Below are 144,179 nucleotides of genomic sequence, written 5' to 3' on the forward strand. Positions count from 1 at the left end.
CAATGGAAGAGATACAGGGGAGTCTTCAAGGAGTCCCTTTACCCAACAAGCCCCTCAGTCAATCCACCCAGCGCACACGTGTCGACAGTGGAGATTTGTAATGATGTTAGACCATGTACGACCATTCGTCCCTCACTAGTCCTCTCAAAGGCTGTCTGCACCTGGCAGTCATGGCAGGGGCATAGGAGGTACTAACCCTCCCAGAAACCAGAGACCACACATGTAATCAAGCCTATACTCGGCCACGAGGACACAGTCGACCCCACAGAGAAGAACACGAAACAGAACCTTAGCACAGGGCTTAGGAAAAGGTTCCCAGCCCTGAGAGTTGACAACCCATCCGTAAATGCACTTTCAAAAAACGGACTGAACACCTTCCACACTGGCGTAGAACAGAGCCCAGAAATGAATTCAAGCTGAAAGAATCATTTAGAAAACTGAAGACTCTTTAGTATTGGTTTTTACACATGAATGCCATAATTATGTGGTTGTATCTGTAGCGTATCTTTATTTCTCTAGTGTTTTGGTCATGTTGTACTTTGAATATTAACCAACAAATATTTCAAGAAATGTAGGAAGATGATTCCCTAAATAAATAACTTTGGTTTTAAAAAAGATCCCATCTAAAAATTATTAATGCAGTGAATCGAGGTGAGCACTTTAAAACTAAGCTCAGGCAGATGCTGACTGCAGCATTTAGGCTCCCTTTCCAAGCGTCACTGAGCCCCTCATGCCCAGAGCTAGTATGACCTCAACAAAATGAAGCCAGTCTTTGGCTCAGTGATTTAGAGCAGTGGGGGGAGTTGGGAATAAAGGCTAATGGTTTTCAGTCGAACCCAAAGCACAATACAAGCCAGCCAAAGTAAATTTTTTTTTCGTACGCTTCCAGTTGACATTTGTGTGACGGGATAAGGCCTTACCGTGATAAATAATTTTTTGAATTAACAGCCCCTGCTTTGGCTTACCTTTTCGTGGGGGGAAAACATATAAAGGAAAGAGAATAGAAGACAAATGTTTCATAGTGGTTCTATCTTATTTACCAGTTGCTTAGGCTAGCTGCTGGCTCATCTTCAGTTCTTGTCTTTACCTCGACCTGCCTCCAACACGCACACACCCAGAGCTCTGCACATCAACATTTCCTCCATTATTTACCACTCTTCTTCTCAACTCTTCTTCATTATATGTCTTTCGAGTAGAGCTAGTACTATAAACCCTAATCTGTAGGACAACATTAGGTGTAACAGCTCTTTGACTTGCACGAAGCAGGCAGAAAAAATATTTTTGATAAGTTTACCAGTTTAAATGCATTCATATTTTCCCTTACAATTGGTGGAAAGTTGTATCGAAAGTATATAAATGTAAGGATGCATATTTTTCTGACAACTGTTTTGTAATGTCTTTGAGATTTCTTAAATCTGCCCCGCACCCCCGAACCCTGCAAGTTTATGTGCAGAATGAGAACGGAGCTAGGGTCGACCGGTGTAACATACCAGTTTGTATTCAGGGTACGTTCCTTCTCCGTTTGTCTACGGGTTTGTACTTGCTCAAGATGTGTGTATGTCCTGAACATTTACTATATGTTATATGTCCTGTATATCTGTCGGAGTCATCATCTATCTGAACTCATAAGCCTCCAGCAAAATGGTTAACTTTTTCGCCCCCCCCCCCCCGCCCAGCAATGTGGCGCACATGCAGAGATGCTCAGTATCGCAGACACAGCAGAAGCTGCTGGTACCCCGTCCCCGTCCTCTTGCCGTTCGTTATTCTCCTACACACCCATAGCTTTCCCGACAAGCCCCTGGGGCCGCTTACCTAAAAGCCTGTTTTAGCCACAGGAGCATGCTCTGTCCACACGTGGGGCAGGCCGGAAGTGCCCGGAGCTAACACCTCCCCCCAGTGGCTGCCAACCAATGAAGGATGGGAGTGGGTGGATACACAGCCCCGCTTCCTGCCCCCTCAGGTAGAACAACTCTGAGCCAGGCTGCACACGGTCTCCCAGAGGCCCACAGCAGGACTGAGGGGCAGCCACCCACAACAGTAACGCCATCATTAACTTGTGTCTCTCCCCGGTCTCACTCTGCCCCTCCCCTGCCGGTGCTTCCTGGGACCACTCCCAAAGAGACGACTTGCATCCATAGCTCAACTCAAGGTCTCCTTATGAGGGACCCCATACTAAAACCACTCGGCAAATGCTTTCAGTGAGATGCATGGCCTTTCTGCCCTACAAACACAAAAGATGAAAGGCTTCATATTTAGGAATGGGGGATAAAAATGACCTCGGAGCTTTGTTTTCTAAATAAGCCACTCATTCCTCCACAGGAAGTGTAGCCAGGTACCAAAATCATACTATGTCTAACTACTAATATAATCATGCTTCTGACCCATAGGCCACTATGAAACACCTCAACTAAATGGGGGCTTGGGCCAGTGGAGTGGAGTCAAGCCCCCAGCACAGACATTGGTAATACTGCCTGGGCAAATTGTCCCAGCCCTTCAGTCCTTGTATCAATTCAGAGCCAGGAATTTACCCGGAAGCTATATAGAGTCTCTTAGAAAGAGCAGTCCAACATTCCAACCCTTTCTGTGTGGGGTTCAACATTATTAAAACCACTTGGTGGTCTCGGCCAAGGCCAGATAACAGAAAAGTGCACTGAGGCCACGAGGGGGGCTGAGAGTCACCAACTGACTGGATCAGGCACCAAGGGCCCAGTTTGGAAGACGACAGTCTCGGAGTCCTTTGGGAAGCTGGCACTGGAATGTCTCTACCCACAGTGCGCTCCTGATTGAGTCTAAAACTGAGGGAAGAAGTGTTCACCACTGCACTTACTCAACAAATATTGTAGTACTGGGCTGGGCACTGAGGACTCAATGGAGAACAAAACAGACCTATCCCTGCCTTTGTGAACTTACGGTAGAGTGTGGAAGACAGATATTCAACAAGCAGGCGAATAGGTAGATAGATACCTACAAAAGGAATATCAAAACAATATCAGGAGTCAGAATTTCAGGGCAGAGGGGATGTGAAGGGGGCCGGTTGGAGGAAGGAACATGTGTGAAGGCCCTGAGGGGACAGAGAAGGTGGGATCTTTCAGGGAATAGAAAAAAAGGCCAACGTAGCTAAGGTGAGAGTGAGACAGAAACAGAGATGGAAAGAGAGAGAGGGCCCTTGTTCAAGTTTGTGCTCTTCAAGCTAAGTGCTATAGGAAGCCACTTGAACAGGTCTTCAGCCTGGGACTTCCATGTAGAGGGATGCAGGACCTAGGAAGAAGTCCTCACCAAGGCCAGCCACAGGACTGAAGCAGGCAGATGAGTCTGAAACACAATTCCATGGATTTCCCAAATTTTAGGGGATGATACACAACAATACAGAGAGAGAAGAATACCAGGGGGGGTGGGGGGGAGAGCAAGAGAGAAAGAGAGAGAATTTTGAACACTGTCTGACACATTGACACAGAAGTATGCAACAAATATTAGCTATTGAGGGACTCTTAATAGAAAAGCCCTTGTTTCCTCAAGTGAAAACTCCAGCTTGGGGTACATCTTTACAACCCCTACCATTTTTCTAGAAACACTAGTGGCTACTTGATGACCATTAATTAAATTATAACTGTCCATCGATTTAACAGGGGTTCTCAAACATAACTGCTTGCTAGAAATACCTAGGGAGCTTTTAAAAATAATGATCCTTTGACACCCCCAGCCAACCAAATCAGAAACCCTAAGGAGGTGGGGTATGGGTTTGAGTATTTTTTAGAACTTGTCAGTTGCTTTTATGTGAGGCCAGCTTGGAGAACCAGGGCAATATCTCCACATGATTTAGTTTATTAGTGAACTTCTAGCCAGGCTGTCACCAAGCCAGGACCCAAATAGAATATGAGAGAGGTAAATTGAAATTGAAGTCGGGACAAGTTAGCTCAGAGCCTGCTCTGGGCTGGGCGCTTTTCATTCATTGTGTTATTCAGTCTTCAAAGAACTCTAAGAGGTTAAGTCTTTTCATCCCATTTCATAGATGACAAACAACTGACACTCAGAAGCAAGTTGCCCAGGTGACACAACAAGTCAATGAGGGGGCCAGGATTCAAGCTCTAGTCCTTTTGTGTTCCAGACCCTACTCTCTCTCTACGACCCTTGAGCCTTGTACTGCTTTCTAAGAAAGAGGTATATGCTTACAACCCTTGAGAAGCCAAAAAAGAAAATGGAGACCTAGAAGGTAGTGGTATTGAAAAGGGTCATGGAGGGGAAGTCCCAGAAGACACAAGACGAACCCTACAGAACTCACCATTTTTCCCATGGACATTGCTGCCAGTTATGGCAGACCTCCCGGTAGCCTTCCCTTGCTCAGAAACTTCTCCCCACGTTTCTGAGGAGTCATCCCTGATACCACTCTTCCTCTCATACGTCAAATCTAATTTGACGTTAAGTCCTATTGTCTATGCCTCTAAAAATATCTCCAGAATCTGGGCACTTCTCACTGTCTGCACAGCTACAATGCTAGTCCAAGGGGCCCCAACTCCCCATCAGGAGACTGGGGTCTGCCTCATTCGCACTCTTGACTTTGACAGTCTGTCCTCACCCAGCGGCCAGAGCTACGGTGAGAAACAGAAGTCAGAGCGTGCTGATCAAGCAGGCTGCTCTGCTTAAAAACCCTCCAGAGGCTTCCCATTTCAAGCTGGACACAATCCCTACTCCTCACGGTGACCTGCGGCGCCCTCCCAGCTCTGGGCCTGCCTACCCCTCTGGCCGCACATCCCGCAATGCTCCCTCTCACTCACAGTGGCCTTCCACCTGTCCCTGTCCGCCAGCATGGCTGCTCTCTGGGGGCACTGCTACAGGCCACTCCTTGTGTTTGGAGCACTTTTACCCTGATCTTTGTATGGCTGCTGCTTTTCCTCACTGGGCTCTCAACGACAATGTCACCTCCTCAGAGAGGCCATGCCTGACCATCACAGCTGAAGAGGCCCCCATCCCCACCTTGCTGGTCATGTGCCACACATTCAATAATTACTTGCTTACTGGTGGACATGCTTTTAAAAGTGTAACTAACTGCATCCATGGCCAGAAGGATTATGATTCTTTGGTTGGAAATTCTATTTATCACACTCTGTGTGTCATGCTCCTCAGCCTTGAACTCATCGCCAGTCCTCATTCTCAGTTTGCAAAATGAGAATAATGATTAACATGAGTCTTGAGGTGACCTTCTGACTGAGGACTCGATGTGTATTAGCAATTAGACTCCTAGTGCCATATTCAGAAAGAGGGACGACCCAAAGCCAAATCTTTTTCTTGCACCTTTCCTTTGTGTTTGATGTTGGCTTTTCATTTGCATTTAGCACATTCAGGGAGGAGGCAAATAAACATTACACGGGCTGACACTGTGTGACACTTCAGATCCAGTCAAGGCAGGAAGGCTGAGAGCAAACCTTCACCAGAAGCCCTCCCAGGCTTGGAGCAGATGTTAAGTCCATTAATCTCCCGCAAGATAACCAAGTACACTGCCAATAAAAAATGAGCAGCGCCATTTCCTGGACTTGGCCTGATCTGCGAGTCCAAACAGACCCAGAAAATGGAGTCCAGCTTCTACTCCAGGCCATTCACAGAAGGATGGATAGCGCCCCCGTGGCTTCGGTGTGGTCTTCTGCACGGCCTCCTTAATTGTAGCATTAACCTGCCACTGTGTCATCGCGTCTTTCCTCCTCTCTGTCGCCGGGAGTTCTAAACCTGTGCACCCCCATGAGGTCTATGAGTAGAATTCAGGAGGCCCATGACTTGGATGGGAAATTTTTACCTTTTGGGTTTCAACCCCTAACCAAAAATTGGCACTTCCTTCCATCCAACATAGGCAGGAAACCTCAGAAGTCCTAACAGTGCCTGTGACTTCGTCCCCAATAAAGCTCACAGTTGTTTTCACATTTCACGTCTTAGTTGTTGCAGACATCGCAAAATACTGTTAACACTCATCACCGTTTCAAAATTACAGCAGTTGTTAGAACTGTTGCTTGATCTTGCCATTTAACATGTGAATAAAGAAGCACATGCATCTGTCTGTCACAGACCTGGGTATTTTTAAATTTTGATATCCGTATTTCAATATAGTTGATTTTTTGTTGTTGTCCTACGTATTTTATTTTACGCATGTAAAATCAGTTTTTGAGATGGACTTCATAGGCTTCACCAGACTTCCAAAGCCTAGGTCCCCTAGTAGGTCACACATTAAAGCAGCCAAATCCTCTCACCGATACTTCAGAGAAGTTTTTGTCTGAGGCAACTTTGCATCGACAATCAGGTTTGTCTTACTTGTCTCCACGTGATGCCCTGCTCTGTGTCACTGTCCCTAGCAGTGTTTCTTGGCCTTTACAGGCCATGCTACCTTTTCACAAACATCCATGCCCACCTTTAATATTCTCTGAAATGCAAAATAAACAATGTGATTAAAAACCACTCCAGGGGGCAAAGTGTTGCTTGGTTTTAAACCATCACATGCCAACTTCACCAGAAATTCTGATTCCCTCATCTCACCAATGACCCTGGTTGAGAGTCCCTCCTAAAGGAATGCCCTTATGAGAGGACAGTAGAAACCACCTTTGTCCTTGGCTACATCCTCCAAGGTATTAACCTCACTAACCACCCTATTCTTACCCGAATCTCAGGCTAGGACAAGTTGGCTTCTCTCATTCCTGGCCGGGGAGTTAAGGAAGGGGGTCTCCTTGATGTGATGTGGGCAATTCCTTTTTTCTTTTCATTCTGAGATGATAAGGATGGGGTTTCTGGAAAAGTATGCCAAGAAACTAACAGGAAAGGCAGAAACCATGAAGAAAATGCCTAAGTCCAGAATCAAACTTGTCTTCAGAGAACAGATTTCTTATCCCAGGTGATGACAGTCTGGCTTCCCACTGACTGGCCTGGCACTGATCATTGGGCATTCAAGCCCCTGTTATTTTCCTCCTCTCTGGCTGGCTGGGATTCAAGGCTTGGCAAATCCAAACCTTACCCAGAGGGAGCTCATGGTTGGCACAGCTTCTAGGCCTGGCAGGAGTCTCAGGCCCTGCTAATGTCGGTTTCCTGACTTCTCTCCAGGTGTGTGCAGAGTGAGATGAGAAAGAGGCCAATGACAGCATCGAAGTAAAAGCCAACATCTGAGAGAAAGGGCAAGGATCTGGATTCAGGGCAGAGGTAAAGAAGCAATGATGGTGGAGAGGAGAGACCCAGAGTCATGAAATGAGCATTGTGTGGGGGCCCAGCAGCGTGTCCTTCCCTTTGGTTCCCCCTTGAGGCCGCTACTGGTACTGCACCTGGTCCCTGTACCCCAGCTCAGGCCACAAGTAGCCCTAGCAACTCCCCATGCGTCCCCAGCCCCCCAACACACATATCCTAGTTCTTGCTTGGTCCTCCCAACACTCATTTACAATCTCCTTCTCCCCTTTCTGACAGGCTAAAAATCCTAAACTCTTTCTCAACCTCTCCTGATTTTAGGAGTGGCCATGTGCTAGAGGTCTAGCCATGAAGACATAAGGAGAAATCTCCTGGGGTGCTTCTGGAGAAAATACTACTTTCCTTATTAAAGGAACAGATATAACTTTCCCCCTTTTTCCTGCCCGAAGTGCATATCTGATGTCTAGAATTGTGAATGCTGTATTTCAAGCATGAGGCAACAAACTTGAAGGGAAGGCTGAGAGAATGGGAGAGATGCCATGTCTGACATTCTTGAACCACTAAATCAATGCCCCAGTGGCTAACTCCAGATTCTGACTTATACAGGAAAAAAATCAGTCCTTTTCTTGTTAAAGTCATTCTTAGTTAGGTTTTGTCACTTGCAGACAAAAGCATTCCTAACTCATAGACCACAATACATAGCCCCCTTCTTCCAATATCCATCCATTACTCCAGGTAACCACCCTGTTCTATTCCCAAACCCATCTGCTGTGAGGCCTACCCTTCCCCACCAACCCTTGAACCTACACAAATACTGATGACACCAGTGATAGCTCATGGCTAACACTGCTAGCTGGGCTCAGATTCAATGTCAAATCCATCTCTTCTAGCTCCAACCTGTACAGCATCCCAGGCTTGTCTCATCACCCAACTCCCCACACAGACCTTCCACAATGCACAATTGCAGAGTGGCCAGGTATGTACAGTTCTTGACCTTAACCTACACAGTTTATCTCAAACCCCACTCCATGAAGTCACCCCTTGTCACCCCAGCATGATGTGACCTCCCCAGCTTTGAATGCCACTTACACCTGCACCACCCATTGAGTGTGGAACACTGATGGAACATTGGTTTTAGTTATGTTCCACCTCCAGGAAGCCTGCCTGACCCTCTCAGTCTGAGTTAAACACCTCTAACACCAACTCTTGCCAATGCCCTCTGTGTTCCTCTATTAAAGTCTCCACCGGACTTTTGTCACCTTCCGTCAACCTCTCTACACCCTCCAGTAAGCTATGATCTTTCACATAGGGATGATATCTTACAACATAGATCAGTTCTCAAACTGGACCTACACATTAGATGTTTAAAATTTTTTTCCTGAATGAATGAATAATCATATCTCCCCACTAAGATATCAAGCTCGTTGAGAATAGATATCTGGATTTTTGCCTCCTAGCAACCCCCCACCAGTGATGCATACAGTGGGCTTATAATATATATTTTGTCACTAATCTGTATAGAGAGACATCCAGATTTTACTTCAATAACTTCTACTTGACAACTAAGCAACATGATCTTGTTTGTATATGCACATATATAAACATCTAATCACGAACTATGTAGGTATAAACATATACAACACTTAGCCTAAAGGTGCCAAATGAAAGCTTGGCCTGATGATTCTTTCCCACCAAACTGCCCAGTGGTTTAACTCAACCCTCCAGCTGGTCCTACAGCATGCATACATAGCTGCTATTATTGTCTTACTAAAAGCTTTGCAACAAAAATGATCAACAATTAAGAGGAGCTCCTTCTGAAGAAGTTCTCAGATGAAGCAGAGCAAGATAAGACGGTTTATCACAGGTAAGAGAAAGGTGCCTTTGAAGGCCAGTTTAACACCGACATAAACATCCTCTGATGGGCGCCTGGGTGGCTCAGTTGGTTAAGCGACTGCCTTCGGCTCAGGTCATGATCCTGGAGTCCCGGGATCGAGTCCCGCATCGGGCTCCCTGCTCGGCAGGGAGTCTGCTTCTCCCTCTCTGACTCCCCCCTCTTGTGCTCTCTCTCTCTCACTCTCTCTCTCAAATAAATAAAAAAAAAAAAAAAAAAAAAAAAAAAAAAAAAAACATCCTCTGACATTACTCATCAAAAGTCCAAGGCACTGCTGGAGATGTTCTCAGGAAAGAGAGAGCCTTGCAAACCACAACCCATCACTACGCCAAGGGCTGACCTCTCAGACATGATGGTTCTAACCAAGGTGTTTAGGATATTTAAGAGGATGCTCACCATCCCCCTTCTTCCAGATGGAAAACGCTAGCCAAGTAATTCTCCCAAATTCAAGGAGAAAGCCCCACAATGGTGAAGATGGGGTGGAGCCGGCCATGGTGTTGGCTGGCGGAGGGGATGCGGCAGGGAAACTGGGGCACCTGTTTTCAAATAAAGTAGAAGGAAGGACTCTGAGAGCCCCTGTTAGGTTAAGAATATTAAAATTCTTGGGGAGAATACCTCCTGTGGGAGAGAGTAATTTTATAAAAAGTAAAAAAAGAAAATACCTATGAATCTTCAAAATTTCAAGCTTGGCTGGAAAAACATGCTAAGGAAGAATATTGGATTATGATCTTCAAGCCAAGGGGAGACCTGAAGCACCCTCAGAAAATGTGAGAGATTCGCCAAGTTCAAGCTTCTCTTGGACCTCAAATCTTAAAGCAACTTTTAGTCCCAGTCCTCTCAAATGTGGAGAGGAAGTATAGAAGGGCATTAAGTGGGAAAAAAAAAAGGATTAAATGATCCTAGTATCCAGATGACAGTAGATTTCTACTTTGCCCTTATCTTTATCCAAAAGCATCCAATCAGAGATGACCCTTGACGAGCTGACAGAGACCCCTGGGCCTCTGTGGAGGTGCTATTAATCGCGTACCAGATGTTATAGCCTGAATTGTATCCCCCCCTCCAAAATTCATATGTTGAAGTCCTAACCCCCAGGACCTTCTTTAGAAGTAGGGTCATTGCAGATGTTATTAGTTAACATGAGGTCATACTGGAGAAGAATGGGCCACTAACTAACTCAATATAACTGATGTCCTCATAAAAGAGGAGAAATTTAAAGACAGACAGACACAGGAGAACACCATATGAACATGATTAGTCTCCACTAAGGAAAGCCAAACGTTGCCAGCAAATGACCAGAAGCTAGAAGAGAGGCCTGGAACATATTCCCCCTCACAGCCCTCAAAAGGAATCAACCCCGCTGACATGTTGATCTCGGACTTCTAGCCTCCCAAACTATGAGACCATAAATTTCTGTTCTTTAAGCCCCCCAGTCTTGGGAATTTCGTTAAGGAAGCCCTTGGAAACTAATACACCAGATTAATCCTTGCAGCCTCCAATGTTCAAATTGCCAAGTGCCATCTCCTCCACAGATGATCTTACCACCACTAAAGAATTACCACCGCCTCAGTTTTCAGACTTATCTTTAGGTTGCCTTCTGCCTCTGGGCCCTTCTTACGTGTTTACTTCCTTTCTACAGTTAGAAAAATCTGTGTTTACTAATTTCTAAGATGGGATTGATGCAAAGCCATCTGCTTAATGAGAAAAATTCCTGTATATATGAGATAATCAACAAATATGGCTCCAATTAATCATTTTTCAAATTGCTATTTAAATATTGACTTGGACTGTGCCCATATGATGTCAAAATAACTGATTTGCATGTGAATATTTCAGTCAAACAACTAGCTGTTTTGTCTACATAGCTCCGAATAATGTGGTTGATTGTTGTTCTATTACCAAATTGGATTGACCGGTAATTTTTGGCATCATAAAACATAGCCTAGATTCCTTTATGAGTACCAGGAGATCAAGCCAGAGAAATAAAAAGGTATTTCTTTTCTTTAAACTTCCTAGGACTGTTAATAATGAAATATTACAGTGGAGGGAATTTTCACTAAGAAGTATCACCTAATAACATTAGTTAATAGTCCTTCCTGTGGGATTTTGTCACCACCTTATTTCACCTTTATTGTTCTATAGGGCAGTTCATTACCATGGCTTAGGTGATTCTACTGCTTTATAGAGATCAAAGTGTTATTGCTTCAGGTGAGGCAAATTAAACAGAACACCTACCAGACTGATAATAAATAGGGAGGTGAATAAGTGGGGGAAGTGTCACGAACACATATGTTCTCACTTTTCTTTTTCCCATTCCCCAATTTTCCTCACCACCCACTGGCCAGAGTGATGGGGAATGGATGGATAAATGTAGGGTGGAACTGGAAGAAGTAGACTGCGGAGAGTGGTCTGAACTGGAGAAAGGGGAAGAAGTGAAATGAGCAAGCTTCCAAGGTCCAAAAAAGACCCACTATTGTACCTTGGACACTGGCCCTCCGCTAAGGTCAAAGCTATAACAATAGTCAGCACATTACATCTTCATGGCCTTACCCAACTCCCTCTCAGTCTTTCACCTCCTTTGGCCCTCCTTCCGTTCTTTCCTCTTTTCAGTGTAAAATAAGAGACCATCATAGTGGTCCCCATATTCCATCTTTGCTGTTCCACGGGTTAAATGAATCTCCCTTTGGGGTGGGGGGAGCGGGTGCCTGGGTGGCTCAGTTGATTAAGCATCTGACTCTTGATCTCAGCTCAGGTCCTGATCTCAGGGTCATGACTTCAAGCCCCATGTTGGACTCCACACTGGGTGTGGAGCCTACTTAAAAAAGAAAAACCCCCCCCAAGCTGGAGACTCTATGGAAGATTTGGGTTTCCACAGCAAGATGTGGACATCACAATCTGAAATTCAGAATCCCCAAACAATGAGCTAAGTAATACACTGGTCCAATCTAGTATAATTTCTAGATAATCTCATTATCCTAATTCTTACTAAGTTAATATGGGGATTTTCAAGTAACATTCTAAGATATTAAAAAACAGTATTTCACCAAAAAGAATTTAAAAGGAAGACAAATCAAGAAAGAGGGGCGGCTGGGTGGCTCAGTCGTTGAGCATCTGCCTTCAGCTCAGGTCATAATCCCAGGGTCCTGGGATTGAGTCCCGCATCGGGCTCCCTGCTCAGCGGGAAGCCTGCTTCTCCCTCTCCCACTCCTCCTGCTTGTGCTCTCTCTCTCGCTGTGTCTCTCTCTGTCAAATAAATAAATAAAATCTTTAAAAAAAATCAAGAAAGAGATTGCGAAGGCTTTGTGAAACTAACATCTAACAATAAGTAGAGAAAAAACGATTACATATAATGATTAAAACAAACAAGCAAACAAACAGAAAACATTGCTGGTAAGAATGTAAAATGGGTCAGGCCCTTTGTAAAACAGTTCAGCAGTTCTTCAAAACGTGAAGCATAGAGTTACCACGGGACCCAGCTCTTCCAGCAGTAGTTACATAGCCAAGAGAAACAAAAACATACATCCACACAAAAACTTGTGATAAATGTTAATAGCAGCATAATTTATAATAGGACTAAAAATATTTCATTAAAATGGTCTCCCATTTACAGTGCCCCACACAGGTGTCAGTTAAAGAATGAGTGTCTAATACTGTAAAATATCGGTGCCTATTTTCTTCAATGTGATTGCTAATTGTGTCAGTTAAATCACACACATGTGAAATGTGTGTGTGTGACCTAACAATGTATAAGCTGCCTCCAGAAATGGGGCCTTACGTATAGAGTATGCTCTTCGGTCACCTTCAGGGATGGGTCCTAGAGAGTCAGCAGAGGGGAAATCGCAGGTATGCATTATAAAGATGAAGCAAATTGAGATGAAACAAAGAGGGAGGTTTCTGGGGAATCTCACCCATGAAAGCCACACATTTCATTTTCCCAACCCCCGCTTCTCATTGATCTCCTTTCCTTCCCCTCTAGATGAAACTGCTTTATGTAAGCAAAAGCCCTAAGGTATAACTCAATTCCCTTTGAAGAATGACATTCATCAATCCATGTGAATCACCATATTATGGATTTGACCTGATCAGTTTTCACCTCCACCTTGTAAACTCCTCCAGGCCACTGACCTCTCTTGTCCAGCTCTCATGTCCAAACCTTTACATTCAACCCCCATTTGTTGTAGCTTGGAGCTTGACACAGTCTCCCCATTCCTTCTTCCTCACCCTGACAAGAGGCTCTGATCTCCAATGGAATTTGGTAAAAATGCACTAATATCTCTAGGGTTGCGTATGGTTTAGCGTAGCTCTTTGGAACAACACTGTGTCTTCAGAAATCTTGAGGCAGTATCTTAGCTCCATTCTTTTTTTTTTTTTTTAAAGATTTTATTTATTTATTTGAGAGAGCGAGAATGAGAGAGAGAGAGAGAGCATATGAGAGGGAGGAGTGTCAGAGGGAGAAGCAGACTCCCTGCTGAGCAGGAAGCCCGATGCGGGACTCGATTCTGGGACTCCAGGATCATGACCTGAGCCGAAGACAGTCGCTTAACCAACTGAGCCACCCAGGCGCCCTTAGCTCCATTCTGCAATCATCTAAGTCCTGCTAGTTCTATCTTCTGAAAAACCTATCAACCCTTCCCTTTCTATCACACTGGCCTCTACCTTGCTTCAGGCCCTAATCTCTTCTCGTCCTAATTATTATCATGACCTCCTAATTGGTCTCTTTGTCTCTAGTCTTGCCCTTCCTTTATCCACCTTCCATGTGGCCACTAGAGTAACTTTATAGAACATAAGCCTGGCCATAAACCGCCTCCCCCCCCGCCCCCCAATTCAAAGCCCTGAAATGGCTTCCCGTCACCTTCAGAATGAACACCCAGCTCCTTATCTAGGCCTGTAAGTCCCTTTTTAACCCAGTTCCTGTCTTCTTTTCCCAACTATTGCCTATCCATCCTGAACTATTCATAGTTCCCAAAACAAGCTAAGCTCTCTATCTATCCCATCCTTAGAATTTCAAATGATATTTCCTTTGCCTTGAATACTCCAAGTAGCCTTGAATATTCTTTCCCTCCATGGGGGTTAGCTAATTCTCTTCTTTTTCAAACAGCTTTACTGATGCATAATTTACACACCATTAAATTCACTAGGCTAGACTAACTACTAACCTTTGAGACTCCATTTGGATGTCATCTCTTGTTTTTGATTGAGCTCCCTCAAAAACAGATCTTGAAACAAAGGTGTGGGTGCAAGTGGTTTATGTAGGAGGGGATTCCCAGAGACCAAAGTGAGGGCATAGAGATGGGAGACGGAGAGGAGAGAAAAGCCAACAAAGGGTGTGTTCAAGAATGGGTTACTGCTGTGGGCAACTAGGGCAGTCAACTCTGCTGGGAAATCTTTGAGAGTCTGCGTGAAACACATCTCTGAGTTGTCCCACAGAGAGGCAAAGAAATTTGGGTACTTATTTTCCTGTTCCTCATTAATTGAGAGTCACTCCCAGGGCTGCTAGCCCACTGGCACTTCCAGCCTACCCCACGGCCAAAGAATATCTCAAACAGAGAAAGGCAGGAAGCCGTTAATGTATATAGGAACAACCTAGAGTGAACTTCTAAGCCAAGACAGTGAGGATGGAGCACCAGACAGCATCTCCATGCATTCTCTCCAAAGCTTTTCCAAACCCTACCTCTACATTTCAGGTTGGGTTAGGGAAACATTCTCACTGGTCCCATAGCACCAATGTCCTTTCCACACTCCGCAATTCTGTGGTTTCATCCGTTGGCCTCAGTCCACTACACTGTGGACTCCTCAAAGGCAAGGACTTTATATGCCTTCATGCGCCACATTTAACAAAGTGCCTTGGACCTTCTACCTAGCCCAATAATGTGTGAGGTTGTTTCAAAGCACTTTACATTCATTATTGTATTTCACATCTGAAAATCTCCTTACCAGGGAGATAGCATCATCATCTTTAATCATTCTGATTTTATGGACAGAAAGCTAAAATACAGTGATGAGACAGAGCTAGATGAAGGACCACATTTGCTGATGGCTAGGCCAGTGGCCAAACTAGTTTCTGCTCCTTGGCACACTACAGGCGGTAATAGCATTCACCTGAGGCTAAATCTTTCAACCCATAGCAGAACAGACTATTCCATATCTAGAATAATCCGCTTTACAATATTCAGAAGATGCCTGAAGGTGGAAGCAAAGCAGGCCTAGAAATGCCAAGTCCTATGCTATATCTGAAAAAGGAACCTTTGATTTTTTTTTTCTCCTCTCACTTAACCTCTCCAAGGAACTGCCTCCCAATGTAATTTTTCTACAATTCTAATATCTGTGAATATGTAAATCAGATTTTACTATTAATTAATTCACCAACATAACGCCATTCACTGGAAGGAAGTGATCAGCCATGGGGAACACAATGCCTTGTAGCTCTGTCATTTTTAAAAGTCAAAGCAAGAAGTACACAGTTCTAATAACAGAAGGGATGAAGTGCTTTGTTCTTAGGTTATGCTCTGGAGTACAATTTTTAAAGGGATTAAATATATAAACATCAAAGAAAGACTGCCCTGAAGCTAAGAGTTGTATCAGGAAACCCCCTGCTTTTTTACGTCCCCTATGTTCAAATATAAGACAATGGATCTGGTGATTATAATAGTCTCTACTCACTTTACACAGGAAAGTAAAGGAAGAGAATTAAAGAATTTTTCCCTCTGCAGTATAATGACTGTTGGTGAACCACTAAAAAATGGAAGAATTTCAACAGGCATAAGGTCAGTCTATTTGGTTGCTTTTTTCATTATGTATTTTTTAACCACTCGACAGTTTTCCATTTTAACATTCTGAGGGATTTTTCTTGGTAGAAAAATCTAGACAAGGACTGCAGAAGTTTTACCATCTGCAAAAAGAGTGGGTTGTATTAGATCAGCAAACACTGTGGGCTCCATAACAATATTTTTGTTTGTCCACAGAACTCCTCTGAGGAATACCAACATCAGAAATGAATCCAAACACTGAAAAACTGATTAATGGACAGGAGGTCACAAAATTGCCGCTTTACAACACTATTATATGAACAGCAAATACAGAAATAGCATTAAATTGTTTATAATATTCATAGCATATTATGTTATCTGATTAAGATGTTTTTGACGTATTATGATACCCAGTCAAGGCATTTTAGAAAAGGAATTAAGTCAATTGTGCTGAGAAGAAGAATGAGTGAACAGAAAAACATAGATTTTGATATCAGATAGGCCTAGATTCTATTTATACTTCCATTGCAGTGTAACCCTGCATAAGATATTTAATCTCCTTAATCCTCAGTCTCCTCTCTCTTTAAAATGGGTATGACAATTCTTAATAGCCCATGGTAATTTTGCAAATTACAAAGGTAAGATATGGGAAAGTGCCTAGGGCTAAACTTAGCACATAAAATGCATTAAAATGTTCTTTCCCCCATGTTCTATTATTTCTGTAAGTTGTCTGCAGAATTACTCCTAAAATTCAAGAGATTATTTTTTAGAGTCAGTTCTAATGTATCCCTGTAAATGTCCCCCTCCCCATACAAACACATCACAAAGGCATAAAAGTATTGGGCACAATTTTAAATATGATTCTATTGGATTTAGTGTTCCACCAATTTAAATATATTTCCATTTTAATTGGCCTGGCTTAGAAAAAAAATTGTCGACCCCCTGGATTATATTATTCTAAAGAATCTCTTTAGCTCTAATTTTTCTCTAAAAACGGTTTAGAAGTGATGGGGGCTAGAAGGGGGAGGAGTACCTAGGTTTAAGTGGATCTGTCCCTGGTGCTGAAAGTGGAAAATGTACCTAAACTCTCCTCATTTAGGTGTGGTGGACGGAAAGCTAGTTTAACTTAATGAAAAAACCCGAGCTGCACTTAGTTTGATATCAAGAAAGTGGCATTACTCAGAACGTCCCAAAACTTTAAGATGATCCCAAGGGAAGAGAGAAGGGGTCCTCTAGCAGCTCAGCCAAGTGATCAAAGGGCTATAAAAAAAACCTGACACATAATATCATTAACATGTAGATATCTATAACATTAGATAACAGAGACACTCAAATCAGCAAGATGCTAATTCTAGACTAAAGGCATTCTAAAACTAGAGACTAACCAGATATCATTTATGCCTTTTTTGAGACCCACACCATTGTTGTGAGCTCTCCTCTGACATTTCCCTTACTCAGGTTCATATTTTAGTCTTCGGTAGATGTATCAATAACTCTATTAAACTAAAAATTCATTGAGAGCAGGGAATCCCTTGCTCTATTTCTCCTAGTTGTTGAATACAGTAGAAACTTACTGCTAATTGGAATAAAATTACCCAATCGAGTTAAATTAATCAATGTTGGTGTGCCAGTCAAAGAAAGCTTATTAGATATGTGAGCTAGGATTTTAAGAGAACCTTGAAGTATGGAAAGGTTTTGGAATGTGAAGAGAAGGTAAGGCCATGCTTTATGTTAGGAGAAAAAAGTAAAGCACAGATTTGGACCTGGGTGAGCACAGACACCCAGCTAGTGTGTTCCAAAATGTCTCTTCCTGAGAGGGAACTAAGCCATAAGAGACTCTTAACGATAGAGAACAAACTGAGGGTTGCTGGAGGGGAGGTGGGTGGGGGATAGGCTAGATAGGTGATGGGTATTAAGGAGGGCACCTGTTGTGATGAGCACTGGGTGTTGTATGTAAGTCATGAGTCACTGAATTCTACTCCTGAAACCAATATTGCACTGTATTTTAACTACCTAAAATTTAAATAAATAAATAAAAAGAAAGAAAGAAGGAAAGAGAGAGAAAGAAAGAAAGAAATTTTTTAAATCCCATTTACAAAAAACAAAAACAAAACAAAAACCCAAAAATGTATCTCCCTGAATCAGTGCATGAAATATCCCTCTCTCTTAGCCCTGAGTCCTATGTTTATTCAGGAAAATGATTCTGCATGACTTTTTTCCGTATGTCATGATAGATCACTTTTTTAAAAGACTCATGATGATACTGACTGAGTTGGCAAAATACCCTGAAAAACACAGATATCCAATTAGCACACTTTCCTTTAGGATGGCAGAAACACCCAACACTTAAAAAATATGAGTGTTACTGAGATTGGAATAGTATAAAGGAGTGATAAGCACACTATCCTAGGTACTACCCTAAATTGTAGCTGCCCAAATATCCTTTGCATGATCCTGCTATGCATAGTGACTTCATGGTTGACATCGAACTGTTTAGATTTAACATATATGCATGAAAATATTTTGTTGTCTCTCTGGCAGAAAATGGTGGTATGATTATTGAAAGCTAGTGAGTGACACACTTGTTACACAAGAGTAGACCCCTGTTTCTAACCTTATCAAACCAAATACGCTTTTGAGTCCACACTCCCTCCACACCATGATTAATCCCTCTGGCATCCCTGAGAAGACTGAGCCAAGAGACTTACTCCAAATGTAACAGATGATAGGAATCCCCTCCCAAGTGAGAATACTTCATTAATTTTATCAACAAATTTAATTCCCATGAAGTAATGCCCTTGTCCCTTCCAATTTAACAATAATTAGAAAGTCATCTGTAAGGAGCAGTCTACTTAAAAAGTAGTGATGGATATTTGACCCTAATAGAGATGTAGTCACAGATTTATGTAAAGGATGTTCATCTCAGTGTTATTTATAACAGTAAAAATTTATTTGTTTGTTTGTTTGTTTTTAGAGGGGCGGAGGGGCAGATAGAAAGAGAGAATCTTAGGCAGGTTCCTTGTCCAGCACACAGCCCAGATGTGGGGCTAGACCTCACAACCCTGAGATCATAACCTGAGCCAAAATCAGGAGTCAGATGCTTAACCAACTGAGCTACCCAGGCGCCCCAACAGTAAAAATTAAAAAAAAAAAAACCTAAATGCCCAAAAATAGAATATAAGTTAAATAAATCCAGTTTTAGCCATTTGATGGAATCCTATGCAGCCATTAAAATGTTTTATAGCAATATTAATCAACATGAGAAAAAGCTTACGATCTATTTAACGGGAAAAAAAAATGTTTACCAAACAGAATCTTTACTATGGCTTTCAATTTCAGAAAAAGTGTATAAACATTTCATATACATTGCCTAAGCCCTCCTGCCAAAGACCACTAGGAACACACCAGTAGTTGAATGAGCTGGGTTTATTTTTTGTTGCAGTGAAGGAGAACATGCACCATGGGGAACTGAGGGGCATCTCAATAAGAAGGGTTTGTGTTTGTGTTAAGTAATTTAGGGGAAAGTTTAAGGCAGCGGGGCTTACTGTAGATTGGGTGCCGTCAGGAAGTAGGGGTAGTTTTATGATTGGGTGTTTTAACAAATCTTTATCTAAGAGAGAAGACTAGACCGAAGCTAAAGCTGGAATTTGTTTAAAAATAAAAAACACAATAATCACTCCTATTAGCCAGGATAGGGACTTGTTTGGTCATTTTTGGGATTTGGACAACGCTCATGCTTCTTCATCTGTGTTCAGACATGATTATGGAGTGGTCCTAATTTTGTCTGGATCCATCACAGTTACCGAATGACCTTATCTGACATTAGTGTTTTGGAGAATAGTTTTTATTCAAAAGGAGAACACAGAAGCTTAGTTGTGAGTACCAGGGCAGCTCCCAGCAATACCAAGTCCCAAATGATAATACCAGGCCAGCTCCTGGATGGCAGGGGCTGATGTTCTTTTCCACACACACATATTCAAGAAAGACTAGAGTTATGACAGATAATCGTTAACTAGATGTTTGTGATATTCCAGGCACTGTTTTAAGTGCCTTACATCTTTTAACCAATTTACTCCCCACAGCGACTCTATGAGATAGGTACTATTAATTATTCCCATTTTCCAGAACAGGAAAGTATGGCATAAGGAGGTGAAGTTACTCACCCAACTTATCACAGTAAGTAGTGGAGCATGGATTCAACTTAGTGGCTATGGAACCAGCAGCCCAAACCTCTGCATTATATTGTCTATGTGTGCAATAAATTATCACCGGTGGCTACCTTTGAAAGGCAGTGCGAGTAACAGGGCTATGGAGTCGTTCCGTTTCCTTCTTTTTCTAGTTCTTATTTTCTAAATTTTCTACAATTAAAATGTATCAATTTTTAATCAGAAAAAGGAATAATTTACAAATGTACTGATGGAAGCTCTATTCCCAAGGTCATTGTCCCAAATGCAAACCCAGGTCTTTGGTGGTGGTAACGCTCCCCTGAACATCTGAATCAAGAGAAGAAAAATCACATCGGGAGGAGGCGACACCCCCCACGCTCTTGCTCCAACTCAATTTAGGTAATACTAACGGAATTTCCCGCAATACAAAGTGGCAGCAAGATCCACTCTGAGGCCATTCAGTGTCTCTGAATTAAAGGAGGCAGGGTGGAAGCTGCCCCACATATACATCGAGACGATTAGGAATAGAGTTGGAAGGACTAGAAGCAAAATGCCTGGGTCTCAAATGAAAGGCCTTTCCGTGTAGGAGGACAACAGTCCCACCCGGGCCAGCTGACCAACGCTGGGTTTCTCCAGCTCTCAGATTCAGCCCAGGCGCTGAGAAAGGGGATGCCTACTCTTCAGCCTGCGTGAGGGCTCACATTAAGAGGCCGGACATTCTCGGGTCTCGAGTGAACCAAGGTTAGGAGGGAACCATTTCGAGGGACAAAGACTTCAGAATGAAAAGAGCTTCGCCAAAATGTTAAAGGCTCCCAAGGAGACCTGTCGGTTGGTTTGCCTTCTCTTACTTTTGTCGCTGCGCTGGCGTCAGGGCATACGAAACATCTCTGTTCGCTCCGCGCGCAAAGACCGACTTTAGTTAGGCCTCCTGAGAGGTGCCCACCCACCAGCTGCCGCCAGCTCAGCGGCAAAGAACTGGGCTCACAGTATTTCCCACTGCCACCGCACACACACCCCCCGCCCTTTCCGCCTTTCCTTCTGCCCCGGCTGAGAGCCACGCAGGGCATCCACCCTGCCATTTAGCACCTCGGCTGCACAGTGGTGGGTGGTTTCCCAAAGCGTGTGCCCTCGCAGCCACTTGCGCTTGCCTCGCCAGTTGCAGGGGCACAAGTCAAAGAGGCTTTTCCCTCCGCGATCATCGTGAATCAGCAAAGCGCTGCAGAGCAGCGGCGTCTCCTCGAGCAGATATTACGATGCTGGGGGAAGGGCACAAGTGGAGTGTTGCAGGGGAATTTCTAGCCCCTCCCAACGTGGCCCTCCCGGGGACGACGATAGTGGGGTGGGGGTGGGGGAGGTGTTGGCTGGAAGCTGCTGTTTGAACCTAGGCGCCCGGGGGGAGCCTTTGGAAACAGAGATCGGTGTGGGGGAATAGCAAGGGTGAGCCGGGAAAGTGGACTAGAGTGGATGGGTAGAAGGACCTAGGGAGCAGGCAGAGCAGAGCGGGTGCGCCCCCGGGGTGGGCAGCGCAGCAGTTGCAGGTGCTGCTGAGGGAATGTAGGAAGTAGGGTCTGGTGTGGGGGAAGGGAAGAGAGAAACCAAAAAAGGAGGATTTCCCAGCCCAGGACTTCCTGTTTCTAACGTGCAAGTTCCCAAGTTCAGTTTGAGAAGTGAAGGGCCGTTTGGCATTGGGGAGTCTGGAATGGGAACGTTAGGGGAATACCTCCCTGAATCGCGTTCTCCCACCCATTTCTCTCTCCCTCTCCTCTTGTCCTCTCCTCCTCCTCCCCTCAGTCCTCCTCCTCTTCCTCTCCCTATTCCGTCTCCCTTCAGCTTCAGTATGCTTGTCCATGCTCTGTAGTGCGGACTACACTCCAGGGACCGCGCCTCCAGTCGCCACCGCCTCTCCTTTGACCCTGGGCACTGGGAGGCCAAGCGGGAGCGACAGGAGGCATGGAACGGAAAAACCGAGCGCTCGGAGCGCAAAACCTTGCGACCCCTCACCGCGCACCAGTCCCCACCCCCTTAGCCGGACCGAGCGCCTCAGTGGCCCAGACTCCGAGATCTGGTTCGGTTTGAGTTGCAATGGATGGACCCCGGGGCTTAGAGCGCACAACGAAACGCGCTAAATTGTACCTGTGCGTGGCCGTTCCCGCCGCCGCCGCAGGTCTATCCCGGGCCGGAAGCCGGCGCCCGCCTTCTCGGGAAATTCTCTGGAGGGGGAGTGCGAGGGGAACCACAGTGGCTGCCTGGTAGCTCAAGGCTGGCGCGCACACGCACACGCCCAACTTTGCCGAGACGTCGGCGCCCCCCGGGCTCCCCCGCGCCCCCTGCGGCTCGGCAGGCTCGAAGACCAGTATCTCTCCAGGTCTGAGATAAGGTGTCCCCCACTCCCACACTTGCGTCTTTGAGAATGAGAAGGCGGGTGTTGGAGAGAAGGGGAGTAACGCTACGGATTCCCGGTTCACAAACACTCTACGCCCGCCCGCAGGGGCGCCGGCTCCAGCCCCGCCGCACCAGGTCCCCCAGACCCGCCTGTGACGACAGAGGGAGGAGGAGGAGGCAGGGCGGAGAGCCGGGAGTCCGGGAGCTCCACCGACTGACCACCAGTACCAGCACTTTTGCTACTGGGGGACGGGGTGGGCGCGCAGATTGAGGGGCGCGCAGAACTGCCCAACCCCAATACACTCTGGAGCGACCCTAAATAAGGGCGAGAAGAAAGATTCTCCACAGACGCCTTTTGGGTGGACGTGCCCCAGACGCACACTTGGACCCTGTGGTCCCGCGGCAGCTGCAGTGTTGGGGATAATTTAAATGGCTCTTACTTGAGAGGAGGCGTGATTTCCACGTTCGAGCGTCTTCGCTCCCCACCCCCTCTCCGCACCAGCCAGTGCGCGCCACCACCTGAGCCTGGCGAGAGCCCGGGCGCACGCAGTCTTCAGCCTCCTCCTTTCCGCCTCTGGGGGTACTTGGCTCTGAGCGGGTCCACCCGACGCCCCCAGGGAGAACTCTTTACTTTTTGTTTGGAAAATAGGGGCCATTTCTTTATTCATCTCTGGGTCTCCCCGGAGGAGGACAGGGGAGGGGACGGCGTTCGAGGCGGGCCGGGCCGGGGGAGGGGAGCGCGGGGAGGGGAGGGGACTGGGTGTAGCCTGGAATTCTCCGTCCTCGTGTTCCTAGGCTGGCGCGCAGAGTCTCCCCGAGATAGCGCCGCCGCCGCTCCCCGCGCCACCCCGTCGTTGGCCTTGGGGGTCGGGTGAGTGGGGTCATGACGCGCCGCGGGGGCTGCTCCGGGCCCCTCCCGCGCTGAGCCGGGACGCGGCCCCGCCGCGCGGAGCCCCTCGGGCTGGGAGGCGGCGGGGGGTGGGGAGGGCGCACGGGGTAGGGCGGGGTGGGGGCGGCGCGGAGGCCGCCAGGCTGGGGGGCTCTCTGGGCCGGCGCGGCCGCGGGCAGGAGGGCGTGTCTCCGGCCCGAGGGGACCCTCCCGAGGCGCGGCGCGGGACTCCCCGATGGTGGTGCCGCGGCTCCGGGAGAGCTCCGGGTCTCGCCTCCGCCGCCGCCGCCGCCGCCGCCGTCGCCACCGCGGGCGCCACCACCGCCGCCGCCGCCGCCGCCGCCGCCCGAGCCCGCGCCGAGCGTGCGCCTCGCCCTCCTCCCGCGCCCGCTCTGCTCTAGGATGCTGCGGCAGGTTCTGCACAGGGGCTTGAGGACGTGTTTCTCCCGGCTCGGCCACTTCATTGCCAGTCACCCGGTCTTCTTCGCCTCGGCGCCCGTGCTCATCTCCATCCTGCTCGGCGCCAGCTTCAGCCGCTACCAGGTCGAGGAGAGCGTGGAGCACCTGCTGGCGCCCCAGCACAGCCTCGCCAAGATCGAGCGCAACCTCGTCAACAGCCTCTTCCCGGTCAACCGCTCCAAGCACCGACTCTACTCGGACCTGCAGACCCCCGGGCGCTACGGTCGGGTCATCGTCACCTCCTTCCAGAAAGCCAACATGCTGGACCAGCATCACACCGACCTGATCTTAAAGGTGAGAGGGGGGCGGGCGCGGGCAGCCTCCGCCGGCGCCGCTGCCGCGGCTGGGCTGGCTCTGCGCGGGGGTCCGGGCTGAGAGCGCCGCCTCTCCCATCCCAGGCGGCTGCCGCAGGGGCTCCCCTGCACCGCGCGCCCCTCGGAGGCCGCCCGGAGCCTCCTAGCCTCCTGGGCGGGGAGCGTCCGGGTCCGGGCCCGGCCCTGCCCTCGCCGCTGTCGCCGCCACCCCGGCAGCTGCTGCAACAGTTGGGGCGGCGGCAGCCACGGTGCTGTGGTCCGTGCGCTTGTTTTGGTCGCAGTGGTCTTGGGGGTGGGGAGGCTTGGGGGGTAACTGGGCCAAGAAGGAGCAGAACAAGAGGAGACATTGTAGAAAGTCCTGGTACTTGAAAACAAAATATTACGCTTGGGAGGGGGGAAGGATTCAGAGACCCCTCTTCCCTGTCCCCATTCTTTACCCCCTTCCTCTGACCTTTGGAGTGATTTCAGAAAGGCTGCTCGGAGGGGCTGGGGCCGTGAGGGGGCAAAGGAATGTGAGGCGGGATGGTGAGGAAAATGTCTCCTACCCACCCAGAAAGAAGTGTGGTCCCTGGCGAGGACGCGGGGCTGCCCTGCTGCCCTCTTCCCAGAGCGAGGTGGCCATCTCTGTCTTTTGGGGTAGGAAATGGTGTCTGTCGTTCGCAGTTATTTTGTCTTGCACAAGTAGCTCCCCTCTTCCGAAATGCAAAAACTTCTTTGGGAAAACAGTGATTCGACTAATCCACTTTTGTTTGGGTGCATTTGGGCGTGAGGGTGAGGGGCAGAGCCAGAAGGGTGAGGACAGAAGCCCGGCTGTGTGGCCCTAAGAAGAGCACAGGAAACCAAGCAGCTGGTTAGAGGGGGACGCTCGTGGAAACAGGTTGTGCCGTCAGCCTGAGGTGGAAATTTGATGTGAAAATGAGGTTAATGGTGATAACTTTCAGGAAGTTCCTAAGAAAAGCAGAGGAGTGAGGACTAGAGATGGAAAAGTGGAGACCTTCAGAGAGAAAAGCAAAAATAGGTGAAAATGTTCCATCCAAGTCCCTGGTGGGAATTGTGGGGCTTGTTTACTTAAGGGGCCCCTCTGCGGAGGGCAGGGGACAACCAGTCCCAGCTGGAGCCCTGGGGCAGAGGCATAAAAGGGGCTGGTTTTGTGAGGGTCTCCGGTCCAGATCTGGGATTAGAGGTCGGTTAGATTTCTAGTCCACTTATGCCACGGGGGGTCAGCCAGTGAACCTGGGGAACTCTCTCCTCTTTCCCTCTACAGGTAACCCTCTATATCCCTGGAGACCAGCGAATTTTCCTATGTTATTTCCCTCCCTCTCTCTGTTGATGTGTTACCTATGGGCAATTAGTAATGAGGGCAACCCGACTAGGGACTCAGTGGAATTAGGACCTTCCCACGTTGAGTGGCTTGTGATATTTTAAATGGCACACACATCATCACAGAACCTTAGTAACAGTGGTCTGGAAATACTGCTTTTCTCATGATTATGCTTCCAACATCGAAGTGAGGGGTTTTTTTGTTGTTTTTTTGTGTGTGTGTGTCAATACTCCAGTGAACATATTCTGACACACAGAAAAATACTGCCCCAAATTTCCCCAAGAAAACACATAGTAGTTTCATCACAGGCTTAAGGAAACTATAATTTAGCCAGTCCTGACAGCTGGAAAGCTGCCCCACGTTTTGATAGATGATCTACTAAATGATGTATCTCTTTGTATTTTTTTTTTCCAAGGTGATGTTTCTACTGGCTTTTTCTCCCCCTAACAAACCGTCACGCCACTGTGACGGGCACTCACCAGTTACATTCACTCTCAAGGTTAATGAGACATCAACAGGCACATCAGACCTCTTTTCAACAGGATTGTTTCTCTCCTATTTGATTTTGATCTGTTCAGGACACAAAACCATATTATCAGAGAAAGTTGGGACTGGAGAGAAAGGGAGGCTGTCTTTGCCTCCATGGCTAAAGGGCAACTTTAAAGGACAGCTGTCTTGTCAGTAAATTGTTTTCAGATTCAAGATGGTTTTTCATGTGCTAGGTATCTGGGGAAAATCAAAACCAAGTCAAATAGTGGTCAGAAGCCATTTCAAGCTGATGGCTCTCTGGTCAAATGAATTCATACAATTTATAAAAACTCAGACCTAGGAAACTGAGGGAATTGCCTCAATTTTATATATCCATTTTTTTCTTTCTACATCTAACTCTTATATCTGGACAGTTCCGAGCTGGGGGACAGAAAAATGGACCTCCAGTAGTCATGGTAATGTGAAGTAGGGAAACGAGCACTTATCATAATTTGTCTTTCTTCCCATGAGATGAAGATGTGTCCTTTACAAAACGTGTCAGGAGTCAAAGAGTCACTGTTTCTGCCCGTACTAGTGTTATTCTGATACTTTGCTGCTGGAATCAAGGATAGCCCTGACAGCTAACATTACACACAGCACCATCCAGCTCCTGCCTATTTGATGGCATCACATTTGAAACGAAGTGGACAAAACATAAGCAGGGTTTTATGAAGGCTTTCTCAGGCCCCGTTACGAAACCAGAGGAAGAACCTTGCAGGGCTGTGTCATTACTCCTCATGGTGCTCTGCGGTTGTACCCATTTTACGAAGGAGATCCTTCTTGGGATATTAGTCCAGTTATTTTTTGAGCAAAAATAGACTGGGAAGGGATGACAACAAAAAATACAAACCCAGGTTGATTTTTTTTAAATACAATTGAGAGTAACACCAAGAAAAAAAATCTACACTGGTCTCATTCGGAGAAGCTTTCTCAAATTTGTGCAGGTGACATGGTTGCCATACTCAGAGTGTACAGTGTAGATTTCCACCGCAAACTGTGAGAGGGGTGACTGTCCCTAGCAATGGTTTCCTCTGAGGTCTGCGGGGCAAAGAGGTAATTTGGGGTGAAGGGGGTGGGACCTGATGGTGCTGATAAAGGATCAACCATTAATTTCTGGACATCTTTAAAAGTCTTCGTTCCACTAGAAGATTAAATTTAGCTCATTATTATATTTTAACAGAAAATCCATGATGTTCATCTTGGAGCAAATTTCAGAGTAGCCCCTCATGAGCTTTTATAAATCTGTTTCTTCTTGATCACTGAAAATGAAGTGTAAGGAGGTCTTGTTGGTAATTGATCTGGGCTGTTACCAAGACACTACTTGATTTATCCCAGAATCATCCATGTAGAATGAAGAACCAGTTTAGCCCAGTCCTTACAAGAATGATATCACCTTTATACCACACACAGTACGTTTAAACACAGCAAACGCCTCAGGGTAAAAGTGCTGTGATCCCATTTTACAGAGGAGAAATCTGCTCCTTACAAATTCACTGACTTGTCCATGGCAAGAAGACGAGGACAGAAACAGGACAGGACCCGACAGGGTTTTGACCTCCAGTCCAGTACTCTTCACTCTAATTTACTGCCTCCCATACGATAAACTACTCGAATGACTTAAAATGTACATATTTTAAATCCAAATGAAGTATATTTGACTAAAGTCTCATTCTCGTCTCACAGTGTTGTCTTGACAGTGATAACTGGATGGTGAGGACATTTTCTTGACTGATTCTGTCTGGTGTCCGTGAAAATCCCCAGAGAGAAACTCTAAATGCCCAAAGTAAAGCATAAGATGTGTGGAATTAGCAATACACGAAGATAAAAAGATAAAATGTTTTACTGGAAAAATCTCTGGATGATTGGGTGAAGCTATTTCCTACTTGAGCAGTGTTCACTGTCCACGTGGAGTCAACCCCAGTGCCTCACACAGTCGCTGGCACATTCTAAACCCTCACTAAACCCTCACTAACTACTTGGCACATGGACCTGCCCTAGTTTATTCAGACATTTATGTGACGGGTAAAGAAAACTCCATAGAAACTACCTTGAAACGTATTTTCAAAATGACATGTTTTTATTTTTGCAGTTTCTAGGCTTCTCTTTTTCCATGATACCATTCTTCCTTCCTTGATAACCTCTGTAGTCCTATTAAAACATATTTCAGTTTTCAAATTGTGTAGGGGCATTTCCTTTGTACAACTTCTTCTTCTTCTTTGAAGGAACCCCCTAGGATATTTTATTCCAAACCAATGGGAAGACACATCCTCACTATGCAGACATTCTTCCACTTAGGGGGAATCTCATTTTGTTCAAATAAATACTGACTTTCAATTTTTTAAAAAAAAACTTTTTATGCTTAAATACGTTAAATAGAACTAAGTTGCAAAACAAGAGTAACAGCGTTTAACTTGGAGTTCATTAATTCAGGCTTTCCAAGAAGGGCAGCCGAACTGCTGGCTCAGGGTCATGAAGACCTCGTAGCTGGATCCAGATGCCAGTTGTTTCCAAATACTGTCCCAGCACTTGTAGCCACTGCAGGAAGAGTCATCGTTCCTCTCTCTGCAGTCTAAGGGTGGGCCAATTCCAGCCGACTTTTGAGCTCAGAAGGTGTTTTTGTATTTTTAAAATATTGTAACAAAACAAAAACAAAGAATATGAGGCAGAGATGGCATGTGGCTCTCAAAGCCTAAAACTATTTACTCTTTGGTCCTTTACATCAAGAAGTTCCTGTACTGTCTTCCAAACCCCTTTACTGGAGCAATTTCCGGAAGTGAGCACTGTTAAGTCACGTGGAAGGCAGCGGTTCTCGCCGAGGGGTGGTTTTGCCCCCAAGGGGACACTTGGCGACGGCTGGACACGTTTTTCACTGTCAGTACTCGGGGGTGGCTGCTGGCATCTGGTGGGTGGAGGTCATGGATGCTGTTAAACATCCTGCAGGCACAGGACAGCGCCCCATAGCAGAGAATTATCTGGCCCCAAACCCTGCTTCAAGGGGTTCCTTTGTGTTTCTCTGGCTTTGTTAGGGCATTTTTTTTTCAGCTGCACTGATTACATAAAATGAAAAAATGCCAAAGAGAAGTTCACATCTTACAGAACTTTGGCTGGAGACAAATACTATGACCTCTTGAGATGTTTTTGAGGGCAGCTGGGCAGAGATCAGATTCTCCAGCGTAATCTTCCCTCTCCCTCACACCTCTGTCCTTTATAGTCTACCCCACTGTAGAGGAACCCAAGAAACCCAATGCAGTGTAGCTGCCTGGATGGCAAAGCTGCTCTGTTGCCGCTGGCCTTGAGACCTGTCGGGATGGCCGTAGCCGGCAGGCCGGACCCACAGCTCTAACAGTCGTCTGCTGGGCCAGGCTCCTCCCGACAGCGTGTAAGGCCCCACTGGGAGCCGTGACCTGCTGAGGAGGCGGGAAGCTGTGCTTTGTTGCCTGGTCCAACTGCTTGGCTTTTCAGAACACAAAACGAAAAAAGAGCTTGCATCCAAGGAACAGTGGGCCAAAGACCCCTGGGTTTGGAGGCCACCTTAAAGGTCATCTTTGCAGATGCTAACACTGGAATCTGCTCTTAGCATCTCAGGGTGCTTTTTCTGGTGACAGGTGCTGTGGCCACTGGAGCAGCCCAGTCCCTTCGGTGAGCTACATGAGTGGCAGGTACTCTTAGAAAAGATGGAGCCCGAGCCTGAAAGGGCAGCGTTTATGCATCTCCTGGGCCAGCCACAGGCCTTTTGCATTTCATCTGTGCACTAGGGGAAAATTAAGGAGAGACTGAGATCACTATTCATTCTCCTTACATTTCATAGATGGTGCATCCCAGTAATCCAAGCACGGTATCATGCTAGGGTTGTCTGCCTTCACTGCACATTTCAGTGGTGTGAGTGGTATCCTCGAATGGCCACCCTGCTTGTCTCCTTTAGATTTGGGGAGCAATCTCTTACTTCCCCATGCAGATGATCACTGGGGGCAAATTTGGGTAAGCTGTTCATTTAAACTGAAATGTAAAAATAAAGCCATAGCGGGATAGGAAGCTCACCTTTTTAATGATGCATAGTATCTTGATAGATGCTCTATTAGAGTAAGAGAAGCCTGATCTTAAAAAATTAACACAAAAACTGAACCTCTCAGGACTCACCAGACTTACAAACCTCGCAAAAAGAACAGATGAGCATTTAACGGGTGACTCCTTCCGCTAAGAGAAGGAGAAGGAAGCTAAAAGAAGTTCTTTGATTCCTGCCTGAGAGGGTGCAGCATCCCTTGGCACAGGAGCTAGGGAGGTGCAAGGTGCTGGGGAATCTGATCGACTTTGACTTTGTGAGATGTTCCATCTGGTACCTGACTTTGGGGCTCAGTGTGAGCCCCAAATGATACTTGAGATAGGCTTGACGCAGACCTTTGAAGTCACCTGCTTGGTAGCACATCACAGCAAGCAGGCCTGTCTGCGGGGCTGCCTGTGCCGCTGCCACATGCCCGGAAGGCCGCAGAACTTCCGAGGACTCCTGCCAGACTGATTTAATGACCAGCAGGGGAGGTGAGTAATCGCTAACCTTTAAAAGAAAAAAAAAAAAAAAAAAAAAAAAGGAAATCAACACCAGTTGTTACTTTATACGGAAAGCCCTAAATAATATGTCGTGCCTTCAACTTCAGAATTCATATTTTGAACAAAAGGAAGCAATGAGGGAAGAAGGAAGCTCTTTTTATCTTCTTGCTCTCTAAGAAATCCTCCTGAGAATATTGTTTCTGGTATTTTGAAAGATCCCCATTGTTAGGTCTTCCACTTTAAGTTTAACTTGTGGGTTCCAAGTAGAGTCGAGATGAGGATTTTCATGCAAGCAGATACCTTGGGAGGTGATATCCAAAAATCCCGGTAAGAATGTGGGGACATGAAACAGGGGGTGGCGGGCAGCCAGTCAGGGGATCCAGGTGTCCACTGCGGGCACCCGGGGCTCAGTGTGGCTGGGGAGCTCTGAGACATACTGGGGCACACACGTCCAAGTTTCCCACCTGTGGGTGAAGACGCCAGCTATTTATTCCCCAACTCTCCAGCCACTATCAGTCAATCGAGCTGCATCTGGGGCACTAAATAAGCCTCTGACAATTCCAGACGCTCTATGTGCCCCCTTGAATCAGAACTGTCCTTGTTGCATTATGAAAGCCTTAGGCGAAGAGCTGCAGGTGTTTCTAGTAAGAGGACTTGGCATGCGGAGGGGAGGGGGCCCTGAGAGCGTCCGCCCCACAGGTCTGACCCCCATCTAGGGTTACACGTCTCGGAGCTTAGGGCTCACATTCCTAGGCCATGTTCCTCCCTTCACTCAACAAAATGGCCATGACTGCATCTCCATGAAGCTACAGGCAAGAATGATCCAGCAGAGCTGTTTCGTTACTCTTGAATTCAAAAACCCGTTTTCATTTTCAGGTCCTCCACTGGATGGTGGTAAAGATGATTCCCAACAGGGCTTGGACACCACCAGGACTGGGGGTTTTCTGTGCCAAACCCCCAGGTCTGAGGGGCCCCGATCCAGCCCCTCTTCATGAATACAAGTCCGCAGGCTGCTTCTCATAGCTCCATCTGCACACAGGGACTCTTGTTGCTCTCTTCCCTAGAAATGCGTTCACTCCTTACTTCGGGTCCAACTCACATGCTTCCTACTTTGTAAGGCCTTCCCACATTCATGGCTCCTTCCGTCCCTTAAGTCTATCTGGCTTTCAGTCATGTCCACATTCCTTAATGCTTAACTATACATTATTATATAATCCACTGTATTGTCGCCTGATATTCTCTCTTAAATAAGACCATAAGCTCTTCAAGGGCAGGAACAATGTCTCATATTCCCAGATTTCTCCCAGAACCTAGCATAATGTGGAGTGTGCAGCAGGTAGTTAATAAATTATTGCCAGTTGATGGTTTATAGGATGGAAAATGTGCTCTCCCTTCCCTATTGATTTATTTTGGTCACACTAGAACTGCTAATTTCTCAGCATTGAAGGTGAGATTCCTTTGCCCATTTTTCCATGGGCACCACGACTTTGCCAAATACCACAGCTGCACCAAATCCTAATTGTCTCAAGGAAAAAAAATGCATCTCGGCTATAGGATGATAACTATAAGCACTCAAAAAAAAATCTTTGTGATACTCAATACACCTTACTTTTGTGAGTTTCGCCTTATAGCCTCTTGTTTTTGTTCTTGTTTTGGTTTGGCATCTAGGCGAGTGGTCATACTGAGTAAAAGAGGAATTGCTCTTGGACTCTTTTTAAGAGTCCAGTCACCTGGATACCTTGTGAAAATACAGGTTCTGCTTCAGCCCGGGGTGGGGCCCGCAAGTCTGCATTTCTAACAAGCTCTCAGGCCACGCTACTGGGCAGTAGAGCGCATGCTGAGTAGCAAGGCTCAGACTTACCTGTTGTGAACAGAACGCTGGATTTGGAGTCAGGGAAACCAAGCTCAAGTCCCAATTTCCAGAACTCCGTGACTTTGAGTAAGTTGCCGACCCTCCCTGAGAAACAGGTTCTTCACCCACACTGAGTGTAATAGCGTCCTCTGCACCCACTTATGGTAAGGACGCACTGAGATAAGGTACGTGACGGCTCTGTGTAACCACAGCCTTCTGTAGGGTATGTGATTGATCATTATTGCTCTTGGCCTTGAAAATGACTGTCATTCCTTCCTAAGTGCCAACTCCCCCAGAGCCATTGTCGCCTGTTGAGTAAATAACACATCTAAGTTTTTTTTTTCCCCTTTGATCCAGCAGGCCATAGTGGGTACTCAATCTCCATTCTTAATACTCAGATTGGTAATTTGTTGGTTTTTAATGACTCCATTTGGGTCGTAACAGATGACTGGATTCATCCTACTGCTGAACATGCAGCTCCTAAGTTCTTAGGCAGGCAGAGCTATCAATTGGGTGGACTGCATTTTGCCTCCTCGAGGTGGTTTCTTGGGGTTCAGAACCTCATCTTCATGCTTGACAGGGCTTCACACACAAAGGAAGCCTTCACTTCCTGCCCAGGGAAGTGTCTTTGGAATTAAAAGCTCTGGGAGGCTGTGGGCTCCTGCTTCAAGGTTCCCTTCACCACTCCTCACAGCATGCCAGACAGGGATTCTCCAGCTATTTAGGTGAGAGAGTTGATAACTCTCCTCTCTCACTTAATTTACATGACTACAGTGTTTCCCTGAGAAATCTTGCCGACATAAGTAGATCTGCAAGCACTTCAAAGGGAAAGTGCCCTCAGAATTGCCAGAGATCAGGAAAACCAGGCAAAGTGATAATTGTAAAGCCCTTTGAAACTGTGAAATGTAAAATTTTGCTGACTGGGGGTTTTAATCATTTAGGTCAGTGCATTTCCCCACCTTCCCCTTTCTAAAATTTCTTTTTATGGGGTTATAAAAGAAATCTATAATTATTTAGGATCAAAATCAAATCCACCAAAGAAAATCCCCCCTGCCTACCTGGTTCTCTTTGCCAGAACTCTTCAAATGGATCTAACCTCAGTATAAGTGAGGATTAGCACTTCTTCTCAAATTTGAATATGCTTTCGAATTCCCTGGGAATTTTATTAACATGCATATTCTGATTCAGAGTAGGTCTGAGACAGCAGGCCTAAGATCCTACACTTCTAACAAGCTCCCAGGGCTGCTGCTGCTGGTTTGAGAACCACGCTGACTACAGCAGTGGCTTAGTGGACCCGAGGAACCTTTGTGTATCCTAATTACTCAGTGCCATTGAATTGCTTCTATACTGTAAGGGAGTGGCTCTCCAGCTTGAGCGGGTATCCCCTGGAGGGCTTGTTCCAACACAGATTCTGGGTCTCACCCGAGTTTCTGATTCTGTAGGTCTGAGGTGGGGCCTGAGAATTTGCATTTCTAACAAGTTCCCAAGGTGATGCTGTTCCCATTGGCCCAGGGAACACATTCCGAGAGCCACTTCTATAAAGCATCTTGGTAATTAGCTGCCAGGTCTAATTCCAGAAATACAGTCTCCCTCTCTGTGGAACCCGGCCCACAGGTATAAGCAGGGTGCAAGATATATTTGCTCAGCAGTTAATTCTGAATGATGCTGCAACAGCTATTGTGCAAATGCTACTTCGTAAGTGTGAACCTTTTAAGTTTGCAATTTCAGGCAAGCGTATTGGACAGAGGGGCCTGCTCTGCTGCCTGTTTGGGGTTTTTGGAAAAGGGACTGAGAAGAAGAAAGGACAGTCTGAGATGGAGTGGGGGCAGGGGAGACATAAGCCCCCTACCCACACATACGCTGTAGATGTTGTTGCTACTATCACCGTGTGATTGCCGAAGTTTCCTTTTTCCAGAGACTTCCCACACAGGGTCACCTGCCATTTGCTTTTGCAGAAACTTTCTTTTACATCAAACCAGAAGGCACAGTGGGTACAAACAGGAGCTGCATGTTGTGTTTTTGAGGCAAGGACCCAGCTCTGTGGTTGCCAGAGGCGAGGTGTCCCCAGGGAGGGCCCGACAGCTACTGTTCAGTTTCAGCTACTGTCTGATGTCAGTGCTGTTAAAGAGACGGAAAATAGAGCTGGAGTGAACTTCAGTAAGTACTGGTTTGGGCATAGTGGAATAAGCACTGCAGAGCCCCCAGGTTCTGTGTTTGAGGCTATGAACCGTTAATGTGTCCTTGATCAAGTCGCTTAACCTCTCTGGGGTCTCAATTTTCTCACCCATGAAATGGGATCAGCAACATCATCATCACAGGGTTGGAAGATAAAAGGAGATATGTGTGTGAACAAAATTCATCAAGTGAAATATGCCTAAGGCCACACTAATCTCACAATTCCTGCACTGAATACACATGTTTGTCCAGGGCAAGAGAACAAGCCTCTGGGGATTCCTAAGGGAAAAGAGTAAGTGCCTTAGTTGGTTGACATGTTTCATACCACCATTTCCTTTTGTAAAAAGTTCCTGTAGAGTCAGTGGCTACCTTTTATGAAGCAGAAGCTTTGCTGACATGGCCTCATACTCTTAGATAGTGTAATACTGCACCGGTCTATATTTTTACTTTGAAAGACCCAAGGAGAATAAAAAATAGCCTATCTGTTCATCCACTGTTGACACTTCTAAAGCCTTAGACCTGCACTGTCCAATTCAGAAGCTACTGGCCACATGTGGCTACTTGACTTAAATTTAAGTTAATATAATTAGAAATTCATTCCCTCAGTTGCAGTAGCCACTTTCCAAATGCCCCATAGCCACATGTGCCTGTAGTGGACAGAACAGGTAAAGCACATTTTCACCATCAGAGAACGTTCTATCCAACACTGCTGCTTTTCACAGATAAAATAACTGATACATCCTATGGCTTAACTAACAAGCAGGGGAATCAGGATTCAAACACAGGACTGGCTTGTAAAACATCATTTAAAAACAACTATACCAGATTGCCTCCATGAAATACAGAAATAGATGAGTGAGGCATGACCTCGGTGTCTGATGGCCTCGAGGCAGTATTTCAAACAGTAACAGAGTAAGGGGGAGAACCTTCAGTTTCCGCTTCAACATGTTAAGAGTTTGGAAGTTGTCGCTCCCATCTATACACTGAGAAAAACATAGACAAACTGAAAATCAATGACTTCTCTTGGACACATCAGAGAACTGAGGTCACAGGGAAACTGTCATCCCAAAATCTGTAGAGGCAGGCACATCCATACAGACATAGACATAATCTGCTTACCTGAAGCAGAAGGCTCCGGTAGAAACACTTAAATGGTAATTTTGATAAATTGATGGAGCCTGAGTGTGGACTAGCATGAGAGTGAGAGACTCCTGGGAGCTGCAGTCACTGTCTTTATAGGGGAAGGAATCAGGAGACTCACATCTTCTTGGGCTTCATCTCCAGAAACCCCACCAGATTCCCAAGGTGAAGATCTGGCAGGGAGAGGTGGAAGAATAATCACTGTGAAATCCACCCAGTCTTCTCCATAACAAAGGCCTACTCTCTAAAGAAGAGGATTTTGCTAGAGTGCAATTCTTAAACTTTGTCCTAGGTTCCTCCCCACTGAAGCCCCCTTCAGCCTTCCTGTCTCACCTAAGTGGGGGGAAAAGAGTCCACAGATGTCAAGACTTCAAGGAAATAGACTAGAAGTGCTACGTCCAGGGACGGAAGTGGGGGCGGGGGCTATACCACTGGAGAAATATTTGTGGAAGTCATAGCCCCAAAACACAGGCCCACTTAAAGACTGAGATTTCATCAGGAGATTATTATATAGCATTTCCCCTCCCTAAATCTTACCACCATATCAATAAGGTTCCAGTATAATAATACTGGATTACAGCTGCAAGATATAAACTCTCTCTGAGAAGGAGTACTTAGGGAAGCCCAAAGTCAAGAGGATAAACAAAAACAATGACAATGGAGGAATTTGAAGCTTCTGGTACATATAGCCCCAACAAACATTAAATACACCCCAACTCCTAGAGTGACGTAAGTCCTCACTGTAAAGGCCCATTCACCTCAGTTACCATTAACTGATAAAACATGCCCAGCTTTGGAAAAGAAAATTACAAGGATGCCAAAAGAAAATAAATACAGTCTGAAGAGACAAAGGAGCACTGGTACCATACTCAGATATGACATAGATGTTAGAATTATCAGACAAGAAATTTAAAATAGCTATGATTAATGTGTTATGGGCTTTAAAAAGTAGACATTAAGAACAAATAGATGATATAAGTAGAGAGATAGAAACCCTCAGGATGAATCAAAAGGAAATGCTAGAAATTGAAACTGTAGCAGAAATGAAGAATGGTTTTGATGGAATTATCAGTAGATTCAACACAGTCCAGGAAGGAATCAGTGAGCTTGAGTATAAGGTAATAGAAACTTCACAAACTGAAGGACAGAGATACAAGAGTGAAAACACCCCAGAACATACAAGAATTGTAGGATAATATCAAAAGGTATAATATACACACAATTAGACTGTCAAAAGGAGAAGAGAGAATGCAGCAGAAAAAATATTTGAAGTAATAATGACCAAGAACTTCCCAAAATTAATGATGGACACTAAATTACAGATCCAAGTAGCTCAGAGAACACTAAGGAGGATAAGTACCCATAAAGCCACACTTAGGCATATCATATTCAAACTAGAAAAGAACAAAAACAAAGAGGAAATCTTGAAAGAAGCCTGGTGTGGGGGGCAGGGGAGGAGACACTGTACATATAGAGAAACAAAAATAAGAATTATATCAGACTTCTCATCAGAAACCACACAAGCAGGAAGACAGTGGGGTGAAATAAAGAGTTGAAAGAAAAAAATCTCACCAACCTAAAATTCTGTATCCAGCAAAACTATGCTTCAAAGTGCAGGAGATGCAAAAAATTTCTCAGATAAACAAAAACTGAAAGAATTCACTGCCTGCAGACCTGTCCTGCAAGAAATGTTCTTCAGGCAGAAGAAAAATTACATGGGTCCAAAACTCCTATCTACTAAAGAAGAGTGTTAGAGAAGGAATAAAAGGTGGAATAAAGTCTTTTTAGTTTTCTTTTTCTTAATCTAAAAGGTAACTATTTAAAGCAATAATAGTAATAACATTATGTGATTAGAACATATAGATTAAGTGGAATGAATGTCAGCCATGTCACCAGGGACAGGAGGGAGGAATTGGAAATACTCTATTATAACCCAACTGTACTACACATAAAGCATTACAGTATTATTTGAAGATGAACTTAGATTAGGTATAAATATATAGTGTTAAGGACTAGAGCAACCACTAAAATTTTTTTTGAAAGAAGTAAGGTTGATATACCAAGGGAAGAGATAATACGGAATAACTTAAAATTCTCAGTTAAAACCAGATAAGGCAGAAAAAGAAAGGGAAAAATAAAGAACAAATGCAACAAATAGAGAACAGCTACAACCACGGTAGATATTAATCCAATTGTATCAGTAGTTACTTTAAATGTGAATGGTGTTAAATATGCCAATTAAAAGACAGTGACCCAGAGGGGACCAAGAAAAAACAAGACCCAACTCTATCTTGCCTATAAGAAACCCACTTTAAATAGAAAGACTGAGACAGGTTAAGAATAAATGGATAGAGGAAGCTATACCATGTTAACGCTAATCAAAACAAAGCTGGAATAGCTATATTAATTTCAGATGTGGCTGACTTTGGAGCAAGGAAAATTATCAGGAATAAAGAGGGCATTACATAATGATAAAAGGATCAATTCTCCAAGAAGATATTAAATCCTAAACATGTATGCACCTAACAACAGAGCATTAAAATACATGAAGCAAGAACCCATAGAACTGAAAGGAGAAAGAGACCCACTCTTATAGTTGGAGCCTTCAACGTTCCTCTGTCAGTAATTGACAGGGCAAACAGGCAGAAAGTCAGTAAGTATACAGATGACTTGGACAGAAGGAAGGGGCAGGATGTTTAATAATCTGGGGAGAGTCATGATTTAATTTTTATAAGGATAGCTCTTATAGAAGTGTAGGGGTTAAGTTGGAGAAGCAAGACATTGGAGATAGGTAGATCCCCTCCTCCACCCAGAGAACTTTCACTTCAAGTCTGTAAGCAAGAGGCTTTGAATAGGATAGCTATAGGAGCAAAAAGGAGATAGATTAGACCACCATTTTCCAAAATGTGTTTTAGGAAAGTTTCCTTTGATGTTGCAAAAAAAATTTGGGTTCTGTGACAAAATAACATTGGGAAACAATGTTTATGGTATCTACATATCAGAGCCCCCATAGTGAGTGCACATTAACATATCAAAGGCTTTCAAAGGAAATCTATTTAACTCTGTCCTGCTCAGCATTTCTCAAGTTTATTTGGTCATGGATACTTTTTACTTTTTTGGTGACCCCTATTAACATCCCAGGGAACTAATATGCTTCAAAACACATGGAAAATACTATCCCTAAAATAGGGAGGTGGAATTAATAGGACTTGAGGTTCATTGGATGTGTGAGTAAACAAAGGGGAAAATGTGACATTGGCCTAGAGGTTTCCCACCTGGGTGAGTAGAAAGAGGACGCTGTAAACCATAATAAGAAGCGGGTGGGAGAAAAATCTGGAAGAAAAGATTCTCCTGTTGGATATATACCAGTTGGAGAGGTGAGGCACTGATGTGAACCAGTGATTGGACAGCATAAATGTGACAAGCCAAACCATGGCAGTGGAATTCATTGCCTAAGAAGAGTGCATTTGAATGTGAAAAAAATCAGAAGTGCCAGAGACAGAATCTTGAGTAATATCAGATGTACAAGGTAGGCAAAGGTAGAGGAGTCAGACAGATGCTGGATAGCCGGGTTAAGAGGTAGGAGGAGAGGAGAAAGTCCTGTCATGGAATTCATCATGGCAGAGAGGTAGAGTTTAGGTCAAACCACACATATTTATTGAGCACCTTTGTTTGCCAGGCATATAGTACAGGATGCAGCAGTGAAGAAAGCACACCCATGCTTTAATGGAGCCGACTGGATTCCCCTTGAAAAGCTCAACATGCTTAACCATCTTAGATATTTTTAAAGTATTACTTTGACCCCACATTATTGCCTTAACTGTATCTGCTGGGAGTTTAGGTAAGTGAGGACTGAAAAGTAGCCATTGGATGTACATGCTTAGAAGTCATTGTTGAGTTTTGGTTGAGTGCTGGGCTAGAGTCTAGTCTGGAGTGGTTTGAGAAGTGAGTGGGAGGTGAGGAAATGAAGTTAGCAAGCATGAATCACTCTCTGAAGTGTAGTTGGAGACAAAAAATGTAAAGAACTCTTTACAAAAGGGGAGATGTGGCAGAAGCTGGAAGTGAAGTGGGGTCACCGAGGCCTTTTTTGTTTTTTTTTTTAACATGGGAAAGACATGAGTGTATTTCAAAGCTCATGTGAAGGAACTAGTAGAAACAGAGGGCATGTTAGAGGAGATTAACAAGACTGGGAAGAAGGAAAGGAAAGCCAGAACCCAATGGAAGAAATGGATCTTAGAGGGAGGGTCATGGCCTTGATTTCCACAGGGTGAGAGAATAGAAACAGATAGATGTGGATATTTGTATGTGGTGACAGCAAGTTGAAGGTAATTTCTAAATGATGGCTTGGGGTTTTCTCAGCAAGACAGAAAACAAGGTCGGTAGCCGAAAGTGCATCTTGTCAAGTGCTAAAGAAAGTGAGCATTTGTCTAATATCCATGGGCTTGGAGGGCAATTGACAAGGCAATGAGGTAGTAACTGGTAGTAAATTGGAAGCCATCTCTTTAGCAGAATTTGGGTTTGAAAACAGAAGAGTCTCACCTTCCCTTTTGTCTCAAGATGGGCAAAGTATAGAGAAGAAATTGAAGTGAAAGGCAAGTTGAGACAGTTCACACTGGATACTTCTAAATTTCAGAAAAACAAAGTGGGTTATGTGGAAAGAAGGGTTTCTTTTTTAAGAAAAGATTTTTATTTATTTGAGAGAGAGAGAGAGATTGAGAGAATGAGTGGGAGGAGGGGCAGAGGGAGAAGCAGACACCCTGCAGAGCAGGGAGCCCAATGCAGGACTCAATCCCAGGACCCTGGGATCATGACCTGAGCCGAAGGCAGACGCCTAACTGACCGAGCCATCCAGGTGCCTGAAAGAAGGATTTCTTAACTCCAAAAGTTGGTTGGCATTTGGATGACTCATCAGAGGAGACTGACATGACCTAGAATGGTTCAAATATGGGTTGGGACTGTGAACTCCAAGGGTGACATAGTCTTCAAATTCTATCACATACCTAAGTGGTTGTCAAGCCTAACTCCATGGTAGAATCACTGTAGGGATTCACATATACCATGCCTCGGTCTCACTCCCATAGGCTCTCATTCTATGTGTCTCGTAACAGGGTGGCCTCCTCCACATGTGGTCCACAGACTGGCAGCAACAGCAGCTGCATCCCCTGGCAGAATCCCAGGCTCCACCGAGACCTACTAGATCAGGGTCTGCATTTTTATAAGATCCCCAATTGATTTGTGTACACATGAAAATCTGATAAATGCCAGACTAAAGCATGGTCTGAGTGGGGCCAGACATGGGCACTTTTTTAAAGGTCCCCCAGGAACTTCTGTGCAACCACAGTTGAGAACTGCTGCTACATAGAAAAAGAGATATTTTTAAACTGTATTTAGCCCATGTGATAAACGTCATAACATTCTGTGTGCGTGCCCACACATACAAACCTGGAGAAATCCAAATAAGACCTGTAGTTAATAGTATTGTGCCAAAGTCAGTTTCATGGTTTTGATCATATGCTATGGTTATTTAAGAAATTATCATTAGGGGAAGCTGGGTGATGGATACATGGGAACTCTGATCTATATTGGCATCTTCTTGTGAGTCTTAAATTATTTTAAAATATAAAGTTAAAAAGAAAGCATTTTAAGCTAAGAGAGAGCCTGCCTAGGATGAGGAACAGCTGTTCTCCATCATCATCTAAGAAATAAACAGGCTCCGTCATTCATTCGGAAGGGAGCCATTGGAGGATTTAAAGCAGAGGGATGACAGGTTTGAATTTGTGTTTTGGAAAAATAAATCTGGTGGCAGTTTGGAGGACTGACTAAAAGCAAAAAAAAAAAAAAAATGAGTTAGGAAGCCATGTCTGTTGTCCAGATAGATTATCAGGGCCAGAACCAAATCAGGAGCAATGGAAATGGAACACAAGAGGATGGATCTGCGAGCTTTGGGAGGTGAAATCAACAGGATTTGTTGAGCGACTCAAGGATTGTCAACGTTGGCTGCGTGTATAGGCCCCTGGGAAGCTCTTTACAATACAGATGCCTGAGCCCTGGCCAAGAGATTCTCGGATTCCAAGGGGTGAGGCTGGGCCCAGGCTTCTGAGTTCCTAGTGCTCCACAGGTGGTCCCCACTGAGCAGGGTTGAGAGCAGCCGGCTCCGGCTGAGGAGGCGGGAAGCGCAGGGGAAACCTCACAGGTTTTCCATCCAGTCCTGCCGCTCACCAGCAGAGAGGGGGAGGAGGCAGCCAAGAGACAGCAGGATAAATCAGGGAGGTAGCCCTTCCTCTTCCACTTGCTGTATGTTGAGTAAAATTGTAAAACTTGCGAATTAAAGTGTATAAATCCATAATCCTTGCAACCTAGCTATCTTCTCGTCTCGTGGCTTATCTAAACAAATCTGTTTTTAAATGAAAATAAAACCTTATTTCAGTTGTTTGTGTCATCTAAACATCACCTCAGCTTATTAAAAACAACTTTCTGTTAACGCGAAATTTTGAAACATTTATATTATATAAGCAAAGAAATCTTCAGGAGGCTGGGGCTAAATGCTTTGGGAACAAGGTGAAATTCCTTGTTTTTACTGCTCCTGGTCCCCCTGCAGATTCTGGAAAGCCCCTCCCAACCTCTCTCCTTCATCCACCCAGATACTCTTTCCATCTTCCTCCACCCAAGTCTTTCATGTTGGGTTGGTTGGTTTTTGCTCCTGGGACGCCGTGTTTTGGAATCCATCCTAACTCTGCAACAGATGCGGAGTGTGGTCCTTGGCCCCGCTCTCCTGGGGCAGCAGGCACACGGGGCCTCTGAAGTCAGCACACTCTGCTAATAAAGCCCCAGATGGCATGGAAGGTGTTCTGGGAGCCTGCACCACGCTTTCAGAGCCGCAAGTGGGAAGCAGCCGATGGCTAATGGATTGTCTTTTACAGGGTGACCTGCCAAAGCCACCAGTCTCCGCTCATAAAAACAATCTGGGGTTTCCCTACTGAGAGTTGCTTGCTGCCTATTGGGAGCTGTCTTTATAAAGTTGTGTGCAAAGCACCGTGAAAATGCTTCCATTTCAAAATGGTCTGCTCTTTAGCATTTCAATTTTCCCCTTTAAGGGCAGTTTTGCCTATTTTTTAACTTAAAAAGAGAAGTTACAAAACCTGATCGTAACCATTATAAAAACACATAAGCACATCACAGAGTTTAACGATTCTTTTAAATGGTTAATGTGAAAAAAAATGTTAAGGTGGGGGCGCCTGGGTGGCTCAGTCGTTAAGCGTCTGCCTTCGGCTCAGGTCATGATCCCAGGGTCCTGGGATCGAGCCCCGCATCGGGCTCCCTGCTCGGCGGGAAGCCTGCTTCTCCCTCTCCCACTCCCCCTGCTTGTGTTCCCTCTCTCGCTGTGTCTCTCTCTGTCAAATAAATAAATAAAATCTTTTTAAAAAATGTTAAGGTGGCATTTACAAGGATACTTCTCTGTTCCAGGTTCTTCTATTCCACCTCAGCTTCTACTAGCTATGTTATTTACAAGGTAACAGAGTAACACCTAAGCTCATCCACTTCTTAAATGAATCTAAACTTAGTTTGCAATCTGCAGGCTTGTTTATATTGATTCTGATAAAGCTACTAAAGCTTGGAAAAGGAGAGTGGAAATGATAGACTGAGAGTTTAAAAATCTCTTTATTCCTAATTCTAATGTCTTGTTCTTTCTGGAGCTGCATATATTAATATCTGCCTGTGTATTCCCCTGAGGGCTGGGCTGGAAAAGCATTGCTATGCTATTTGGTTTTGTGTGTAAATTGCCACAACATCTTTAACTTTCGACATAAAAGTACATATATACTCATCGTAATGGTCATCTTTTCCAACCTGTTCCGGTTCCCCTTGTTTGTCTGCCTTTTTGTTTGGGTTGCTTTTTTCCCCCGAGTCTTCGCAAACTAGCTAGTACTGCTGCTCAGTCCAGTCAGTGACAGTCTTTAAGCAGGTTTCAGGACACAGATGCATGCCGGTGATGGCAAGGTGACTGGACGAGAGTTTGTTGGCTTGTCCAGAACTCTGTCTTGAGTACTGTGTGCTACACGGTGCTGGGAGGAGGGAATGTAACAAAGAATAAGGCTCAAAGAGCTGAAAGAAGACGTCCTTATAACGTGGCAAGTGATGACAGACGTGTCCCCATACAGGGGACCAGGGAGGACCTCATCTGCTTTTCCAGGGCAGGCTTCCTGGAGGAGGTGATGTGTGAACCAGGCCCATCACTCCTTGCAAGTCCTAACTCCTGGAAAGGAGGGCTGGGGACCCGGACTGGACTGCTCACTTGGCAGCCCTTCCCAACACAGCCCGCTTCTTAGGGCTGCTGGCCTGCAGCCGCTTCTCCTCAAACAGAGGACGGGCCTCTAAAAAGTGCCCAGCAGATCCTCCCTGCCTCACATCAAATAAGGCACGGCAGAACGTCGTGATAGCAAACCTTGCTGTTGCGCCTCCCACAAAAAGACACATGCTGCTGCTCACAAAGAATGAAACCCTCACATCAAGAGACAGGCAGTTGCTCTATGACAAGAACACCACTAGTCAGCCAGGAAGAATATGGGCTTTCCAGGCATTAAATGAAAACCATCATTGTCTCATGAATAGCAACCCATGGGCGAAAGTGCCAGCTACACTTTCTGACTGAGGTGGGGAGAGGTTCCACCATTTACTAAGAACCTGTCATGTGCTCTTCTGTCAGGCGCGCTCTCTCCATTGTCTCATTCAGAACTCACCGACTCTTCTAAGTACTAATGCCATTTTGTTGAGGAGGAAACAGGCTCAAGAAGGGGAATCTGGGGGCGCCTGGGTGGCTCAGTCGTTAAGCGTCTGCCTTCGGCTCAGGTCATGATCCCAGGGTCCTGGGATCCAGCCCCGCATCGGGGTCCCTGCTCCTCAGGAAGCCTGCTTCTCCCTCTCCCACTCCCCCTGCTTGTGTTCTCTCTCTCGCTGTCTCACTCTCTGTCAAATAAATAAAATCTTTTAAAAAAAAAAAAAAGAAGGGGAATCTGCTCAACGTTACCAGGTGGTCACTAACTTAGTTCTCTATGAACACAAGTCTGTGTGACCCCAGTGTCAGGTTCTTTCTAGCATGCCAGGCTGCCTCTGGAGCGCTTCTTTCTGGAAGTCTTTCCAGTAGTCTCAATTGTCTTGATTTAGATCTTCTCCTACAAATCAACAAGGAAAAGACAAAACAAACCCACCATCCGAAGGGGCAAAAGGCTGGAAAAGAGGATAGCCACAGGGCTCATGTGCTTGTGCAAAGGGGCTTCACTTCAGGCATCGTGGAAACGCAAATCAAAACCAAAATGAGATACCGGTACACACTGGCCAGAATGGTGAAAATTTCAAAGACTGATAATACAAAGTGTTGCTGAGGATATGGGGCAACTAGGACTTTCACCCATTGCCGGTGGGAATGTAAAATGGTACAATCACTTTGGAAAACTTTAAATATATTCTTACTCTCTGATCCCCAAATTCCATTCCTGGGTCTGTCTACCCACCCAGTGGTATCCTGAGGCTGGCGCCCCCTACTGGCTCCTGGCATATCTCTTCCTAACTCACGTCCCCCAGGGAGCTTGAAATTGGCCATCAGAGCTGTTTTTGTTAGAGAATTTACTGTTAAACATGTAGCAACGCGACTATATACCTGAAAGAAACGACCGTGTATGTCCACCAAAGGATTTGCACAAGAATGTTCACAGCAGTTTTATTTATAAAAACCCCAAACTGGAAACCACCCAAAAGGTCCTCCAACAGGAAAGAACAATAAATTCTGGTATCCTTCATGTAATGAAATACTATATGGCAAAAAGAAATAACAAACTACTGATAAACATGACATGGATGAATCTCACGAGCTGTGGTTTGAGTAAAAGGCAGAAGACACAAAACAGTACCTACGGCATGGTTGCATTGATCAGAAGCTCAGGAATAAGCAAAGCTAATCAGCGTTGCTAGAAATCAGAATAATTTTGCCCTGGGGGTGGTGGGGGTATTGACTGTGAAAGGAAATGAGGGAGCCTTCAGGGGGCTGAGCAATACTTATCCAGGTATGTACATATAAAATTCATTGAGCTGTACGCTTAAGATTTGTATACTTTACTGTATAAATGTTATACCTCAATAATGAAGAGTATACACACACACATTCTATTCAGTGATCCTGCGAATAAGGTGGAAGAGTTAGACTCCCATCCCAGCAGTGCAGAGCATCCAGCGATGGTAAGGAACAAGAAAGGCAGCCTGGATCTTGGCAGACAAGTCAGCTCAGTTTTCCTGACATTGGACACACTACCATCATGGAGCCTCTCCACACCTGTACCGGCAGCAGGGCCGACGCAGGAAGAATCTGCCTCCATCAGCACATACTCCCCAGGCACATCACTGCCTGGGAAGGAAGCCAGTGAACACATCAGCTGTCTCTCCCACACACCGACCGCCATAACAGCAGAAACCCAGAAATGTAAAGATAGGGACTCTCATCCAACTTGGGCAATGTTCCAGGATTTGCTGTCAACAGAGAACACCGAAGCCTGAGACCTTACCTGCTGACATACTCCAGAAGGATGCAAAGAGGCTGCTGTGTCTCTGAGTGGTTTTTTTTTTTTTTTCAAATAAAGTAAAAGCCAAAGAAATGCCTGCTTCCTTTATCATCAGCAAGAAGAAAGATGAGAGCTCATGGCATCTCACCGTGCCCTGGTCCCGGCAGCATGCAGGCCTAAGCCCTTCTTCTCATTAGTGTACCCTGGACCCAACATGTGATTAGCTTTAAACTTGAATGAAAAGACTGCACTATGTCCCAAATGAGGGAGATAGCTCCTCCTGTGCTCCTGATAGCATCAGCCATCTGTATTCATGAACTTTTCAGAGCCGCTTGGGAAATATTTGCTACGTACCTACTGTATGCAAGTGGGCACCGTCCCCAAACATGTGTCCACCATCAAAAGATTGAGTATAAAGAGGAGCTCCAAAGATCCTAACTTTGCTCCCTATGGGTTGTTTTATTTTGACATAACCATATTTGGGTTTTGAGGGTTGTTTTGGGTGGGGGGCTCTAAATACTTACTTTTTAATTTAAATTCCAGTTACTTAACATACAGTGTAATATGCATTTCAGGTGTACAATATAGTGATTCAACACTGCCATACATCAACCGGTGCTCATCACAACACGTGCCCTCCTTAATCCCCTTCACCTGTTTCACCCAACCCGCCCACCCACCTCCCCTCCAGCAACCATCAGTTTGTTCTCTAGAGTTAAGAGTCTGTTTCTTTTGACATAAACATATTTGAATACACAAGAAATTAGCAGTTGGATTTAGAATGCTTTAGTGTTTTGAGAACAGTAGGAAACTCCCAATTCCAGAGGCTTTGACCATGGCTAGACATTTTCTTAGTTTGGGTTCCCACAGAAGCTGACCCTGAAACAAGAAACCAAGTAAAGGTAGTTTGTTTGGGAGGTGAAGGGCAACCAGAAGTGGGGTGGGAACAAGGTAGCAAGACAGAAAGGGGAAGGAGCCTAAAAGGGTGTGTGATCAGGCAGGCCATGGCTGGAAACAAATGGAGCACACCCCCACTGGGGAAGCTCTGGGAACCAATTTAAAACACACTCACCCATGAATAGTCCCACCCATGGGGAGGGAAACTGGGTATTTCCATGCCAACTCCCATCTGTCATTGGTTGAAGTCTGTTCTCAGGGGGTGTTAATGCCCCAGAACTTCTGGTCTGCCAAGCAGATGGCAAAGTGGGCTCTCTGACAAAGAAGCATGGGTGCTGGCATTTGCAGTCGGGCAGGTGTGCTCTCAAGAGGTAAGCACTAGAGGATACGAGCAGGATGCCAAGTGCATCTGCTACAGAGGAACTTGAAGCAATTGGCCAAGAACTTCTGTACTTGTGTGATCTATGACTGCACTTTAGAAGCAGACATACAGAAAAGTACAAGGCCACACATCAGTTAGATCTTCACATTAATAAATCCACAATTGATAGGTGACACATTAAGACCCAAACCTAGGAAATGCAGCTCAAATGTTTAATCGGTACCATGGATCTAAACATTGTCATCAAATTTGAGTACGTGGCTTACTCCTTGGGCTAAGCCATCTGGATCTCTAAAAAGGTAGAGACATCAGTGTTCTGCCTCCTTCTTGCCAATATGTACACTGTGGTTCAGACCTTCTTTTCCATCTCCCTGCCTCTGCTCTCCAGCCTTCCCAGGCTGTCTACCACACGGTAGAGAGAGTAATCTGCCCACAGTTCTGATCATCTCATCCCCTGCTTGAAACTCTTCATTGGCTCCCAGTTGCCTGCAGGACAAAGTCTGTCTCTCAAGTTTAGGAGACAAGGCCCTGTGTGATTTGGGCTTTGTTTGCCTCTGGCTCCCCCGTGTTCTCCCACCAGCCCGAACCACTTCTCTTTCCCCTGACATCCGTTTTGTGCCTCTCAGACTTTGCCCAAATTGTCACCACCGGTTCCATACCCCCATGCCAAGCCTCTGCCTGTGGTTAATTTCTCTTCATTCTTCAGGTGCTAATTTATAAGTCACTTCCTCCAAGAAGTCTTCCCTGGTGCCAGCAAGGTTGCCAGAGATGCCCTTTCCCACTTCTCCCATCTTAGAACTCCATGCAAATCTTGTAATTGCCTTGTTGGTGTATCTCTCAGAGTCTGAATGCTCTGTGAAGGCAGAGCCCTATCTGTCTTGTTCACACAGCTTGATGTAAGATTTACTAATAGCTACTAAGAAATATTCCTTGAATGGGTGAATGGGAAGATCTTCCCTCATCTGGCCCCATTTCGGCTCCAACTTTGCATTTCACCGTGCCCCTCCCACTGCTTATACGCACACAAGTGCCAACATACTAGTCTCCCTGTCGCCCCACTGCACCCTTTAGCTACTTCTATCATGGAACTGTAACACTTTACTTCATTTTGTGGTTTGCATGTGCTAACCAGTTCCGAGACTCTGCCTGAAGTCCTTCTGCTAGATTCTTAAGTTTCTTGAGGGTAAAACTCTCTTGATGTTCTTTATCTTTCCAGGGCTTATATTAATAACCAACCTAGTATAGACACCTAATACATGTTGAGTAAATGGTTCATTGCTGTAACTGCTGATGAAATGGAGAAGACTTCCTCGCAACAAAGCAAAAATGCTCTGGCCTTCCACCTGCTGCCTCTCTGAGACGCATCACAGACTTTACATGTGCGAGCCTTGAAAAACTTAATCAGCCAAATCTGTGAGCCATTGCCAGCCCTAAAGCAAGACAGAATCACCCAGAGTGACATCTTTGGACATGAAAGCAATCTTTGCTCCTGGCTGGGTGAAGCCACGTCACTGAGACAACCGAGTGGAAGCCATCTGTCAATTCCAGCAGGGCTGGTGTGCTTAGGGCATGTAGATGGAATGTTCTGAGGACGCTATAGATGCACTCCACCTCTGCATTAGAGAGCAGAACTGGGCTACATGAGAGCTGAATTCTGCAAAACATCAGAGCCTTACCATGGAAGGAAGTTGCGATGGCGGGAGGGTAGGAAGTAATTAGAGACAGAAGTAGTTTTCCCGGATTCCTTTCCCAGAGGACTGTCTGATGACAGCTTAGTGTCACCTGTAGTAAAAGTCTAGGTTCCATCAGCAGGGATGGGTCTGCAAACCAAAGGACTGCCATCTCGTGCCCACTGTGAGGCATAAATGGATGAAGTCACATCAGTGCTCACATCCTCTGAGACATTCATAGATAAGGAGAGTATCGTGCTTTGCTTGTGATGGTCCCACATTATGCCTGGTGTTTCTGTGAAATTAACAGTGCCCTCCTGGGGACGCCTGGGTGGCTCAGTCATTAAGCGGCTGCCTTCGGCTCAGGTCATGATCTCAGGGTTCTGGGATCGAGCCCCGCGTCGGGCTCCCTGCTCAGCGGGAAGCCTGCTTCTCCCTCTCCTGCTTCCCCTGCTTGTGTTCCCTCTCTCACTGTGTCTCTCTCTGTCAAATAAATAAATTCTTTAAAAAAAAAAAACAAACAGTGCCCTCCTGCACTCTCAAAAGTGTTCCAGTCTGGATAATAAATTATATGATCACCCTACCCACCAACAGCATTAACATGGGGGGGGGCAGAATCTTCAAATAGAATGACACTAGATGTAGGTACATGAGCGTTTTTATATTAGTCTCTAAACTTTTCTGTATTTAAAAAGAATTCCCCTCCAAAAATAGAAATCCAACAAATACACAATAAAAATTCAAACTACTCTGTAATGAAGTATAATACATAATTATTTCAGTACCCAATCTCCTACCTAAAGTGCTTCTCTGCTCTTATATTTTTTAGATTATAGTCTAACCATATCCATTTATCTAATGAGATCAGCCATTTGTCTGCAGTGTGTAAGCGACAGGACTAAATTCAATGTCATCTGTTTATTTAAGATGGAAATGATATGCATGTAGCACAGTAGCCTTTGGGTACAAATGAAGTATCATTCAATGTCACCAGAGAAAATATAAATCAGCAAGAAGGAACAAACACAGAAAGTTCAGTCAGTACATCTTTGCTGGGCTTCCCATCTGTGCCAGGGATACGGGATGGAGTGAAAGAGAGTCTCTGCCCTCATGGAACGTATATATTCTGGTGTTAAACAGCCTTGGGGGAGGGGTGATACCCGCATCCTATAGCATCCCCAACTTCAGCCTAGTGTTTTGCAATAAATTCCGAAATTGCTAGCCCTTTCCACTAGTATGTTCTGTAAAGTACTTTTTTCTCTTTTTCCTTCGGTGTGTGCATGGGGTGGGAGGCGGGCAGTCACACAGGAAACATGCAAGACAGAAAGGATGTTATTTGGACTGATGAAAGTCTCATCTCTTTACACACCTGTCTTCTTCATCTCCAGCCGGCCGTACATGCCTGTCATCGGTACCAGGGTTGTGGCTTCTCCCTGAGGTTTCTGGTGTAAATATCTGGCATTGGTTGGGCCTCAGTGTTCAGTACTTGAGTCCTGCTGCTTCTGCTAGGCTGCTTTGTCATGTTTGGCCCCTTGACTTTGCTACATCACCACCCCTTTCAATTCATAACTGCTGATAAACATCTCTCACTGTGGCTGGACTGTGCTGAAGCCTAGTACCCAAATACAGGTTCATCACTATCCCAATGGCCAAGGCACAGAGATCAGAGTGTGAAGTCTTTATTCTGCCAAAGGAACTCCCATGAGGGAACAATGTTCCAAGCCCAAGATTTAAATGTGGACTGATCTACATCCTCAATCTGTGACCAGGGGCAAGTTATTTAAGCTCCCTGTGGCTCAGTTTCCCCACCTGCCAATGTAAATGTACCATATACCTCCCTGAGTTGTCACAAGGATAAATGAGGTAACAGATGCAGCATTCTCTGCACAAAACCCAGCATGCAGTAGGCACTTCAAACCTTTTAGTTTCCTCCTTTTGCCCCCCACCCCACAGTTCCCTGCCTGGTCTAATGTGCACGGTAATCAAAGTAGGCAGCTCACCTGGAAAAGGTGGGATGGTGTCAGGCTGTAGCTGATCCTGGAATTAGGGAGTGCCAGTTTTTACACACATACAACCCAGCTGTTCTCTTCAAATCTGTGTATTGATGCATGCATCTACCCCTTAGTCTCTCAGTGAAGATGTGAGCAAAAATAGGTCACCTTTACATCCCACTGAATATGCTTTTCAAGAACAACTGAGAAACAGTTGTTCAGTTAAAGAAAAAAGACATCATGGGGGACAAGGCGAAAGAGAGGATAGAAATGGGGCATTTTGTTTTTGCTAACAAACCTATGCTGGGTACCACTCATGTATCAGAGACGATATCGAGCAGTTCACATTCAGTTTCTCATTTATCCTCCAGCAGTCCTACTAGATAGGTACTCCTCGTAGTCCCTCTAGGCCCCACTTTACAGATGAGGAAAGTGAGGCACAGAGAGCTGCTACAGCTTCGTGTCCAGGATCACACAGTTCCCAAGTGCCCCAGCCAGCATTCAAGCCCAGGCAGACAGCGTCCACCCAGCCAAATCAGGCCACCAATGGTAGCACTTCCAGAAGGGTCAAGGCCCGGGCACGCTGAATCACAGACCCCATCACACCCTTGGCTATCTGCTCCATAAGCCTCTGCAGGTCTGGAAAAGGAGGGCACTGGCGGGATCACTCCTGTGATTCTTAAGGGCAGTAGTTTTGTTAGAGAAGCTTGATAACAAAACCAAAACCAATATTATTTCCAGTGGAAAAAATGCAACATCAGGTAACACACTCGTTTATGAACTACATCATGCGCTCAGCCTCAGAAAGCTCATGGTCCATCATTCAGGAGGGCCATTACCATATCATCAGGTGGAACTTTTTTTCTTGTTTCTTCTTTTACAGCCATATAATTTACACTGTTCTCAAACTCAGTGCTCATGAGAAACTTAGTAAATCGTTGGAAGGAAAAAAAATGGCCAAAGAATTCATCCAATAGTGACACTTTTTCATAATTTTGTAGATTTAACATTATTATTAATTATTTGCAGTTTCAAATATTTCAGGGATGTGGGTTATATGATGCTTTACATTTTTTTTCTTAAGCCGAAACTGCTACACGTGTGAATTCCAGCTGCATGCAGGGGCTCATTGTGCAGTCTTGTTTGTGGATGTGTGAGACATTTCCCAGCCCAGAACTCTTGTCTTTTTCCTAAAAGCCAGTCCTGGTACACCAAACTGTACCTTGGAAACCAAATAAGATTGTCTGGTGCTCCAACGAGGGGAGCCCCGATTCTGTCAGGACTCTTGGAAAGAAAGAGGGGCCAAGAGGGGGGGAAAGAACAGACCCTCACTGAAGGTCAGTTAGGTGAACTACATAAAATTGCCAACACCGAACCACTTTGTTCCCTACGCAAATGGCAATTCCATATGGCTTAATCCATAATAAATGCCAGAGCAGACACCTTTTCTGTTTTCCCACACTCGATCCTCCTCATGACCCTACGACCCCACTTTACAGATAATGAAATGGAATTAAATGCCTAAAGTCATTGTTTTAGTTTGGGTTCCTCCAAAGGTTGACCCAGAGTCAAGAACTCCATATGAGTAGTCTATCTGAAAGACAATCCCAGGAAACACTGGTCAGAGAGTGGCAACATACAACAGGGAAGGCAAGCGGTCAGTTATAAAGTCCCTGTCAAGCTAGTTTACGCCCCCCCCCCCCCCCCCGCCCCAGGCAACAGCAGCCTAATCCTGCTGGGGAACTCTGGGAAACGGTGAGGAACACATGCCCCGGAGTCATCCACCTTGGGGACCGGGAGCTGGGGTATTTATACACGAACTGTTTTTAGTCATAGCTCCAGGCTGCTGGGGACTAAGAGAGTATGTTAATGCCCCTGTATTCCCGCATCAGGCTGGAAGGAGGACCAGTGTGCACCGAAGTCGTGAGAAGACAAGGGCAGGGCCCAGCCGTGTCTGCTGTGGTCCCATAGGCAGCACCAACAGAGGCAGGATTTGAACTTGTGGCATCTGACCTCATAACCCATGTCCTTCCCACTAAAGCACAAGATATTGTCAAAACCCAGGAAAGATCAGGGCCTGCAGGACGATCGGGAATCAACTCTAGGTCATATGTAGACAGCTGTAAGACACTTCTCCCACAAGAAATACCACCCCATGCTTCCCCGCTGTAGAATAACTGCAGTCACCTTTGCATAGCCCTCTAAAGTTTACAAAATGCACACACTCTATCATTTCATTTGGCCCGCCTCTTGCCCATGACACAGACTAAAATCCAGTCATGCACAAGATTATTATATTCATATGTCTACTCCACAACTACTGAGCATATGTGGTAGGAACTGTTCTAGGTAGCGAAGCTCTACATAGAAGTAGACCCAATAGACAGACACACCGGCGTGGCTTAACTCGTGTTCTAGCGGGGGCAGCAGAATAAAGAAACAAAAAGAGCTGCATAATGTAACATCATATCACAGCTAGTGCCATGAAAAACTTTAAGTGAGAAAAAATGATGGTGATGACGAGGGATAGTTTTTTTAAATGGGGGCTGGGGTCAGGGAAGCCGATTACATCTGAGCAGGGAAGTGAAGGAAGCGAGGCTGTGTGGAGGCAGGACATTCCTGGCAGAACTAAGAGAGAGACGGGCCATGTGACTAGCACATGGTGAGACGTGAGTCCCCAGATGTCAGCAAGGGCAGTGTACCATCTTGTTGGTTACAGTCAGGACTTAGGTGTTGGCTCTCAGTGCTGGGAGGAACCACTGGAGGATTTAGAACAAGGAAGTGGCATGATATATGTTTTTAAAGGCCCATTTTTAAAAAATTTCTCTCTAACCCATGTGATCAACAAGACATAAAACCAGGATTTAAATTCCAGTCTTCTGACCCCTGATCCAGTGCTTTTCCCACTCAGGTTCACGGTCATTTTCAGACTTGGATGTCCTTGGTACTCTGTTTTTCTGGTCCCTTGAAGAGTTATTTGTGTTCTCCTGACCAAATCTTAAAAGTGCTGTTGCATATTCCCCAGGCATGTGGCTCTTTGCGACTTTTCTTTGCCTCTTGGCCAATCAGCTTTAACATTCTCCCATTTCTGAGGGCATCCTGTCCTCTTAGAGATATTCAGCAAAACTCATGACCCACAAACTTGCTCTACCAGAGCTTAATCCTGACCGTGAAAGTCAAGTGAGGACAATGGGATTAAAAGATAACCACTCTAATCAGAAAGTTTAACATAACACATTTCCAGGGGTCTTCATGATATCAAGGAATTTTTTTAATTAAGACCACATGAAAATTTCCCCCAGACTATGCAAATAGAGGTTACGGGACCTCTGCCTCACCACGTTGTCTTTCTCCTCCAGACCAATGTGGAATTGGGCCAAAGTTGCAAGGAGATGTTATACTTGCCTTTTCCTCCATCATTACTGTTTTTTGTTTCTAAAATCTCAGATTTATTCGCTTCAGATCGAAAGCTGCATTGCTTTTTCAGCCAAGGCTGCAAAGACAAACAGCCTGTTTGGGGAATTACAATGTGGGGCTCTCTTGGCTGCTTTTTAGTGTCAACATCAGCAGCAAGAGTGTTTACCCCCTGGTGGGAAAGCAAGGAGAACAAGAGACACATCCCACTCTCCCAGAGCTCCACTACACAACAGTATTGACAGAGGCACCCATTTGTCTTGTGACACTAGAACAGGTCAGGCCAACACCAGGCACACATGTACAGAAGAAGCGTGTAGACAGATAGTCACTTGTTTGGCTACATCCACAGCTTAAATTTGGTGTCCTCCAAACATGTAATGTTTCAAAGGCAGAATGATATTTCTGTTCACTTATTAAGAGATGACTAACTTGCTTTTGGCTGCACTACAAATGAATCACGGTAACAATCCCCAACTTGCGACTTCTGGTGTTCTGATGTAATGCATTTCTATTAAAAGAAGAGGAAAGAGAGTGGGTGAGAGTGAGATCATGCGAAGACAGAACATAACACCGAGGGAGCTAGTGTAATTGATGAACTGCCGAGACCAGGTCCATCCACTTCAAGGTGTTTTCTCGTGTCCTGGGTGAGGATCCCTTGCCAGTCGGTTCCTACCCATTTACAGCTGCAGAATATAGACCCAGATTAAGACGTGGAATTTGGAGGGATTCAACGAAGAAAAGATTTCATTTGGGGGTGAAAACCAGATATTCCTTGAAAGCATTTTTAAAGCAATTTTGATTTAGTGTCACTTTGAAGGTAATTACTTGGGGGCAAATGATGTAAGTTAGAAAAGCTAAGTAACGACCTCCCTTTTTAAAGTGTTTAAATGGGGGTGCCCGGCTGGCTGGCTCAGCGGGCAGAGCAAGCGACTCTTGATCTCAGGTTTGTAAGTTCAAGCTCCAGGTTAGGTGTAGAGATTACTTAAAAATATAATCTTTAAAAAATGTTTTAATGAGTGAAGCTTATTTGTGACAGTCAGAAGGAGGGGGTAGGAAGGCGAGGCAAGGAAAGGAAGGCAGCTGATAAAGACTGACTCCCCCTAGGGAGCTGGGGACCCTCACCTCCTGCCGCTCTCTCCTCACAGGCGAGGTTGCTGGGGAAAGCTTGACGCTGCTCCCAGAGCCCGTTAATTGCCCTGCCTGGCAGAGTGGCCGTCTGGCCTTGACCCTACCCCTTGTCAATAAAAAACAAATACAAAGAGGAGCTGAAAGGTTTTGTAGAAGATCCTGTGAACCCACAGGTATTTTTCCTATGTTAATCATCACTCAGGAGCAGACACTTCCTTCCTCCCAGATCCCTTCTGTACTCTCTACAAGGTGCCCCTGCTGTCTTCTGAGGAAGATGTGAGTGTGCCAAGGAGAGGCAGAGAGGAAATTAGACTCTGGCCTGTCGTGACCGGCAGCCCACACTGGCTTTGTCCCAGGCTCTGGCAGAAGGGGATTAGAAGAGCCAGTGCCTCCCCAGTAACGGGAAATCACTCAGAGAAGGGAGTCTTTTCTTTTTTTTTTCCAGTAAACCTATTTTCCCTACCCTGTGGTTTTCTTTCTGGGTTTCATCTACTATCAGATCTGTCATTGACCTAAAAAGAACTTCAGTGTGTTGGAAAAGCATACTTCAAGCAGCTATAATAAATCTCAAATTGATATTTATGAAGTTAACTTTCTCTCACCTTGCATCTGATCGTATAGTATGTGGATGTCACTCATCTTAGAATTATGTCCTGTTAGAACCAAAACGGTCTGTCCATAAAGATTAGCTAAACCAACCTTCTGTTTTTTACTGATAAATCCGAGACCTGAAGGAATGACATTCCTAGGGTCTCTGACATTCCCACGGAAACAGTGGAAGCAGCGGAAGCCAGACTTGAAGCCAAAACTTCTTATTACTGGATTGCATTGTGTCCCACAGCCGTTCTTCTTGGTAAGCCTGTCTGTGAAAAGTTTTATTTGGCAACTACAGAGGCTGGACGGAGAATAAGAAAAGTCAGGAAGCTCCAAGCCCATCCCCTTTGCTACCTGTTAGTATTGCCACGTAATGCTGCCATCTACAGATGAGGTTTGGCTGTTTGGATTATGTGTGGTCTCTCTTAATGGACCCCAGATCCCCAAGTATGGCCATCCCACAGCTCAATCACAGCCATGGCCAGTCATGTGAACCTGGTGAGCTGACGGCGCTTCACCCCTCCCCAAATCCTCTTAGTCCTCATTCAAAGTTGTGCTGGGCTAGGGCCACACATCCCGCTACCCCCAAGATCCTACCTCTGCCCTTTACTCACTGGGTCAGTCAAATGTCCTTGAGGCCTCAACTGCTCCAGCTATAAAATGAGGATAATCCTTTAATCATCTCCATTGAGTCTTATATTGAATAAATTTTTAAAACTGTAAAGAGTACTTAGCAGACTAGTACTTAGCAGTACTAGTACTGCTAGCACTTAGCAGAGTAGTACTATTACTATTATCATTCTTTTTTTTTTTAATGTTTTATTTATTTATTCATGAGAGTCAGAGAGACAGAGAGGCAGAGGCAGAGAGAGAAGCAGGCTCCCCGCTTAGCAGGGAGCCCGATGCAGGACTCGATCCCAGGACCCTGGGATCATGACCTGAGCCGAAGGCAGACGCTTAACCATCTGAGCCACCCAGGCGCCCTACTATTATCATTCTTAACCTGAGGGGTGATGAGAGCAAAGAAGCTAACAACTGAAATGGTATGTTCAGAGCCTGGGAATGAATCTCAATTTAACATTCAGTTCTGGCCTCTTTGGCAGCAAATACAGAATAGAAAATATTGTGATCAGGATTGACATTGGATTGGGCTTTACTAGTACAAAGTGTTTGGCATTGTCCACTGTTAGAATATTCCCTTTGTTTTGAATGTTGTATCTCTTCTGTGATTTTCCATGTGTGAGCATGAGCACACTAAATTCAGGGAAATTATCCTATTATTGACAACGCGGTAGATTTGATGAGTATTTATTGAATGTGTTGAGTGAATAATCTAGAATCTATAAATAGTTATGGAAACATGGATTATGTGTTGATTCACATGACAGATTCAGACTGTATTAAGGGTCAGGACTATTACTTTGTGTCACTTTCCCTTGTTTTTTCTGAGGGTCTCTTACCAAGCTCAATAATAACCTTGTGTGGGGGCGCCTGGGTGGCTCAGTCGGTTAAGTGGCTGCCTTCGGCTCAGGTCATGATCCCAGGGTCCTGGGATCGAGCCCCACATCGGGTTCCCTGCTCGGTGGGGAGCCTGCTTCTCCCTCTCCCTCTGCCTGCCTCTCTGCCTACTTGTGCTCTCTCCAACTCTCTGTCAAATAAATAAATAAAATCTTTAAAAAAAAATAAGCTTGTGTGGCTGGAGGTTGTCCATTTCGTGGACAGAGGTGACTTAGTCACCATTTCACTATCATGCTTTCATGTTTTCCTGGCTTGCTTTCCCCTTTCTGGCCCCAAGAGAAAACATTAATATAAAGGCAAAGATGAAGTCACCATAAATTAACCTGTCATCATTTTCACCTTCCTTTCCCAGTGCAGAAATTTAAAGTAAGTATACAGGGGAAAAAAAGAGCATAGCTTCAATCTCTGGCTTCCCTTTTTCCCTGGGAATATATCTAAGAACGCCTACTAATGTGTCTGCTGTCCTAAGCGGGGCTCCCTTAGGAAAGTAAATTAGGGCATTCTAAAACCCTAACAGCGTGATATCCAGGTAGCGTGTGCAGTGTACCTGCCGAAGGCTATGCAGACGGCCAAGAATACATTGTGTACGAACTTGATACGCAGTAATAAGAACCAGAGATCAGAACTGAGGAGTTTTGGTTCTTCGGCATGCCTCTTATTATCCTCTCATCTCTTATCCCACAGTAGAATCCCACAGACGCCTCCTGCCAGGTGGGTGGCCACAGCCAACACCCCCTCTATGGATGCTTCTGCCACTCAGAAGCAAGAGTGACACACGCTCTACCCACCTCTCCATTGGCAATTCAAAGCAGCTGCGTCTCACGGCAGCTGTGGTGCTGAGAATTAAGAAACGTTCCTTCTCAAACTTTACTAAGATCCCTTTCCCAAGTCTCCCTCCTATGATCTGGTGGTACAGGAGTTAACAGAGTGTCTGCTTTCTTCGGTCTGTGGTCCCAGGGATCGGAGCAGATCTGCAGAGTTGGCAGATCACTAAATAGTTTATAACTCCCCACCCAGCAGGGCATGGTCGCCTTAGAGAATGGATGGAAAATATCCCCTTGCTATAACTAGGTTCGGCCCTGTGGCTTAACACCATCTTATTTGGCAATCTTTTTCTCTTGACATATTTAGTAATCACTCTAAGGGAGATTTATTAGACTGTTCACAGGAACAAACAATGCACTAAATATTACACATATGCATGCTTTCCATACCACTCCTTTTCTAGCCTATTCTGAATCTTTCCCCAAAGTCTTTCTTTCAACACTTAATCAAAACTCTCTCTTGTCTTTAAATTCCTCTCGTTTCTTCTCTCCCCTAAAATAACTTTATATTTGGGATTTTTTTTTTTTTTGTAGTTAGAAGTTCTTTTAATCAAAATTCACTGGGCCATACTTAGAGAAGAATGGATAAAAAGACACACTCAGAGTTTAAAATCATTGAAGACATTTGCTCATCATTAATCCCAAAGCACCAAAGCAAAAATTAAGCAGATGGTAAGAGTTTTGTGAAAATAATCTCTTAGGTATCTCTGGGAGATCAAGAGTGTGTGTGTGTGTGTGTGTGTGAAGGAAAGAACTCAAAATTATTTCATAATATGGTGAAGTGTTTCCTGAACCTGACGGTTGGTGCCCATGAGGAGATGTGGGGGAGGGTGCACTGAGAATTAGGATTAACAACTCATGCTCTATGCTAACGAAAGGACTTTGCCAGCTGGTACCCCTCCGACATTTTCAAAAAGCATAATAAATATCCCACTCACCCTGGCACATGCACAGCAAAATGTCTTCACAAATAATCCATCCAGAGCAGATTTAAGAGAAAATGTATCAGGGTCATGGAGATGCTCAGAAGGTTATGAGTTATAATGGCACAGTCACAGTGTAGCAACTGGATGTTAAACTTTCTTCCCTTTGCATATGAAATGTTTTTCTTCATTCATTAGATACACAGTGGCTATCTCTGCTCACAGGCACACTCATTTACTTAACACTCAATTACATGTCTACCGCTGGCCTCCTGTTGCAGACTGGGCTCATTTTACGGAGAAAAGGGCTTATTTTCTCACCTTAGACTGTAGAGTACATATACTCCTACATATCTGACTTTGAGCACTTGTGATTTTTTAGGCCACCTTAGCACTTGGGCCGGGCAAGCCCCAATTTAACCATTAGTTGCTAGCAAGAACTTTGACTCAACTCCCAGCATTGTTAACCTAGAGGTCTGTGGTCAGGGGTTAGGAGCACAAGTTCCAGAGCCAGGCTGCCTGGGATAGCCTAGCTCTCTCTTTCTCTTACTATGTGTGCGACCTTGGGCAAGCAACCGTCTGTTTCCTCATCTGTAAAATGAGCCTAGTACTTGTACCCACATCATAGTTTCTTGTAAGGGTGAAATGGGTTAATCTGCATAAAAGGCCTCGAACTGTGCCTGGCACATGGCAGGAGTTGTTAAATGAGCGCTTGTATTCCCAGTGTCCACTTTGATCACAGGTGTATGGAGCTTGGACATGACGAATCTGACTTGGGGTGAGGTGTGTAGAATAAATCCCACTGTGCTCCTTTAGCATGACTGCCATATAGCCCGGCCAGACTCTTACAGTCACATCTCCCCTCCCATATAAGCAGACAAGGAAAGCCAGAGAATATGAGGTCCCTCAAGGTGAGCCTCTTGTCTTTTATGGCACCAAGTGACTGAATTGGATGGGGAAGTCATTTAGGGGCCCTAGAAATTGGTAGCAGAGGATGGGCTTCCACGAGAAGTTGTACCTTAGTTCACCTGGTACATTACATCTTCAAGACAGTGGTCGTATGTGAGATTTTCAGACATTTATAGACCAACTGAGTCACAAATAAAGAAGAGAACATGTGAAAACCCAGATTCCCGGGCCCTACCCCAGAGATTTCTGATTTACCCGGTCTGAGGTGGTCTGACAATTTTCATCTCTGACAAGTTCCCAGGTTGTGCTGATGCTGGTTTTGCATCCTTACTACCTGTTTCTATCATAGGGTTATAACATTTCATTTGAACCCTTCAGCTTGGAGATGACCTAAGTGACTCCGCCACCCCAAATAGAGATATTTGAATCCAAAAAGCTAATGTCATGCATTGATGTCTTATTTTTGGTAATAAACTGACTTTCATTCTTTTTCTCCCATAGTTGCATGCTGCTGTGACCAGGATCCAGGTTCCAAGGCCTGGTTTTAATTACACGTTCGCCCACATATGTATCCTGAATAATGATAAGACTTGCATCGTGGATGACATAGTGCATGTTCTGGAGGAGCTAAAGAATGCTCGGGCCACCAACCGGACCAATTTTGCTATCACATACCCGATCACTCACTTAAAGGACGGGAGGGCAGTGTACAATGGACACCAGCTTGGAGGCGTCACTGTGCACAGCAAGGACCGGGTAAAATCCGCAGAGGCCGTCCAGCTCACCTACTACCTGCAGTCAATCAACAGTCTCAATGACATGGTGGCTGAGAGGTGGGAGTCCAGCTTCTGCGACACTGTCCGACTGTTCCAGAAATCCAATAGCAAAGTCAAAATGTACCCTTACACGTCCTCCTCACTGAGGGAAGATTTCCAGAAGACCAGCCGTGTATCGGAACGTTACCTGGTCACCAGCCTGATCCTGGTGGTCACCATGGCCATCCTGTGCTGCTCAATGCAGGACTGCGTCCGCAGCAAACCCTGGCTGGGCCTGCTCGGGTTGGTGACCATAACCCTGGCCACTCTCACCGCGGCCGGAATCATCAATCTTACTGGTGGGAAATACAATTCCACCTTCCTGGGAGTCCCTTTCGTCATGCTAGGTAATTACTGCCCTTCATTTTTTTTTATTTCCTCCTGCTGCTGGTGGTGACTGGGTTCCTAAAAGGCAAGGAGTAGCCATCTAACAACTTTCTTTTGTCTATCATGTCTTCTTTTTGCCCAAAAGTCCTGGGACCAATTCTATAATGTGCTGGCCATTGGCAAAGGGCAACCTTATTTGGTAAATATGCCAGAAGTCCCAAGCCCTGGGTCCCAGCCCTGGTTCTCCAGTAAGTAGCGGTGTGGCATTTAGCACATATTAATCTTCTCTGGTGCCCCAGTGTCTTAGGTGGGGCTTCCCCTGAAGCAGAACCTGAGACGAGGATTTAGATATAAGTCGTTAATTTAGGAGGTGAGCCCAGGAAGCCCCAGCGTGGGAGTGAGAACATGAGTCAGGGAAGGAAGACAATTCAGGCTATGTTAATGGGCAGGTTACTGCTTTAGGCTCCGGTGGCTCAATCCCACTGGGGACCTTTGGGAGACTTAACAGAACACACCTCAGAGAGGTCCTCCTTGAGGGGTGAGGAAGCTGCAAGCTGGGCCATGTACCCAGAAACCCTGTGTATGAGTCATTGATGGCTCTCCCCGGGGAAGACTGAACACATTCCTGCAGCCGCAAAAATCCCCCAGGTGGATGGTGTTTGTCGTGAGAAGCCTTCCCTGAGCTCCAGAATAGTGACTAGGAGGGCACATGGGTTGGGCACTGACGGGGTCTGCTACCCTCCATTTCCCCACCCTATGGATGGAATGGATGTGAATATCACAAAAAGGGACATGATAAATGTACAAAAACTTTGAAAGCAACAAGTGAGAAATAAATAAGAAGGTATCTTTTTTCCTGTCCTTGCTATAATAACTCAGGGGAATATTTTTAAATGACGATGTGAGAATCCCAGTATATTCTCTCTTAGGGGCGGCAAGAATTTCCTGATAGAGATAACGGTGAAAACAAAGCCAGAGTGGTTATAATACACTGTCAGTTGCTCTGTTCATCTGGTATTGAAGATGGCATACCCAGCAAGCCTGATGGCAGGCTTCCTGTGGGCCAAGGGTTCCAGGGGCTCGTTTCTCCCTTTTCTGTGGCCACTTCTCATCAATTCCTTTAGCAAAATTAAAATGTCATTTGGAATCAGATACTGACATGACACATGAAGTTGTATTTTTCATTGAATGAGAAAGAACTATGGTTGAGTTCATTAGAATGCCTAATGCCCTGTTTAGGGATAGCAGAAGGAAAGAAAAGAATGTACTCAGATCTCAGCTGCTTTTCAGTTAAATGATAAGCAGAGTGGCAGGGCTGCAAGGTCACAGAATGACATGCTGCCCTCCAGGCTCTGAGGCCTGTGGGAGTGCAGACCTGGGCAATAAAAACATATATGGTAGCTCCTGGGAAAGGGGGCGCTGTGGAGATGGAGCAAGTCCTACATTCACCAGGTCACTTTGCTCATCGCCGCCAAACACAGCAGAGAAGGGGGCTGCCATACTTCCTCCTGAAGTCAGTCCCTTAAGAAGGCAGCATAACTAGCCTCCTGAACCCCAAGACGATGTGCGCTGATGGTGGGCTCCACGGCAGTTCCTTGAAGACTCAGTGCAACCGGGTAGTAGCTTCCATGGAGGCTTGAGTCAAGGTTTCTTTAAATGAAGATGTTTTGCCCATGATTAGTCCCATGCTTGGGTTTTATTTTTTAGCTTTTCATTTTAAAAATGCAGTATTTTTTGTTGTGACTGTTTTTGCGGGAGGAAGAAAAAACAGGAAAAAGGAAGGAGTGGGGAATTGAAGGGAGGCAGTGGGTTTTTAAGATCAAGAAGAAAGAATGTCAAAGCTAGAAAAAGGACTATTGGCCCAGGTTTGATGACACTCCCAAGTTGTGACCAGTGAGCCCCAAGTATGATATAGTATTTAAAACTTCCTAAAAACTAACTGCATTAAGTAAAATAAAACTTCAATATTTAGAGCTTCTTAAAATTATTTTTAAGTAAAACAACATAGCAATAGTCAAAACTTCTTAACATTAACCTCACAAAAAAATCAATTTCACCAAGTAAAATGAAATGGAATATTCGAAACTTCTCTAATTTTATTAAGTAAACTAAGTTATGATATTTAAGATTTCTTAAAACTTCTTTTTGTACTTCCTAAAGTTTTAAACATCGTAAATCAAAGTCAGCACAAAAAGGAATATACCAGCTAGGACTGGTGCAAGGAAGGATGTAAGAGATTGGACGATGTTAGCCGAGAATTGGCTTTAGAAAACAAATCCAGAAATAGTAGCGCCGCAACTCCCCAGAGACCGAGGATCACTGAACTTGACGTCAGAGTTCAATTCAGAAAAATCTGGCATTCGTGGTGAAAGAGACCAAGCGCCGCAGGTACCCAATACTCCCTTGTTTGCAATTTGTGAGGAAAGTTACATGCATTGATTTGATGGCAGTTTTCCCTGCTGACAATCAGTATGCAAACTTTCTGTACATTTTAGCCCAAAGAGATCTATTACTTAGTCACAACATGAAAGGAAGCTATGCATTTTAGTAGCTAGGGCCCATCTGCAATAAATACTTTGCACCATGTAATGGGTGCTTACTATGCTCATAAAGCCAACAGTGCCTGGATTTAGGATGGTCATCCTTCTGTGTTTCACAGATAAACTCTTCGTTCTCAGAATTTGATTATAAAATGAAATATAGGCAAGAGCATGTTCATAAATGTTGCATTTAGGGCCCATGTTTAATTCTGGAATTTTGATGACCAGTCCCAAAACACTAATAAATATTTCAAACGACAAAGAAGAAATGCAGTGCTAAGGGTTTTGCACTATGAGTCAATAAACTGTTTGTCCAGTTTTAAAATTTGTCTGTCTATGACATAAAATGGCTATGTCTAAACTAAGATTTAAGCAAAATGTCTTGATTTTCCATGTTATATAAATACAATATCAAATAAAAATTTAAAACTATATGGTCTCATTTAAAAGGAAAAGTATCTCAGAAAAAAGGCTCTAATACAGAGATTTCCTTGGCCAACAACAGGTCCATAATATGATAAACATTATATTTAAAATTCAGCAAACTAAACATTCTCAGTGTGATGCCGGTCACATAAGGCCAGATCCAGCCAAATGCCAAAATGGCAGTAGATTTAGAATGGAAAATTTTAAGACCACGTGTGTCAAGCAGTATTAACCTGACAAAATTCCAGAATAGGAAAGAATTTGGATAAACTCTGAGAGTATGCCATAATGGGATGTGACTGTGTGTTTCTAGCCAAGACAATACGTGACATCTCTGGCAATAAGAATATATCCTACACAGATGAATCATTTTGGCAATGATGTAAGCATAGATACATCATGATTTAGAATGTTTTTAATCAGTGTCATGCATATTAGACAATCTCACTTCTGCCAAAACCCCTGTCCATATGAGTCAGATCAGTTTATTTAGAGCTGAAATCCTTAAAGGTCTACCGCATTATAAATGCCCATTGACATTTTTTAGTTACTATAAACTTGGAGAAGAGTTTCTATCATCCCATTATGCATAAAGTACTATCCTTTTTTTCCAAACTATATTAATATCAGGTACTGAAGTACTTGAACTGCCATTTGTAAACATAGGACACTCATCATTTTAATCCATTATGGAACTTCCTTTAAAGGATGAGGATTTACACCATTGTCCTCCAGTTGGCTATGATTTAAGAAATTGGCAAAGATTTTGTGCATGCAAGCTCTCCTTAGAGGCTTACTATTTCCACAGCATTCCTGGTCAGACACAAATGAGGAAGGGAATGGAATGTTGGAGAATATAGAAGGGAACGGAAGGAAGGGTTCTTCCTTCTTCATCTGGAAGGTTTGTGGCTTCATGTACATTCTGACCAGCTGAAAGGGGAGAACCGAAGTTGTGGTGAAAGAGTTTCGATACTAGTTTGTAAGTGGTAATCTAATTTATAAGGGCTGCTTTGCATTTATCAAGATATAAGAGCCATGGAGATCGGATGAGACAAAAAAGTATTCTTCAAGAAAAATATTCTTCAAGCCCTTTCACAACACAGAGTGCTAACCACTATACGCTCACAGTGAGCTACTGGGGATTTACAGCCCTTTCAAATGTTTGGGAGTTTTGAGAAGGTCAAATACCACTTCCAGGGTACCCTCTTCCTTCTGAATTATCAAGCCAGGCTGCTCAAATTCAAGGATGGGAAAGGAAGAAAGGATGTAATTAAGCGCTAGGAGGAGAATAATAGCAGGGGCATTTGGTACCTTTCAGGTATATTCTAAGATTATCTGTATTTAGCAGAAACCAGAAGATCAGGTTCAGTTTTCCAAGAATTTGTTCTCATTTGATGCCACCTGGAATATGATGCAGTATATGGAGCTCAGGCTTTGAAGAGGTGAAAGTTCTTATGCAGGAAATTTAGTTCTGAGAAATCAGAACTCTTATTTTTGTTCTAAACTCAAGCAAACCTGAAAGGTTTTGTTTTCAGGTTGAGCTGGTATATTTCTTTTTTTTTAAAGTAATCCCTATGCCCATTGTGGAGCTCGAAACTCAGGACCCCCAAATTCAAGAGTCACATGCTCTACTGGCTGAGCCAGCCAGGCACCCCATTCTGGTATATTTCTAAAATCGTGAGACACATAGGGCAGGGAAATCAGCCAGATAATAATAAAGTTCAAACCATAAGAAATTGCCAATATTCAACTATTTTTGACCTACAAAATTGGTACCAATATCCAGCCATTTTTGAACTACAAAGCAGTAATTTCTTATGGTTCAACCTAATACATTATTGTACAAGTCCGTTATTTGCAACAATATGACAGTCTACATAATGGAGCAGAATGCTGTGGAAATACTCTGCTTGGATATAAATCACTAATTGGTTCGGTAATTTCTGGAGAAAAAAACCCTGGTTGATAAGGGTTTTATTGTTCTCAGTTTTGTTTACATCTGATTCAAAATAAGACAGGAATTACTGTCTTATTTTAAAATTACAGTATTTTCAAAGTTTTTTCCCTGGATATTTTTTTTGCAATGTCTGACGGTCATTTGGGGACTAATTTACAAGGAGATTGTGCAATCTAGTTTTCACCCTTTTATTATGCTCCACCAATCATATTCCAGTAAGGGGTGGGTGGGGAGAAATAGGTCTGGGGAGATGGAGCAAAACGTGTTTTCGTGTTTTATTGTTCTATTCTTAACCGTAAAGGAGGACAAGAATAGGACTGAGGGGGCAGGTCCATGCAGAGCTCAGTAAGGCAGAGGAATGCAGTGACACTTCCTCCTTGACCCTGGTCTCCGGGTATACTCTGGGTGGTCTAGCCCCACCTCGTCTAGGGACTGGGGGAATGGCAGATGTTACAAAGGTCAGGCAGCAGGAGGCAACGTCAGGACGCTGACCTGGTAAAAATAGACCATGAAGAAAAATACCTAGTTTGGTGTTGCATTTGGACCAGCATCTGAGAAAGTCACTGCCGAGACCAGGCAGTAGTGACCAGATGGGTCTATAAGAGCTCACAATGCAAGCAGATACACAGTCATCGTCAAGGAAATCCTGCATTTCACCTAAGCTACTTCAGCAGCCAAGAACCAAATGCAGATGGAACCTAAGAGAGGGATTCTAGCCTCTTCTCTGCACTGATGGTGTAGTAGCACTCGCATTTCTCTTCCTTACCAGCAAAATAACTTTCAAATCAGCCTACTATTCATCATATGTGTGTGTGTGTGTGTGTGTGCATAGTGTATATGTAATATATATTATGCAATAAGTTCATGTACATATATATGTATTTCATGTGTTTATAACATTATGTAGCATATATTGTTTGAATATTTGGGTATAAATACTATATATTTCCCTATTATATAGTATATATTCACACATTTTATATATAAATATATAAAATATGTTTGAATAGGATATGACATATATGCATATATTTATATATTACATATGTCTCCTATATGTAAAGATATTGCACAGTGACCATAGCATATGCTGTGGGCCCCATTTACAGACACTGATTTTATATAGTGCACACACACACAGTATCTAAATACCTTTCTTTCAACAAGGAAGAGCTATTAGCATATTCATTTCTTGGACTCTTATTTGCAGCTCTCTAATGAGGGAAAAGCATTTCTCAGATTAAAATCCAATGCTGTGATTAGAATTGCCAAACTGTGACAAGTCTCTGGTAGAAAGCATAAGATGTGTGTATTTGCCCTGATGTGTGCATCCTTCTTAACTTAAGCAGAGTACACCTTCCTTTACTCTCTCTCTTAACTTAAGTGACACAAAACAGGCTGTGATAAACCAAACAATTCAGCATAGAAAGTAAATGTTTATAACTGGCAAAGTGTAAATGTAACCCAATTAATGAACTTCTCCCTGAAAATAGATGTTACTCAACCCAGACATTCATACACTTTAAATTTCTTCTAAAAAAAAAACAAAAATCATGAATTTATGGGGATGTCACTGAAAGTAAAGCATTTTAAGAACATGAGCTACTTAGTGAAGCTCATCTAAGAGTAAAATATGTTTTAGCAGATTTTGCTCATGCATTCATTATACTCTGGATCTTTTAGAAGAATGTAGTAATTTTATTTCCACATAAGAAATTTGGCACTGCCCAGGCATTCTATAAATGGCTTCATTGTCTCCTGATATTAAATGTTTTTGTATTGAAACTAAAAGATCATCCATTAGCAAGCCATCCCTTTTCACTTCCTCATCTTCTCAGCTACTCCTTGTGTTCTGGAACTCCAGATGAGGAAATCCTGCTAGTATGGAAAGGATGAAAATGTGAGTAGTGCCCAAAGGCATCAGCCTCTGTGCTATGTCTCTGTGTGTTGGGGAAGGCACGAGAATCTGGGCCTGGGGAAAAATCTGCCTTACAGAATCCAGATGCACAAAATAGATCAATTTGCTTGTGATTATTCATTGACAAAAAAATAAACAAATCACCCAGACTGCCTCTGATAGCAAAACCATTAAATACATTGAAAATATGATTCGTTTCATGAACAGCTTTCCAGAAGCACATCTACTGGGTAAAGTTGGGTTAACTCTCAACTATTCGTTGGTGGATTCTTGCATTAGTGGATTATAAACAACCCTGAAGGCTTTGGTCAGGCCCCAGAAAAGCGTCTGGGTAAGGGTGAGATTTAATCTGTGAGTGTTCTTGAGCCTCACCTTAAGTGACTGGAGGATAGCCAGTTGAGGTTTTTCTACCATTAGTGTTATTTATCACTTGTGTTGCTTTTTCTCTTCATGGCTCCAAAGCCTGAAAGTCATGTGCACATACAGATATAAAATCACTTGGAAAAGAAGGAAAACTATTAGCCTAAATCCTCTAGTATTTGATTTTACTAAATGACAGTCCCAAAGTCTACTGCTAATAAAACGTAAATTGCACTCCTGGTACAAACTGTATCTGAACATTGGCGAAGAGCTCTACGGTCCTTATCCCAGGACCTGGCTAAAAGCCCCCACCGCTTCAAAGTGTTCACTCATGAATAATTAGACCTTGGGCCTGTACGTGTGTCCTGACACATACTGACACCCATGGAACTATACAGACACGCAGTGTGCCAAAATAGAAACAAACATCTTGCATGTGCTTTTAAAAGATAAGTGAATGCTTTAAAAGCTTCTTTAGCTTAAGAATTTGATAGAATCAATATGTGGTGTTTAACAGTTCCCTTTGGCAACTCTTCAGCCTTAAACACTGTGACTGTAACACAGGGAAGCTGTGGGATATTGATCAGTTCCTGGCGTGCTTACCAGGATAGTCTTTACTTCCGGGTCTTGAGCTATGGACCTGCCATTGGGATGTGGAGCCCTGGCTCCTATAACCACCACAGGGCCTCTGGTCACCAAAGGCTAAGTCTGTCTGGAACTTCAGGTTTGGGTACCTCCCTATGTGAGTGCTGCTACGAGGGAGTGCTCGTGAACAGGCTTGCAACATTGGAGATGGATAATGGTCCCTTGCTGAAATGATGCTTTGCACCAATGACGTACACCCCTTGGTCAGATTTAATAGAGAGGCTTACAGAGTTCCGACTTCATAGAGAAAAATTTAAAAACTGAAGTACAAAGAAGACAGCAATATTTTTGCTTTTAAAGCACCTTTTAAAAATACGGGAAATGACAGCCAAACCTCTGAAAAGTATCTTCAATCCACATGCAGTATCTGTTTGCCTACATCTGTGAGATTTGGCCTCAGAGTCCAGCTTACTGGACCCCAGCCCCAAAGCTAAGAGGTGATGGATGATGGTGACACTAAAGAAGGGAGGCACCTGCTGAGAGAGGAAAGTGGAGAGGAACGGAACCTACCAAAACCTTTCTTCCCTGCCTTTCCTTGATATCACTGGCCCATTTCTGAAGTGGCTACAAAAGATAAGGCCAGGGCTGGCTGAAGGAAAAACTGCAAAGGATTTAGTCTCTGTGAAATCCACCTACCTATAATTTCCTCTTCACTGCCTCCCCATCTCCAGCCTCTGTCCCACCACCCCGCCCCCCTGAATGAAGGGAAGCTGCTTCAGTACACCACTGTCCCAGAGGGGTCTGCATTTATAAGAACACCTTTGAAGGCTAAAACCAAAGGGAATTTGGCTATAATTATGGGCAGAGTAGGCATTCTGGGCAGTTGTGGGAGCAGGCAGGGTATTCGTCATGTCCTAGGACTCCCAGAATATGACTCCCCTTGAGTCCAGGCCAGGAAACAGAGACCCCATCGTTCAGCTTTCCTTTAGGGTAACAGACTGACCTCTTCAACATAATTACCCAGCTGTGAATCAGGTCTAGCAGCAGTGAGGCGCCCCCGGCTGTTAATCCCTGGGAGGCACCTCCAGCTCTGTTGGCACTCATCCTTCTCTTGACTGACTGAACTTCAGGAAGGAGGCCCAGTTATGGTGTCCGCAGTTGTCCCTGAAATCCAAAGAGCTCTTCAAAGACACTGCACACCTCCAGTTTGGAATTTAGGGTGTAGGCATCTGCCAGAAAGGTGTGGCTTGAGAAACAAGAATTTGGCCTTATCAGGAAGGATAGTGGGGGCCTTTGGAGGCAAGACCAACAATGACTAGCAACAAATTCTGAATGACTTGGTAGAATATTCTTTCTTGGGGCCTCCTCTTCTTGCCTCTACGAATGTCTACATGTACACCCCTGTAGAGAGAGGAGAGAAGGAAAGGCGTAGTTTCCAACAGCCCCCAAGAACAAAATGAAAATTCTCTCTGGAGCTGCCCCCAGAACCAAGAGCATATGCAAAGAGAGTCAGGACTCAATAAAAATGATCACACTGTAGAAGGACAAGGCATTTAAATGCAGCAACAGAACTCAGGAGACAAGCTCAAAGCCTATTTCCATCTTTCCTCGAGTTTGATTATTTTCATTCTGGACCCTCGAGCCTCACTCACTCTCTTCACCAAATAGCTCTGTTAATTCCAATTCTTTTCCTCACTTAGCCTCTAAGACTACTCAACAGCATGGTAAGAAATGGATTCTTAGGGTATTTTCCAACAAGAGTCAGGGTCAGATAATGTCGTAAAACATCCCCCCAACCCCCAACACCTTTGCTGGTGCCCCTCTAATGCACTGCACGACTAATTCTAATCCTGCTATATGCATTCTTATGTTCTTACCATATTTAATGACTCAGTACTAAAGCCCTGTTTTAAGACATTTTTCTTGTTTCTAGCATGTAAATACTATTAAAAAAATCTTCATTTGCCATTTTCAGTGAAACTTTAGTGTGTTTTACCCAAGAGAACTTAGTCTACTTGGCCCCAGATGAAGTGGTCAGTATTGTTTGCCCAGGGTGCAGACGCCTTGGAGGTACTAATCCTCCTTTTATGCTCATTATCCCGGAATTGGTTACTTTTAATAAAAGGTCGGTCAGTCCTTCCTGAGAACAATGTGGAAACGGACAACAAATAGTCTTCCTTTCTGAGACTAGATGTTAACTTTCTAAAACATAATTAACAGGATGCCAGTCAATGAGTGCACTTTTGACTTCATGCCTGGGGAGTTTAGGTGCCTCCAGTTTAGTAGGGGCCACAGTGCCAGTTACCTAATTGACAGTCTCCACCTGCCCTCTCAAGTGGCTGCAGAACGATGCCTAGTAAATTAAGATAAATGCCAAATCCTTCTGAGGAAACAGGCCTATATCACAACTATGGAATGGGCATTCAGGTTTGAGACTGAGCAAGACTTCACAATAAGGATATAAATACCAGCCTGGGCACAAGGGAAGATGTTCACCCAGTTATTGTACACACAAAATAACAGTGACTCACTTCACTCAGCATTACGCTTGGCCAGAGATTTTTAATTCCTTTTTAAAAACAAGACTATTGTACCACCGGGTAGAGATTTTATTATCCTCAATAATGGGATTGAATATGCCAAGGCATAGAAGGAGAAAATTAGATCTGTTGATCCCAGTGCCAAGATAGGGGTTACTGAAAGCCACAACAGGTCACTTCCGGTGGGCTTTTCAATGTCACAGTGGCTTGGAAACCCAGGAGAGCCATCAGGCAAGTGTCTGCCTCCAAGCAGGAGAGGTGGGGGAAGTCTAGCTGGATCCAGCCTCAAGCACTAGAATGGAGTGAAAACAGGGGCACTTAGCATACCTCTGCTATTCCAGTGCTTCTGGAATGCTAACCAAGGAGGCCAAGGCACTAAGTAGTTAAGGAAAAAGGTTATTGATCTGGCTCTCTTCCTCAGATGCCATGGCCAAATAGTGCAGAGAAGCCAGCAGAGTCAGCCCCTGCTTGATATATCATCTACGAACAAGCAAAATTGGTCAAACAGGTCCCTGAAGACAAAATGCAAGCTATACACCTACAAGCGGAATTTTGATTTTTATCAGTTGCGGGGAGAGTTCGTGTGAATCGTGTTCCATCTTCCACCTTTCCTATTCACTCAAACTCAGTGCTACTTATTGTGCTTCCCTCTGTGTCTCAGATTTATTGCTTCCTGGACTGATACTTGGCAGGGGCGGGGGGCATGGGGAAGAGGCTGTGTTTTAGGTTCCCATCAAGACTCAAATTGAATACAGTGCCTCTTTCTCCCTAAAGCCTTCCACTTGGCCAAACTTAGAGGAGATGATGAGACATTAACTCAGAACCCTCTGCCCAATACCTTCCTCTGTGCTGACCTCCAGCCAGACTTGTGGGGATGACAAGCCAAGTGATGAGTGGCCAGGAACCTTCTCTGGAGTGTTCCACCAACCAAGGGAAACACAAACTCTGCAAGCTGCACCCACAGCCCTAACCTCTCGCTGTATATAATCCCCAAGGGACAGGCGCCAGTCTACTCGGCTTTCCATAGGCAAAAGTCCACCCCGCATTCTTAAGCCAGAAGGGGGCACGAAGATCTTAGCCCCTCGATCTTCTCTTTCACTTGCCATTACCATTTAGGATTAACTAAAATACAGGGCTCTCTTCCACAGGAGAAATTCTCGGCATTTACAAACTGTCACCACCAAGGCTGGTTGTATTTCCCTTGACCCGGTAGTTGCCCGTGACCAAGTTGGTTCCTCTCTTTCAAGAGGTTACTCCTTTCAAATTTTTGATCTGGTCTTTTTCTGCCCCCTCAGGTCATGGATTATATGGGACTTTTGAAATGTTATCCTCCTGGAGGAAAACTAGAGAAGACCAACATGTTAAAGAGAGAACTGCAGCAGTCTATGCAGACTCCATGCTCTCCTTTTCTCTCACCACTGCCATGTACCTGGTCACCTTTGGCATAGGGGCCAGCCCTTTCACGAACATTGAGGCAGCCAGGATTTTCTGCTGCAATTCCTGTATTGCAATCTTCTTCAACTACCTCTATGTACTCTCGTTTTATGGTTCCAGCCTGGTATTCACTGGCTACATAGAAAACAATTACCAGCATAGTATCTTCTGTAGAAAAGTCCCAAAGCCCGAGGCATTGCAGGAGAAGCCGGCATGGTACAGGTTTCTCCTGACAGCCAGATTCAGCGAGGACACAACGGACGGCGAGGAAGCGAACACTTACGAGAGTCACCTATTGGTATGTTTCCTCAAACGCTATTACTGTGACTGGATAACCAACACCTATGTCAAGCCTTTTGTAGTTCTCTTTTACCTTATTTATATTTCCTTTGCCTTAATGGGCTATCTGCAGGTCAGTGAAGGGTCAGACCTTAGTAACATCGTAGCAACTGCAACGCAAACCATTGAGTACACTACTGCCCAGCAAAAGTACTTTAGTAACTACAGTCCGGTGATTGGGTTTTATATATACGAGTCCATAGAATACTGGAACACTAGTGTCCAAGAAGACGTGCTAGAATACACCAAGGGGTTCGTGCGGATATCCTGGTTTGAGAGCTATTTAAATTACCTTCGGAAACTCAATGTGTCTACTGGCTTGCCTAAGAAAAACTTCACAGACATGTTGAGGAATTCCTTCCTGAAAGCTCCCCAATTTTCACATTTTCAAGAGGACATCATCTTCTCTAAAAAGTACAATGATGAGGTTGATGTAGTGGCCTCCAGAATGTTTCTGGTGGCCAAGACCATGGAAACTAACAGAGAAGAACTCTATGATCTCCTGGAGACCCTCAGGAGACTTTCTGTCACCTCCAAGGTGAAGTTCATTGTCTTCAACCCATCCTTCGTGTATATGGATCGATACGCCTCCTCTCTGGGAGCCCCCCTGCACAACTCCTGCATCAGTGCTTTGTTCCTGCTCTTCTTCTCGGCATTTCTGGTGGCAGATTCTCTGATTAATGTCTGGCTCACTCTAACGGTTGTGTCCGTGGAGTTTGGAGTTATAGGTTTCATGACATTATGGAAAGTAGAACTGGACTGCATCTCTGTGCTATGCTTAATTTATGGAATTAACTACACAATTGACAATTGTGCTCCACTGTTATCCACATTCGTTCTGGGCAAGGATTTCACAAGAACTAAATGGGTAAAGAACGCCCTGGAAGTGCACGGGGTAGCTATTTTACAGAGCTACCTCTGCTATATCGTTGGTCTGATTCCTCTCGCAGCTGTGCCTTCAAATCTGACCTGTACACTGTTCAGGTGCTTGTTTTTAATAGCATTTGTCACCTTCTTTCACTGCTTTGCCATTTTACCTGTGATACTGACTTTCCTGCCACCCTCTAAGAAAAAAAGGAAAGAGAAGAAAAATCCTGAAAACCGGGAGGAAATTGAATGTGTGGAAATGGTGGATATTGACAGTACCCGAGTGGTTGACCAAATTACAACAGTGTGATAGAGTCTGCTTGTATATTTTCACCCTAGGTCTTATTGAGAGCAAAGAGATTATGTTAATGAAACAAATTCAAAGTTGTTCTTTCTTTTTTAAGAAACAGACATTGCCAAAGCAAAGGACAAGGGGGGAAATGGGCATTGCATATTTTCAGTCTTTAAAACAAAAGGATTGCTACCAGAAATAATTTACGCGCACACACACACACACACACACACACACATCTCTTAAACTAAGATCAAATAGAAGAAAGCTTATTAGCAAGCAGAATCCTATTTTATTCACACTGCAGATGTTGCTGGTATTGTGACAAAAACCTACTGATTGAAAGGTCAGCTGCCAAGGCAGAAATAGCTTTAAGCATTGTTCAAACAATAAAGCTTCCAGAACTTCTGCAGAGCAGTAGCTCCAGGCAGAGTCTGTGGTTTGAGGTCTTAGCTGTCTCATCTAGCTCCCCAGCACCCCAAGGAGATGCTTTCAAAAATTCTGGCCAGGAAAAGCAAGCTACAGCCTTGGAAGTGACCCATGGTAGAGTGGCCATCACCCGTGGAATGAAATTGAGTGATCTGTAAATTCACCCAGGTGAGGGAGTTTTGTTGTCTAGAATGAATCCATCATAGCCCCCCATCAGTATACTTTGAGCATTTGTATGATTGGGTGAATACACCTTTAAACCAATGACAGCCCCAGCACTGCAGAGTTGGAGCAATTCTATTTTGGAACATCTTGTTGCTTGTCACCAAATGGATCTGCTTTATTAGTTACAGCTCTTGGCAGGAGGCTCTGAGTACCCCAAACTGCAGAGCCAAACCCAAATACCTGGCAGGATTGAGGAAAAGCAGGTGTCAACTTGAACCCAGAGGCAGTGTCTCCATTTTAACAAAAAATATGGCCAGCTGGTACAGCTGTTTGTGGTTTGACCCTACATGCAGTTTTTGTGTGGATGCCCAGAAACAACATCTGCCTGTGCATGGCTGAGGAAGGAGAAGTGAACACTGAAATGGTTATCTGCCAGTTTTCAACTCGTAGAGCCTGTCTGCCTTCGCTATGAGACATGGCTGCTCAGAGACACAGAGGAGAAAAGGAAGTTCTTTGGTGAGTGTTAAGTCCCAAAACTGAGAAACTTCGTAAAAGTGCAGGCAGGGAGATGAAGGACGGAAGGAGAGATAGATGGAAATGACTGGAAGATGTAATCACAAATACACAATTATCAATGATGGTGGTCAAACGTTCCTGCTAAGCTGGCTGCACTTTCATCTTCCTGGTACCCCCCCCACCCCCCAATACCTTTGCTGGTGCCCGTCTAATGCACTGCACGGCCCTTCTGTACATTAACGAGCCTAGATGTTTACACTGTTGATTGCAGTATTTACAGGCTCTAAATGGAAACACTTTGATTGGAAGAGGCTGTGTATGTTGCCCCAGACGCCTGCATTTCTTTATGTCTATAAAAATGAAGCTAATACCTGGTCACATTTGAGGCAAATGTCTACAATATTTTTCCCTTTTAGAGATGTAGCTTATTCAGACATCTATAGTGGTAAGCATTTCCCCAAAGCACCTTTGCTCTCTGGACCTTAGCGGATGTACTGTGCAACTCCCCCAACCTCCGCACAGGAGGAAACTGAGACCTAGGAGAATAAAGCGACTCAGCCAGGGTCACACCACTAGAGTGTTTCCATCATTTTAGCATGCCTAAGACAGGGCAGGCCACTTTAAGATTTTCCCTTAAGAGGGCTATTTCTCCCTTCAAAGTACATTTCCAAGGAAAGAACACAGGACTTTATTGGCCACAAGGCAGACTTCTTTTTTTTTTAATGTCTGGGTAATGTTTGGGATTTAGGTTTGCCATTGTCTTTCCAAACAGCAAAAATGCCCAAATGATTCAGATGTAACTGCACCAAGTGCAAACCTGTGCTTTCTATTTCCTGTACTGTTGTTCACACAGTTCTCAATACATAGCTAGTGCATTACACACTTGTTCAGTCTCTCCTGCAGACACACTAAGCGATCATACCAATGTGTTATGCACTCAACTAGAAGATAATGAGCTTTAATCTGAGGACAAGTACAGTCCTCGAAAAAGGGCAAGTTCGCATAATAGATCTGCGATCAATTCTCTCTCCAAGGGGCCTGCAACTAGGCTATTATTTATAAAACACAGCTGAAGAGGGAATTGGTTTTATTCTTAAATCACATGTTGCTAAATCATTTTCTGAACAGTGTGTTCTAAATCAGCCATTGATTTAGTGTCGGCCACGTGGAGCACCTCGGGTTAAAGTGACTCCACAACACTGATACAACACACACACCAATTAAATGGATTTTGTTGAGAATTTAATCATTCAATTTGGTCAACCAGAATGACTTGCTGTGGAACTTTGTTTTATGACAGATAATAGTTTTCCAACTTGATTGAGTCTCTGTACACCTTGGAATATTGTATTTTTAAATGAAGGGCATTTTCAACCTTGTCAACTTCCCTTTTCAGCACTTGAAATCAAGGCTTATGGAATTCTGACTGTGGAATGATTTTTTTTTTAACTAGGGGACTCTGCATGCCAAGATTTATTATTTACTGTTAGATCATTATTATTTATTCGTCAATGATTATTGCTCTGACAGCATCGGTTTAGCCCCACCATGGAGAAGACACTTCAGAAGCAACTCCAAATCACAGTCCCATAAAATTTAAGTCTTTACGTCATGAAGTTTTACTTTTTCAATTGCTATAAAGAGGGAAGGAACAAGCCTAGCAAACACTTGCAAAAGTTTTATCTTTCAATTAATTCCAACCAAGACATTAATGTTCACTTTACCAAAGAAACTTATTTGGTTGGTTTTGAGTTGGTGTTAGTTTACCAAAGAAAACATTCCATTCATCAAAAATCTTTCCCTGGTCAACTAAAAAACTGTGATACTTGGGCATTCTTGGCCAGTCATAGTGAAAAAAAGAAAAGTCAGGGTCAGGGTGATATTCTTTCACTGAACAGAACTCTGCAGAAAATGTAAATTCACAAGAAACTTGGGGTTTGCAAGAAAGAAAATGATACCGGAACAGGGCATTATTGTTTAGCCCTATACCAATGGTACGACAAGTACCATGAGGGCTCCTCGGGCTAAAAGGAGGACAGAAAAAAATAAGACTAACCCTCATGAAGCTCCCTCTTCATTGTTCCAGCTCCTAAGTTTTGTTTTGCTTTGATTTTGTGTTTGGGGGTTTTGTTCTGCTTTGGTTTGGTTTGTAGTGTTTGTTTGTGTTTGCTTGTTCTGCTCCCGTCTTTCCTACCATTTTTACCCCCTCAATTTTCACTCAGAAAGGAGGTAATCAGATGCCATCCTCCATGGCTATGGCGATTTATGCAATATGCTGCTCTAAATGAGGCCCTTAATAACCCTGTTATTTTAACTAACCACCACCCAATTGTTCTAAGTGGCACTCCAGGACCACGGCACCACTTTCCTCCAGCCCCCCGCAGTGGAGCGTGGCTGGGTCTATCTCAAGAACAGGTGGGTGGGGCAGCCACACTAGGGGTGTGGCAGAGGCAGAGCCTCTTGAACACAAATGGTATCCTCCTCATAATGGCTTTATTCCTTTGGATCCTATTAAAGTAGCCCTGCGGCTTGTAGTAGTGTTTGAACTCTGTGAATCTCTGTTTTCTCATCTGCACAATGGGAATGATAACAGTAACTATCTCTAACTTCAGCAAATACATACTGAGTGCCTAATATCACCCAGATACTGTTCTAGAGACTGGGGACAGAGCAGTGAACAGATCAGATAAAATATACCAGCCCTGGGAGAGTCTACATTTGAGTGATGTTGCAGATTTACTGTGAGGGGCAAGGGAGATGATGTCCAGAAAGCGCTCATGGCAAGGGCTGGTGTAGAGAAGAAATTCAAGACATTATTTGTAATTTCTCTATCCCACACAGTAGCACTAGGGCCCATGATGTAAAGCTACAGAGAAGTACATTTTTTGCAGATTTGGGCACAGAATTAGGACTATATGAAGATGCAATGAGTTCTCCTGTTCATTTCAGGACATTCAAAATTCAGCTGGATCACCATTCGGTAGGGCAACTGTCAAGAGGGCACAAACTCTGGATGTTGGGGTTGGATTGTAATCCTTAAAAAAAAATGGGATATAGGCCCTTGGGGATGAGAGTCGGGAGGGAGGGGCACTTGCTATTTAATTACTATGCCTGACTTGATTGAAGATATTCGAACACTCCTGCTGGGTAATTTGGTTTTAAGTTTGTGCTACACAAAAAGCACCAGGTATTTGAAAACAAAGTTCCCACTTTTTAAAAGCATGGTAAAGCTGTGACATGGAGGAAAATATTAAATTAGTACTAGTGGATTCTCTGGCAAAGACCTGAGGATGGCTGCAGCCAGCACATGGCAGAGTTCCTCCCTGTGGTGGTTACAACTGTTTATTTCTGTTTCATGCCAGTCCAGGAGAAAGCAAAGAGGAAAGTGAATGAGCTAGAAACCGTTCCCCCAAATAGGCAGTGTCATGATGTCTTCCCCAGCCTTGCCTCTCCCCTGCCCCCCTCCTGCCCAGGTGATCTGTTTGAAGTCCTCTTTGATATCTCCCAGGGTACCATGCAAGAAGAAGAAGTGAGGCAACCAGAGAGCTACGGCCTCTGTGCAGATTTTCAAGTTAGATTAAAATTAGCACCACAAGCGTTCAGAGGAGCCTACCTGGAAGGGAAAGGCTTTTTTCAAAGTACAAAGAGAGCAATGTATACCAAGGAGGCAGCCCACAGAGGAACCTTGGTGGAAGGAACGCTGTTCCTGTGGAATGTGCCAGCCTCTTCTCCCTCCAGAATGTTCACATCAGTTGACTCTTTGGATAGAATTAAGCTTACGCCCTCATTTTTCACGTGAGAAAACTGAAACCCGGAGAAGTGAAATTACGTGCACAGAGCTAGTTAGAAGCAGATACAGGACTATAATTCAAGTCTCCTAGCCTCAGTCCTTTCTTCATTCTGCCACTTTACTGCCAAATTCTATGTATCTAAATTATAGGGTCTTAACCTGGGGGCCATGAATAAGTTGGTGGGAGGGCAGGACTCTGAACTCCCCAAAATTAAATTATATGCAAAAATGTGTGTATATGTTTAATATGTGCATTTTCCTAAAAAGAGAGTTCATAGTTGTCATCAGATTCCAAAAGAGGTCTGAGACCCAAAAAGGGTGAAGAACCACTGTCCTAAATTAATAAAGACCTCACTGGGAGTGTGATTCTGGTGTCCTCATTTTGGCTAATGGGCAATCAAGAGTTCCTCAACCACCTTTTCTCCAAGAAGCCCAAACTGCTTCTAAATATCGGTCCCTTCATGCCCAGCCAAGTGCCTACTTCCATTCATTTATTCCTCATTCATTCATCTGTTTGTTTATTTTGTACATTTATGTTCTAGCGCCAGCTGAACATACTCTCCAGGGCAAAATTGGGGAAAGGACCCCTCTGCACTGTGCTCTTCTTGGCAGAAAGAATATCAGGTTGCTACCACATTCTCACTGTTGCAGCAAAGTACATGTAGCCTCAAAATTACAGTAAGCACACCCCACACACACACATACACAGAGGGGGCATCCAACAAAGCCAACATATGAAAGTGGGTCCTGTTAAAGAACCAGGATCAGAACAGCCTACTTCCAAGTTATATAGGTACAAGCTGTGGGGCAGCAATATACCACGTGCTTGGAAGGGCTGTTCCCAGGCTATTCTGAGATGTCTACATGAGGCACGCATGCACACACCTGCAGCAGCTGACTCACCAACAAACGGGGAGAGGATGTGTCCCATTCATCATGATAATATTTGTAGTAGGCAGATAGGAAATCATGGCCGTGGACATATGGTTACATTTAAGGACAGGTGTGTCTTGGACACAGATATGCAAATAGAAGCCCAGTTTTCTTGACTCCTAGCCATAAGCTAGATATAGTGTACACTGATGGAGGAAGTTGGAAAAGAAATGACTCTATTTGTACCTGTTGGTTGTGCTTTTTCTAGTATAACTTTAGGCACAAAGGAACGTACCTGGGTTGTCTTAATGGCATGGCTCAGGGAATCACCGCCGGTCTTCCCTGAAGCACAAAGAAGGCAGTGACAGCCGAACAGTGCCATTTATATGACACTCTGCCCAGGCATGACAAGGGAAGCCTTCTAGTGAGATGGAAGAATATTCATTCCACTTTGTAGCATCTGATGTGAAGTGAGAAGACTTTGTTCATTGAGATCTATAAAGTGCTTTGTTTACTTTCTACAAAATGGTGAAGACTTGGCCCATTTCCATTACCCATTCCAGGCTCACCATTGGGAAAACCCAGGATTCTCTTTGGCAAAACAATGTACTTAATTTCCAGGGTGAACCCTGAGCATGTTTAACTCAGACTTTCAGATCTTTATTTTTTAAATTAACATCCTGCCAAAACTGACTTTGCCCCTTGTTCAGAATCACCAAGTCAGATCCCATGATGCCTCCCAGGACCATAGATGACTAGTCAAAACTGGTAATGACCCGTTGGCTCTGCTTTATACACACACACACACATACACAGTATATGTACACTCAACACACCCATAACACATGTACAACACATAAACACACATACATCCGTGCACACACATAACACATGCACACTGCCTTTTACAACATACCTGACACATCTTAAGGCACATTAAAAAGCTTTAGCAGCCCCAGCCCTGTGGTTCTGTGGGGTTTGGCAGACCAAGGTCTTCAGCTATCTGCAGGGAACCATAAAAAATACTATCTTTCCATTCTAGTTGTTTCCTGTGCAGGAGTATGTTTGAGACCAGCCACACAGTACACTTAAAAAAAAAGAAAACCAGGGAAGTGAATGTTTCTTGGAATTTACAAATTGCTATCAGTTCTATAGCAGGAAACTGCTGATGGAATTTCCTAAGTCATAGGTGAGAACAGCAGAGACCCAAAACCACAGAGATCACTCCCAAGGTCTGGAATTATGGAAATTTATCTAAAATTTTTCTTTGTGATCAAGACAAGGGGAAAAGGACTGGGGAGGAAAGATGAAGGGCATACCAGGTGGTCACTCCATCTTACCAATTCCCAGTCTTAAGAAGGACTGGGCATTTTCTATTTATCCTTAGTATTAGTTTGATAGGAAAGCCAGTACCTTTCACCCACCTCAAGGAAAGAAGGTGCCATCCAGGGAAACCTGGTAATAGGAAACATCAGTTTGGGAGAAAAGTCACCCAAGTAACAGAAAGAATTATTCAAGACCAGAAACCTACAGTGCACGTGCACACACGCACACACTTGGGGAGTGGACATTAAGAGGAGTTGGGGAGAGGAACCCTAGCGGAATTCCTAAAATTTAGACAGAGTGTAGAAGGAAAAGAACAGTGATTGGGAAGATGAAACAAATCAGATTTGTGCAAAAGGAATGAAAATATAAGATGCAAATAGTGGAGTTGTTCAGGAATCTCTATAAGACAAAAATACAGAGCCTGAATCTGTACTTTTTGAATAAAGTCAAAGGACTTCACATTTTCTTTTGCATTCTCAACCCATATTTCCTCTTTAGTAACTTGGTGAGGACACATTCATCAGGTTGTATTTCTATTGTCTATGATCCCATCCATGTTCAACCACCCACTCCTGCTTGTGTATTCACACTCCAGTATAGAGCCTGTGAGCAGAATTATTGAATGCCAGGTCCAAACAAGGAAAGTTGCACAGCTTGGGTTTAATAACTCCTTGGTCAAATCTCTCTCATTTCTCTGAATGTGCAAATGTTTCAAAGCTGTAAAAAGTGTGTCTAGATAGCCAATGCATTTAACATTTTTAACATCAAAGATATCTCCTGCCAATAATTATTAACAATGACATAGTCCTAACAGTTAAATGTTCCTTTAGTCCAATTTTAGTGAGTGACTAAAAGGAAGAGAGCCCCTATCGAATATTTAGTGATGTTAGAAAAGGTACTCATCTTAGACATAAAATAGTTTAAATAGCAAAATGTGGTCCCTCTCTTATTGTCATCACTGATGAAAGAAGTTCCTGAAATTGCATATTATTTTGTACAGTTTTAAGCTAAATTGCAATGAATTTTTAAGTTGTATCCATGGCGATTAGTCATAAGATCACATCTTGTCAATCAGATTAATCACTAATACAGCATTTGGTAATCTGATCTTTTTCTCCAAAAGCAATGCCCCAGCATTATGTTATGTTTCCCAGTTTTCTAGTTGTGTTTCTTCACACAGGGCAAGTAGGTGATTTTGGGAGTAATAACCTGTTTTTTTAAAAGATTTTATTTATATATTTGAAAGAGAGTGTGAGAGAGAGCACAAGAGTGGGATGAGGGGCAGAGGGCAAAGCAGACTCCCCACTGAGCAGGAAGCCCGATGCGGGGCTCAATCCCAGGACTCTGGGACCATGACCTGAGCCGAAGGCAGATGCTTAACCAACTGAGCCACTCAGGTGCCCCTAGTAATAACCTGTTTTTAAACTAAGAAAGAATATCCAACTCCTAGAGTACATAATTAGTTCAGGTTGGTCAGTTTTGAGACAGATAAGCGTTAAAATCTATGGGGAAAAATAGCACAGTTGCATCCCCACCTTGACAAAGCATGCTGTCACACCACCTTTGATCTGTGACAGGCAGCACCTGCTTGGGTGGAATCAAATGAAAACTTGCCTAGAAAAATTTCCCACAAAGCGTTAAAACGCTTGTCTAACAAGGAACATTAATAAACTATACTTTTTACTTAAAGTCAAGACATTTTAAAGATGTTTAAGGAAAGTCAATGTAACAAGTGACCAACACTTTCAGGAAAAAAAATGATGTCCTGTATTTTGTACCACTTGAGTTTTTCTGACGCCTAAAATATGTATTTACATCATCCCACAGCTACACAAAAACAAAATCAGCAGGGAAAACTGTCCCACTGATGATTGGCAATCCCACAGCTCCTCTCCATCTGACCAGCTTTCACCAGAGGGCAATATTTCAGGCTTGCACATGGAAATTATAGACTGCCAAAGCCCCTAAGCCACTTAGCATATTAAACCTTGAAAATGGCTCATGACAAATACATTGGCGTTCTTAGTTGACTTTCCTTTCATATTAAAATCCCATCTTCCAATGAAGCATCCTGTTTGCAATCTTGATATCCAATTCCAGGTGTAAGGAAGATTCCACATTTATTGCTTTTACTTTTTCATACATGTTTCTAATTCTCTGATAGACACACACCAAAGGGTGAAATGGCAATGAGCCAGGGGAATATCTTCACTTTTACTTTTTTTCTTTTCTTTCTTTTTTAGATCCAGATTATTTCAATACTCTTTAATAGCAAGTAGTATGTGTTCTTTCTTGTTGTATTATTTTTTCCAAATGAACAGTCAAAAAGTTTATGTGACTTAATGTCTTACAGATAAAGGTTTGCGTTTTTATTTGTTTAGCCAGCAGATGTCTTTTTATACAACTTTGCATATTGGCTTAAAGGTCACAATATTACACCTCTGTCTCTAGAGAAAGAAAAAGTCCATTTCCTGGCCTTAGTTTAATATATGATCACAAACAGGGCACAAAACTTATAGCAGGAAGCACCCTATATATCTACATGCCTGAGCTTAAAGGATGGCAATAGAGGCCTAAGAAAATATGTTCAGCCTTTCTCTTCTGTAGCATTCTGGTCTTCTACAGGAATTTGGGGTTGAGGAGAGAGGAAATGCTGTATGTAATAGTTATATGTCAACACTGGTGCAGAGAGGGAGGAGAAAAGCCTGAGACGGGTAACAAAGCAGTATATATGAATGGGGTGTCCAATCAGTTGTTGGCGGTAGGAGCGGGTGAGTTTTCATTTTTACTTTATTTCATAGGGCTAACTAAATGGATGCATGATTATCACTGTGACAAAGAAAGTTGGAATCCAAAATTACATGTCACAGGTACCAAATTATGCTATTGACTTCCTAATGTAAAGGATTGGAATGATTTCAGATTTTGTCTCAATAGTTCTGAGCTGGGAATAGCAAAGAAGTTGCACTCATACTACTGTCTGTTAAAATCCTTATTTAGCCCATTTCCATGGAAACTGAAATCACATCTCTCTCCCTCCCTCTCTCTTTCTCCCTTTCTCTCTCTCTCTCTCTCTCTCACACACACACACACAGTGAAAAAAAACCTGTACAGAGTTTGGTGTGTGCGCACATGTGTTTGTGTCTGTGTGTGTGTGCGCGCATGTAAGGATCCACCGGAGAATTTCTGTGGGGACACACTGTCATCAGTGGTAACTCTCCCACAAATGGAAGAAATGCCAGCAGTGGAAGAAAGGCCAGACTGACTTCCTTTTTCAGAAGTCAATCTGTAATGTAGATAAAAATCCCAGGTCAGAAAAATAAGCATATCACACCCAGGCCTTTGCTACCAATTCCTTGGAGAATTCCATTTCATAACTGCATGTTCATTTAATTTAGTTAACTAACTTGGAAATATTTTATGGTAGAAAGTCATCCGCAGTAACTAAATTTAATCCCTTGGACTTCTGCCCACTTTGCTTTACTCTCAAGCATTTGACATTTCCCTAAATAGCCCAGAAAAATAAGGGCCAAGGGAAAAGAGAAAATGAATGAGTTCATTTTAATATTTCAACATATACTTGGTTAAGTTTCCATCCTAATGGCAAAATAATATGTGCACATTCCAGTTTTATGGGGATACTTAGTCAATTATTCCATCGTTGTCCACAACTCCCTTGAAGATAGACCAACATTCAAATTACTGCCTATTAAAGGGCACTGCTAAAACCTATAGTAAGGTCTGAAAAAGAATGAATACTGCCCCTCTCTGTATTTCTTGAATGATGTCATCAGGCAACCTTCCTTCCTTCTATACATGGACAATTTTTGATAGGGGGGAAATATTTTACTATCTATTTCTGTTCCTTTTTTCCATAAGAAAAGATAAAACAGGATTTCTCTTAAAAGAATTTCATTTTAAAATGAATTGTAGATGATGATTTTGGATCTTAAATTAGATTCTCTAACCATACCCTTCAGCAATGTTGGTGAGTTTTGCAACTCATGAGGTATTTAGCTTTCGCTAGAATCCAAAACAGAATGAAGAGCTATACATTTCAGCTGGCAAAGATCAACAGGGCAACAGGACAAAACTCATGTTTGATCTTAAACATGAGATTTTTGTTTTAAACATCACTGCAGCATATTCTCATTTGTGCTTACACAGGAATGAGAGTACAGAAAATCTGTATTCAACACCTGGGGAAGGGCAACAATTTTACTTTATAAAATGGAAAAGTCATTTCTTAGCATTGAAAAAAATAATCAAGCATGAAAAGTAGTGGGTGGAAAAACTAATATTCCTTTAATTAAATAAAATTAGCCAACATATACTACATCATTACTTTCAGATGTAGAGTTCAACAATTCATCAGTTGCATACAACACCTAGAGCTCATCACATCACGTGCCCACCTTAATGCTCATCACCCAATTACGCCATCCCCCTACCCAGCTCCCCTCCAGCAACCCTCAGTTTGCTTCCTATAGTTGAGTCCATCATGGTTTGTCTCCCTCTCTGATGACTTCCCACTCAGTTTTCCCTCCCCTCCCCTATGATCCTCTGCACTGTTTCTTATATTCCACATATGAGTAAAGCCATATGATAATTGTCTTTCTCTGATTGACTTATTTCACTCAGCATAGTACCCTCCAGTTCCATCCACGTTGACATAAATGGTAAGTATTCATCCTTTCTGATGGCTCAGTAATATTCCATTGTATATATATACCACATCTTCTTTATCCATTCCTCTGTTGATAGACATCTCCGCTCTTTCCATAGGTTGGCTACTGTGGACAATGCTGCTATAAACATTGGGGTGCAGGTGCCCCTTCAGATCACCACAATTGTATCTTTGGGATAAATACCTTGCAGTGCAATTGCTGGGTGGTAGGGTAGTTCTATTTTTAACGTCTTGAGGAACCTCCATACTGTTTTCCAGAGTAGCTGCACCAGTTTGCATTCCCGCCAACAGGGTAAGAGGATTCCCCTTTCTCTGCATCCTCGCCAACATCTGTCATTTCCTGACTTGTTAATTTTAGCCATTCTGACTGGTGTGAGGTGGTATCTCATTGATGTTTTGATTTGTATGTTCCTGATGCCAAGTGATGTTGAGCACTTCTTCATGGGTCTGTTGGCCATTTGGATGTCTTCTTTGCAGAAATGTCTGTTCATGTCTTCTGCCCATTTTTGATTGGATTATTTGTTCTTTGGGTGTTGAGTTTGAGAAGTTCTTTATAGATCTTGGATACTATCCCTTTATCTGATAAGTCATGTGCAAATATCTTCTCCCATTCTGTGGGTTGCCTTTTAGTTTTGTTGACTGTGTCCTTTGCTGTGCAGAAGGTTGCTTTTTATCTTGATGAAATCCCAATAGTTCCTTTTTGCCCTTGCTTCCCTTGCCTTTGGAGACGTGTCTAGCAAGAAGTTGCTGCGGCCGAGGTCAGAGGTTGCTGCCTGTGTTCTCCTCTAAGATTTTGATGGATTCCTGTCTCACATTTAGGTCTTTCATCCATTTTGAGTTTATCTTTGTGTATGGTGTAAGAAAATGGTCCAGTTTCATTCTTCTACATGTGGCTGTCCAATTTTCCCAGCACCAATTATTGAAGACACTGTCCTTTTTCCATTGGATATTCTTTCCTGCTTTGTCAAAGATTAGTTGCCCATAGAGTTGAGGGTCATTTCTGGGCTCTCTATTCTGTTCCACTGATCTATGTGTCTGTTTTTGTGCCAGTACCATACTGTCTTGGTGATGACAGCTTTGTAATAGAGCTTGAAGTCCAGCATTGTGATGCCACTGGCTTTGGTTTTCTTTTTCAACATTCCTCTGGCTATTTGGAGTCTTTTCTGGTTCCATACAAATTTCAGGGTTATTTGTTCCAGCTCTGTGAAAAATGTTGATGGTACTTTGATAGGGATTGCACTGAATGTGTAGATTGCTCTGGGTAGCATACACATTTTAACAATATTCATTCTTCTAATCCATGAGCATAGAATGTTTTTCCATTTCTTTGTGTCTTCCTCAGTTTCTTTCATAAGTGTTATGTACTTTTTAGAGTACAGATCCTTTACCTCTTTGGTTAGGTTTATTCCTAGGCATCTTACAGTTTTTGGTGCAATTGTAAATGGGATCAATTCCTTAATTTCTCTTTCTTCTGTTTCATTGTTAGTGTATAGAAATGCAACTGATTTCTGTGCATGGATTTTATATCCTGCCACATGGCTGAATTCCTGTATGAGTTCTAGCAATTTTGGGGTGTGGTCTTTGGGGTTTTCCAGATAGAGTATCATGTCATCTGCAAAGAGTGAAAGTTTGACTTCTTCTTTGCCAATTTGAATGCCCTTTATTTCTTTTTGTTGTCTCATTGCTGAGGCTAGGACTTCTAGTACTATGTTGAACAACAGTGGTGAGAGTGGGCATCCCTGTTGTGTTCCTGACCTTAGGGGAAAAGCTTTCAGTTTTTCCCCACTGAGAATGATATTCACTGTAGGCTTTTCAAAACTAAAATTTCTTATCACCAAGGCATGGCTCAAGATGCCAGGCTTCTCCCTCTCAGGTGCAAGTGTTATTTTATCTTCCCAAGGGTATTACACCGAGATGACATTTCATCATCTACATGAAAATCCTCATTTCTGCAGGGAGTATCAATGGTTCACAAGAACATAAGAAACAGAAATTCCCTTGAGTCATAGGGCTTAAGTCACCAAACTGAAAACATCATTTAGGAGAGGGAGCCCTAAAAATGTGTAATAAATACCCATCACAACAGCTTGAACATATATAGGAATACAGATATTGAATCTGTAAGAATGTTGAGTCTCATGAACTGGAGGCCATCTAACAAAAAATCCCATCCTGTCTGCATTTATATGAATTAAAAAATGTAAGGTTGTTAGCAAAAGGGCACACTTCTTTTCACTTCAGTTGACCTTGTATTGTAGAAAATGATAAAAAAAAAACCCACCCCAAAACCCTGGAAGTAGTACTGAATGCTGTCAGGCCATGGCAACTGACCTTCCATGGTTAAAAAGTAAATTTTAGAATCAGTGCTACTGAATAATTTTTATAAATATACATACTGAGTCCAATGCTTAAACTTGAAATAACTATAGTTATGGTATTCTGAGATTTGTATCCCTGCATGCCTTTTATGAATGTGAAAAAGAAAAGCCTCTTCATCCCTTATACTTTTACTGTTTTAGATGTTTCAAAAATATCCCTAGACTTCAGCCAGAGTGGCTCAGAAGCTCTCCAAACAAACTTTTGCAAGTGTAAGTATGCAGGGGTTCCACAAAAGGGTGGCTGATATAGCTTCCTGATGAACTGTATCTTAAAAGTTATAGAATTATGTACCAACAACTAAAGGACACAATTACAAGCTGAAATACTGTGACACATTGTGTAATGTCATACAGTCAAATGCAATGTTTAGTAAACATAAATTTTTTGTCATTTTGTATTTGTTTATACAGAATTAAAAATAAAGCACAGGACCAAAAACATGTATGTGTCCTTTTTGCATTACTTTTATGATGGTAAAGGGAAAACACAACAAGCACCACTGAAAAAATAAAGTAGATGTCAAGCTGAACAGTTATTAGTATGTGATCTGCCAACCAAGAATCTTCTTATTTGGGTTTTAGAACTCAAGTGTTTTTCAGAATGTGGTTCATGTCTTCCAGTTTGTCACTGGCATAAAAATGACAGTGATGAATATCTTAGGTTGGGTCTCCCCCAGAATCAGACCCAGAGACAAGGATTACATGTGCAAGTAGTTTATTTAGGAGGTGATCCCAGGAGCACCTGCAGGGGACAGGAAAAGTGAACATGGACAGGAAGGAAGACAAGGGGGGTGGGTGTTGATAAACAAGTTACTTCTGGACGACCAGGGCCCAGTCCCACTAGGGACTTCTGGGTGATGACTGTGGGAAATGCATCAAAGTTGGTCCACATGAGGAATGAGGAATCTGGGGTATTTAATTTCCAACTGCCATCAGACAATGGATAAGGGCTTCTTATGGGGCATTAACTTCCTAGCCCCTCCATCCTGCTCCATCTGTGACCTGAAGAACAAACAGCCTTCAGGGAGTGAAGTGCAGGTGTTCTGTAGGTGCTGTTGGCATATGCTAAAATGGTGAGTGCCAAAGGATATGGACAGAGCACCAGCAGTGTCTGCTGCAATTAAAAATATTCTTCAAGATATATATAGATAATGAACAGAATCTTATTTAATTCTCTGAGAGATCATGGGTGTTGGAGCTTTAGGACCATGCCAGGACTGAAGGCAGTTAAGGTGAAGGTCTCTGGTAGAGGAACACCGCCAAGGGAAAACTAAAAACCAATTAAGGATACAGAAGAACTAAGGCAATAGGTGTGCTCAGCACAGATAAAGATGATGGCTCATCAGGTACTCTGGAAGCTAGGTCATTCTGAGGTATGAACAGGATTAAGAAACTGAATGATTCCAGAAAAATCAGGTCTAGTGTTAGAACCAAGAAGAGTCCCAATTCTACGTTTATCTTTGTGGGTTTTTTTTTAAGATTTTATTTATTTATTTTATTTGAGAGAAAGAGAGAGCAAACAGGGGAGGGGGCAGAGGGAGAGGGAGAGAGAATCTCAAGCAGACTCTGCGCCAAGCGTGGAGCCTGACACAGGGCTCGATATCACAACCCTGAGATCATGATCTGAGCTGAAACCAGGAGTCAGACACTTAACCAACTGAGCCACCCAGGTGCCCCTAGGTTTATTTTTGTATATACAAGAAGCTTTGTATCCAGTGGTGTGCTTATAAACTTTAACAATTGGCTTTCTGGGGAAGAGGGGGCATAGCCAATTCTAAACCAGTCACAGTTTAATAACTGGCTCACAGAATTCCTAAAAAATTAAAATTGTCTCTCACAAAGTGGCAGGAGCTGACTCCAGCACACCACTGCTGCTAGCTCTCCACCCAACAGCCAGCCACATGTCTGAGGTTTGAAGGGCTAATGGCTAACTAGTCAAACACATCCAGTTCCTGATGTCCGAGGTTATGCCTGTAATGACTTCAGTACTTGTATGGGTGGATGATACTGTTGATTTGGGTCTTGGGGATACTCAGTAGAGGCTGTGGCCTCTTGACACCCTCTGATTCTCCTTCATTGTCATCTTCCTTAGAGCCTTTGCAGCCCTTCGTGTCTGGACTGGAGATTCTGGCAGAAGTGCCTCTGGGTAAGACTTTGTCAGTCCTTTACTTGCACTTGCACGTTGGCAGACATCTATAATGTGTCTACTCCATTCCATGTCTTTTCCAACTAATATTCGCATCATGTGCATACAAGTAAAATCAGACTATACTTGTACCCAAAAGAAGAAGAACCTGGAACTCTCATGAGTACTTAAGTTAATGAACATTCATTGTACCAAAGCCCTGTGGCTCAATCTTCTGGATATTATAGTTAATGCAGGTTTTGTCTGCCCCAACCATGAACAAAAAGTTACACATGCAATTCACTAGAGAGGCATGTTCAGTTCATACAATATCTAGCTTCCTTCCCACCCAGAGTTCAAGGATCCCTTTCTCTCCCCATCACATCCTAACAGAAGTCACTGTCAACTATACCTATCAGAAGCCACCTCTTTTCTGCAAGAAATGGCTCAAACAGCTGCATACCACTAGCTGGCATTCACCATAGCCTTCCTATTTTTTAAATAATTATGGCCTTCCAAGTGATTTATATCACCTAAACCCTGTGTGTCTTTAACTATTAAGTTCTATATTTTTATAAACTCCCTGATATCTACACAAGTTCTACTCTGGATTCATGCTGAATTGTGTCCCAATTTCTTGGTTGTTTCTTCTGTGTTCAAAAAGAAATACAGATCTATTTTCAAAGTAAATATTCCCCTTCGCTGTCTTTTTCTGGTCTTACATAAGTCCAAAGTTACTAAGACATCTCTCATGTACTTTTTAGATTTCTTTGCACCTCAGTAAATTCTCCCTACACCTCTTTGCTACTAAGGTGGCAAACTGGAGTTGAATTCTTTTGTTCCCACGTTTTATGGCAAAAAAAAAAAAAAAAAAAAAAAACCTCTTAATTATGTCCATTGGAGTATCAGAGGATAAAAGAGTACAAAGTTCCGATTATTTGTACCTAGCTGCTCTGCATGTGCTAGTGTCCAGAAGGCATCTAAAGGAAGGAACTAACCAGGAGCTCAAAAAGGAGCTTCTTTTCATGGTAGCTGCCCCTAGGGTCTAATCAAGGCTATGATTTTAAAGTCCCTTGTATATACTTTTCTGCTCCCATCTGATGCCTAGCTGCAGAAAATAGCAATGTAACAAAAACTTTTCAATATAGTTCCAGGATTTCCAATATTTCTATTCAAATACAAGCATTTCTTTACTATTCTCTGGCAGATTTTCCTTTGGAGAAATTGTGATCTACAAAATATTTCATTTTCTGCCACATCTCTCCCATCCTTCTATCCACAGCAGCCAGATGGTATTTCTTATTAGTGGAAGAAATAATCAGACAAGAACAACTGGCCATTGAACAATTAGGAATACTGCCTGATACATGTTTTTCCAAGTACTCACTCTTGGTTTCTGGTAGCAAGAATGTGCCAGCTTTAACATTTACCAGCATCTTAAGTCCCAAGGCAACATTTCTAAACTCTCGGCCATCTCAAAACTAAACTGAGCTCCAGGGACAGTGACAGGATACAAGATGGCAGGCTGTCACTTAGGAAGCAACACTAGCTTAAAGACCTGGATGGGCAAGGTACTATGACATACAGGGTGGGAGTGGGAAGAGGAAGAGTGGAGAGCCTCATCTGTATTTAAATAAAATTCATTTCCTTAACACAGTATTTTATGGTATTTCTTATTATCAGGTGCTTGGCTGTTTGGAGCTGTCATTTCTTGCTATCCTAGAACTGGTCAATGCTGGAAGCATATCTTTTTTTAAAAAAAAATCATTATAGGGGTGCCTGGGTGGCTCAGATGGTTAAGCGTCTGCCTTCGGCTCAGGTCATGATCCCAGGGTGCTGGGATCGAGCCCCACGTCGGGCTCCTGGCTCAGCAGGGAGCCTGCTTCTCCCTCTCCCTCTGTCTCCCCCCTTGCTCATGCTCTCTCTCTCTGTATCTCTGTGTCTCAAATGAATAAATAAAAAAAAAAAAAAATCTTTAAAAAAAAAAAATCATTATAAAAAGTTCTAGAGGGGAGGGGTGTGGGGGGATGGGTTAGCCTGGTGATGGGTATTAAAGAGGGCATGTATTGAATGGAGCACTGGGTATTATATGCCAACAATGAATCATGGAACACTACATCAAAAACTAATAATGTAATGTATGGTGACTAACATAACATAATAAAATTTAAAAAATGAAAAAAAAGATATCTAAATGGATTTTTTCTTTTGGAAACCCTGCTGATTTATATTATCATTCCAGAAAATTTTTTCTTAATTTCAAATTAATTTTCAATTAAGTTACTTGTTGGGTTTAAATTGTTCTGCCTACCAGTCTTTCAAGTAATAATTGCCAAACAAATTCCTTAATGAACTAAGGAAACTGCTATATCAAAGAACCCCTTGGTTAAATGGAATCAATACATATCACCACAAAAGAGACGTTCTATGGAATAAGGTTATTTCCCCCAACTGACCAGGAGCTTGATTGAGTAAATAAATAAACAAGTGCTTTATTGATCTGATTATAAGTTTTATATATTTAATTGGTCCATATGAAAAATGACATCTCTGGCAAAGTGGTCCCCTGTTAGGAATGAAATTAATTATTAGCTGTTGCACATGAATCATAATTTTCTACTACTATTAATTTAAAATTCTTCTTAAACTCCTTGCATCCACTCACCCATCAAATATTCCAAACTCCTATAAAACAGTCACCTAAATTTCCTTCAAATCACCTATCAAAGAAAACACAGAGCATACTCAGAATCTATGACACAGGTGGAGAAATGCAGTGGGAAACTGGGTGGGATTTAAATACTTCTGGCCATACTGGCTTCTAATTCACTACTAAGATAATAAGTTACTTCAGATGATGAAAAGTGAGAAACGATTCTCTGAAATCAAAGAAATTTTGATATCTTATGAAAATGGATATTTGTAAATTTTTGCCACTGCTGGAAAACTCAAGATTTAGCTCATTTAATTGCAATAATGTTAGCTTTTGTGTCTGCCATCATTTTTAATACATTTGTATATAGCTACGAAGCTAACATAAGAAATCAAAATAAATGTTAGGGCAAAGGAATCATTAACAGTTTTATTTAAATCCTGTGTAAAAGCTTTCTCTGTTACATTTTGAAAATCATTTGTCTTATATAGAAATAAATATATTAAAAATTCAAACCACAAAGGGATTTTTTTGGATACCTATATAATAAAAGTCTTAAAATTGCTTACCTCTAACCTGGTGATTCCATAAAATAGATTACATTCATTGCAACATTAAATTGAAGGCCTAATATAGTATCTGTTTTGGAAATGGATACTAAGTAGAGTTTTTGTTTTGTTTTGTTTTGTTTTTAAAGATTTTATTTATTTATTTGATAGAGAGAGACACAGTGAGAGAGGGAACATAAGCAGGGGGAGTGGGAGAGGGAGAAGCAGGCTTCCCTCGGAGCAAGAAGCCCAATGTGGGGCTCGATCCCAGGACCCCGGGATCATGACCTGAGCCAAAGGCAGATGCCTAACCAACTGGGCCTCCCAGGTGCCCCTAAGTAGAGTATTTTAAGGCAAGTCTACTTAGATCGACTGTTGGTCTTACCTTGTGATGGGCATGAATTCTGATGGGACCCATGCTGAGAACAAGAGGGTGTAAAGGGTAACATAGGACCCCCTTCCCCACGATAAACACATCTCAGTCACCTTCATGACAGCAAGTACGTACTGCCAGCATCCTATAGGAGTGAACAGTGTGCCAGTGTTCTTGACTGGTTTTACAGAAAGTGAAAGTTCCCTGACACACACTCATTCAGGAATAATGAGTATATAGTACAAGTGACACTGAAAGATGCAGGGGTCAGTATAGCTTAGAAAAGAATTAAAGAGGGCAAGAGAGTGACAAAACATCTTGGAGACAACTGCAGCAAGAATGAAGGCTTAATTTGTGCTGCCTGCCCTTCCTCTGCTCTACGGCACTATCTGTTTTCTGTGTCCTGCAAGGGGTCATCACCCATAATCCCAAAGATGCACTCTTCACCAAAAAGTCCAAATGACTCAGGATCTGATGGACTGTGGAAATATGACCTCCTTGTGACACCACTAAATTAACCAAGAAGCGAAGGGAGGAGGTGTACTTGTTTTCTCAGCAGCATAGCACTGCACTGGTTTCATTTCATTGTATCTGATCGTCATTGAGCATCTGCTCAATTATAGGCAGCTTTGGGAGAAGGTTAGCCTTCAGAGGAACCTATACCTAGACAAAAAGAAGATATGCACATCAATTCTAACATCTAAAAGATTTATTCTTTTTTGACAGTGTCTTTCACCCACCTCTGAATGAATTCTACCACTCCTACTCTCCTCTGTTAATTTGGAAACATAGTGGAAATTTATCTTAATTTAACCACACCCCTCAAATACTATTTCCACTCACTGTATCATTAGGATGAATTAGGCTGCAAGTAATTGAAAAGCCAACTCAAAATAGCTCAAACAACAAAAGGCTTATGTAATTTGAAAGTCCAGTGTCAGGGTATGCAGGTTTCAGGGCATATTTGATTCAGCAGTTCAACAGTGAGATTGAAGTCCTAGATTTTTTCCTTTATGTATCAACATTATTCTCAGGCTGTGTCCCCTATGTGGTCTCAAAATAGCTCTAGTGACTTCCAGAGCTACATCCTCTTTAAGACAGGGAGACAATGGATCTAGCTCTAAAAAAAACCTGGAAGTTTCTTACCTAGGAATATGTAGTACCATGTCACAAGTCCATCCCCGAACCAGTATCTATGGGCAAGGAATGGAATTACTCTGCAGAGTCCAGGCCTAAGTGAGAGATCTCACCTCTAGTGCCATGGGTAGAGTCAGTTTCCCCAAAAGCAACTGAAGGAATAGAACCAAAATTCTCAAGGTAGAGGAAAAGCTATGCAGAAATGAACTTACTAGGTTACTAGGCTGGAGAAGACTGAAGAGAAGAAATCTTTCCCTACAAGGATAAGCCACCATCCATACTCTGTCCTTCCCCATCGCTCTCTTCATACTCTAAGCATCAAGGAAGCCCAGACTAGGTGTTCTCTGTTTGGAAAGATAAGAAATATGTGAGGACATGGCACCTCTATGCCTGAGTTCAGAAATACTCTTTTCCTGTTTAACAAAATGAGCCACTTTTAAAGCTGGATGGTTTTAGCCAACAGTGGGCCACAGACTAAACAGTGTCAGCAGGGACTGTAGCTACAACAGGAGTATGACTGACACACCCCACACACCAGGCAATTCTACACACCTGGGGAGTGTGTGATTTGGGGAGTATCAGCACGCAGAAAGGAGCTGACCAATAGAATGGGCTGTCAAAGGATTCAAACATAGGACAGTTTGTTCTTTTTTTTTTTTCTTATGTTCAGTTAGCCAACATATAGTAGTTCTGTACAGCAGCCAAGGATAGAAAAGAACACCCTTAAGAATTAACTGGCAAAATGCATTGCTTGTCTAGGAACCCCACACTTTCCTCTGTGACCTTGATCTATTCTCCTCCTTCCTGCCATTCTCACCTCTTCCCGCTCCTTAGTCTTTACCTCTCAGGAGCAAGGAGGAAAAGAACACCCACATCAACTGAGTACGCATCTTCCTACTGCCCCTCTGCTCTCTCATCAGGCATGGCTCTACTTTAGATTTTTATTCCTAATACTTATTTTTCAAGCAAAAAGTGAAGGACCTCCAGGTGTCCTACTTTTTCGACAGATGAAGTGACCAAGGAGCAAGAAGCTGTAAAACAAATCATAGGAGTATCTCATTAGCAAGAAGGGTGAATCCAGCCCCTCTTGTGGTTTCTGCCCTGTCATTTCTCTGGGGCTCACAAGGCATACCAGGCCTTGCTTCTGAAACACTTCCCTCCGAAAATAAGCCAGTTGCTAGTGAGTGTCTAAGCCATAATTTACACCTTTAACTCTATGCCCTAACACCGTGAAAACTCCTCAAATGGCCTGTCCTGGGGCACTGAGTGGATCACCAACAGTATCTCTCTATATGGAGGCCAACATGTTACAAGGCCATAAAAGATTACTTCCTTTAGGGGATTTTTCCCCCTATGTTTTCTTGTCTGTGTCACTCCAGATCCTAGCTCTCCTTTTAAGCTTGATAAATGGAGGGGCTCATGATCAAAATAGTTATTGCTATCAGCAAAATTTAATAGCATCCAGTTAATTTATAGGAAACAGGCTTCGTTAAATGCTGAAGTATGCTTGAAACATTCACCTCTGCAACAGAGGTGTGCTTGGCAGCTGATGTGTTGTTTTTGTTTTGGCTGCATTATGGCAGGCTGCCCTGACATTACACATTCCGCCAAAGGAGTGAAAGCTAATTCAAAAAGGATCTGCACCTTGGAAGTCCAGCATGCTGTGTATTTATTTGGTCTCACTCAGACTTATTTATCATTTCCAGTATATGAGGAAACATATTTACATGAAGAACTATAATTTCCAGATTACAACTTAACATGGATTTAAAGAGAAAACAACAGCACAAGTCATGTTTATGAGTACAATTAGTGATATAATCATAAAATACATCTGGCCATTATTGAGGACAGTGATTCTCAGGCTTACAAAGTTATGGCATCCTTTTGTTTGCTTCTAATGACTCCATATTCTGCCTGAGAGTGGTTTTTAAAATTATATTAAAATTTATTTTGTTTTGAGGGTTTTATTTTCTTTAGAATCCCATGACAACCTTCAAAGTCACTGAAAGATAGTTCCAGGATTGTAATAAACTCTCAAGTAAAGAATTAGTTATCCAGGGTTTCAAGAATTAAACAATACAAAGTTAAACTAAGCCAACATTCTTTAAGTTTCCATGGCTAAAAACAGTGTTCTCCTCTTTCTTAAAGCTTTTGGTTTTTTTTAACAAGTCATCCTTTGACAAGATTCTGGAGGGTTGGGCCTCTCAAACTTTAGAATCACCTGGAGGGTTTGTTAAAACACAGATGAGTGGGCCTCACCCCCAGAGATTCTTTAGTAGGTCTGGGGTAGAAAGCAAGAATCTGCATTTCTAATGACCTCCCAGCTGATGCTGATGCAGACAGCCCACGGATCATAGACTTTTATTAAAGGATTATTCACAAACCCGAGGTCTACATTAGGTGGCAAAGACAAATCTCTAAACTCCTTACCTTTCTTCATGGGGTATAAGAAGGACTGAAAAAGCAACCTCAGTATTTGGATTCATTGTCATCATTATCATGAGAGCTATTGGGATGCAGCTAGACACAATGACCATACCACATTGAAGATGAAAGAACCAAGGCAAAACTAAAACCAGGTTCCATAATCAGCCATTTAGGTTAATGCCACAGCCTCAGGGAACAGCTGACATTTAGTTCTGGTCAGTTTTGACTACCTATTTTTCTGCCCCCAATTCACAAACACCTGTTCTTTTTAGTTTATTTTAAAGATTTGTTTATTTATTTTAGAGTGAGAGCACAAGCAGAGGGAGGGGCAGAGGGAGAGAGACATGCAGACTCCCCACTGAGCATGGAGCCCCTGCATGGGGCTCAATCCCAGGACCCTGAGATCATGACCTGAGCCAAAATGAAGAGTTGGGACGCTCAAGCGACTGAGCCACCCAGGCACCTCACAAACAACTATTCTTTAATTTAGAGCAGAAAATTCTGTAGACACCGGAATATTACCTGGGAATGTGAATTGGCCCTAGGAAGAAGTAAACAAATCTAGACAATAATGCAAGCAATGTGAACCCAGGTGGTTACAGCGTGAAAAATTCAACAGCTATGTGTTCACTCTCCAAGACACTGAATACACAAGTTGATTAACTTTTTTTCTTTACCCAAGTTCCACTAAATTAACTGATTAGCAGGAGTGAGAAAGTGATGAGGAAAGACAGCATTAACTTGATTAAAATAAGCAATAGTTGTTTTTTGCTGACAAGGAGGAAGGAAACAAACATTTGTCAGCAACTCCATGCACCAGCCTTGCATTCCTTCCATAAGCAGTTCATTCTAGAAGTTGGTATATTTATTATTCCCCCCATTTATTATAAGGAAATTAAGGCTCAGAAAGCTTAAGCAACATGCCCAAGGCCATTATGCTACTAAATTACAGATCTGGGTTGCAACAAAATCATGTCTTTTCCTATACACATACTAGTCCTGCTGACAAGGCTTATCTTACTACCAATAACTAACATTTACTGAATGTTTTCTGAGCATTTGATATATATTGTGTTCCAGTACTCACAAAAACCCTGTAAGGTAGGCACTAATATTATTCTCATTTTACAGATGAAAAAGCTGAGAACTGAGACACTGAGAAGTTAAGTAACTCGCTCAGTCACACAGCTAATGAGTGGTAGAGCTGGGATTTGATCCTAAGCAGTCAGAATCCAGGCCCATGGATTATATTGCCACATTGGACAATAGAAAAGGCATGGTTATTTTTAACCATTTATCAATAATATACCATCAACTAAAGATGTGAGACTTAGGAGGACTCTAGGTTTGGTAGTGATGGAAGAGAGAAGGGATTAATCCTGGGAGACTTTCTGAAGAGGTAATTTTTTGGCCAGGTTGTGAGAGAACAGAAGGACATGGTGGGATGGGACAAGGCCCAGAGGCAGAGGATGGAGTACATCATATTTGGAGGAATACTGACAAGGTAAGGAACCATGGTTATAGAGGGAAGACAATTCTGAAAGGCATCTTGGCTTCATCAGAAGGGTACAAAGTGAACTAAAATACATTACTGCAGCATCTAGGAAGGAAATATTTTAGGACTACCAATTCACCTGAGGAAAAAAAACATATTTTGCATCCATTCCATTGAGGTATAGCCACTTTCTACACTGCAAAGTTACTTTTCAATACAAGCAATACTGGGAAAGATACCACTCAACTTGTCTTTCTAGAGACTCTTTTTCTCTCTTTTCCTAAAGGAGCTTAGATGACTCTGCATATGTTAAGAATGTGCCACGTTCTGTGTATGACTTGACAAAAGTGGACTCACCCTAAATGTTCAAAGCTGCAAAGCAATTTGTCAGAAATAGCACCAGGTGTCATTGTCTATGTTTGGGACCTGTGTTTTGACTGTTGAGGAGCACAGATTTCTAATTTCCCTAAGTCATTTTATTCCAGTTTGCCATCACTGTCCAATTTACACCTCAGGAAGGTGGTCTCTAATTTCATTTGAGTCCTCGTGGGACAATTATCTTTTCCCTACACCTGCAACATTTCCATCCCTTCACCTGGAAAGTCCGGCTTCAAGAAGCTAGAGATTTGATTACCATAGTCATAAGTGGTTAAAGCAGAAAATCAACACTCTATATGGCAGAAGAAAGGATGGAAATATGATGCAATAAATACCCATGAAATAAAGATAGGGTGGGTAAGGCAGGTCAAACATGGAGGGAAGATACCTTGTTTAATGACAAGCCATTAACACTAGAATTCCACTTCTCCTCCAGTCTCACTCATGATCCTTCCCCCATGCTAATTAATTCACCTGGTTTTCTCCTGCAGAACCTTATCTGGCTTGCCCTGAAACTGGCTTTTTCCCTTAAGAAAGCACATACAGACTTCTGGCCAGGGCAAAATTTGCCTTCATTTTATGATCTCCTTACCATAGTGTGAAGCTTCTGTCTTGACACCTTGCTTGCCTCCTTCTCTGGATCCTGTTCATTCCCCATTGCCTGATTGCCATTCTAAGTCACTGTTAAAATTTTCTGTACTTTTTTGGTAAGAACTATTTATAAAGTCCTGTGTTTCAATTATTTTGCCTTCATAGTCATAAGTTTTTGATTCTCTTTTTAAAGACCTCTTAAGTGGTCATTAATCTATCCATATTTTCTGCATTTTCTTCTCTTTAACCTTGTTCTGCTATTTTTCTAACCCAATTTTGATATTAAATAAGTAATTTTGAATTTAACTTTTTTCACTCAGAATTACAATGTAAGCATTTTGCCATAATGATGGTTTTAAAATATGTCCACAAATTCTTTGATACTATTCCATTCAAAGGGTATAGCCTAACCATCCAGCCCTCTAGAGTATAGGCTATACTTACGGACTTGCCTCCAAGGTATAGAGTATGGCCCCCCAAAAAAGGCATATGACTTCTGAGACTAGGTCATAAAAGGCATTGTGGCTTCCTCTTTGCTCATTCTTTTACATCACTTGCTCTGGAGAGAGTCAGCTGCCATGTGTTAAAGACACTGAAGTAGCGCAATGGAGAAGTCTACTGACAATAACCAGCACTAACTTACAACCTACAGCATGAGAGAAGATATTTGCAAATGATACCTCCAATAAGAGGTTAATATCCAAAATATATAAAGAACTTACACAACTCAACATCAAAAAAACCCCAAATAATCCAATTAAGAAATGGGAAGAAGACATGAATAGACAGTTTTCCAAAGAAGACATCCAGATGGCCAACAGACACATAAAAAGATACTCAAAATCACTAATCTTCAGGGAAATGCAAATCAAAACCACAGTGAGATGTCACCTCACACTTGTCAAAAAAGCTAAAGTAGGGACGCCTGTGTGGCTCCGTCGTTAAGCATCTGCCTTCGGCTCAGGTCGTGATCCTGGGGTCCTGGGATCAAGCCCCGCATTGGGCTCCCTGCTCTGTGGGAGGCCTGCTTCTCCCTCTCCCACTCCCCCTGCTTGTGTTCCCTCTCTCGCTGTCTCTCTCTGTCAGATAAATAAATAAAGTCTTTAAAAAAAAAGAAGCTAAAATAAAAAACACAAGAAATAACAAGTGTTGGTAAGGATATGGAAAAACAGGAACCCTTGGTGTACTACTGGTGGAAATGTAAATTAGTGCAGCCATTGCAGAAAACAGTATGGAGGTTTCTTAAAAGATTAAAAATAGAATTACCCCATGATCCAGCAATTCCACTACTGAGTATTTACCCAAAGAAAACAAGAACATTATTTCAAAAAGATATATGCCCTTATATATTTTTTGCAGCATTAATTACAATAGCCAAGATATGGAAGCAACATAAGTGTCCATCAATAGATGAATGGATAAAGAAGATGTGGCACGCATATATATACATATATATATACATACATATATATGCATATATATTATATACATGCACACACACAATGGAATATTACTCAGTCATAATTCAAGAATGAACTCTTGCCATTTGGAACAACATGCATGGATCTAGAGGGTATAATGCTAAGTAAAATAAGTCAGAGAAAGATAAATACCATATGATTTCACCTATATGTGAAATTTAAGAAATAAAACAAATGAGGAAAGAAAAAAAGAGACAAAAAACCAGACTCTTAACTATAGAGAACAAACTGGTGGTTGCGGGGGTGGGGAGTGAAATAGGCGAAGGGGAGTAAGAGTGTACTTATGACAAGCACTGAGTAATGTACAGAATTGTTGAATCACTATACTGTACACCTACAACTAATATAACACTGTGTGTTGATTATACTTGAATCAAATAAATAAATTAAAAAAAAAAAAAAAAAGGCCAGCACTAACTTGCTAGGCATGCAAGTGAACTATCTTGGAAATGCATCCTCTAACACCTTTCAGGTCTTCAGATGACTGTAGCCCAGGCCAGTATATTGACTTCAACCTCAAGACAGACCCTAAGTCAGAAGCACCCAGCTATACTGCTGCCAAGATTTCTGGCCCACAGAAACTGGATCCAACAATAAATGTGCACTGGTTTAAGCCACTAAGTTTTGGAGCTTTTTGTTATTCAGCAGTAGATAATGAACACAGCTATGTTATCAATTTTTCACAAACACTATTTTAATAACTGTGCCTTATATATGTTTTACATGTGCATGTAGGTATACATATCAATCTGGACAAGAAGTTATCTATTTTGACAGGCGTAAGTAATGTCAACAACATGAAAAAGTTAAAGAAAGTCTCAGTTTTTTCCCTAATATCTTTTGTTTCTTCTTTAAATCAAAATACTGAAAAGGTACTTTCCAGCTATTATAAAATGCTGGCTTAGTCTCTTTCCTCTCATGCTACACTTAAAATGCAAAGAAAATTGCAGTCTTCATATCTGCAAGAAGGAAAAATTAAAACAAGAAATAATTTCTTAAAATATTTCTTTTTTGTTATGATCAGAGAAATTATCTATTCTTTCTATTCTAAGAGCTGAGGATATATGGCTTTCTGATAATTGCATTGTAATTTTGATTCACTTAATTTATCCCAAAGAATAAAAAGTAAAATCCATGTACATACATTACTTCTGGAATTGCTGCAGAAATATATCTGCCACACAAACTACTGGAATAAAACATTATTCATTCACACAATCATTAAGTATCTTTCAACACTTATTTATATGATAAGCATGGATACAGCTGTGAACATGGCAGACACATCGCTGCTTACAACTCAGCATGATATGCAAACAAGTAAACAGATTTTTAAAAATACAGAGTGTTGAGTTTTGTAATGTGGACGGAGCAGGATTCTATGAAAACACACAGAGGATGAACCTTATCCAGGCATGGCAATAAGGTGAAATGACCTCCAAACTAAGGTAAATGTGTTGGTAAAATACCTTTCCAGGAAAAAAACAAAACCTTGATTTGTAGTGTTTGCCAATTTTCATAGTATAAATACTCCCACCATGGCCAATTTTAAGGTACTAATGTGACATCACTGATCATGGAGTTGGGAAGAGAGGTATAGAATCAGTTCTCACAAACTGGTACAAGCCAGCTCCAGCAAACCACTGGAAATGCCTCATGAATTGTTTTATCTTCTCTTCCTTATCCCTCTACCAAAGGCTGTGTTTAGGCCTATACCATCTAGATTATTGCAATAAATCCCAATTGGCCAACCATGGCTGACTCCTGGCTCTTCTCCTAATATCCTGCCAGCTACACTCCCATCATGCCTGTTCTATGCATAAAATTTTGAGTGACTGTCTTAGTCTGTTTGGCTGGACATAACAAAATGGCATAGACAGGGTGGCTTATAAACAACAGAAATTTATTTTTCACAGTCCTAGAGGCTGGAAGTCTGAGATCAAAGTGCCAGCATAGGTGGGTTCTAATGAAGGCCCTGTCCCAATTTGCTGACTTCTCACTGTCTCGTCAAGTTGTGGAAAGGGGCAAGGGATCTCTCTCGGGTCTCTTTTATAAAAGAACCAACCCCATTCATGACAGTTCTGCCTTCATGACCTAATCACCTCCCCTAGACTCCACCTCCTAATACCACCACTTTGAGCATTAAGTTTTAAACATATGAATTTTGGCAGGGACATAAACATTCAGACCATAGTATGCACCATTATATGTAAAATCAAAACTTCTCAGTATAGAATGTAAGACTCTTCATGGTCAGGCCTTGTCTGCCTGTTGAACCTCAACTCCCACCATTTCCTCCCATGCCAGCTATGCACTAACCATCACTGACCTGTAAGTCCCAGAACACACCAAGTGTTCTCCCCAACTCCCTCAAGGACAAGAACATAAACAAATATTCATTGAGTGGTAACTAAATGCCAGGGAAGGTGCTAGGCACTAGGAACACAAATATAAATAAGACACAATTCCTGAGCTCAGCAATAGTGGGCTGGGCAGACAGACATGTAAATTCCTTATTATGATGGTTTGAGATGAACACAGTACCTACAGGGATGAATACAACACATAATCAGAAACAGTAAATACTAGCCAAACCCTATAATAGAGTCTGGAATGTGGTAGGTGCTAAATAAGTATTTGTTAAATACATGAATTAGTGACATAATGTCTGATTAGGGTTACCATTTGGGTAATGTAGTACATACGAGAATTTTAAGTATTCAGAGAAGGGAGAGCTCACTGCTCATAGGAGAAAAGACCAAAAACATACTTTTATAAGATAATTTATTTAAAAATGAGTCCTGAAAGACATCTCTAAAGGCCTACGGAACCCCCACGTCTTCAAAGATCTACAGATTTACGCAATGAGCTATGGTTTCCAATGATTTCCAATGTTGGCTGACCATGAGAATCACGGAAGGAACGTATAAAAGGAAATACATATTGGCTACCCAACCAGATCTGTTAGAGGTATTTCCCAGGGATTTTTATTTATAAAAATCTTCCCCAAGGTCTGATATACAGCCCTGATTTAGAACTGCACAGAACTTATATCTGCAAGCAAAAGCAGCTCTGTGATTACTTACTGAGAAGAGAAGGGAAGAAAGACAGAGGGACGTAGCAAAGCCAACATTTCGGTGACCTCCTTTCTCTAATGGCAGCTATTCGCAGATCCTCCCTGCAGCTAACTTGCTAAAGGCCTCTGCCCACTAATATTTTGGGTGAGGCCTGCTATCATCAAAGCTGCCTTAAACTGAAGTTGGTGTGGGACATTAATTTGGGTTCTCTGAATACGCAAAACAGGTATTGTCCAGAGGTCCTTGAGAGGAAGGTATCGAGTATCTGTTCTTGTTATAATGCTACTGTTTAACAGGGTACAAAAAAAAAGTGGAAAAATGGGGGGCTAGGGAGGGAGGAAGGAAGGAAGAATTAAATTACAACCCCTCCCAAAAAAAAGGCCACTGTTGAGATATTATGTACGACACTCCAATCTGATCTGGAGAAAAGCTATGAGTGCCCTTCAAAAGGGCTAAAATAAGACAGGTTTTTATCTTCCCCATTTTTATTCTCTGTGAAGACTCCTCGGGCCAAGGATTTCTTGTCTACCTTAGTTATTTGCAGTAATTGAAACAAATGCCAAGGGATCAGAGATGACTATATAAAATTCTGGTACTTCATGGAAAAGTTACCCTTAATTTTCAATTTTATTCAAAATGCAAACCTTCAGTGTCTTTTCATAGTTCAAAGTAATACAAATTCACTGTGGAAAAAAAACTAAACACGACGAAGTATTTTTTAACCAATGAAAGCAAAGTCCCACCCACCTCCAAGAGAAACCTCTCTACTGTCTATCTGGTGTTAGTCTTACTAACTTAAATATGCATGTAAATGAAATGTGCTTGCTCCATACATACCATTCTGTAGCCTTTTAAAAAAGTATTTAGATTGTGGTAGGATGCCCATGTCAATGTGTATAAATATAGCCTGCCCTTTTTTAAAAGTTTTTATTTGAATTCCACTTAGTTAACATACAGTGTAATGCCAGTTTCAGGTGTACATTATAGTGATTCAACACTTCCATACAACTGTTTTTTAATCTTTATTTTTACATAATAATTGTATATATTTAAGGTGCACAATGTGATGGCTTGATACACATATACATAGTGAAATGATTACTATAGTCAAGCTAATTAACATATAATCTCCCCACACTGTTACCCTTTCTGTGTGGGTATGAGAGCACCTGAAACCTCTCTTAGCCAATCTCTAATCTTCAATATAGTATTATCAGTTGTAGTCATCATCACCATACATCAGATCTCTAGACTTATTCATCCTATATAACTGCAACTTTGTAGCCTTTAACCAACAACTCTCCATTTCCTCCATCTCCCCACCCCTGGTGACCACCATTCTACTTTCTAGTTCTATGTATTTCACTTTTTTTAGATTCCACATATCAGTGAGATCATGCGGTATTTTTCTATTCGTATCTGGTTTATTTCACTTAGCATGACTTCCTGCCGGCTCATCCATGTTGTCATAAATCAGGATCTCCTTTTTAAAGGCTAAATAATAATCCATTGTATGTATATACCACAATTTCTTTATGCACTCATCCATTGTTCGATATTTAGTCTGTCCTTTAAAAATAAATACCTATTTTTTTCTACTGTATGGATGGACTTTTGGTTCATGCTAGTTTTGCCATTATATACAACACTGAAGTAAAACACCCTTCAGATACTTATATTATTATTTCTTTAGGCTAATTACCTAGAAGTGAATTCTTGGATCAAAAATAGTAAACACATTTTAATCCCAACTTTGCTTTCCAGAAAGTTTAGTCAATTTAGACTGCAGAGGTCAATTTAAACAGCACAGGAGACTGCTTATTTCCCCGAATCTTCATCCACTCTGGCTATTAGCAATCTTTTTCATCCTTGACAGTATGGTAGCATATTGTCATTTTAATTTGTACTTCTCTAATAATTGTAAAATTATATACCTTCTCTTTTTTTATTATTATGTTAGTCACCATACAGTATATCATTAGTTTTTGATGTAGTGTTCCATGATTCATTGTTTGCATATAACACCCAGTGCTGCATGAAGTACGTGCCCTCCTTAATACCCACCACTGGGCTAACCCATCCCACCACCCCCCTCCCCTCTAAAACCCTCAGTTTGTTTCCCGGAGTCCATAGTCTTTCATGATTCATCTCCCCCTCTGATTCCCCCCCTTCCTTTTTCCCTTTCTTCTCCTAATGTCCTCCATGCATCTTCTCTTGTTTACTGGACTTTATATGAATTTCCTCTTTTGAAAATTGCCTATTTAAATCTTCTGTCCATTTTTCTACTTAAGTGTTTATCTGTTTTATTAATTTGTAAAAAAATAACTTTACATAATAAGGATATGTTCCTACCCTGTGGCATCTTTATTTATTGTGTTTTTAAAATTTGTTTTAGTATTGTCATGCCAATGATGATTTCTATGTGGTCAGACTGATCCAGTTTTTCTTTAATGTGATAAAAACTTAAGGCCAAGCTAAGAAAATCCTTCACCTTCTCTGAAAATTCAAAATGATTTTTCTACTTTTCCTTTAATAATTGTATGATATTATTTTCCACATTTAAATATTTAATCCTTCTGAAACTTACTTTTGTTAATGGTATGAGGAAGAAACCAACTTTTTCTTTCCAAATAAATATTCAAATGTACCAACATTATTTTATGAATTATCCTTTTAGTTTCAGATAGGTTCATATGTTTAGCAACATTCATCTTATAGGTAAGTATTCAACATTCAACATCAGCAGATTTAGTCTCAGATATTGCTTTTTTTCCCCCCTAGTTTTAGGCTTACATCCTCTGGGTTGTGGGAGGCCAGGAGTAAATTTAGTAGATCTAAATGAATTCCATGGAGTTCCACAGAATTCCACAGGTAAATGGTCTTATTATATAATCCATTTGTACCAGGTAATGCTCAGGAGAAAGAACATTTACATAGTCTATTCAATTGCTTTTCAAACTACTCTGAAAATATACCAGACACATAATACCGAGTAATGTAAAAGAAATTACATTGATACTGGATGCAATTGCAATGTTGAACTAGCTGAAAATCAGAGATTCTATCTTTAAGGGGGAAAAAACTAATATTTTCCTTTACTTACTTTTCTAGAGAAGGCTTTCCATTCTCCAGTATAAGGCATTTTAAAGCAAGAGTTGATCAGAACAAGTGTCAAAGGCCAAATGATACTACAAGATTCTATAAGTACCTATCATGTAGTCAGTGGTCAACTAAGGGTATTTTAGAAAATAGTTCCTGAAAATATACAACAATGAAAATAATCACAGTACTAATTTTTGAATACCATGAAATATTCATATACGTGAGATATTTATTTATTTATTTATTCCATTGCCTAGATACCAATCTTTTTTTTTTTTTTTTTTTTTTAGAGAAGGGGAGAGGAACAAAGGGAAAGGGAGAGAGAGAGAGTCTTAAGCAGCCTCCATGCCCAGCGCAGAGCCCAACACAGGGCTCAATCTCACAACCCTGAGATCACCAACTAAGCTGAAATCAAGAATCGGATGCTTAACCAACTGAGCCACCCAAGCACCTCTAGATACCAATCTTTTTGCCATCAATTGATGAACTCAGGCCTACACAGAAAATCTTTCCATGACAAATCATTAATGGGCTTCAGAGAGGTGTTCCACTAGCTCCTGAATCATATCAAATTTTTTTAGATCTACTAATACAAGTAGATTAATTTGGTCTCTAAGAACAATGGGCCATAGATCTTTGGGGTTCCATGGAATATTAGATTTGATCCATTAGATTTGAGTCTTCCCAAATCTAAATACTTTCATATGTCTCATACATATAGATACTATTTTTCCAGATATATGTAGATGCTGTTTCCTTAATTAATAAAAAATACATATTCATTTTAAAGTAACTGTGAAATTGTGGTAGTTTTGGAGATTAAGCATTTTTTAATTAATAGATTAAGATGTTTTTTTAATGTTGAAAGTGTTAGTAAATTTTACTTAAAAATGAGTTTCACTCATTGTGATTTGATTTGCATTTCCCTGATGGTAAGTGATGATAAGCATTTTTCATGTGTCTGTTGGCCATCTGGATGTCTTCTTTGAAGAAATGTCTGTTCAAACTAATGATGTAATGTATGGTGATTAACATAACATAATAAAAAAAAGAAATGTCTGTTCATGTCTTCTGCCCATTTTTAATTGGATTATTTGGGTTATTTTGTGTTGAGTTGTATAAGTTCTTTATTTTGGATACTAACCCTTTATCAGATATGTCATTTGAAAATATCTTCTCCCATTCAGTAGGTTGTCTTTTAGTTTTGTTCATTGTTTCCCTTGCTGTGCAGAAGCTTTTTATTTTGATGTAGTCCCAATAGTTTATTTTTAATTTTGTTTCCCTTGCCTCAGGAGACATATCTTCATTCATATGTGGAATTTAAGAAACAAAACAAATGAACAAAGGGAAAAAAAGAGAAAAACTGAAAAAACAGACTCTTAACTATAAAAAACAAACTGATGGTTACCAGAGGAAAGGTGCATGGGGGGATGGGTGAAATAGGTGATGGGCATTAAAAGTACACTTATCTTGATGAGCACTGTAATATATAGAACTTTTGAATCACTGTATTATATACCTGAAACTAATATAGCACTGTATGTTAACTACACTGGAATTAAAATTTTAAAAAAAGAGTTTCACCAAAGTCTGATACACACTATTTCAGTCCACCATTTGTGTTTTCTATCGCTATATGACAAATTATCTAAAATTTAGCTGTCTAAAACAGTAACTTTTTTTTCATGCCTCCGAATTTTGTGGGTCAGAAATTCAACCCAGGGTTCACCTGGGTGAATCTTCTGCCACATTTGGTGTCAACTTAGGTCACATGGTGATATTCAATGGCAAATGTGCTAGTCTAGAGAGTCCAAGGTACCTTCACTCATGTATATGGCACCTTGGCAGGGATGCCCTGAAGGCTGGGTTTAGTTGGAACTGTCAATCAGAGTGCCCACATGCAACCTTTCTAGCCTGGTGGTCACATGGTGGGTAGACTTCATACCTGGTGGCTCAGAGCTCCCAAGGAGAGTGTTCCAAAAGGCAGAAATTGGAAATTGCCTGGCTCCTAAAGCCTCGGACTGAAACTGGCACAATGTCATCACCACCATATTCTATTTGTCTATCAGTCATAGAAACTGCCCAGATTCAAGATTCACAGACCCCAACTCTTTATTGGAAAAGTTTCGAAGCATTTAGAGACAACTTTAATCTACCCACATGCACTAACTTCTGGATAAGAGCTGTCATGTCTCTTCATTTCAATAAGATGCTAAACTTATTAAATAATACCTTACCCACCCCATTCCTACCTTATCCACTTCCTCCCCAAGTTTAGGCCAGCCATTCTGAAACAATAAAGTCTTAATCAGAAAAGCCAAGACCTACCCACTACTAATGGTCATACTCATTTGCAGAGGACCAAACTTCCTGATTAAAAACTAGACTATAAAGCTATGGTGATCAAAACAGTATGGTAGGGACATAAAAACAGACACATAAATCAGTGGAACAGAAAAGAGAGCCCAGAAATAAACCCATGTGTATACTGTCGACTGATTTTTGACAAGTGCACCAAGAATATACAATAGGAAAAGAGTCTCTTCAACAAATGGTACTGGGAAAACTGGATATTTACATGCAAAAGAATGAAATGGAACACCTATCTTACACCACTCACAAAAATTAATCCAAAATGGATTGAAAACTTAATGTAAGACTGAATAGACATTTTTCCAAAGAAGACATACAGATGGCCAATGGACACATGAAGAGATGATCAACCCCACTAATCATCAGGGAAATACAAACCAAAACCACAATAAGATATCACCTTACACTTGTCAGAATGGCTAGTATCAAAGACACAAGAAATAATAAGTGTTGGTGAGGATGTGGAGAAAAAGGAACCCTCATGCACTGTTGATGGGAATGTAAACTGGTGCAGCCATTGTGGAAAACAGTATGAAGTTTCTTTTAAAAATTAAAAATAGAAATACCATATGATCTATTAATTCCACTACTGGGTATTTACCCAAAGAAAATAAAAACTCTAATTCAAAAAGATACATGCACCCCTAGGTTTATTATAGCACTATTTCCAATAGCCAAGATATGAAAGCAATTCAAATGTCCATTGATAAGACAAATGGATAAAAAGATGTGGTAAATATATACAAAGGAATATTATTCAGCTATAAAAAAGAATGAGATCTTGCCATTTGCAATGACATGTCTGGAGCTATGGATTATTAAGCTAAGTGAAATAAGTCAATCAGAGAAAGATAAATACCATATAATTTCATTCATTATGTGGAGTTTAAGAAACAAAACACATGAACTAACAAAGAAAAATAGTGACAAACAAAAATACACACTCTTAAATACAGAGAACAAACTGGTGGTTGCCAGAGGGGAGGTGGGTGGTGGGAGGTGGGGAATAGATAAAGGGGATCAAAAGTATACTTGTCTTGATGAGCAATGAGCAATGTATAGAATTGTTGAATCATTATATTGTACATCTGAAACTAATATAACACTGTATATTAATTATACTCCAACTAAAAAAAAGAAAAGGAAAAGTGGGCTCTCTATATGCCTCTATCTTATATGTTGATTTTTTCTAAGAGTCCTATCCTTGAACATTGAGGAGACAGTTGTTATTCTTTATGGCTGAACTTTCTCTCCTATCATTTAAACATAGCCTGTTCTCCAGTATGCATTCTGAAAATGCCAGTGGCTTGCTTCCCCAAGTTATCTGGAAACCAAGCCATGGTCACATAATCTAGGCTCTGCTAATCATGATTTAAATTGGAAGTTGTGCTGGATATTCCCATTTACCCCTCTGGATCCATTTTCTACCCTTTTCCACACTGCTCTGTAACCAAGAAGCTGACCTCTAGACAGCACATCTCCTGGGCTTCTTTTACCAGATGCCTTCCCATTGTGTTTGGCCAATGGGAGACACTAGCAGCAGATCAGAGAACCAGGAGAGAATGAGGCTGATGTACTTACTCCCCTTGCTTCTTCCTTGCTAGGATGCAATTTGGCAATGGCTGTATCCCTTTAGGTAAGGCCACAGCCTCTCTCCTATGGTACTAGATCTTGCTGGGTTCTTGTAATTGCTCCTTCCCTTGCCCCTTCAGACCTAGGGGTGGTAAATTCTTCCCTCTGTAGCTAACTTCTGTGTGATCCATCATCCTCTCTTGTTCCTTTGAAAGCAGTCTCTTACTTAAATTCACTTTGGTGACCCATTTGAGTGTGCCATCTATTTCTTGTCAGAACCCTGCCTAATACAGAAACTATTAACAGACAGAAGCAGGAACCTTGCTAAATCCATGCTGATAAAAAAAAAAGTAGCACAGGGTTGGTGAAGTCTATAGTACTACCAGCAATGGGATCTGCAGTAGACCAGCATTTGTCATGATTTGGAACACTTACCCTGGCTGCATAACCTCCATGCTTGGGTCTCCTGCCTTCCTGGAGATCTACTTAAATCAACCAGGGTTCAATCTCAAATTCTATTACTTGGAACTAAAGCCCTGACTGATACAGCCCTCTTGTTTTCTCTTCTCAGGTCATAGTTTTATTTATATCCCCCTTCTCTCCCTCCATTGAATATAACTGAAATCCATGCACTGGTAGTTACCAAATCATTTTCTCTACTCTAAGTTTCTTGTTAGCTCAGTTACTTACTAGACATCACCATATCACCATTTAAGTGTCATATGAGCTCCTTAAATCCAATATTTTAAAACCTGTCTTTTCATCTCCCATCCTAATCTCCCTTCCTCTTTAGCTCCTTAACCTGGTACTCTGCTTCATCTGGGTAGATGATACTACTGTCCAGTTATTTATCCAAATGAGAAACCTGCTAATTTTCCAAGACTCTTCTATTTCCTTCCTTCCATTCAGACCCACCACCACATGCTTGCAGTCAGATCCTACTATTTCCACTTCCTCCTATTACACTGACTTCTGTTAATTGCTAAGGTTGTAGTCCTCATCATTTCTCACCATTAGAAATGCCCCCTGTCCACTTATACTCATTCCTTTACTTTTCTACATGAAATAAACATGCTAAAACTCAAATCTAAAACCCAGTGCCTTCATTAATGTCTTAAACAAGGCCCTCCATGACCTGGCCCCACTCACCTCTCCAGTATTATTTTCTAGAATCATCGCCCTAGGTTCCAGCCAGCTCACAAAATGTTCAAGTAATTTTCCTCACCTCCATGCTACATATCATATGGAGATACCTGGTGTTTCTTCAGTCTCAAATATATATTGCCAAGTTACACAGCACCAGTTTATCCTTTAAGACTCATATGTTATCTTCTTCTGACCACTCTACCTTATAGATAGCCTGTGTCTGTGCACCCCAGGATGCCTCTACCATAGCATTTATCACACCACGCCTTAATTTTTGGTTTACTCATCTATCATCCCCTCTAGACTGTGAACTTATTAGAAGAAGGCACAATGCCCACCCAGTATACACGTGATAAATTTTTATTGCATAGATTACATTTCTCAGCCTAAATTAAATTATAAAAATGGAAGATGCCTACATTGCATACTGTCAAAAAAGAGCCAACCTATAAATTCTGCCTTTAAGCAGGGGCACAGAGAAAGGAGCAGAAGCAAGGTGGACCTACAGAACACTGAATCAAACAAAGTAGTAGTTCTTATGGGGAAATCTGAAGCCCTGACACACTGTAGGAAAGATCATTTTGGAGTAGGAAAAACTTCTTGGAATCACTTGAAGCAACATCATTTACACAGTCATTTGTGTGAGGCTAGCCCTGTCCTATGGATAAATTTGATTTAGTACTCCAAGGTTCATTTGTATAAGACTGCTCCTCCGCATCCAAACTGAAGGGTCGAGCATCATCTGTGTCACCTCGAAAAGAAAGGACAATGATATATTCTCACTGTGGGTGTTTCACTAACTTAGAGCCCTTGTGAGAAATGCAGCATGCCTGTGTTTTTGCTGGTGTCAAATGGATGATTTCCAGTGACTAATGGTGATGCCAACTGGCTCCCAAAGATTTCATATTTTGTGAAAATAATTCAGAGGCATAAGGTCCAAAAGACACCATAAGGATATTTCACCAAAAATACATTTTTCCAAGATACTGAGCAATTTTAAATAGAGTAGGGTTTTTTTTTTTTGCTTTGTTTTGTTTTTTGCAAATGTCCCAACTGGATTCAAGCCAAAAATTATTTATTCATTTATCTACCCAGCTACTCAACAAACAATTAGTAAGCAGTTCTTATATGCCTTGATGGCACAGTGCTAACTGCAGAAATAAATAGATGAATAAAATGCATTCCCTGCTGTTAATGAATCAATAGTTCAGATGGACAAGATATATAAACAGTAACACTATATAATAAATACAACAGTGACACAGTCAAAGCATTGTGGGGAATTGTTGGGTTAATTGTATTAATATACAAAATACCAGCTGCTCCTATCTGGGTGTATATTATACCTCCTCATCCCATTGACTAATGACAGGATTTCTTCTGGCCAATGAAATATGAACAGAATTGACACGTTCCTTTTATGAGCTAAGAGCCACGGCTTAGTTTCACTATATGTTCTTTAACCTATGCCAGCTGACCAGCAGTATTCCAGATAAAGACTGCTCTGCCAACCTGGGCCCCAGAGTGAAGGGGAGGCTGAGGCACAGCTGACTTGAGAAGGATATGTAAAGTAAATGAGAAATAAACTTAAGTCACTGAGGTTTGGAAGCCATTTGTTACTGCAGTATAACCTGGCTTATCTTGACTGAAACAACTGTTAAAAATAAATTGAAACACTACATCAAAAACTAATGATGTAATGTATGGTGATTAACATAACATAATAAAAAAAACTTATTAATAGTGAAAAAAATAAATTAATTAATTTGGGGGTGGGTATAAATAGAATGTATAGAGGAAGTGACATATTTAGTTAAACCTTGAAGGCTATAGGAATAGGTAAAGGAAAGGATTTTCAGGGAAGAGGTATTGCTGTGAGCAAAGACCTGGTGGTGTGAAAGTATATAGGATATCCTAGGTAAGCAAGTTACCTACCACACTGGATTGTAAAAGGTATCCTAGAGTCACATATTAAAGACCCATTGGCCATGCCAAGGAGTATAAATTTTACCCTGCTGCTTCTTAAGAGCCATGAAAATGTTTTAAAGATTCTAAGTATAAAGTCTTGGTTATCTTTTTATGCTTTTATCTGTAATGCTGTAGGCAAGGACTAGCATGGACAGATATAACTCTGTGGAGTCCTGGGACTAGAGGTGGGACAAGGGCTCCGGAGAGCAAGAGAGGAGGCCAACGTTGATTATGCTTGAATGATTTAGTCTGCAGCCAAAATCAGGTTGAACTCAACTGAATGTTACAAAGGAAACATCTAAAGGGTTTTTTGTTCCCTCAAAATTAGAACCCCTTAAACTGAAAAGGGGATAAATGACATTCTATACCCATAGAATGATGGAGGTGGAAATGGAGCCCAAAAAGACTTGTAGGACACCTGACTCAGGTCAAAAGAGAACAAAAGTTGAGGATAACAATATTAAGTGGCCAGTGTTATACCATTTCCAGAGAAAAGAACTCCAGGGTACACAGTGAGCTTTCAAAACACTCCAGACTTAGCTATGAATGCAGAGCAGAGGAAGAAAATAAAAACAGGACAGGATGGGAAGAGAGCAAAGTGGTTGACAGGCACAGTAAAAAGAAGCTTGTTCTGCATGCCAGGCCTTAGCCTTGGTAACAGTTCTTTCTTTTCTTGTTCTATTTTATTTCTTAAAAAACCAATCTGAGTCTTTAAAACTGTCTACTTCTCACCAAGTTTTGCCCACTGAATTGAGACAGCTTGTTGGTTTTTCTTGGCATTTTAGATAGTAATTATATATGAAAAGCTGAAATTTTCTTAAAATGTCTACCCATACTACTTAGAAGCCAATATCTTGGTGAGACAAAGATATTACAAGCAATCTTAGAAGGCACACTTTATAGGTTTCCTGTGTAAATAGCAAGAGAGGACTTCAACATGGCTGCCCAGAGTCAACACAAACTATAATGAAGATCGGCCACAGGCTAATTACCATTTTTACTAGAGAATTCTTTCCTCTTTGGAACAATGCTCCTCATGTATCAACTTTGCCAGCAGTCTTTCCATATTTTTTTTTGCACTGTTATTTTTTTTAATTTTATTTTTATTATGTTATGTTAGTCACCATACAGAACATCATTAGTTTTTTTTATTAGGTTATGTTAATCTCCATACATTACATCATTAGTTTTTGATGTAGGGTTCCATGACTCATTGTTTGCGTATAACACCCAGTGCTCCATGCAGTACATGCCCTCTTTAATACCCATCACCGGGCTAACCCATCCCCCCACGCCCCTCCCCTCTAGAACCCTCAGTTTGTTTCTCAGAGTCCATATTCCATATTCTTTTAAATATGTCACTGGCTGTGTCTTGGCCAAAGCAAAATAATTATGTGTCCTCCTGTGAGTCCCCAACACTGCCAACTGACATTTAAGAGAGGGTTTTACAAGGATCACAACAGTTTTAGAGGTTTAACACTGGGGTGAGTAGCTATTCAGCATGAGGTCTTCAGAGTCAAGGCACTCTCTGAAAAAACACAGGATACTACAAGACTGAAAAACTTTACCCTATTCTCTCCCTATCTAATTTTTATTCATTTTTCAAGGCCCAGGACAACTCCAACCCATCTCTGAGAAGGCTTTTCTGGCATAAACAACTTACGATTATTATTCCCTCCCAACAGTGCTTATTTATACATTTTTTTCTGGTACTTACATCATCTTTTCTATGATTCAACATAGAATCATAACTCTGTAATATAGCTAACCTAGATGTGAAAGTCTTCTCTCACAAATGTATTAACAGTTATTTTGTGTTCCTTTATATCTCATTCTCTCTCTTTCTCTCTCAGTAGAGAGTACAGAGAAATATATATGTGATAGATATACAGATAGATAGATCTTTGTAGACATATATGATATATAGATAAATGTAATATATTTCTCTATCTCTATGTCTATCTCTATATAGAGAGGGGCACAAGAGATAAAAACAAAGGCTACAGAATATGTTTAAAGCATTCAAGAACCTTAAGTAACTTGATAACTTGACATTAATGTTCAACTTGAAACTTCATAAATTTGTAATCATATTTAGTGACGTTATTTTTTTAATTTAAATTCAATTAGCCAACATATACTACATCATTAGTTTCAGATGTAGAGTTCAATGATTCATCAGTTGCATACAACACCCAGAGCTCATCACATCATGTGCCCTCCTTAATGCCCATCACCCAATTACCCCACCCCCCCACCCACCTCCCCTCCAGCAACCCTCAGTTTGCTTCCTATAGTTAAGAGTCCATCCTGGTTTGTCTCCCTCTCTGATGACTTCCCATTCAGTTTTCCCTCCCTTCCCCTATGATCCTCTGCACTGTTTCTTATATTCCACATATGAGTAAAACCATATGATAATTGTCTTTCTCTGATTGACTTATTTCACTCAGCATAGTACCCTCCAGTTCCATCCACGTTGACATAAATGGTAAGTATTCATCCTTTCTGATGGCTCAGTAATATTTCATTGTATATATATACCACATCTTCTTTATCCATTCCTCTGTTAAGGGACATCTCAGCTCTTTCCACAGTTTGGCTACTGTGGACAATGCTGCTATAAACATTGGGGTGCAGGTGCCCCTTCAGATCACTACTTTTGTATCTTTGGATAAATACCTTGAGTGCAATTGCTGGGTGGTAGGGTAGCTCTATTTTTAACATCTTGAGGAACCTCCATACTGTTTTCCAGAGTAGCTGCACCAGCTTACATTCCCGCCAACAAGATAAGAGGATTCCCCTTTCTCTGCATCCTTGCCAACATCTGTCATTTCCTGACTTGTTCATTTTAGCCATTCTGACTGGTGTGAGGTGATATCTCAGTTTGACTTGTATTTCCCTGATGCCAAGTGATGTGGAGCATTTTTTTTTTTTTTAGATTTTTTTTTATTTATTTGAGAGAGAGAGAGAGAGAATGAGAGAGAGAGAGAGAAAGAGAGAGAGAGATAGCATGAGAAGGGGGAGGGTCAGAGGGAGAAGCAGACTCCTCGCCGAGCAGGGAGCCCGATGTGGGACTCGATCCCGGGACTCCAGGATCATGACCTGAGCCAAAGGCAGTCACTTAACAGACTGAGCCACCCAGGTACCCCGATGTGGAGCATTTTTTCATGTGTCTGTTGGCCATTTGTATGTCTTCTTTGGAGAAATGTTCTGTTTATGTCTTCTGCCCATTTATTGATTGGATTATTTGGCTTTTGGGTGTTGAGTTTGAGAAGTTCGTTATAGACACCCTACTTAAAGGGTCTATCCAACAAGAAGATCTAACAATTATACATATCTATGCTCCTAACTTGGGAGCAGCCAATTATATAAACCAATTAATAACAAAATTTAAAAATCACATTGATAATAATACAATAATAGTAGGGGACCTCAACACCCCACTCACAGCAATGGATAGATTATCTAAGCAGAAGATCAACAAGGAAACAAGGGCTTTGAATGACACGCCGGACCAGATGGACTTCACAGATACATACAGAGCATTCCACCCTAAAGCAACAGAATACACATTCTTCTCGAGTGCACATAGAACATTCCCCATAATAATCACATACTGGGTCACAAATCAGGTCTTAACAGGTACCAAAAGGTTGGGATTATTCCCTGCATATTTTCAGACCACAATGCCTTGAAACTTGAATTCAATCACAAGAGAAAATTTGGAAGGAACTATTTAGTGACTTTAAGAGGATTAGTCCATAGTTTGAAAATAAATTAGTCCTTTATGTCATTACACTGATCTAGTTTAAATTAATTTATTTAGAAATTTCAAATAACATTAATGGAGAACATGAGATTTTTATGCCTGTTAAAAAGGGAAATGGGTTGGAAAAAATGATTGAAAAATACTACTCCATGTTATTTACCTAAATTTGTATTCCTAGTAATAGGACAAGAGGAATATGCCACTTGTGTCCCTTCAGCTTGATTAAAACATGGGCCCCTGAGGTGCCTGCCAATGGACTCAAAAGGCATTTGTCCCAATGAGAACATGCCACCTGCCACTTTTCGATCAACAGCACTTCCGCTAGAACCGAGTGCTCAAATCTCCCCAAGGGATTTTCCATTTTTTTGACTCAGCATGGAAGCAGGCAGACTAGTTCTGGTGTCTCATCCATTTTAGAAGCTTCTTATAACAGCAATAGCAGAGGCTTTGTAGTCAGTATAATTACTCACTCTCAGTATTATACAGCTGCTCTAAGCACATTTCCCTCTTCTACTCAAAAAACAAACAGAACGATTGTCTGACTTAGTGCCTATTTTGCCTTCTGTCTCTGCTACCCTATTAGGAGGCAGTTGTCTCCCTTCATATGTGCTTTTACATGCTTCCTTTGAGTAAATACAGTTGTAACTCTTTTTGGAACAAGCTTGCCTGAGATGGATCTACCATCATGTCATACAGAGCCTTTCCACTGATATTCCAATGGAAGGAAAGGAGGGATTTACATGGTCTAAAGATATGTTCAAATTTCTACTGGTCTTTGAATTTGGCCAAATGAAAACCACAGAAGGCAACTGCTTATTTTTTAAGGATGAATGACTCCAGTCATATCTAGTGTTTTGGAATATTTTTTACATGAGTTGATTTCATTGAAGACATTTGCTCTGATGTTTTCCTTTTTATTATTATTCGTGGCCTTGTAAGAAAAATATAATCCATGTTAGGGAGGTGATTCATACACATTTGCTAAAGGTCTGAATAGTTATGGAGACCTCTGAGGATGGTTCAAGTTTCCAACTGAGCTCCACAAGTTGTGAGAAACAGAAAGTCATACAGGGAACCTTGAGAACTGGCGTTTGTTGTAAAGATACACAGGCACTGGGATTGGAAAGACTTTGGAATCCAAGGGAAATCTGGGGATTGACTATTACCTCCTTTCTCACAGGCCACATGGTCTCTTGCTTATGGCTTCTCTGTAGCTCTATAAATATTTGCTTACTCAAAATATGGCCTACTATGAAGCTTCCTGGTTGCTGATTCTAAATTATGAGGCCTCTCTCTATATATACTTTCAGTCTCAGTTCTTGATGCTATTTGTCTCATTTTCTCAGTTCAGATTTCCAGGAGAGGTAATTGGATTCACCAACAAAAGATTTTAAAGACAACCTATGGATCAGGTACACATTCCATGGTCCCAATAACTAAGGTCAAGGAGGTGGAGTCATCTGACCTGTGTAAGATTATCCCTTCTGTAGGGTAATTAGTGGGTAGTTTCTCTTAAAAGCAGCTTCACAGGAGTGCCTGGGTGGCTCAGGTCATTAAGCAACTGCCTTCAGCTCAGGTCATGATCCCAGGGTCCTGGGATCGAGTCCTGCATCAGGCTCCCTACTCGACAGTGGGCCTGCTTCTCCCTCTCCCTCTGCCTCTGCCGCTCCCACTGCTTGTGCTCTTCTGCTCTCTCTCTGCCAAATAAATAAATAAAATCTTTAGGAAAAAAAAGCAGCTTCACATAATACAGTTTAGAGAAAAATGGCAGAGTGGGCAGCTCCAAGCTCATGCACAGAAATATCAAAAAACAAGCAGAAATTATGGAAACCAACTGTCTCAGAACTTTGGAACACAGTAAACAGTTTACAGCAATCAAGCAGACACTGAATAAAGAAAAAGGCAACTTCAAAACAGTAGGAAAGTTTCAGGAGGTTTTACTCGTCCTTTTCCCAACCCCTCTCTGTCATGGCAGGAGTCTTAGTCCATATTCACTCTGGGATTCTGGTCCCTGGTCTCAGAATAAACAAAGCAGACCTTACTTGCAAAGTATTATGTATGTATGTTCTAACCAGTCCGGGGATTATCTGAGGGATTTCCCTGAGGTATTTAGGTATTTATAAAAGTATTTATCAGATTCAAGCCAGAAAAGCAGGAGGCATTGCTCAAAACTACTACAAGCCCAGCTAACAACCCACTGACACTTGAAACAAAAGATTAATGTTGAAACTTATAGTAGACTCCTTAAGGCCAAGAAACAAGTTGAGGAGAATTTCTTTGGGAAATTAGGACATTCAATAATACCTGTGTATATGGGGGAATTTAGAAAGCTGTGCACATGCCCAGAGCAAGATGCATGCTCAGAAAATAACTGAGAAGACGCTGAGCTTTCATCTTGGGCTGATCCCTAGGCTCAGTGCAAGCCAGGTCAAGTAGGTAAAGAGAACCCCAAAATAAAGCCAACATACAAAAGTTGAGAGAAGTGTTTTTCAGTTGTATTTTTTTGGTTTAGTTCTATTGTGGTTTTGCTTATTTGCTTATTTATTTGTTTTTAGCTCCTGGCATTCAAGAAATATCTGTCAATACTCTAGCTGAACTCAAGCTAAGTAAGAGAGATTTCAGAGAGCATATACACCAAGGAAAACAATCTTCACAAGAGTAATTTGGGGAAGTCACTAAACAAATGGACTACTACAGCCTTGAACAATTAAAAAAAATCCAGCAAATGCTGGAGAAAGAAGAGCATCTGATTTCCAGAGTTGCATCATTATAATATTCAAATGTCCAGTTCTGTACACACACACACACACACAAAATCACAAGGCATAGAAAGAAACAGCAATCTACAGCCCATTCAAAGGAGCAAAATAAATTTTTAGAAATCATCCCTGAAGAAACACAGGCATCATACTTACTAGGAAAATAGTTAAAAACAACTGTCTTAAATATGCTTGAAGAGCTGAAGGAAATCATAGGAAAATAACTAAATAAATCAGGAAAACTATGTATGAACAAAGTGAGAATATCAATAAAGAGAACCAAACTGAAATTCTGAAGCTGAAAAGTACAATAAATAAAATGAAATAAAATGAAATATTCACTAAATGGGTTAAATAGCAAATTTAAAGGGTTAGAAGAAAGGGGGAGCAAATTTGAAGACAGGGCAATTGAAAGTGAGTCAGGAAAAGAAAAAAGAGTGAGGAAAAGTGAACGAAGCACAGTGACCTATGAATACCAGCAAGCAGACCAAACAGTGCATTATAGGCATTAAAGAAGGAAAAGAGAAAAAGGGGCAGAAAGAGGTGGGTGGGGGGATGGGTGAAATAGGTGATGGGGATTAAGGCAGGCACTTGTCATGATGAGCACTGGGTGATCTATAGAATTGTTGAATCACTCTACTGTACACCTGAAACTAATATAACACTGTAAGTTAACTATACTGGAATTAAAACAGAAATAATGGCCAAATACTTGCCAGATTTGATGAAAACATGAATCTATACATATAAGAAACTCTGCAAACTTCAAATAAGATAAACTCAAACACACCAAACACTGAGACACGTAATAATTAAACTGTGGGAAACCAAAGACAGATCTCAAGGGATCCTCAATAAGATTAACAGCTAATTTCTCATCAGAACTATGGAGACCAGAAGGCAGTAAAATAACATATTTAAAATACTGGAAGAAAAAGAAACTGTCAACCACCAATTCTTTATCTGATAAAACTGTCGTTTGAAAATAGGGGAGAAATTAAGATATTTCCAGATAAACAAAAGCTGAGGGAGTTCATCAAAACTAGACCAGCCTATAAGAAATGTCAAAGGGAGGGACGCCAGGGTGGCTCAGATGGTTAAGCATCTGCCTTCTGCTCAGGTCATGATCCCAGGGTCCTGCAATCGAGTCCCGCATCAGGCTCCTTGCTCAGCAGGGAACATGCTTCTCCCTTTGCCTGCCGCTCCGCCTGCTTGTAAGTGCACTCTCTCTCTCTCCCTCTCTGAAAATAAATAAAATCTTAAAACAAAGAAATGTCAAAGGGAGTCCATGTGAAATAAAAGAACACTAGACAGTAACTCAAAGCTATATAAAGAAATAAAAATCTACAGTAAATAAATATATGGAGAAATACAAAAGCCATTATTGTATTTTTGTTTGTGACTCCACATGTTATTTCCTACAAAATTTAAAAGACATACATAAAAATAATTATAATCTATGTTATTGGGCACACAATGTATAAAGACATAGCTTGCAACAACAATGACATAAAGTGGTGACAAAGAAGCTATATAGGAACAGCTTTTGCATGCTGTTGAAGTTAAGCTGGTGTCAATTCAAACTAGTTTGTTATAAATTTGGGATATTAAATGTAATGTTCATGGTAACCACTAAGAAAATACCTAAAAACCATACATAAAAGGAAATAAGAAGGAAAACAAAAAGATTCACTACAAAAAAAATCAACTAAACACAAAAGAAGGCAGTAAAGGAGAAAATAAGGGATTTTTAAAAGGTATAAGAAATACAGGAAACAACAAAATGGCAAAAATAATTCCTTCTTTATCATTAATTACTTCAAATGTAAATAAATTAAATTCTATGTTTTAAAGGCAGAGACTGGCAGAATGGATTTTTAAAATACGATCAAACTATATGTTGTATCTAAGAGATTCACTTCAGATCCAAAGACTCAAATAGATTTAAAGTAAAAGGATAGAAAAACATATTCCATGCAAATAGTAACCAAGAGAGCTAAGGTGGTTATATTAATATGAAACAAAACAGTCCAAGTAAAAATCTGTTACAAGAAACAAAGAACATTATATATTGATAAGAGGGCCAACTCAGGAAGAAAATATAAAAATTAGAAACATACATGTGCCAAACCACAGAGCACCAAAATATATAAAGAAACACTGACAGATGTGAAGAGAGAAATAGACAGTTCTACAATAATAGTTGCAGAATTTAATATCCAGATTTCAATAGTGGGTAGAATAACTAGATAGAAGATCAATAAGGAAACAGTGGAACAACACCATAAACCAACTAGATCTAACAGACATATAAAGAACACCCCATTCCACATCAACAGAAAACACATTTTTTTCAAGTATACATGGAACATTCTCCAGCATAGATCATACGTTAGGTTGCAGAATAAGTCTCAATAAATTTTAAAAGATTTAAATCATGTCAAGTATTTTCTCTGACCACAATGGAATCAGTAACAGAAGAAAAATGGAAAATTCACAGATACATAGAATCCTAAGAATGAATTAAAGAAGAAATAACAATGGAACTTACAAAATACTTAGAGATGAATGAAATGAAAACACAAGACACTAAAACTTATGGGATACAGTAAAGGCAGGGCTCTGAGGCAAAGTTATAGCTATAAACGCATATATTAAGAAAGAAGAAAGATCTCAAATCAAAATCTAAATTTAAGCCTTAAGAACTAGAAATGAAAAGCAAAATAAACCTAAAGTTAATAGAATGAAGAAAATAATAAGTATTAAAGAAAAGAAAAATAAAAGAGAAAAATTTTAAAATAGCAATTCAATGAAACCAAAAGTTTGATCTTTGGGGCACCTGGATGGCTCAGTTGGTTAAGCATCCAACTCTTGATTTCAGCTCAGGTCTTGATCTCAGGGTCCTGAGTTCAAGTCCCACATTGGGCTCTATGTTGGGCGTGGAGCCTACTTTAAAAAAAAAGTTTGATCTTTCAAGAGATGAACAGAAATGACAAACCATTAGACTGACAAAGAAGAGAGAAGACACAAATAAATGGAGATATTGCTACTAACCTTACAGAATTAAGAGGAATATAAGAAAATATTATGAACAACTGTATGCCAATAAACTAGATAACCCAAACAAAACAGACAAGTTCTTAGAGGCACAAAATCTATCAAAACTGAATCACAAAGAAACAGAAAATCTGAATAAAACTGTAACTAGTAAGGAGACTGAATCAGGATTCAAAAAAAATCTCCCAAGAAAAACCTAAACCTGATGGTTTCGCTGGTGAATAAACACCAATATTCTAAAGGACAAACACCAATCTTTCTCAAAATCTTCTACAAAACTGAAGATGTGGGAACACTTCTAACTCATTCCTTGAGGCCAGAATTGCCCTGATACTAGAGCCAGACAAAGACATTACAAGAAAAGAAAACTACAGACCAATATCCCTTATGAATACTGATGTAAATATCCTCAAGAAAATACTAGCAAACTGAATTTAGTGGCATATTAAAAGGATTATACATCATGACTAAGTGAGATTTATTCCTGGAAGGCAAACACGATTCCACATACAAAAATCAATCAATGTAATCTACCACATTAACTGAATGAAGGGGAAAATATATATGATCATCTCAGCTGATGCAGAAAAACCTGAGCTGAGGCAAAATTGCTGACCCACAGAAAAAGCATTAAAAAATAAATCTAAAAACATATGATACCAAGTGGAAAAGACATATTACCAAAGAATAGGTATAATATTCAAGTAAGGCTCAAAGCATGCAAATACCATATATTGTTTACACTATATAGTACCTACATGAAATAATAATATTAAAAGCATTCTCGAAAATGAAACACACCTAATACAGAAGAAGAGTTGTGCGATAATATTTTAGCTCTTTTTTTTATTAACATATAATGCATTATTTATTTCAGGGGTACAGGTCTGTGATTCATCAGTGTTACACCATTCACAGCGCTCACATAGCACATACCTTCCCAAGTGTCCATCGCCGATCCACCCCATCCCTCCCACCCCCCTCCCCTCCAGCAACCCTCAGTTTGTTTCCTGAGATTAAGAGTCTTTTATGGTTTGTCTCCCTCTCTGGTTTCATCTTTTTTCATTTTTCCCTCCTTTCCCCTATGATCTTCTGCCTTGTTTCTCAAATTCCACATATCAGTGAGATCATATGATACTTGTCTTTCTCTGATTGACTTATTTCGCTTAGCATAATACCCTCTAGTTCCATCCACGTCATTGTAAATGGCAAGATTTCTTTTTTTTTTTTTGATGGAGTTGGGCGATGGGATATTGAGTACATTATACTATTCTCTTCATTTTGTATTACATTTGAAAATGTTGATGATAAAAAGTTACTATACCAAACAAGTGTTAAAAAAAAAAACTTTTGGGACACCTAGGTGGCCCAGTTGGTTAAGCGTCTGACTCTTGGTTTCAGCTCAGGCCATTACCTCAGGGTTGTGAGATAATGTCCCGCATTGGGCTCTGCACTCAGTGGGAAGGCTGCTTAAAACTCTCTCTCTCCCTCTGGCCCTCCTCTCTCTCTCTGACCCTATCTCTCTCTCTCTCTCTCTCTCAAATAAATAAATAAATCTTAAAAAAACTTTTAAGACAACTGGGGAAATTTGATTATGGACTAGGCATTAGACAATATTAAGAAATTTTCACTAGATCTGTTAGATATAATAATTGCATGGTGGTCATGTAAAAAAATTACCTTCTCAATGATACATACCAAAATACATACAACTGAAATTAATTGATGTCAAAGATTTTCTTTAAAATATTCTAGCAATAGGGGCCCCTGGGGTGTCTCAGTTGTTAAGCATCTGCCTTTGGCTCAGATCATTATCCCAGGATCCTGGGATCGAGCCCCACATTGGGCTCCCTGAACAGCGGGAAGCCTGCTTCTCCCTCTCACACTCCCCCTGCTTGTGTTCCCTCTCTCACTGTCTCTTTCCCTGTCAAATAAATAAATGAAATCTTTAAAAATAAATAAAATATTCTAGCAATAAAAGGAGGGGAATAGATGAAAATAGATTGGCAAAATGTTGGCAATGAGTATTTATCATACTATATGGCGTACTATACTATATAATGAATATTCATCATACTATATATTTTATATTAGTATATTTTTGAAATTTTTCATAGTAAAAAGGGTTTTTTTTACCAAATTATATTATATTGTGTTCTAATTATATAGATTTTAAAAAGCTAGAGGCAGGTACACTGCTATTCATTATGTTTTCTTCTACTCTTTTCTTTATGTGTGAAATATTGTTTAATTTTAAAAAGAAAAAAATATTCGTTAGAAAGAAAATTCAACATCTTTCCCATGTAACCCTTACCAGTCTCACAAATATCTCTGCAATACCACTCTTCAAAAGCTCATCAGATGCCTAGAAGTCCTGCAAAGTTGAGTGTTTTGACTTTTATCTTAGAAATAAGTCACATTGCCCAGAAAAAACCAAGAACTCAGAATTCATTTCTGAACTAAAATGTACAAGATTTAGGAGGCTCCTAAACTTCTTTTCTCTTTGTATTTCCAGAGAGTTGTCATGCCCTCTTAATACAATACCTTCTTTATCCCCCAAAGAATTCCTGCTGCTAAACATCTCTGTGGAACCCCCATGATGCTGTGAAGTAGGGCAAGGATAATATGCTCCCCTTGGAGGAAAAGTGTTTGCCCATAAGAAGTAATTTACCTCTTGGAGCCAAACACACCATTTCACCGCCAGAAGAAGACTATTTACCTTATCAAGTCAAAAGGTAGGATTGTGAATGAGGGTGGAGGGGAAGAGGGAGACAGAATTTGCCAAGGTAATGAAGCAGGAAGGATGGGTAATAGAAAAAGCACCAGGCCTAGTGCCAGCGTCACCACTTATTAGCTACATACGCTTACAAAATCCATTTTAACATCTCTACATTTCAGAAAAGTTATAGTTCGTTTCTATTACTGCTCTTCACCCCTAGCTGCACATTAGGATTCCTGGAGAGCTTTTTAAAAATTCCGGTGCCCAGCTCCCTGCTCAGTGGGGAGTCTGCTTCTCCCTCTGACCCTCTCCCTTCTCACTGCTCTCTCTCTCTCTCACTCTCTCTCTCTAAAATAAAATCTTAAAAAAAAAATTCCAGTGCCCAGGCCCCACCACAATCAAATATCTCTGGGATAGATCTTAGGCAAGGACTATTCATAACACTCCTCAGGTGATTCTAATGTGTAGCACACAAGCAGGGGGGAGTGGCAGGCAGAGGAAGAGGGACAATCAGGCTCTCCACTGAGCAAGGAGCAGACACAGGGCTCGATCCCAGGACCTCAGGATCATGACCTGAGCAGAAGGCAGATGCTTAACTGACTGAGCCACCCAGGTACCACTGAGAGTCTACAACTCTTAACTACATCCCAAAATAAGTAGCAGGGCATGCTATTTACTTCATTGTCTTGTGATTAATAAATGTGTGTGTGGGGGATAACCCTTTGAGGATTGTCACTGGTGATGCAAAAATTTCAGCTATTCTCCTGAGTTTAACATATTACATTTCAAATATTGTTTAAAAAAATCCATGTTTTGGGGTGCCTGGTGGCTGTCAGTTGAGCATCTGACTCTTGGCTTCTTCTCAGGTCATGATCTCAGGGTAATGGGATAGAGCCCCAAGTCAGGCTCCACGCTCAGTGGGGAGTCTGCTTGAGATTCTCTCTCCCTCTCCCTTTGCCCCTCCCCTGGCTCGCTCACTTGCACGTTCTCTCTCTCCCTCTCTCTAAAATAAATAAATAAATAAATCTTTAAAAGTATCCATGTTGCTATTTGGATAGTCCTTTCATTTAACAAGTAGGGAAAGTTCATGTTTAAGTGGTTAAAGTCAATTGTTTCCAAGCTAGATCTATCTAAGAGGCTTAATCTATTTGCCACCAATCTATCTCCCAAATCCAAACAGCTACTGAGCACTCTCATGACTCAGTTTCTCTCTTTCCCTCTGAAAAGTTGGGTAAACACTTGAGACAAGGGGATAAGAAATACACCGGATGCTGTAAATAGTTTCAAAACTACCATGCTCCTAAGATGCTGAAAAACCAGACCAGAGCTACATTTTTTATTTAAAATTTAAAGTTGTCTGAAAGGTGAATAAAACTATGCATAATGAGACATGTTTTTATCGACTACTCATATCAGAGGAGACTTGAGGGAACTGTTACTTCAGAATTGGTCTATAATAGATGATTCTCTACACTCTTCCCAACATTTGTTTCCCCTACAATTTCAATGTTATTTCCTTCCATGTGCACATTATAACTTTAGATGAAGAAAGAAAACATTAGAGAAATACTGGTTAGAATACACCACCCCAGAATATGCCACTTTGGAATAAGAATTATTTTGAGCTGATGATAACTACGACACAACAGACACTGGAGGAACTCTTTGCCCTCTCCCTTTCTGCCTAAAAGCAGAGCATAAATTTCTCTTTGTAAAGGTGAAATAAATCTCCATTTGTAAAGGTATTCCCCTCTCCTGTACCAAAAAGAAGAGAATAACTCTTATCTGTAAAGCAAACCTTACTAAACAACCTTTATCCACCAAACATTTCCTAGTTGTCTCACCACAATTTACCAAACCTAAGGGCCCAAATCCCCCTTTCCTTTGTCTAGTCACTTCTCCACAATTTGGTGTCTTTTGCTAACATGGTATATAAGCCCCAAATTATAACCAGCCCTTTGAGTTATTCACCAGAGTTCTCCCACATATATGCAAGTTGCATGCATAAATAAACTCTGGGGGCGGGGTTATCTTGTTAATCTGTCCTTTTTTTTCTTTTTAAAGATTTTATTTATTTATTTGAGAGAGAGAGAATGAGAGAGAGCACATGAGAGGGGGAGGGTCAGAGGGAGAAGCAGACTCCCCGCTGAGCAGGGAGCCCGATGCGGGACTCGATCCAGGGACTCCAGGATCATGACCTGAGCCGAAGGCAGTCGCTTAACCAACTGAGCCACCCAGGCGCCCGTTAATCTGTCTTTTGTCAGTTTAATTTGCAGACCTCAGTTACCTATACTAAGAAGGCCGATGAAAATTTTTTCCTATTCTACATTGGATACAGACACACTGAAGTTAAGACAAAAATATCCCAAGAGAACTAGCAAAAAGGTGGGAGCATAAGGAAGGAAAAAATAAGTCAATGCACTTAATCCCAAAGTTCAGGAAAGAAAATGGTCCTCAATTCCTCTCTCCTTCCTAGCCCTCAATCTCCTTCTTAGCCCTCTCCTTCCTAGCCCTCTCCTTCCCTAAAATTCTCCATAACATTCTAGCCAAGTTTAATGTGCCTAATAGTTTTCACTTCCTGCCTACTGCTATGAAAAGATGTTCCCTTAAGTAAAAAAAAAAAAAAAAAAAAAAAAATCAGGAAATCTCCTAATCTCTTCTTGCTATAATCAGTAAAAAGAATATGTAAGGTTTTCCCAGACTGGAAACTGTCCATATAAAATAAATCTTTTAAAAAAACAAAACAAAACCTCTTTAAAGAATGTAAAATCAGGCACATAAATAATGACTTCATCCCTGAAATATCATAGATGATGGCATAAACTATATCAACCTTAAAATTAAATTTAAAAATTAAATTTATTCAAAAAATTAAATTTAAAAATATTCTTATTTTAAAAAAAATTTCCCCAGCTTTATTGAGATAAAATTGACATATAACATTGTGTACTTTAAGGTATACATGTGATGACTTGATACATGTATATATTGCAAAATGTTTACCATAATAAGGTTAGTTAACTTATCCTTCACCTCATATAACCACCATTTTGTTGTTACTGTTATGGTGAGATCATTTAAGATTTACTCTCATAGCAACTTTCAAGTATACAATACAGAATTGTTAAGTATAGTCACCAAGTTGTACATTAGATTTCCAGAACTCATTCATCTTCTAAAAGTTTGAACCCTATGACTAGTATCTCCCCATACCCCCCACTGCTACTCCTCATAACCATTAATCTACTGTTTCTATGAGTTTGAAGTTTCTAGATTCCACATATGAGTGAGATCATACAGTATCTGCCTTTCCGTGTCTGCTTGTTTCACTCAGCAAAAAGCCCTCAAGGTTCATAAATATTGTCACAATGGCACAGTTTCCTTCTTTTGTTCAGCTGAATAATATTTCATTGTATACATATAAACCATATTTTCTTAATCCATTCATCCCTCAAAGGACATTTAGGTTGTTTCCATGTCTTGGCTATTGCGAAATATATGGTTTGTAAATATTTTCTTCCATTCCATAGGTTGCCTTTTCATTTTGTTGATTCAGTTTGTTGTGCAAAAGCTTTTTACCTTGATGTAGTCTCGCTTGCTGATTTTTGCTTTTGTTGCTTATGCTTTTGGTGTCATATCCAAAAAATTATTGCCAAAACCAACGTCAAGGAGCTTTTTCCTTATGTTCTCTTCTAGGAGTTTTATGGTTTCAGGTCTTACTTTTAAGTCCTTAATTCTTAATCTTTAACTTCAGATTAATTTTTGTGAGTGGTGTAAAACAGGGGTCCAATTTCATTCTCTTGCATGTGAATATCTAGTTTTCCCAACATCACTTATTGAAGAGACTAACTTTTCCCCAATGTGTATTCTTAGCTCTCTTGTCAAATATTAGTTGACTTTATATGTATTTGACTTTGTATGTTTATTTCTGGACTCTCAAGTCTGTTCCATTAGTCTTTGTGTCTGTTTTTAATGCCAGGACCATACTGTTTTGATTATAATAGCCTCGTAATATACTTTGACAACAGGAGTGTGATGCCTACAACTTTGTTCTTTCTCAAGATTGCTTTGGCTATGTGGGGCTCTGTGATTCCATACAAAGTTTAGAATTATTTTTTTCTATTACTTTGAAAAATACCATTGGAATTTTGATAGAAATTGTATTGAATCTATAGCTGGCATTGGGCTGTATGGGCATTTTTAACATATTAACTATTCTGATCCATGAACACAAGATATCTTTCCATTTATTTGTGTCTTCTCCAATTTCTGTCATCAGTGTCTTATAGTTTCAGTGTACAGATCTCTCACTAACTTGGCTAAACTTATTCCTAAGTATTTTATTGTTTCTGATGCTTTGTAAATGGAATTGTTTTCTTTTTCACATAGTTCACTGTGTTTAGAAAAGCAACTAATTTTTATATGTTGATTTTGTATCTTGAAATTTTACTGAATTTATTAGTTCTAACAGTTTTTTGGTGGAGTCCAGAATTTTCTACATACAGGATCATGTCATCAGCAAACAATTTTACTCCTTCCTTTCTGATTTTGGTGCCTTTACTTTTTTTTTCTTTCCTAATCCTTGTATCCCAGGAATAAATCTCACTTAATCATGGCATAAGATCCTTTTATTATGTTACTGAATTCAGTCTGCTAGTACTTTGTCTATATTCATGAGGGATACTAGCCTGTAGTTTTCTTCTCTTGCAGTATCTTGATCTGACTTTGGTATCAGGCTAATGCTGACCTAGTAAAAGGAGTTTGAAAAGGCTCTCTCCTCTTCAAATTTTTGGAAGAGTCTGAGAAAGATAGCATTAATTCTTCGTTAACTATCTGGTTAAATTCACCCATAAAGCCATCAGGTCCTGGGCTTTCTTTGTTAGAAGGTTTTTGATTACTAATTGAATCTCCTTACTTGTTATTGGTCTGTTCAGATTTTCTATTTCTTCATGATTCAGTCTTAATAAGTTGTATATTTCTAAGAATTTATCCATATTTTCTAGGTTGTCAAATCTGTTGCCATATAATTGTTCATACTAGTTTCTAATTATCTTTTGTATGTCTGTGGTGTCTGTTGTAATGTCTCCGCTTTTATTTATAATTTTATTTGTGTCCTCTCTCCCTTTTTTCCTTTTTAAGCCTAGCTAAAGGCTTGCCTCTTTTTTAAAAGAAACAATTCTTAATTTCATTTCTTTTCTATTATTTTTCCATTCTTGATTTCATTTATTTCTGCTCTGATCTTTGTTATTTCCTTCGTTCTGCTAACTTTGGTCTTAGTTTGTTCTTTTTATAATTCCTTGAGATTTAAAGTTAGGTTGTTTATTAGAGATCTTTTTTTTTTAATGTAGGCATATATTGCTATCATCTTCCCTCTTAGCACTGCTTTTGCTGCATCCCAAGAGTTTTGGTATTTTTCCATTTTCTTTTGTTTCAAGATTTTAAGATAGCATTTATTTATTTGAGGTGGGGGGAGAGAGCACAAGCAGGAGGTGCAGCAGAGGCAGAGGGAGAAGCAGACTCCCCACTGAGCAGGGAGCCTGACACGGGGCTCAATCCCAGGACCCTGGGATCATGTCCTGAGCCGAAGGCTGACGTTTAACTGACTGAGCCACCCAGGAGCCCCTCAGGATATTTTTTATTTCCCTTTTGATTTCTTCTTTGACCGATTGGTTGTTAAGGAGTGTGTTGTTTAATTTCTACATATTTATGAATTTTCTACTTTTCCTCCTGTTATTTCTTGTTTCATACAATTGTGATCAGAAAAGATACTTGATATGAGTTAAATCTTTTAAAATTTGTTAAGACTTATTTTGTGAACTAACATATGATCCTGAAGAAGGTTCTATGTGCAGTTGAGAAGAATATGTAGTCTGCTGCTGTTGAATAGAATGTGTACGTATATCTGTGCATGTCTTTATATTCATATTGGTATATGTCTGTTAGGACCATTTGATCTAAAGTATAATTCCACAATGTTGGATGCATATATATTTACAATTGTTATATCCTATAAATGAATCCACTCCTTTATAATTATATAATGACCTTCTCTGTCTCTTGTTAGAGTTTTTGACTTAAATTCTATTTTGTGTGATATAAGTATAACTACCCTTGCTGTCTTTTGGTTTCCATTTGTATGGAATATCTTTTCCCATCAATTCACTCTGAATCTATGTGTGTCCTTGAAGCTGAAGTGAGTCTCTTTTAGGCAGCAAATAGTTGAGTCCTGTGTTGTAATCCATTCAGCCACTGTATGTCATTGGATTGGAGAATTTAACCCATTTATATTTAAAGTAATTGTTGATAGGTAAGAACTTACTATTACCATATTGTTGTTTGCTGGCTGTTTTGTCGTGCCTTTCTTCCACTCTTCCTCTCTTGCTATATTACTTTGTGAAATAATGATTTTCTGGAGTGGTATACTTTGATACCCTTCTTTTTATCTTGTGTATATCTATGATAGGTTTTTGTTTTGCAGTTTCCCTGAGGCTTACTTGAAACATCTTATAGATAAAGCAGTCTTTTTAAACCTGATTTCAACTTAATTCTAATTGCATATGAAATTCTATCCCTTTACTCCTCTTCCCATAATTTGTTTTTGATGTCACAATTTACACCTTGTTATATTGTGTATCCATTATGAAATTATTGTAATTTTATCTATTTTTAATACTCTTGCTTTTTAATCTTTATAATAGAGTTAAGTGGTTAACATGTCACCATATTATATTAGAGTGTTTGAAATTTGACTATATACTAACCTTTACTATTGTGTTGTATTTTCTTACGTTTTTATGTTACTAATTAGCATCCCTTCATTTCAACTTGAAGAACTCCTCTACCATTTCTTCTAAGGCAAGTCTAGTAGTGATGAACTCCCTCAATTTTTGTTTGTTTGGGAAAATCTTTATTTTACCCAGTAAAGTTGTTTTTCAGAAATGAAGGTGAGGGGGCACCTGGGTGGTGCAGTCAGTTGAGGTTTCGGTTCAAGTTGTGATCTCAGGGACATGGGATCAAGCCCCAAATCAGGCTCCATGCTCAGCCTGGAGTCTCCTTGAGATTCTCCCCCTTTCTTCCTCTACCCTGCATGCTCTCTCTCTCTCTAAAATAAATAAATAGATCTTTTTAAAAAAATATTTTATTTATTTGTCAGAGAGAGAGAGAACAAGCACAAGCAGGGGGAAATGCAAGCAGAGAGAGAAGCAGACTCCCCGTTGAGCAAGGAGCCTGACAAGGGGCTTGATCCCAGGATGCTGGGATCATGACCTGAGCCGAAGGCAGATGCATAACCAACTGAGCCACCCAGGTGTCCCTAAATATATCATTTTTAAAAAAAGAAATGAAGGTGAGAAATCCTTGGTTGGCAGTTTTTTTTTTTTCTTTCAGCACTTTGAATATGTCATCTCACTCTCTCCTGGCCTGCAAGCTTTCTACTGAGAAATCCAGTGATTGCCTTATAAAGGTTCCCTCCTATGAGAATTTTTTCTCATCATATTTAAAATTCTCTTTTCTTTGATTTTAGACAGTTGCATTATAATATGTATTGCAGGAGATTTTTTTGCACAGAAATTTTGGGGTGGCCTATTAATTTTATGAACCTGGATGTCCAAATTTCTCCCCAGGTTTGAGACGTTATCAGTCATTATTTCTTTAAATAAGCTTTCTGCTGCCTTTTCCCTTTCTTCTCCTTCTGGGACTCCAGTAATGGTATAGTTTATTTTTCTCAATGGTGTGTCTAAGGCCCATAAGTTTTCTTCCTTCCTTTTCATTCTTCTTTCTTTTTGATCCTCTGAGTGGATTATTTCAAATGATACATCTTCAAATTCACTGACTTTCTTCTGCATGATCTGACCTGTTGTTTAAGCTCTCTATTTAATTCAGTTCAAATCAGAGCCCACCTCTAGTCTAGCAGCAGTTGCTAACAGTGTCTTCCTAGCCTGAGAAAGTCTTCCAGGCCTAAGAAGCCAGGGAAAGTCCTGGTCAAAATCTGCAAGACAGTATTCCCATCTGTCTGCCTCGCACTAGGAGCACTCAACACATATCACCAGGAAGTGAGTGCACTGAGACCCTCGCCTCCAGGCCCAGAGCATGGCCTTGCTTAGATGCCCTCTATCTTGGCTCCTTAGGGCAGACACTTGGTGATTGCTGATGTGATCATTTACTGGCCTCTTAAATTAATCCATGATATTGGGGTAATAGAAAAAAGCTTTAAGGGACACCTAGTATCTTTTTTTTCCTCTTTCCACTTTCCCCATAATGTAAATTTAAACAACTCTCTCTGCTCTAGGTAATGCAAAGAACAGAAGTGTCAGAGACAAGAAGAGCAACAAAAATATTCAGCGTCTTTGAGGCTAGTAATCCTGCTTCTGAGAATTTATAAAAAGGAAGTATTTCAACAAGGAAAAAAAAGCTGTCAGCAGATTTTCATTAAAGTACTATACATAATAGCAAAAATTTATAAGTAATCTAAATGTTATACAATATAAAAACTACTTGGTAATTTGTGATACATTAGGTCAGTACAGTACTCTAAGTTATTCACAATAGTTATGAAGATTGTCTTAAAAATGGAAAAGTATGTAGTAGAGTGATGATTTAAAAGCAGAATTCAAAATTGTATCTCTGTTGTTTGCCATCTGTTATAATATTATGAATATAAGGATCAGAAAAAGCATTAGATAAAATGACATTTGATGCTTTAGCAGTGTAGATTATGAGTATTTTTTAATTCAGATCACCTAATACTGTTAAGACAAGCAACAACAATGTGTCACCACTGAATCTCAGTGTTACCATAACATCACTTCTTTTGTTTCAATTAGAACACCAATTAAAAACCAAGAGAAAAAAACTGTAAAGAAATTCTGGGATTGTTGGGGTGCCTGGGTGGCTCAGTCGTTAAGTGTCTGCCTTCGGCTCAGGTTGTGATCCCAGGGTCCTGGGATCGAGCCCCGTATCGGGCTCCCTGCTCCACGGGAAGCCTGCTTCTCCCTCTCCCACTCCCCCTGCTTGTGTTCCCTCTCTCGCTGTGTCTCTCTCTGTCAAATAAATAAATAAAAATCTTTATAGAAATTCTGGGATTGCTATTTTGAAATCCATTTTCATATTATAATTCCTAGAGGTCAAGAACTATGTCATTTAATTTTTAATCCTTTGTATAATCCAGCCAGTGTCTTATACACATTAATTGCTCTATAAATATTGTTGAATCAAGAGGAAAAAAAAACAGGGACGCCTGGGTGGTTCAGTTGGTTAAGCGTCTGCCTTTGGCTCAGGTCATGATCCCGGGGTCCTGGGATTGAGTCCCAAGTCGGGCTCCTTGCTCAGTGGGGAGACTGTTTCTCCCTCTGCCTGCCACTGCCCCCCTGCTTGTGCTTTCTCTCTCTATCTCTGACAAATAAGCAAATAAAATCTTTAAAAAAGAGAGAGAGAGAAAAAACAGTTCCCCACCCCAGTCCACAAAAATTGCAACAAAGTTCTGGAAAACAATCACATTAAAGACTTAATCTAAAGGGTTTGTCTGGATTGGCCTCTTCTAAAGATTCAGGTACAAGTAGTTTACTTTGGAGATGATCCCAGGAAGCTCCAGTAAGGGTGATAGGAAATAAGCCAGGGGGAAAGAAACTGATAATGGGTACATTATTGAGCAGGTTACTGCTGTCGGCAGCTGAGGCTCAATCCTGCTGGGAACCTCTGAGACACACTGTAGAACATGTTTCAGAGTTTTCCTAGAAAAGGGTGAAGAAGCTGTGGAATTTTTCCACCAACTTCTCATCTATCACTTGTTGAGGGCTGCTTCTGAGACATTAACTTGCCCTGCACATGGGCTGAGCATAATCCCACCAGAAACAAAACCCATAGGCAAAAAAATAGCAAGTGTTCCTATTGAGAAGCCAGTATTTGTGTTTACAGAAATCAGCAGTGTGTGTTGAGGGGCTATAGGATAGAGGTGATGACCATGTCTGCCATAGGGGCTATATAACAGATGTTCAACAGAGAGATGACTGCAGTTGCAGAGAAAGTAGGGTTTGAACTAATCCTTAAAGGAGAAACAGGATGTGGATGGGAATCATAATCCCTATTTCAGAAGGCTCCTGGGATATGTGAATTTATCAGCACCACACCTCGCCCTTAATAGGTACTCAGAAAGTGTTAGTTTCAATCCTCTCCTCAGTCAAGAATATGGAGAGCCTTGAAATTGCTGTTCTATAAGTGTCCTAACACCGTAAGTGGCAGAATGGAGAAGGCAGAGCGTAAGTCGAGTCCTAGGGCTGGGTGTGTACAAGTGGTGCTCAAAAGATGAGAAGTAAACAAAGTTAGTTGAAGCTAGTCTTTTTGTAGCACCATCATTATCAATTCCAGTGAAACAGAGGTGAGAAAGAGACTATGGCAAACAGGAGTAATGGAGATGTGGGGGCTGACTCCAATGTCAAAAAGAACTCCATCAGAAACGTTTGGAGAGATTTGTGTTAACCTAGCTTGTGAACTGTGTTCCCTTTACACATGAAGGAAAAATGACCCTTGCCCACCAAGAAGAGAACAAAGGGGAGAAAAGGGCCGTGGTGGTAGTAAGTGACAACATGATCCTTAGTTTTTCCTGCTGAGAAGCTTGGAAATTGCTTGGAAATTGCCCCTGCCCCAACCTCAGCCACCTACTCATACTTGAACCAACAATCAGAAGGGACTTGGTGGTTACTAGGGCCATCTTCTCCAAAGCTTTGACAACCCAGCAACCAATATGAGGATCAGCTCAGCAAGGAGACCCAAATCATGGTCACTTCACAGTGATCAGACCCTTGCTGCGTCTATAGCAATCCTGGTGTTTGTGTTGGGCAGGGAGAAAGAGGATGCAGGCTACTGTGAGTCAGAATTCCAGGGGAAAATACTGAGTGAGGAAGCTGTGAAGTCCTTCTTAATAACCAGCTTCCTGAGCCAGAACTGAAAATCAGAGCCCTCTGGTTATGGACACTGGATTTGACATACTCCTGAGAGCAGCTGTTGCATGCATTTTTTTTCTGTGTGTGCATGTGCGTGCATGCACACACACACACACATGCATGCACACACAAAAAGACCAAGGCAAACGTTTCAGGGACTCAGGAGAGTACATTGTGTCCTCCCTAATTCTAATTCTTGGTGACTCCTGATAATAACTTTTAATTGAGATCCAGTGGAAAGAGCCCTGGATATATCATCAGGCTAGATTCAAACTCCATTTCAACTGTGCTACTCCATTCTAGCCACACCACTCCAGGCAAGGTAGTCAGTTTTTCACCTGTAAAACAGTGTTATCAAGAGGCTCAATGATAAACATTAACCCATTCCCCACCATGTGTCAGACGTTGCTCTAGTTGCTCACTCCAGATTCACCACAACCCTTGGATAGATGTTAATATTACTACCTAATAATACTATACTACTTATACAGATGAAGAAATGAGGTACAAAGAGGGCACACAACTTGCCCAGGGTCACATAGCTATTAAGTAGCAAATATGAGGTTCCAGGGTCTGCCCTTTTAACCATCATGCTCTATCACCTCCCAGGAGGTGAAAATGCCTGGCAAACATGGAGGTGGGACTCAATAATTTACATTCACATTTTATATTTTGAAAAATAAAGTGGTACAGTGATGAGAACTTGGGCTTTAGAGTTAGACTAACTGGAATTCCATTTAATTTCTATGTGATCTTGGATAATACCTCATTTCTTTGAGCCTCAGTTTCCTAAAAGTGAAACTGGAATCATACTCCTATGTCAGAAGGTGGCTGGGTTATGGCTGCTCAGATAAATGCTAGTTTTAATCCTCTCCTTAATTGGGTATATGTGCAGACCCTTGAAATTGCTCCTCTATGAGGTCCTAACAAGCCTCTGCCCCCTCTAATAAGCCAAAGGGGCAAACAAACAGGACAAATAGAAGTCATCAGCCTAGTATCTCAGGTTCTCTCTGAAAATTTCTTGGGATTTTTCCTGAAAGAACAAAAATTAGAAACACAAAAGATATTCGGGGAGGCCTCCGTCCCTTAATGTAATAAATGACACCAAATAAGACAGACTGAGCAGCCACAGGGTGATAGGCATCTTGTTAATATAATCAGCTGGTATTCTGCCAAATTCCCCTTTCTCTGACTAAAGCTACTGCACAATTTATTTAACCTCTGAAAAACTAAGAAATGCTGCATTATGATAGAGCATTTTTTAAAATTTTATCTTAAATCCCAAATACTTTAAGATAAATCCACTTCCTTCTTTCATCTTAGGGTAATAAAATTGTTATTCAAACCCTGGAAAAGCATGAGTTTCTCCTCCTTGCCCTTGCGTCTACCAACGCATTTTTACCAATTAGTTTTTACTATAGAGTGGGTCTATGGTAGCACTGCATCCAGTAAAGCTTTTTACTAAACTATTTTCTTGAGAGCACAGCATCTCACCATGAAGGAAGTAACTCCCAAGCTCTTTTCCTCTATTAGAATGTAAATCATAAGAGCAAATTTGCACTAACACAAATACCCTACAAGTTAAGTTGCTTACACCTTGCTAGAAATCATTATAAAACCCAGATCAAATTTGTCAGATTTGGGATACAATTCTAAGACTTAAGAGAAATTAATGGGCAATATTTTCAATGTCTCCCTGAACTCCCAAAGCAATATCTGAGGCAACTATAAAAATCCATGGAATTAATTTCATCCTCAAAATCAAAGCAGCTGCATTAATAATTAACTTAGTAAATTTCAAAGCCATCTTAACTGTGTCTACAAATTTAGCACAGACTGAGATCAAACCTGAGACACAATTCAATATTCCAAACTATGAACCAAACGCTGATGGAGAGTGAAAATGCTGACCCACATATACCTGGTTACATTAAATATCATTCTCCTCCTCCTCCTCCTCATCATCATATTGTCCTTTGCATGAGAAGCTGACACCTACTGACCCACTTTTAATAAACTGTGCTCTTGAAGTATTTTGTTTATTAGAGTGTTGTGCTTGCTCCAGATAGCTTCACTTAATTCCAATTCTGCTCAACATTTTCAAGGACACTAATCAGGGTTAAGTGAGCAGTCTATGGCCAAGAATTAAAACAAAGCCAACAGTTTCACCAGGGAACTAAACCCATGACCCTAATCCCATAAGCCTCTAAACAGTTATGGCAAATCAGTCAGAAATCAGCAGCACAACTACTACAGAGCTCCTCAAGCATAACCTAAGGATGCTGAAGAAAGCTGGATGAAAGATGTACTACTTTATCACTATTATTTCATAGCTGTGATTGGAATGATGTATTCAATCACAAGCTATTAAAAAAATCACAGGACAAGAGATGATCCCTGAATTTATTGAGGGATTTAAATTTATGGCTCAATGGAATGAAAATCACACACTTCCCCTAGGAAACAAAGTGCTTGTCCATCTCAAGTAAAGAAGAGCATATTTTCTTCAACCTGATGAGACCAGGCTTCAGTATAGCTCACTATGTTATAGTGGGTGTATTAGTTTCTTAGGGCTGCTGTAATAAATTGCCTCAAACTTGATGGCTGAAAACAATAGAAATTTATTCTCTCATAGATCTGAAGGCCAGGAGCCTGAAATCAAGATGTCAGTAGGACCATGCCTCCTATGAAGGCTCTAGAGAATTCTCCCTTGCTTCTTCTTAGTTTCTGGTGGTTCTCAGCAATCCCTGGAGTTCTTTTGGGTTGTAGCTGCATCACTCCAGCAGCTGTCTCCACTGTTACATGGCCTCTTCTTCCATGTCTGGGGGTGTTCACTTTCCATCTTATAAGGATACCAGCCATTGGATTTAGGGCACACTCTAATCCAAGATGACTTCACTTGACTAGTTATATCTACAAAGACCCCATTCCCAAATAAGGTCACATTCTGAGGTTCTGGGGGAGTGTGAATTTTTGGAGGACACTATTCAACCTGCTACAGTGGGCATTCTCAATTTGCCAAAAGTCATAGCTCTTACCAGATTGATCTTCCATAAGTTTTGTTGGTTCTACTTAAGGTTGGAAACTGCAAACTGTTTTCCTTCTAGGTCTCTAAACTTCACTATAATCTGACAGTCTGCAAACAATGTCCAATTCAAAATAATGTAAATGTGTATGTAGTTTTTACCTTCTTTTATACGCTAAGACATCTTAACTCTAGATAAAAGTTAAAACTGATACAGAAATCAGCAAAAGCAGCAGTTTAAAAGTATGACTTCTTTTGAAAAATTTAATAAAACATTAACTAACTCATTTTAGTCAAAGTAGAAGGTAATTCTAATGTTCACCAACAACTCTAGAGGAGTGGTTTTCCAAGCGTGATCCCCAAATCATTAGCATCAGTACCAGCTGGGAGCTCCTTAGAAATGGAGAATCTCAGTCCCCACACCAGACCCACTGAATCAGAATCTTCATTTTAACATTATTTTCCAGGTGATTCATATGCTCTGTTCTAAAACTCTGATGCCAAAAGTAAAAGAAGTCTAACCTTCTCATGTAATTCCATACTATCTGGCAGGAATTGGTATTTGTTTTGCTGAGGGTTGATAGGGAATGTTAAACATACACACACACACTCTGGTCCTTTGCCTTCCCACAGAGTGTCAGCAGCTTTCCAAATGAACAAGCTGTTTCCATGACATCAAACCCTTAATTTGAAGCAGAGATACCAACCATCCAGGAGTGTGATAGCACAATGCACCATTTTATATATATTTTATTTGCGTTCTGGGTCTCAAACCTCTCCTTCTTGGAAAAAGAAATCCTTGTGAAAAAACTAATATTTACGGCAACACTTTAATGGACAAATGTATCACCCTTTCTTCTGTAAGTAGGGCACACTGAATGATTCCTGTTAAATCTCCTGTCACGGTTAATCAATCTGGGATAATAATATGAGTGACTAGTGAAATAATTATAATATCATGAGTAGATGTTCTTCCTGTCTAGTGAATGTTTTCCTTCTCCCCACCGCAGTTCTAGGCCATTTTATTCTTAAAATATTCTTAAGGTCGATTTTTTCTTTGCTGTGAACATGCATTTTTCTCTCACTCCTCTGAACAAATAATGGAAAAATCCTCCCTTTTGCAGCATTTGTACTTAACAATATCCTGACATGAGAGAGACAGATTCAGGAATGTGACTATAAGAAATCCACTTGCACTAACAGCAGCCTGGAAAGACAGTGAATCAAGTCCTAGCCTCTCCCTAAAAATCCTCCCTTAAATGTTTATCTCTACACTTTTTCTAAATTAATTTACCCAATCAACAAATTTAAAGGGGAAACCACAGTGTGTTTAATGCCAGCGAGTTTCAAAATAGCCAAGTCGTTTCCTACAGGGAACAGGCCAAATTCAAATGTGCAGAAAGGAACCATGTGTAATGAGGGCGATTAAATAAGCACATACTCAATACAGCTTGCAGCCGCAGAACTACAGGCTCAGATGCAAACCAGCTTCACTGTGGAAGGTTCAGGCAGGAGCTGTTAGGAATTCTTCACAGCATTTTCTAGCCCATGACACCTACTAGGCTTTCGCCCACCTGCTCACACACCAAGTAAAATGCCAGAAAACGAGAGCGTTGCTTGAATGCGTAATGCCCAAATGCTTAAGGCAACTAGATGTCTGAATTTGAGGGGTTCAGCCCATTCCTTGCTCCTATGCTCCTGGGACTCAGCCATTCAATCCCAGGACTACAAGGTATGAATCATTGCCATAAATCACCTTCAATTTCGAAATATATAAGGAGAGTTTGGTGGGGGGGAGAAACAAGGTGACATTCCCTCCACAACCTTCAAGAACTGGCTGTGTGACAAGAGCCAGCGCCAGGGGAACCTAGCCATCGGAAGGAAGAAGCAGCCCAGAAAAATCCCTTTGAGACAGACGGAGGGATAACAGGCAACAGGAGAAAGGAGCCTGGAGTGAAGTGGGGACTGACAAAATCAAGCTGAGCTTAGAGCTCAACCAGCTGCCTCTCCAGTGTTGGAATTTCTCAAGGAGGCACATGGGCTGCATTTTCTACATGGTGTTACAGCCGTCTCCCATTCTACCTCTCCAGGAGGTTGTGGCCTGTGTCTATTTTTCTCACTTCAGCACTGAGCACAGTGATAGACACACGGTAAAGGCAAAATGTATATCTGTTGATAGAAGGAAAAAATCAATCAAATTACTGATTAATGAGACAAAAAGTTTCCCAGCAAAGTTTATCAAATACTATTTTTGGAGAATCATTATAAAGTGATACCTGTGTTCATCTGGGAGGTGTGGGGAAGGATTTGTTTCCCTAGATAAAATAAAATCACATATTGAAATGTAAGAAAAATTTTAAATCTCATTAAAGGAAATGACTGTGTTTTCCTAACAAATAATAAATAAAATACTATATACAACATAAGTTGAAACATCTGTAAGAAATTCAGTCAAGATTGGTTTTGAGTTTGTCTCGATAATTTATCCTTCTTCGATAGCCCAGCTGAACAGAAAAGCTAGGCCAGAGTTACCGAGCTTTTATCAA

General features: G+C 41.7%; 1 protein-coding gene and 1 long non-coding RNA gene across 2 annotated transcripts; both read left to right on the forward strand.

Annotated features, from left to right (window-relative positions):
• Window positions 1-23,579: 23,579 nt before the first annotated feature.
• On the forward strand, window positions 23,580-83,121 carry PTCHD1 (patched domain containing 1). The gene is made up of 3 exons (XM_032389584.1): window positions 23,580-23,973; window positions 60,856-61,516; window positions 73,118-83,121. The coding sequence occupies exons 1-3, from the start codon at window positions 23,623-23,625 to the stop codon at window positions 74,770-74,772; spliced, it is 2,667 nt and encodes an 888-aa protein (XP_032245475.1). The 5' UTR covers window positions 23,580-23,622; the 3' UTR covers window positions 74,773-83,121.
• Window positions 83,122-88,311: 5,190 nt separating this feature from the next.
• On the forward strand, window positions 88,312-99,750 carry LOC116622897. Its single transcript, XR_004297634.1, has 3 exons — window positions 88,312-89,128; window positions 91,011-91,064; window positions 99,600-99,750. It is a non-coding gene; the product is annotated as an uncharacterized LOC116622897 (long non-coding RNA).
• Window positions 99,751-144,179: the final 44,429 nt, after the last annotated feature.

Source organism: Phoca vitulina, unplaced genomic scaffold (genome assembly GCF_004348235.1).
Source record: "Phoca vitulina isolate PV1807 unplaced genomic scaffold, GSC_HSeal_1.0 scaffold55, whole genome shotgun sequence".
Taxonomy (NCBI): Eukaryota; Metazoa; Chordata; class Mammalia; order Carnivora; family Phocidae; genus Phoca; species Phoca vitulina.

Excerpts from the sequence above, each read along its gene's own strand:
- PTCHD1 (XM_032389584.1), top strand. The coding sequence starts at position 23,623 with ATGCTGCGGCAGGTTCTGCACAGGGGCTTGAGGACGTGTTTCTCCCGG. Across the intron at positions 23,974-60,855 it reads ACACCGACCTGATCTTAAAG|TTGCATGCTGCTGTGACCAG; the intron begins GTGAGAGGGGGG and ends TTTCTCCCATAG. Across the intron at positions 61,517-73,117 it reads AGTCCCTTTCGTCATGCTAG|GTCATGGATTATATGGGACT; the intron begins GTAATTACTGCC and ends CTGCCCCCTCAG.